At 42.4% G+C, this 144,179-nt stretch overlaps 2 protein-coding genes and 1 long non-coding RNA gene across 4 annotated transcripts; 1 reads left to right on the top strand and 2 right to left on the bottom strand.

Moving 5' to 3' along the window:
- Window positions 1-28,978: 28,978 nt before the first annotated feature.
- On the bottom strand, window positions 28,979-31,268 carry KCNA1 (potassium voltage-gated channel subfamily A member 1). The gene has a single exon (XM_090273870.1). The coding sequence runs from the start codon at window positions 31,019-31,021 to the stop codon at window positions 29,540-29,542; it is 1,482 nt and encodes a 493-aa protein (XP_090129996.1). The 5' UTR covers window positions 31,022-31,268; the 3' UTR covers window positions 28,979-29,539.
- A 30,137-nt stretch (window positions 31,269-61,405) lies between these two features.
- KCNA6 (potassium voltage-gated channel subfamily A member 6) lies at window positions 61,406-140,695 on the bottom strand. The gene is made up of 2 exons (XM_090273869.1): window positions 135,900-140,695; window positions 61,406-62,127 (listed from the first exon to the last, which is right to left on the bottom strand). Exon 1 carries the CDS (start codon window positions 140,617-140,619, stop codon window positions 139,027-139,029), a length of 1,593 nt encoding a protein of 530 aa, XP_090129995.1. The 5' UTR covers window positions 140,620-140,695; the 3' UTR covers window positions 61,406-62,127; window positions 135,900-139,026.
- Window positions 120,427-142,142, top strand: LOC150012567 (uncharacterized). 2 transcript variants are annotated; one of them, XR_016510527.1, is made up of 5 exons: window positions 120,427-120,691; window positions 122,657-122,758; window positions 129,442-129,537; window positions 130,241-130,311; window positions 141,963-142,142. It is a non-coding gene; the product is annotated as an uncharacterized LOC150012567 (long non-coding RNA). The 2 variants fall into 2 exon arrangements; XR_016510526.1 differs by having other exon boundaries at window positions 122,654-122,758.
- The last annotated feature ends 2,037 nt before the right edge of the window (window positions 142,143-144,179 follow it).

Here is a 144,179-nt window from a genome sequence, read left to right as displayed (position 1 = left end):
ACATGGAAGGCAAGAGTGGACAAAAAGAATTAATGGTCTTTCCAAAACTGTCTTTGGAAAACTTTGTGTTTCTTCCCATCTCTTCCATTAATGTTATTTGGAGAAGATACACCTGTGGTAGCTCGATGTGGTTCCCTGAACTGTGTCAGTAGGAGTATCTATGAATGTGCTTTGTCTGGGTATGTGTGAGCAACGAACTATGAAAGCACTAGACTAGGGGTGCAAGTTCAAGTCCTGACTGCCCCTTGCTCACTGTTAGTCCTTGAGAAAGCCATCTCTGAGCTTCAGTCTTCATAATCTGTAAAATGAAGGTCCAATATGGATGGCCAGAGAACAACAGTAGATCCAAGAAATATTCTTAGAACCCCAATATATTTAATTCATTGGAAGGAAAACTATGAATTCTCCACTTTTCTCTCGGTGATGTTTCAAACAGAGATCTACTCTAAGCTGCACACAACATCTGTCAAGACAGGACTAGAGTTAGTCTGATTTTTGTGAGGCAAGACGGGAGGGAACAGACAAGGATGAGGCATCAAATACCATTCTGTGGAGCTAAAGAGGAGGCAGTTTGAAAGATCAAATTTAGTTGATATAGCAATTTCGGCAACCTTACAAAGACAGGACCCAGTGCTGAGAGCAACAAAAGCAAAACACAGCCACCCCTTTCTGCCCTAGATTTCAAAGACACCGCACTCTCCTGGCTTTCCTTCAACTGCCCTAAGCCTCCAGCTCAGTCTGGCCATTACAGAGGACATCCTCCAAGCTCTCCATGACCCTCTTCACTTGTCTCTCTCTTTAGTGATCAGGTGACGTCCAAGGCTTCAATTACTGTCTATGTGCTAATGATTTCCAAATTTGTATTTCCACTGCACAGGGCTCTCACTACACATCCACACTCTATACTCAACTGCTCCTTCCACATCTGTAATGAACATTTCCCAGCTACCAAAAGTCATTTACTGCTTCTCCCCAGCAAACTTGGTCATCCTCCTGTATTCTACATGTCCAAATCAGCACTATTCTCTTCCAACCTCTCAGGATAGAAACCTGAGTGTTATCCTTGATGTTTCCCATATTGAACCATTCACCAAATTCTATTATTTTACCTCCTCATATGTCCCAGATCCACAACAGGGTCACTTGTCTTCACATCTCTGCTACATGGCTTGCCCACACCTCCAGCACTTCTTGCCTCAAAGACCTCAACAATGTCCTTATTTGTCTCTAGCTGATATTTCATCCACCACATTGAATGAATGACCTTTTCAAAATATAAATCTTATCAAGTGGCTTCCTAATGCCCTTAGGAGGAATCCCTACAGAGCCCTTCATGATCTGCTCCCTTCGCATCTCCAGCTTCACTTCATGCCACCATGCCCCACCCTCACCCCCTTGCTCTCTATACCCCATACTGGCTGCCCACTGTGCATCTGGGGTCAAGAAGGTGCAGTGTTTACCCTGCCCTCAGAACCCTCACCCATGCAACTTTTTCAATCCAAAATGTTTTCCTCCATCCCCTCAACTGGTTGCCTCTATTTGGTCATCAAATTTCACCTCAATACCTATTCCTTGAGAGAGATGCCTTTGTGCTCCCAGACCAACACATTACACGTATTATGTTTCATAGTTGTCTTCCCATCATACTGCAAGGTCTGTAAAAGTGACAACTCTGTCCACTTTGCTTATTACTGTATCCTCAGTGATAGGTACTAAAAACGTTCTTCATAAAGCTGCGTTGAATGAATGAAGGCAGTACACAGCAAGACTGGAAGGAGAATTAACACAGAATCTGAGTGATGATGTCTTACTCAGCCTTTTCTTCACCAAATAAATTCACTTGATTTAAAAATGCTGCCAAATAGAGTAGCTTATTCCGTCTTTGTAAAAGAGTCAGATGTTACTCCTTGGCTTACAACCTTCCAACAGGTTCCTATCTTACATAAAATCTAAAGTCCTTAAAATGTCCTACAGACTCAACATAACTGGCCTAGTCCTTTTAGATGGGTCTCTTTGTTGTTGTCTGAACAAAGTAGACACCTATCTACCTCAGGCCCTTTGCACTTGCTGTTCCCTTTGTCTGGAATGTTCACCATCATTCCTTCCTCCCCCAAATATCTATGTGGCTCACTTCATTGTTAGCTCTTCATCTAAATATCACCAACTCAGTGTTGCTATTCCTGACTTCTCTGTTTGAAGTTAGAATCATCTGACATTCCTTTTTTTCCTTCTTTTCCTTATTGTTCTCCATACTGTTTATGTTTTACTAATTTACTGTTAACTATCTGTATCCTCCCAGTAGAATATAAGCTCCGTGAGGTCAGAGACTTTTTTGCCGGTACTATTCACTGCAGTATTTTCAACATTTAGAACTGCCACAGAGTAAATGGAATTAATGGATGTCTTCTTGCGTCCATGTCTGACCACTGCATTTTATGTTTGATTGTGTCTTGCCTTGATTTCAGAGCATTCTGTGGAGCCTTTCTGCAAGTCTTTTTAGAATATGTCACCATCTGCTATGTCTGTAACAGATCTCATGAGTGATTGAAAGTTTGAGCCGAATATAATCTATCAGTCTTATTTCCTGCCCCCGCACATGCTCTAACTCTTCCCAATTTAGCGAGCCCCATTATATAGAGAGTCTAATTATAAGGGAGTATAACAAAACAGTTTCATGTTAAAATAGCATTCACGTGTACCCTCCAGAGAGGTATTCAAACTTATGTGGCAGACTAGGGATATTGCAGGATATGTGAGACGTAGGTTTTAACGGAGCATCACTACATTGAGCTGAGGAAGTAATCAAACTGTTTCAGTTGAGAGGAGGGTGAGCAGAATGCCTTCCTAAAATACAAACATTTTCTAGGGACCCACTGGGAAGTGAGCCTTCATTTATATATTCATTTATTCATCCCATAAATATTATTTAACATCTTTTAAGTAATGAGCACTAGTAAATCTATCCAAAGATAGCTTGTGATATAGAAGAAACAGGCTTGTAAGCGGACAAATTATTCTAAGATGTAGTGAGGGCTACTGCAGAAATATGGGAAGCAACTAAGTGTGCCTGGATGAGTCAAAAAGCTTTCAGCAAGAAGTGGCATTTGAGCTGGGTGTTGAAGAACAACTAAGAATTGTCTGGGACATTTTGGGCAAAGGCAACAGCCATATAACAGAGGGGCTTATAGGAGGTGAAGTCGGGCCAGTGTGAGAAGCTCAGCGTGGCAAGAACCCATACTGAGATCGCCACCTTAGATGTAGCAAGGGAGAGTCACTGAGGATGACATTAAAGTTTTAGTTCAGGAGTTTGGGGAAGTGCACTGAGAAGTGAAATAAGAACGGGTCTTAAAAAGTTAGAAATGAGTTGCACTCTGAATTCCTCCATTTTGAAATAGGGGCCTGGGGAAAAGGATGGATAAAAATGGTCCCTTTCTGATGCACTATCTAGCTCTGGAAACACTGGAACTGGACTGACTGGACAAGAGCAGCTCAGAAGAAATCATAAATGCTTCCACTCTCCAAATAGCTTTTCTCCTCAAATTAGAGATTCATTTGAGTTAACAAATGCCTCTTAATTTGAAAGTACCCTCCAGGAACTTTAAGTCTCAAAGATACTGCCATCTAACTGTGACTTAATCAATCAATCAACCAATTACTCCACGAAGACTTCCTGTGAACTATAAACCAGACCATGGGATATACTGATGAATAGAACATGGACCCTGTCCTCAGATAACCAAGAATGAATATAATTGAGAACTGAGAAAATCAGCATTTTGTCAAAGGAGGACAGAAGAAGGAGAGGACATTTTGGAAGCCAGATCTGATTGGTTGGGGGAAATACTGAGTTTTGCTGTAAGTAATGTACATGTGTCAGCTTGAGATTTGAGCACCAAAGACAGGAGAAACATCATCACCAAGTGGTGAAGGACAAAGCTACTCCCAAGTGGGTGGTGAAAGCAAAGGTGTTTCTCCAACCTCATGTGACTTCCACCCATTTTTTGAAATCCACTTCTTCCACCAAGATTCTTCTAAACGTGATCAACACTTGATCACCTCCTATTCTGTCTGCAGCCCATTCTACCTGGCCTCCCAACCACTCTGCTGACACTCAACAGTGTCACTACCAGTCTGCCTCCCAGGTATACAAATACCCTGGAAGAAACTGAGTCTTTATCTTACAAACTGTAACCTCACTTAGATTCCCATGTTCCAGAGCCTTAAATGGTTTCTCTAGCCATAACCTCCAGTCTGTTTTCAAATAGCAATCAGATGAATTGTAAAATAGGAAGCTCACTCTATCCTGTCCCTATTTAAAACCTTCTTTCCTCATTGTCTTTGGGATCAAATGTAATATCAGAGGCTTGGCAGGGTAAGCTTGCCACATCCTGCCATGTCTGCCTACCACCCCCCTTTGCTGGTCTCTGTACTCTATCCACACTGGCACTCCTATATGCCTGAACTCCTCAGTACTCCCTTTCACTGCTGGACTTGATCACCTGCTATTCTCACTGCTTGCAGTGACCATCCTTGTTCTATGCCTTGCTAAGAACATAGTTTTCAGATTTCAGTTTAGAAGTCACTTCTTCCAGGAAGAATTCCTGGATCTTGAGTTTAGGTGACTACACTATGCATTATTAAAGGACCTTGTATTTACCCTACCCCAGCACTTACCATGCACTAGGAAATCCCCTGATGACTACCTGTTTCTTCTTCCAGGTGATAATCTGCTTAGGAGCAAAGAGCTCCAACCTCAGGGTCTGGCACAGAAGAGCCTTCAGCATTTTTAATTAAGTTAGTTAATTATCTTTGTTGCCACCATTAATCAATTACTATAGTCTACCACTGCCTGATATCTTCTCTATACATGAAGCAGGTGTCCCATGAGTAGAAATGTTACTCTCATTATATAAAAAGACAATATGCCACCCTACCAGAGGGGAAGATTTAGGCCAGTCTGCTTGACTAACTACGTAGTCTTAAACCAGTTTCTTCAGTTATCTTTGTCTCAGTTTCCTCCTAACAAAATAGAGATAATAGTGTCCTTGCTGCAGGGAAAGGGGCACAGTAGTGTCAGTAAATGTTTAACAGCTAGTTCTTTAAGAAATAAAAAAGGGTCTGTAGCATTAGCCAGTTTCCATGGTGTAAATACTCCCAGCATCGCCAATTTTAAGCTACCAACTTGACACCACAGATTATGAGTTTTTCCATCATATGAATATGGCTGACATAGACAATGTTAGGAGCATAGGTAATAATAAAACGTAATAAAAAATTGGTAAGTGACAAGTTGTGACTATTGCCTTTGTTTTTAATACACTTTCTTAATTTCAAGTTTATAGAAGTTAACGCTTTATAATGGCTATGTTTTACAACAGGCTTGCATAATTCCTGAAAATTTCACAATTGGCTCTCTTGTGTAGGCACGTATAGGCTTCCACAAATCACTGGGTGGGGTGTGTGTGAGGATGAAGGGACAGCTCACAAATACTCTGCTTCTCTTCCTGGGTCTGAGTGGGCAGGTTCAGCTCACTGTGATACAGAAGAAGAGGATTCTCCTTTGGGTGTCAAGCATAAATGCTGCCCTATAACAATTTGGCAGAACCTTGAGTGATAAGCTAAGTTGTGATCCCAATTTTGCCCAGCGCTTTGTACTCATACCTTACCTCCCAAAAGTACTCTGGAGAAGCACAGGGTTTTGGAAGCTCAAACCTTCATGCTAACAATGGCAAACCAGTATCAAATATGCATCATCTCTTTAAAGATTTCTGGTATATGTTATGCATCATGTCTTATATTTTAACATATCTTTATGATATTAGTCAATGTTTATTTTATATTAAACATATGAATCAAGTTTGATCATTTTTATAATAACTAGTTCATCTGTGATATCACATTTTTCAGCATGCATTATATTTCATAAACTCCTACTGAAGTTCTATCATGCTGTAAGATAGAGTTTCATGGTTCAGTACAGTGAAAAATACTACATCAGAGTTATCTTCATGGACTTCAGAATTAAATTTTTCTACTCAAGGGTACATCCCTAAATGGAAAAGCGATGCCATACAGATGATTTATCTACCTTTCTAGCTGTCCTTAAGTTAAGTGTCAAAATCTAGTCCTGTCTGAAGCAGTCAGCAGCCTTCTCCCCTTTAGGGTAAGATGGCAAAGGAAACTGTTTAATTGCACAGGAAATGGCTTTGCCATCAATATTCCCTGTAGTTAAAGCATATGGTGTCCTCTTCTACAAAAAGCTGGATTTCCTATATGTTTGGCACTCAGATAGTAAACTCTCCAGATCCTGTCAAAAACCTGTAGGAGACTGAGATACCACCTCACACCAGTCAGAATGGCCATCAACAAACAACTTGTGCTGGCGAGGATGCAGAGAAAAATGAACCCTGCTGCCCTGCTGGCGGGAATGCAGACTGGTGCAGCCACTATGGAAAACAGTGTGGAGTTACCTCACAAAACTAAAAATGGAGCTGCCTTTTGAACCAGAGATTCCACTGCTAGGATTATATCCAAAGAATCCCGAAACTCCAATTTAAAAGAACCTATGCACCCCTATGTTCATAGCAGCACTATTTATAATAGCCAAGTGCTGGAAACAACCTAAGTGCCCATCTGTAGACGAGTGGATCAAAAAACTGTGGTACATTTACACAATGGAATACTATGTAGCAGAAAGAAAGAAGGAACTTTTACCAGTTGCAACAACATGGATGGAACTAGAGAGAATTATGTTTAGTGAAATAAGCCAGGCAATGAAAGAAAAATACCATATGATATCACCTAATACAGGAGACTAATGAACAACACAAACAGAGGAGCAAAACTGAACCAGAGGTATGTAAACAAGGAGTAGACTAACAGTGAGAAGGGGGGAGGGAGGAGTGAGAGAAAGGGGGGTAAGAAGGGGAAGGGTCTAGTCAAAGAACAGATATAAATGACCCATGGACATGGACAACTGGGTGGGGACTGACTGTGGGAGAAGGGGTGGGCTGGCGCGGGGAAGCGATAGAGAAAAAAGTGGGACAACTATAATAGAAAAACAAACAAACAAAAATTTTTAATGGGGGAAAAAATGAAAGCAAATTAAATTAATAACTGAGCCAGCAAATCCCCCTCCCCCCAAAAAACTTCACATGTAGGAAAGTGAACAAGAGAAAATGTGAAGTATGGAAATGCAATTTTAGTGAACATTAGAAGGACAAGGATTCTCCTTCACATTGTATATTTTTCTCCCTACCTGATCCCTCCAGAATTTGACATTCTGAAGAAGTAAGTAATAACATATGGTTCTTTGCATAAAACTAATAAGATCAGTTGTTAATAGAGGTTTTGTTGACCACGACTTTGACTGGAATGTCAAGCCTGAAGGAGACATGCCTGGGCTCTGGTTGTTACCAAAGAGCCCTGAGGAACTGGGATTGACTTTCGAAGGTAATAAAAGCCTACGAGAAAAAAGGCCTGGTACCATGGTTATGCGGTTCATGGCACTCTTTCCAGGGAAGGAACGATGGTTGCTTTCCTGAAAGATGGCTAGGAGGGACCTTAAGGCACAATAGAAAATCCGAAGGAACTTGGAAAAGACAGGTATTTACAGGCAAAGCTGAATGGCAGGTATGTGGCTCAGCTCCTGTGACCTGAAGGGCAGACTGAAAGTCACCCTGAAGGTTCCTTGTGTAAGTTCCAGCAAAGCAGATGTAAAGATTATATGTGATCATTTGCTGCTCTTGTTGTGTTTATGCAAATGAATAGGATAAATTAAAACAGATCATATCAGGAACATGATAACAATTCTGATTCTTTATCACTGTATCTCATTAAACTATCAAAATCACAAATCAACAAGGAAAACAATTACTTTACCCCAATAGAAATGCTTTCTTTGTTACAATTTAACATGCCTTCAGCTTTATTTGAAGGCCAATATAAGATATGGTTTTATGAAATAAAATTCTATAGCTGCAGTCAAAGAACTAATAAAGACTTTTTAAAGTGATTACGGCATAAAAATCAGATATTAAGTTGCTCTTAGAGTTTAGTGGAAGAGAAAATATTAGATTATCTAAACTTGAGGCATGGCGTGCTTATTTTACTAGATAGTGAGGGCCATGTAACTCATGTTTCCTTTCTCTCCTTGACTGTCAGGAATCTCAAAGGTAAAGTTTGTGCTCAACTGAAATAAAGGCCTTTAACTCTAGCTTTATTGTATAATTCTATCTCTTCCCTTCATTACATGGCTCTTTTACATTTGGTTTCACAGTCCTACTGCAAATGTAATCTTTTTTTTTTAATTATTATTTATTTATTTGTTTGTTTATTTATTTATTTATTTTTAGAGAGAGGGGAAAGGAGAAAGAGAGGGAGAGAAACATCACTGTGTGGTTGTCTCTCACTCATGCCCCCAACTGGGGACCTGAAGCGCAACCTAGTCATGTTCCCTGACTGGGAATTGAACCAGTGACACTTGGCTCACAGGCCACAAATGTAATCATTACTGTATACCCCTCCATATCATTTCTGGAAGAAGTCTAAGTATGAATAATTAATAAATGAATAAATGTAGCTCACTAGGTTCAGCTTAGTCAGCTTGCTACTGCATCATCACTATGTCTTTGTAAGAACCAGAGAATCATTCCATTAAGCACCACTAAATGTCCATATCATCACTGTTAAAAGAAGCTGTCAATGTCTACTTCTTCAGACTCATAGAAAAATAGTATAAAACCTTAAAATCAAATCCACAAAAAATTCAATAGGTTTAGTTAAAAATTTTTTTTTCAATATTTCTTCCCTAATCATTACAAGAAGTGCCTAGCAGTAACACCTGATTCCATCACCCCACTTTCCCCCCTCTCACCCATAGAAAAGAAGCATGGCAAAATAAGAGAAACAAGAGGTCTGAATAATCACAAAGCTGGCCCTAGATAACACAAAGCCAGTTCTGCTGTGAGAGCATGTGACTGTACTGAGACCCTTCACAAGAATGGTATTGCTCAGCTTTGTTCTACCCTGCATGGCAGCCACAGAGCAAGAAAGACAGAGACATGAGGACCAGAAATAAAAGGGAAACTGAGGCCCCGGGAGAGGAAGTAACTAGCCCAGGATCACACCACCTGTAAGTGGGAAAACCAGTACTAGAACCCAGACACGCAGAGTCCTGATGGTTCTGCTCTACTAATCTTGCTCCCTCCACAAACATCACCCTTGTGCATGGGATGGAATTTTCTACCTTCTCCCTGGTATTTTCATCCCCACGCAAAAAAAAAAAAAAAAAAAAAAAAAAAAAGATTATATTCATATTTATGCCCTTGTCAATTATTATCCTCAGTTTCAAACACAAAAATGGGATATAAACAGCTATTATATGATGCAAATAATGTTAATATAGTAAGATGTAAGAACAATTGAGGAAAGAATGGAGAGAGTACAGAGTGATTTGGAGAAAGATTAAAAAGTTGCATGTATATTTAAAATGTCCTTCCCTTTCAAGTTTTAGATGAGTGCTTTAAGTACTGCCCAAGTCTAGAGAAAAAAGTATGCCAAAATCCCATTCTAACTCCAGCAGCCCCTCCGGCACCTCCCGTCAGAGACGCAGGAGCTGACAGCCCACAGGAGCGCCGGGAGTAACATAAGCAGAGTCAGTGCAAAGTGAGAAGTACAAAACATGTGCTACTTTTGTAAGTGAAGCTGATTGATACTCTATAAACCAATATTTTTTAATTGAATTTATCTGCTCTAATCTTAGAGTAGAAAAAGGAGAGGGAAAATAGTTTCTTTGATTTTTAGTTGGAAGAACATCGGGACACCCAGTTCTTCACTCACTTGTTCATCCCTTCACCTGTGCACCCACTCATTCATTCATGCAGCATTAAACAGTTAGTACCAGGTAAGGCACGCTCTCTGCTTTGTGGGGGCCACATACGTATGTATGTATAATGTGGCTCTTTCTAATAAAGACCTTATGGCATTGTGGGGGAGAAAGATATAAATAAATTATTAAGTGGGAAGTGCCATAAAAGAGGTAAATACAGTGCTTTGGCAGTTCAGAGACTAGAGAAAAGATACTTGGCTGCAAGTAATCTGACGACTTCCTTCAACCAAACAGGCATTATAAGGAAGGAAGGAAGAAAACGTTTCTCCACTTCTTATGGCATATCCATACCTGAATACAGTGTGTAGTCTGGGTAACTGTAGCTCGTGAGAGGCAGAATAGAGACAGATACACTAAAATTAGATCAATGACCACAGGGAAGAAAAAAGAACGATCTTTAATGATGAAATGCAATGATGTTTCTTGGATTACTCATTGGCCCTAGCCCAATGACTAGTACCCTGACAAGATAAGGAAAACTTAGACACAGACACACAGAGGAGAAACAGCCACATGACGGTGGAGTCAGAGATTGGAGTGATGCCGCTTCAAGCCAAGGTACCAAGGGTTGCCAGCAACTACCAGGAGCTAGAAGAGGCAAGGAAGAACCAATCCTCTCTGAGAGCCTCAGAGAGAGCACAGCCTTGGTGACACCTTAAATTCAGACTCTAAGCCTCCAGAACAGTAGAGAATAAATTTCTTCTGTTTCCAGCCCCGCTCCGAAAATGAAAGGTAAGGATGCTTTAAGGCCCAGTTTAAATGCCGCCTACCTTCTCCAGAAGCTCTATGGATCCTCCTGTCAGAACTAATTGCTTCCTCTTGACCTACTATGCCCATAATGAGTTTACCCCAATGTATTGTCAGCAGTCATATCTCATTACATGGAGTTCTGTGTGAACAGAGAAGCTGTCTTCCTTGTATTTCAATTCTCAGAGTTTAGATTATCAAAGTCAAATACAACCCAGTCCCAAGAAAAGACCAAGAGAATTTGCTAGCCATGAGCCTATTTTTAAGCCACATGAAGATGAATGAGTGTACCTGCTTCTGGAAGTGTTTATGTGCACTCTGGGTTGACAGAAGCTGCTGGCATTTCTTGGGCAGATTAACTGGCTACACTTGCCACTTTCTTGGTAGCTAGCTTCTGTGTCAACTCTCTGTGTACTGTCTGTTTCTTTCCTGAAAATAATTACTTAAAAATAATCAGACCTCAAGCATTAGTTCCTTTCATCAAATCTCTTACTTCTAACCAAATTCCACTTCCACTGAATAAAGGCTCTCCCACTGATCACAGTAGAGACGAAAAGTGTGAGATTCTCCGTGGCCCCAGTATAAAAGCTGCAGGTTGGCTAGGATAGGTCACGTGGATTAGAAATAGGGGTAAGGATTGTAAACAAAGGGTGATTATAAATGATTATGTTGCAAATGGGTGGGAGGTGTTTAGTGGGCGTTTGATGAATTGGTGTTGGGCCAGTTTCCCTCAGCATCTCTATTGCTGATAAGGTAGGAGGGGGAAACATAACAGCATGTTCATTAAAGGCAGGAGGATGCTAAATTGGGAGGTATTGCAAAGACCACAAAGAACAAAGAAATGGCACAAGGTGGAGATGGTAGAGACAATCTCAGACAAGGAAAGAAGAACAAGATTCAACTTGGTGACAAAGGGACCCAGTTCTCTCAGGAGAGACCACCTGGTCCTCAACAGGGAAAGCATATGACACAGTTTTCATCTGAAGTCTTTTATTTAGGGTTTTTGTTTTTTTTTCAGGGTGAAGCCTTGGGCTGCTTCAATCCTGAAGCATTAAAAGAGTTAATTTGCTTTCATGAGCCATCAAAAGAAAAAAAAAATAATCCAAAGACCTAAATGGAAAACTACACAACTCCTGTACTTTAGAGAGAACAGAAAGACAAAAAACAGTCCCCACTGCACTATGAATAGTAATAGTCTGACTTCTAAGATAGAGAATATTTCAACTGTTGGGCCTTATGGTTTCTAGTCTCATGTCTGCTATTAATAGTGTCATTTTTAGAAGGTTTTCTTCCTTTTCTGGGCTTGTTTCACTATCTTTTCTAGAAGGGACTCCTGGTCTCCTTCCCTATTCCATAGATGTGGTTCTCAACCCCTTTATGTAATTTTCATTTAATGGATCAAGACAAAAGATTCATAAGGCAGACCTCCACGGGCAACGTGAAAGACAGAAGTCTTTCCTGATCACAGGAATAACAGATGGAGAAATATTTACCCTATTTTTAAAAGTCGAATAGTAAATCTGGAAAGATAATATAAGGATAAAGACTTTAGAACATTAAGTTCCTTAAAGAAAGCTGTTGCATGAATAATATATTAAAAGCACTTAAAATTTTCGCCTGCTTGCAAAATTTTCCTGAGTTTCCCCTACAGCGTCCAGAGTAAAGTATTATTTCTTTCTTTACTCCTTCAGCACTTACTGAACACCTACTATACACCAAAAATGAATCCTATTCCCTGAGGAACTCAGTGTAACAGGAGTGGCAGATAAACCTAAGCATTAGTTTAAATACACTTTTCTAAATGTTATGGGGACATAGTGGTGCTGATATTTGAGATGGTTCTTTATGGTTTGAATAGTTGTCTAGTGAAAATACAAGTGGGAGGGCAAGGCAATGCCAAGCAAAGGATGATGCATGCAAAGGTATAATGACTTAAAAATATATACACCTATAATATGATTTCTAGAAATGGTGAGCAGTTCTGTGAGGTTGGAATACAGGGTGCACAAAGTGGAGTAGTGTAAGATGGTATATGAAATGAAAATTTCCCAAGTGCTAGCTACTTAGAAGCAAAGGAAGTGTATCCATTTCATGGGATTTTCACTGGATTGAATTTTGAGGCCCTTCTTTGCTGTGCTAAGGAATTGGAGCTTTATGCTCTATATTGTAGAGAAGAATTAATATTTTTGAAGAAGAATAATGATACCAAATATCTAAAAAATGGACCAATCTTCTGTTTGCTAAAATTCTTATTTAGACAAAGTCTAATTTTATCTCTTTCTTGCCGAAATGCCTGGGCTGATAAAACAATGTGTTATATGCCAAAAAATATTTAACATTTAATATTAAAATATACAGCACTGGCAAAATATACAACCATATACATTTTGTACTAGAAAGACCTCAACAAATTTATAAAAAGATGATTTTTAAAAATTATAAACATCCGTGTTCATAAAAAACAAATACATTTTGGATATGGATTATGTGTATGTTCCTAACATTACACTAAATAACTACGATGCCCAGGTAGAATAAATTAAAATGGATACAAGAGTAAAATATATTAATTGCTGTTTACACCATTTTTTAAGCTTTCATCAGATCACTTATCTTCATAGCAGTGTGAGACCATGTGAACTAAATCCTACTTGGAGATTCAGGATCCCTGATTTGTATCTCTTCTCCCACCCACTTTATGCCCTTGAGCAGCTGGACTTTTTCCATTGCTCTGCCCTGCCTCATTAGTAGAATCAAGTTTATGATGCATTAATATAATGATAAAGAACTGGATTTGCAAACTGGTAACTGCCAAACTCTTTGAGTGCCACAGCACAGAAAAGATGGGGGCCTGGCAAAGAGGCTGTTGTAATTCAAATATGAAATCATGAAAGAAATAGATGACTTTAAAGGTTCAGGTCAACTCTGAGATTCTATGAGTTGATTACATAAATCCAAGGCATTATTAGTATCAGATCTTGTTACCACAGACTTATAGGCAGGATCCAAATAACCATTTGGACTTCTCTCTATATAAAGATCTCTGTGAGCAATGGAATTGAAGACTTGAGTCTTAACACTTCATTCATACACACACATACCACTCACAAAGCCAGCTATAAAAGCTAATGGGCACACTAAAAACACAGTAAATGGTTTCTGAGTTCAGATTTTCCTTCTGAGAAAAAAAACAAAAACCCAAAATATAACAAAACCCGTCTTTCTGACAGAACCGGCTTCTCTGTGATGCCAGCTCTGAGATAAGACTCTCATAGGAACATTGCCTGAGATGCTACTAAGAAGCATCATTTCATGGTAACTAAAATCACTCCAAGTCTCGAACATCGTCTAGACATTTTTGTCTATTGCAGGTCTAGACTGGAGGATATGCTCACCAAACTGCCTTGGTTGGTGTGGATGCCCATAATCTCACGTGATTGTGCACCATTTCCCAAGAAAATTTAACTAAATTCTACTTGATCCAAACTGAGATCCTCTATACTGTTCAGGATCTCACCTATTTAGAGTCCTTTCAATTTTGTAACCCTCAAAAAAGGGAATCCACTTGAGAGCCTTGCTTAGTTTTCTAGAATAATTAGATGACAAGGATGATGTTTCTAAGGGCGCTGGAAAAAACTTTTTTCTGTTCTAACTCAGGTTTTCCCAGCAGCTGTTTGTTTTGGAAGTGGCTAGAAAATTTTAATTACAAGTAAGAAAGAAATGTAATAGAGTAAAGGGACATATCACATAAGGACAATATTCCCAGGAGAAGGTAGGAAAGTGCAAACTTTGATGTGACAGACTTCTCCATCTTCCCTCTCCTTTTGCTGAGAGACCTGTAGGTTTCAGGTAATAGCCTGACCAGTGATGCTGGTAAATCTAGATATCACTGGGTCTTTGACACCTTTGAAACTGGCTTGCCTTAAACATGGCAATTTTACTCCTTCAATGGTCAATTTATAAACTGAAGGCACCCATGGGTTTATATGGTTTACTACTTAAGACAAAAGATGTTGGCATTTTATTCTAAACTTTAAATATTAAAATGCTAAGGTTTAAGATTAAAAACATAAAATCCAGTTTTCCAACACAACTATGATTCAATACTAGAGAATGACAGAAGCTTGGGGAATCATGTTTGTTCTCAAATCTACTTTGGGCCAGATCTGTTTCTAGTGCAACAAGTTAGACTTTTTAACAAATGTAAATTTTGTGTTAGCAGGTTAGAGAGAGAGTGATAGGAATTATCATTAATCACATAGCCTAGAGGTGTTTTCAGATCCAAGTGCAAAGCTGCCCAAACAATTAGTTACCCTGAGATCTGTTTTCAAATGGAAAATCTAAATAATCCTGTCATTTCTGGACCAAATGCCAAGTTGACTCTCTTAATGAGAATGCCAGGTGTCCAAACTCCACTGCACACCAACTCCACTCCATACTGAGTAGTTCTAAATTGGCCACAAAACACTTAAGGGCATGGTGATAGTGCCACAAGGCCTGAGAGCTTGTTTTTAAAAGCCCCCTTCCCACCAACTCCCTTCCAGACACTTCTTTATCATCCATGTGACACATTAAGAGGAAATGCTCATGGTACACAGATGCATTAAGTCACACAGTGGTTTGGTGCATTGCACTGGGACCTCAAAGTATTCCACCACAAACGTGTCCAGACAAAGTGAAGGCAGGCCATGTCAATACCATCCGAAGCCGTACTCTGAGCAGTATCACAAAGGAGTGCAGTTACCCAACCTGAGCCATTAAACAGCATTAGCCAGCATCACCAGCAGTCCTGATTAATAATTGAACTCAATCCATATAGGAGGAGAGCTCAGGCTAGTCTGGAAGAAGCCTCCTAGTGTGCATTAGAAAAGAGCATCTCTAGGGGCCTCAGAGCACTTTGCCCATTTAACAAGTCAATCCATAAACTACAGTCAACTCTTGATTATTAGAAATGGATGATCCCACTTTTGAATGTTCCTCTGCTTTCCTGTTCAGCTTGGTGCCTTCCCACTGGCCACATACAAAGTTTTTATTCCTTCCATAGGGGAGTGTGCTGTGATCCATCACCCAGATCCCGTTTATGACTACAGAACTCATTCTCCCAGCTGCTGAACTTGACCCCAACCATCAAGACTTTTTGGAAATTGTCTCTGAGTAAGAGTGGCTCCACCCAAGGTCATGTTCCTTCCCAGGGCAGCCACATCTAAAGACAGGCCAATGAAAACATTTAAAGGCCTGGTCCTTATACCCCAACTCAGGACAACTCTGAAGGATCATCTCACCATCAGAGCTCCCTGCAGGGAGAGCTGGGCTTCTGTTGTGATATGTTGCAACCCAACTTCTCTCTCTGTTCATCCCTACTGTCTCTTCTCCCCTCAGGTGTAAAACCAAGGGCACACCCTAATGGTCTTCATGCGTCTCAGTCCCACCACTGAGCTGTTTCCCAAAAGACTCAACCTGGAATTGGGAAGAAGTATCTATAGCTTACTTGACACGTTAAGAGGCTATTGTTAGGGTCAAATAAGATAGTGTATTAAAAGTCCCTTAAAGCATAAAATAGGAACACTTATTATATCCCCCCTTTACCTAAGACACCATTGATTTATGTGGTATTCTACAGGGATCAAACAGAAGTGTGCCTTCCCATGGTCTGAAAGTTTGGAATTTAAACAAAGCTAGAGGATCCAAGCTTTCTGAGGTGTAAATATAAACTATACCGAAGCTACATACCTTTTGCCTATGATATCACTTAAATTTTCATTCATTTATAACAAGTTTTCCATACATGCATGGGCTGGGACTTAGGCCTAGGCATTTTCCTGGGGATACAGATATTAGGGCTCCAAAATAAGTGATATATAGGCATTTAATGGCATAAACAAGGGATAAAATATAGCTGGCATATAATTTCCCATTCTAGAGACCTGCACTTTTATGAAGTCTTATTTCTTCATCTTCGAGTTAAGTGCCCAGTCCCCTTCCCCACTTTTACTCTTAAAAGGTACAACACTGAAGTAAGTGCCAGTAAAATAAGTTTTAAGGCTCTCAAGAAATAATAGAATGTGTACAACCATCAGTTAAAAAGGTGATGTTTTAGTAAATCAAACCCCAGGTGGTCTAAAGTTATGAACAACAATTTTCCAATAAAATCAACTGACAACATCTGACCTCTGAGCAGGTAAGAAATGCACCAATCCAGTCTCAAGCAGAATGGATGAAGAAATGTATTTTTTGGCAATGTTCAAGCTTTAGGTCTTGGAAGGGAACTCAATTATCAATGAACTATTTTAACTAAAATTGCAACCCCTGTCAAAGTAAACCACAATAAGATTCCTCCCCAAAGTAAAGAACAACAAGAATAACAATCTTTGCTGAGAATTTTTAATCATTTTCCCTCAGGTCACTACATTGGTTGGGGACCTATGGAAATGCAGTTCTTTAGTTTTGATCACTAGAATTCTAAGTCTTCCCAAAATCAGAACATAAAGTCATCTAATGAATTTCCTTTTCTCTGAAAGACTCTGTCTATAAAACCTATGAAAAAAAGAATCTATCTTACTGCACACCAACAAATCTCCTGGATAATTTAGAGTCAAGTCCAACAACCATTTCCATCACAATCTGGCTGACCACTGAGCATAGTAAATTGACCTATAAGACAATATATATGGTTTTTTAAAAACAGCATAATAGTCCATCACTTAATATTAAATTGTATTAAACCAATGAGCTGTTGTTGTGGTCATCATAATAACTATTGGTAATTAATGAGAGACTTAAAACGTATTAAATATTGCTCTAATTGCGCAACAGATAAGCAAGGCTCTCAAGTCTTCCCAATGTCAGCCTGTTTCCTAATCATACATCTTAAAACTAGAGACTTGAAGTTTTCCTGACCAAGCTTTCCATCTTCAGAATGTAAAACATTATCATTCTCATTTTACCCATTATATTCTTGCTGCAAACTCTTGCAAATTATAATCAAAGTCAAGTATTTGACTTTTTCATGCTAAACAACCTCTTTTTGCTCATTCATTGGTGTCACTGTCTTGCAACACTACTCTAATGTATCACTTGGAATTCTTGCAATGTGAATTGTTGTGTTGGAAAGTTCAATTATTGTGTAAGTTACCAACATCGTGATTAAATGATGTTTAGAGTACTCATCTTTATCCATTAAGGATAAGCATTACTTTCTAAATGTCAACAAATGTGATCTCATCCTCTGGAAACTTAAAATAAAGCCATCACATCTTAACTAGAAATGTCCTTTATACATTGATGTAGAAAGGCAACAAGACAATTTAAGGGATTTTGTCTATTATATGTGATCCTTAATGTGTTTCCGTTCATACTTCAGTTCCCCATTGTTTACAGTTTTGGAACACTGATATATGTTTCCTCTCAATAAAAGTGTTACAAACTAAAAAAAAAAAAAAAAAAAAGGAAAAGAAAGAAAAGAATAAGCCAATATCCTGTGATCTTTCAAAAACTGGACTGGATGTGTCTTCTTTTAGGATGATATATATACAACTTCCTCTAAGAGTAAAAAACATTCTGCTTGTTAATGAAGAAGGAACATTTGATGGGCTGAATCTCATTCTCAGAGAGATTCTTTGAAATTCACTTAAAACAAAATTACTTCCTTTCTGAAACAGTGAGATAATGATAGTGTATGAAATTGAAAGAAGAATCACTGTAGAAATAATTAAAGTATCTTCGATTTCCAAATACTCTTAACTCAGTATGTTGAGAAATAGTGTTTGTAATAATAAGTTGAATTTGGCCCTGAGCTCAAAACATAATTATTTTAAGCTTAAGCCTCTACCCATTGATGATCCACTGGTTTCAATTCTGAAAAACCAGATTTCAACTGGAATTAGTTTCTCTGGAAACATTCCTAAAATGCATTTAATGCTCAGCATCTGAAACAACATTGAGGACATTATCAATTACAGCTAACATGAAATAGAATGTAAAATCTACCCTCAAAAATTATTAATAGGTTTGAGAACTCAATCTACCCACTGAATGTAATTTTCTAGAAAAATGTTTTGTGAACCAAAGATTCTAACAGATATTCAGCTCCTTACTTAAATAGTTAAATTCTTTAAGAAAGGAGATAAAAGTCGTACTGCTATTTAAATCATGGCTACTTTATCCAATCAGTTTTAAGGAAGAAGACCTAGATTACTGTAGAGATATTATAACATAAATTTTTATAAGCATCTTTGTAGTATGTGCTAGTCAAAAAAAAAATGTATTGACTCATGTATACTTGTGAGGGTTATTTTATTTTTAGCAAAGAAAGGTAAGAATAGGGTTCTATATTTACATAATGTCTCTCAGACAAGCATATGAGAAAACTTTGCAAACAACATGTTGTTTTATTTCTCAATATTCACAGGTGGAAAGAAAAAATCAAATCACACTCTATTTTGTACATGGGAGAAATGAGGCAATCAGAAGTGATATAAATTATTAAAGACACCTCTGGTTCCTTAGCTTATTGCAGGGGAGAGTTTACCCTTGACACTTCGGATTTGGAGATGTGAAATAGTATTATGTCTCAGGGCAAGGGAGAAACAAACTAGAAATAGTGCTTCAGCGTTCTGTGAGGCTGCTGCATGCCTGGTACTACATGGAGGGTATACTGAAGATTCCTGATGAAGACATCTCTGCCCAGGTCTTCAAGTTTTGCCATCATACAGTTAATCTTTGAGTTAAACAGCTGATCTCCCTGGAGTCTTCTTTTTTTAAAATGACTTTTTATTTTTTCAATTACAGTTGACATACAATATTATTTTAGTTTCAGGCATATATATAGTGAACTATGACTCAGCATCTCCCTCCACAACTAAGAAGGAATACAACTACCTCAAAGCTAGAAACAACCAGAAGTTCCAGAAAATCAAACTGCATGGAAGTACAGCAAACAAAGATATAAAAAAGAAATACTCATCCAGACAGGTAGGAGGGGCAGAGCTGGGGTGGAAAGGATGTGATGTGGTGGTGGCAGCAGTGGCGGAAGCGGCAGGCCAGTGGAAATCGCAGTCACACATTTTAAAAAGTCAGGAGGGACACCTGGGGATATGTCCCAGCTCCTCACCGGACCTCAAAGCTCACAGTCCCAGCACCGGGGAAAATGAAGCCTCATTGCTTCTGACTGTGCAAACCAGTGGGGGTTGGGATGGAGGCAGAAACTGCTGGTCTCTCAACAGAGTCTGCTTGTTTAAAGGGCCTCCACGGTCCTAGAACATCTGCAGACCCACCCACTCTGGGAACAACGGCCAGGGAAGCAGCTAGAGGGGCGCCAGTCCAGTGCAGAAGTGGGAGAGGTGCCTGGAAAAGAAGCGAGTACTGGGAAGGCGTCATTGTTCCCTCTCAGACCCCTCCCCCCCACACAGCGCTACAACGTGGTGGAACAGGTCACCCTGTACTGACGAATCCCTAAGGCTCCGCCCCTTACAATGTAACAGGAGTGACAGCTCTACCTGAGATGCAGAGGCAAACAAACACAGGAGCCTGTCAGGATGAGGAGACAGAGAAGTATGGCCCAAAAGGAGAAACAGATCAAGGTTCCAGTGGGAGAACTAAGCGACGAGGAGATAGACAACCTAACAGATGCAGAATTCAAAACACCGGTGATAAAGATGCTCATAGGATTGACAGATATGCTTGAGTATGGCGAACGCATAAGAGAAGAAGTGAAGGCTATGCTAAGTGAAATGAAGAAATATCCACACAAAACCAACGGTGAAGGGAAGGAAACTGGGGTTCAAATCAATGATTTGGAACATAAGGAAGAAAAAGAGTCAACCAGTGTAGAATGAGGAAGCAAGAATTGAAAAAAATGAGAAAAACTTCCTAAATCTTGCAAAGGAGATGGACATACAGGTCCGGGAAGCATGGAGGGTCCCGGGCGAGCTGGACCCAGAGGGGACCACACCAGGATGCATCATGATTGAGATGCCAAAGGTGAAAGATAAAGACAGAGTCCTGGAGGCAGCAAGAGAGAGGCAGAGAGTTGCCTACAGAGGAGTGCGTATAGGACTGTCAGCTGCTTTCTCAGAGTACTCTTTGCAGGCAGGAGGGGACTGGCAAGCAGTATTCAATGTGATGAAAGGCAACCTGCAACCAAGACTACTTTATCCAACAGAGCTATCATTTGGAATGGAAGGGCAGATGAAGTGCTTCCCAGACAAGGTAAAGCTAAAGGAGTTCATCATCACCAAGCCATTATTATATGAAATGTCAAAGGGACTTACTTAAGGAAAAGAAGATCAAAACTATGAACACTAAAATGACAACAAACTCACAACTATCAACTACGGAATCTAAAAAATAAAAAGAAAATCCAACTAAGCAAACCAGAATAGGAACAGAATCATAGGTATGGGGAGGGGGAGAAATGGGGAAATGGTGCAGGGATTAAGAAGCATAATTGGCTGATACAAAATAGACAGGGGAAGTTAAGAATAATATAGGAAAGGGTGAAGCCAAAAAACTTATATGCACGACCCATGGACATGAACTAAGGGGGGTGGAATTGCTGGAGGGAAAGAGGGTACTGGGCAAAGGGGAGCAAAGGGTAAAAAAATTGGAACTACTGTAACAACATAATCAATAAAATAGACTTAAAAAAAAAAGAATGGATCTTACCAGATGCAACAACAAGGATGGACCTAGAAGGTATTGTGCTTAGTGAAATAAGTGTCAGACAGACAAAGACAAATACTATATGATTTCACTTATATGTGGAATCTAAAAACCAAAATAAATGAAAAACAAAACAAAAACAGACTCATAGATACAGAGAACGTTTTGTTGATTGCCAGATGGGTGAGAGGCTGGGGGGGGGGGTGTTGAAAAAGAGGAAGGGATTAAGAAATACCAATTGCTAGTTACAGGATAGTCACAGAGATATAAACTATAGCATAGTGAATATGATCAATAATATTGGAATAACAATGAATGATGCCAGGTAGGTGCTGGATTTATTGGGCTGATCACTTCATAAATTATATAAATGTCTAACCACTATGCTGTACACCTGGACTCTTCTTTAAAATGCTGTTTCTCCTCTGAGGAGGAGTTATCCAGAGGTCTCCTCCCCTTGCTTCTTCTTTCTTCATTATAGTTAATAACATATCCATTAATATCTCATATTTATAGAGCACATTAGAATTTCCCAAACATGTTAACCTATATTATTTCATTTAGTCCATATAACCCTATCTGGTATTACATTTCCATTTTAGAAATGAACGATTTGAAGACTCAAAGAGCCTTTGCTCCCGCACAAAGCCCACTAATCTCTCTTTATCAAGTGACATTACACGTTCCAGCATTCCAGCATTTCAATAAACACTCAGAGTTCCTACCATGAAATCACCAATAAGCCTAGGCCTGCTCCCTCCACCCAGCGACCTTGGTCAGGTCTGTTGGACTACGAAACAAGGACAGCAAGCAATATCAGCACTGCCTAATTCGCCAAGTAGACTAAAGCAATATAATTAATGGGGAAGTGATCTGAAAACTGCAAATAGAGCTATACACACTGGAGGTGTGTTGCTATTAGCAGCTCAGTGAAAATGAGTGTCAGATTGCCTTTAATTTGATAAAAGCTAAGGGCTGCTGAAGGTTCTGAATAGAAGGAGTGCTGTTAAGGGGCAAAGAAGGGAGCAGCAAGAGCAAACTTCTTTCCAGCAGATTAAATCAGAGGTCTTTACTGGGTAAACGATCTCTACAAGGAGCTCCAAAACATATTTCCACAAAGCCTAACATAAGGGCAGGGCTGAGCAAAAAAGCACTGTGAGATTTAAGAAAAAAAAAAATGTTACAAAAGCAGACCTAAAGGATCTAGTCAGATTTCAGGTCTGGAGGAAACTGCCAAATCCAACGGGTTTAGAATTCAAACTAATTATCACACCAGGAAACAAAGAGAGACAAACATTAAAATCACTGTAGTTCATTAACAATTCTAAGACTCCTTCTGGGTTTTCTTTTTCATCCCTAAAATTGGGATAAATCCATGCAATAGTGGGTCATAACTGTCAATGTTCTTTTTTTCTTATAAGTCAAGCAAACGTGCATCTTAAAATTGATGGTATATTATATTAAATTAGTTAAATAATATATTTTCAATTACTTGCATTTAAGCTGGTTTGAGGGGCCGCTTTACAGTCCTGCAAACGGACTGTGCCATCCTAGGTCTGCAGTAGGTCTGCAGAAGGGGCACACTTTTCCTAGCCTCAGGGTTAGCCTTCCCTTCACACACAAGCTTGGTGGAGGGCCTTGACAAGTCTACACTGACTGCAGGAAGCACAGACAGCTTTCCCTACCCAATGGCAAAATGGCTGGGATCAGATCACATCAGCTCTCTGTTCTTGTTTCCTCTGGTTGGCCTCACTTAAAAGTGACTTGATTTCTTTTTGAAGCTCTGTAAACAATGAAGCTACCAGTTATAGCCTTATCCTTGCAGCTACCTAGATCTGTCTGCTTCTGCTTCAAGAAAACTGTTCCAAGACTGTGCTTTGAGAAACACACTCAGGGTTGTGAGTGTCCTGTCTCATCGGCCCACTGTCATTGGTGTGGTTCTAGGTCTCTCTTACCCTAGACTGTCAGAACTCAGCCTGGCCTGTTTTCTGACCACAACAGAAAATTCATTGGCAGCCTGCCCAGCCTCATGGTTTACTTTCAGTAGCAACTTCTACAGCAAAAGCAAGACTCATTTCAAATCTTACAATCTGAACCCAACACAATGCAACACAGTTCTGTGATGACACACCACACCAGCCACCCAATGCATTTGGCAGATAACAAAACCTGTCGTACATCACACAGCCCTGTTTGCTCTGACACAAAAGTGCTTATATAAAATACGGCATTCTCAAGGAATAAAGTGAACTTCTAAATCTCAGGAAGAATCAAAAGGAAATACATCACGTCATTAAAAAAAAAAGAAGAAAGGAAGACATGTTAACTACACATAGAACTATGCGGAAAAAGTCCACGTAAAGATCAGCTAGAAGTCACTTGTTTTACCACATCAAAATCACTCCTAACACCATATTGTAACCAACAAGGTATTTGATGTCAGACTATAACACTGTCTCCCATACCACACACACACACAGTTATCCGTCCTGAAAAACCTAGACTATAAACAAAAAATACAGTTTCAAATCAACAACAATTTAAATGAATATAATAAATTACTTAATTCCCTTGAGTCTCATTTCTTTTTCCTTTTTCAAAGTTCAATCCATATCTTTCATAGGCCAAATTCCGAAAGCCTCTCTTTGGGAGCCTACCTGAACCCAAATTGTGAATTTATTATCAAAATTCAAACCCAGTGTATTTCCTTGTACAGAAGAAATTGAAGTTCAGGAGTTTCAAAGAAAACAAAGCTCATACCCATTGCGCTATCTAAAGAAACCCCACACAAAAAGGCTCCCAAAAAGCCAGTTAAACAAGAAACACACAAAAAAATCAAAATATGCCTTGATAAGATCCTTAAAAATTATCTTTAATTAATGCCAAATAGGAACAGATCATAAAGTGACAGAAGCAAGTAAAATTGCATAGATGAAAACTATGCGCTTCAATTAGGTTCTCAGTTCATAACATTCAACGTCCTCTACCTGACATAGTAGACAGTGAGGGCAGGGGAGTGCACAGTACATGAATGGGAGACACATCCTCAACTCAAGGGGTAAGCAACTGGCAAACTCAGGAAATACAAAAGTGCCTTTCCAGCTTCAATGGTTTGTTGTCCTGATGGTGCACTTGAAATTAATATTACAATCGTTATTTTTAACCTTGGCAAGACTTTACCTTTACTGTTAGAGGTATGTCATCTAGAGTCCATGCTGACTACTTAGAGTTGCTGTATACCACAGTGCACTGAAGAGAGGAAAGGTATTTCTGCAAATTTGGAGATGAGACAACTTTTGACCTGGCATATTTTGCAAGGGATTTTGTGATTTGTTTTGTTTTCTTTCCCTATACCATTTCTTCTTCCTCTCTGATACAGTACAAAAGTTTTCTATACTGTTTGAAGTCTCATGTCATAAACTCCTAGTTATCTCTTAAATGAAAATCACGGTGATCAGGGCTAATCTCCTTAGAGCTAATAGTCCTGAGGTCAGCAGGGCTTCACCCCTTACACACACATTGGACTTCCCAGGAAAGCCCATGATCATTTTGCCTGAGCACAGAGACTGGCATTTGATCCCAAGACCTCTGAACCTTACACCTATACCCTGAATGAGTTCACACAGTGACCCAAGGTAATGGAACAGTTTGTTTAACTCGGCTCCTGTCCATTTCTTTACAAAAATGATAAGTAATGTACATTCTTCTAAGGGTTACCTGAGTCATCTGGACATGTTCGCATATACCCTGAAATTCCATAATATAAATATGAGTACTAATACACCGCGTGGTGGATGCAAACCACCTCCTGAGATAGCAAGTCAACTTGGGTTATGTCTGGGTTTAAAAACCGTAGCGTGTTTGTCTTTTCTTGAAATAAACATAAACATCAAAAGACTTCATCCCTTTTTGAAAAAAATGGGAAGACAAAATGGCTGTGTGGCAGTTTATATTCTTTCTAACAATTTTATACTATGGATGGTTACCACCCACCAATTCTCACCACTCCCAGGAATACGTCGTTCCTGGAATAAAATGGGGAACTGCCTTCTGCTGATGTTCTCTCTCTTTCCTGTTCAATCTAATTTATCAAACAAGGAAAATTCTATTGTAAAATTGTTTTAAAAAGCATGTGTTTGGAGGTCTTTTGTACTAAATGGGAGGGTTGGGAAACTATTTGTACTGACTCTTCAGATGTTAAGTAATTTGAAAATTTTGTAACCATACACAATATGAAGAAGATTCTTTACGGACAAAATCAAATTTCTACTTAAAGAAATCTATTCCTCACTTACCATTTACATGTATTAAAAAAAAAAAAAAAAAAAAACTCTCAAGTGAGTCAAGATTGTGATGTTACCAGTGCTTTGGTTCCACCACAGTGGAATCTAAATCTACCACACAGTTTTATTTTAGAGGAATGACTGTCCATCGGCCATACTCCAAAAGAAGAATTTGCTGTTGGTTCATTTGATTTTGCTAGGCTAACTCACTAACACACTCCCAATGAACTGTTTTAACTGATAATTGGAACTCAACTCTCAAGGGGGAGTGAGGGAGGGCTGTGCACAGATGGGGAAGAGGAGATGCAAAAACAAAAAACTTTCCTGGCAACAATCTGTCTTCTATAAATCTAAGGACAGAGGAAATAAATGTCTTTGGTTTCTCTGATTCAGATCCCTTGAGGTGAGTTAACCACTTCAGAGATTCTGGGATAGCTAACAGCCCTGGTTTGACTGTGACCCAACCCTTCCACTGCCACCCTATTGAACTAGGGCTCCTAAGTGCTGGAAGAGCTGAGCTATGGCTATCAGCATGTCAGAAGTCTTCTCCTTCCAGAGAAAACAAGTGTTCAGGACATGAGCCGTTAAAACTCAAGACCCAGGAAGGGGATGAAAAGGTAAAAAGCCAATAAAATAAAGATAAGTAAGTAAACCAAGAGACAGTCATTCCTTCATAGGCAGTTTTGTTAAGTGCACCTTCAGGTCTACAAAAACATTTCAGCACATTACAGTGCAAGGGGTAAGAGCTTTGTGGAACTTCGCATGCCTATGCTACACAGATAGTCCCTGTACTCCATTCTTACGGACTTGGTTGCAGTGAGCTACAGATGGATAAGTAGCATTCGTTTTCCCCATACCACCCAAAGTCATAACAACAACTCATCCCTGATCCCAGGTTGACTGAATGCAGCACTTTTTCCTGTAACGTGTGCAGAAGAATCACCAGTCCAGCATCTAACTAAGAGAGGTATACCAGGTAGCGAAAGTCCATCTCATAAGTCTTGGTCCCATTTTCTGATCTTCTGACCCATCCATCCCACAGTACTGAGTGGATTATTGCTGTTGACAGAGTGCAGCGTTTCGAGCTCTGCGTGTCCTGACCTCAGAGTCTAAATAAAAGATCAAGATATCCTGGAAGTTTAGGAGAGGCTGGCATATTTTTCCCCAACTGGGGACTTTTAAGCAGGTAGGAAAGGAATAGCCAGGGTGAATCAAGGTTCAAAAGAGAAGGAAACATCACAGGGGAAGGTCTATACCCTGTGGTCAGGTGTGTGCAGTCCTTGGCTCCTTGTCTTCCATGATGTTACATTAGTCTTATAGATTTACAGAAGCAGCACAGGAAAATAAAATATCCAGGTTCTTTCCTTCAACTGAGTCAGCCAGCCTGGGTGTTTGTTACTCTAGTTTCTTTGTTTATTGCCTCGCTGTTAGTTCTAGGACAGGGTGGGGGGAAAGGATGGGAGTAATAGAGAAGATTTCCAGAAGAAGCAGGGCAGAAATGTAAGGTGGTCAGCAACAGGCGGCCACATGCTAAGTGCAGAATGAAGATCCCCACTCGGCGTCCTTAAAAAAGCAGTGAGTGCCCCTCCATTGATGGAGAGTTGCTGGGCCCCAGCGGCCTGTGTTATGTGGCTTTCTTTCAGCTAGGCAGGCACAGGGTCCCAGTGGTTCTCTGGGCTGGGTGCCGGGAGCAGCAGAAGTGAGGTGCCTCAGCCTGTGAAGTGACTGCCAGGTGGGAAGATCATAGGAGCATCATAGGAAATATCTGAAGGGCGTGGACCAGGAGGGAGGAGGGCCTAGGAAAGGTTAACATGAACTGAGTGTTCCCGTATTCACAATGATGCCTAGAAAGATCAGACTATCAGAGATTTGCAAAGTGCTGTTGCTAATAGAGGAGGCATACAGAAATGCAAGAAACACTACACTGGACCTGAGGAAGCCCTGAATGTCCAGAGTGGCCCTCGATAGGAAACAAATTCCCCAAAAGTTTATCTTGGCTTCTGGTGGAGAAGAGCAAAAAAAACGAGTTCATGTCCAGTTCAAAGCTCAGTCTCAGGTCCCAGTTTACATCCCACATCAGGCTGCCAAGGGGACTCAATCCAGTGGGTGGCCAGAGAAACAGTACCCTCCTGGATCTCTCCTCTCCAGGGTTCAGGATGGTGTGGTCTTCTCACAGTGGTGTAGTGAGACAGTGAGGATGGAAAAAGCAAAAGCAAAATATCTGTTCCCCAACACTTCCTCCCTTTGTTACATAACTTCTCAGCTGTGTTAATGGAGGCACTTTCTACAGTTCACTGTGGGTACAGGATAAAGGCACTAAGCAACTATTAAATCAACTGGTTAAGTTTCTTCAGGGTGACTCAAGGGAAGGGCCAAAGTCTCTACAGACTTCAAATCATAATTGCAAAAAAGAGTCAGCTCTGCTTTGGATGCATACAATAGATACACATTTTCATTTACATCTTAAGAATGCACCAAAAAACATGCAGTATTGCACCTTTGTTTGTTTGTTTGTTTGTTTTGCTTGCATTTCTCTTCAGCTAGAAATAATACTTCTTCTTAGGTGTTGCTATATATACCGTGATGACTTATTTAGTTTTTTGTATAGTTTCCCTTTAAGGGATGGACATATTGGTCCTTTCTCTGCCTACACCTGCACAGAAACCCGGCATTTCCCTGAACAAAGGCAGGAAAATTGACTGAGTGCCCCCCACCCCCACCCCACCCCCATTATTTCTTTGGGCCCTTCATCCCACAAACTTGTCGTTTTTATTTTATTTTATTTTTTTACTGAAATCATGCATTAATTAATTCAAGGTACACCTTAATCAAATAGGCCATAATGCTGTATAAGAGAACATGCTTTGAGCTCCAAAAAGTTATTGTTCCCATCTGACTAACATATGCACTTAAATACAGTACTTTATTTACTAATAAAATAGTTAATAAATAAAGGAGTGCACTTTTGGTGAATGCAAATGAAAAAAGGATCTATTTTTTTAGAAGAGTCGATTCAAACATAAGCTTATCCCCTATTGTCTGAGTTAACGTTCTCAGCATGCGTTTATAAAATAAATATTACCAGAATCAAACATGCTTACATTTAATTCCATTTGTGCTCTCTTGCAATAAGGAGGCTAAGGTTTTACATCCAGTTCTGGAGGCCAGGGGTCAGGGTACAGGAGCAGTGAGAAAAGACCTGTGTTGGGCTCACCTGCAGTTGAGAAACTTAGCAGCACTGCAGATGAATCAATTAATTCAGTTCAGTATCTTTTTCTTAGAGAATAGTTTGAATAGAAGAAGAATGGGACAGAGGGAGAATCCCTAAAGACCAGGACCAGCATCAGATTGATAAGGTGCTTTGTGAACCAGTCTTAAGTAATTTTGTCTGCTTTTTTTTTTTTTTCACCTTATAATATGCAGTTCAGTTGATCAAAATAAAAACATTTGTTCATTGCCCATTTTGGCCAGCATATCATTTTACGTATTATCAGATGCACTGTCTTAAATGTGCTGTGCAATTTGCAAAGGTTTCATATTGGAGTCCCATGCAACTTTACTTTTATATTTCTAAGTGATCATCCGGTTTTTAGTTAAAAGAAAAAAGTTAAAGAAGTCCCAGGATTACAAATGTTTTGGTAAGGGGAAGCATATGAACCTTCGTTTACCTAGACTAGCTTATGGACTGAATTTTTTTAAACCAATTTTATAAAATACACTTTCTTTGTCCATTTTTTAAATAAAATGAAAATAGATTCTTTTTATTTTCATGGATCTTGAAAGCTTCTGGTTGGCCACCCCCAAAATCCACAATGCAACAATGCATTGACAGTTAAATAGAGCATTCAAAGGTTAGTAAAGTATCAACCAAGAGTGACTCGGGTCACTAGCGTTTTTGTTTTGTTTTTAAGTCTTTCAAGCTGCTAAGTGGGGCTTTTTGTTTGTTTGTTTGCTTGGCTTTTTAAACATCGGTCAGTAGTTTGCTCTTATTAACGCAGTTTTGGTTAGCTGTGGTGCAATTGCCAGTTCTGATGTTGGCCTGTCTATAATGGGCTATGCTATTATTCATATCCTCTTCGATCTCCATGTACTCAGATTTGCTGAGAGTAGAAGAACTGCGCCGACTGAGGTCGCTGTCAGAGGCTAAGTTAGGGGAGCTAACGTGGAGCAACTGAGCCTGCTCTTCCCCTTCAGTTTCTCGGTGGTAGAAATAGTTGAAATTGGACACAATGACAGGTACGGGCAGGGCAATTGTCAGCACACCAGCGATGGCACACAAGGAGCCCACGATCTTGCCTCCAATTGTCACAGGGTACATGTCACCGTATCCTACAGTGGTCATGGACACCACCGCCCACCAGAAAGCATCAGGGATACTGGAGAAGTGCGACTCAGCTTCTTCCGCCTCGGCAAAGTACACTGCACTAGAAAACAGTATGACCCCAATAAAGAGGAAAAAGATGAGCAGCCCTAGCTCTCTCATGCTAGCTTTGAGGGTCTGGCCCAGGATCTGGAGGCCCTTGGAGTGGCGGGAGAGTTTGAAGATTCTAAAAACCCTTACCAACCGGATGACCCTGAGGATGGCCAGCGAGGTGGCCTGCTCGCCCTTCTGATTCCCTTCCTGCTCTGCTATCTCGGTGCCCAAGGTGATGAAATAGGGGATAATGGCCACGATGTCGATGAAGTTCATGATGTTTTTGAAGAAGTCCGCCTTGCTGGGGCAGGCGAAGAAGCGTACCACCAGCTCGAAGGAGAACCAGATGATGCACAGGGTTTCCACGATGAAGAAGGGGTCCGTGAAGATGTTGGAAGTGTAGATAACCGTGGTGTTGTCAATTCGGTGCACGGTGAAGTCCTTGTCGTCCTTCAGCTCCGGTAGAGTCTCCAGGCAAAAGATGACGATGGAGATGAGGATAACCATGACCGAGACGATGGCAATGACGCGGGCGGGCCCCGAGCTCTCAGGGTACTCGAAGAGCAGCCACACCTGCCGCTGGTATTCCTTCTCGGGCAGGGGGCGCTCCTCCTCCTTGATGAAGCCCTCATCCTCCCGGAACTTCTCCATGGCCTCCTCGCCCAGCTCGTAGAACTTGATCTCCTCGGAGAACATGTCCAGGGGCACGTTGACCGGCCTCCGCAGCCGGCCCCCCGACTGGTAGTAGTAGAGGATGGCGTCGAAGCTGGGCCGGTTGCGGTCGAAGAAGTACTCGTTCCTCAGGGGGTCGAAGTAGCGCATGCGTTTCTTCGGGTTGCCCAGCAGCGTGTTGGGGAACTGTGCCAGGGTCTTGAGCTGGGTCTCGAAGCGCAGCCCGGAGATGTTGATCACGACGCGCTCGCAGCACTCGTGGTCGTCGTGGTCGGCCGGCCGGGGGTAGCTGCCATCCTGGGGGTGTCCCGGGGCCGCCGACGCCTCGTCCACGTTCTCCCCAGACATCACGGTCATGGTGGAAGCCGGGTGTAGGGGTGAGAGGCTAGGAGAGGGCCCGCGGTGGGAAGGACGGAGAGAGGAGAGGTGGGGGGGACCCGAGCGCCCCCCCCACCGGAGTACGAGTCTCCCCCACGCTCAGGGGGGAGGGACTTCAAAGCTACAGCAGGTCAAGAGATCTGCGACCTCACTTCTGGTTCCCTTCCCCTCCACCCTACCTTTGGCTGAGTTTGGAATACCCTTGGCCTGCAGCCCTGGGTGCAGCTTTTTTCTCTTCTTCTTTTTTTTTTTTTTTTTTGCTGAAGGTTGAAATGGGGGGAGGATTGGTGTTTCTTTAGTCCTGCTCCGAGATGCCTCAACGCAGTGCCGTTCTAGAGGGCCGGGCCATCGTTTCGGGGGTCACCCTGGCCTCCCCTCCCCTCCGCGAGCCCTTCTAGCACTGGGTGCAGAGCCAGCTCAGCAGATCCCCTGGCCTGACACCCGCTCTGCTTCTCCTCGGCTCTCCCCCCCTCCTACCCCTCTTCGCCTGCTGCCTTCTAAGCTCCCACCGGGGCGATCGATGGACGCTGCAGAGAAATAGAAAGTGATACGGGAGTAGAAAATCAGAAGCATTCAGATGGGACGGATCTACAGACACCGAAGAGCACAGACCTTTGGCTTTTTAAAGAAAGCACTGGACTTTCTTGCTGAGCACATACACAGACAGACACACGCAGACACCCGGAAATCCAAGTTTGGGGCTCTCCCATCCCACTTTTCCCAATGCCCAACAGCCGATCTGTTTACAACTTCGTTAAACTAGAGATCGGGAAAGCGCCGAGAGACGCTGGGGGAGCTCCAGATCCCAGGCAGCATCCCACACCCCCAACGTCCCCCGCCCGCGGCCCTCCCTCCCTCCGCCCCCCGGCTTCTGCGGCCCCGAACTGGTGAGCCCCTTACCTGCCGGGCTGGCTTGGCGCAGGGGCGGTGCTGAGTCGGCGGAGAGCCGGAGCCGAATGCGGCAGGACGCTTTTGCAGTGGACCCCGGCGAGAGCCTCCGCAGCCGCCGCAGCCTCCGAGAGGCACCGGGGCCAACGCGCCGCCCTCGCCCCCTCGTCCTACGCCCCTTCAGCCGGACGATCGCTTTTCTGAGCAACTACGAGGGGAACGTCCATTCCCTATCCCCATTCTCACCCGTTGCCAGCAACGTGGAGACGTCGTCCTCTCTCTGGTGCAGGGAGTTCCGGAGGATGCGGAGCGGAAAAGCCAAATGCCACTCTCGAAGCTCTGAGGCAAACGGCGATAAACAGCACTCTCGCCCCCTCCGAGCGCTATGGGAGCCCTTGATTCGATCCCGAAGGAGGCGGGCGAGCAAAAGCGTGGGTCTACATGGCTCCGGGTGCCCTCCGCTCCTCGCACCCCTGCGTGGACCTCGCCCAGGCTGCGCGCTGCGCCGGGAGCTGTTAGGAGCGCCGAGTGGGGCACGATGCGCGCTGCGGCCGGTCCGCCCGGTACATTTCTGGGCGCTGCAAGATCAGCAGAAACCTGAGAAAGCGCCTGGAATGCGGAGCTACGATTGGCCCACCCGGGCGTGGGCTGGGGAGGGCGGGGGAGGGCAGGAACGAGGAGGTAGCTGGAAAATATGAGGGGGTGGTTCCACAGAGGGGGGCTGGCACTTGGTTCCCACCCTTGCCAGCACAGCCTTTTCCTTCTACAGGAAAAGCCGACCACCAATCACACGTCCCCGCGGTCCAAGCCCCGCACACGCACAGCGCCTGGCCGCGACCTTCCCCGGGAATTTCCCGTTTCCGATGGTCAGGTCCGACGCAATGCAGGCGGCGGTGTTCCTGGCCAAACTCCTCCGATGGCGCTGCGTTTTTTGCAGTCCCACAATGATCCGCCTCGGTCGCCACGTTCGGCGTGCCGTCTCTCCCCTCCCGCAGGGAACTCTGTGCGGAGCCCACCCGGCTTCTCCCCGCCGGCCTCGGAGAGATGCGGACTCTGGGCAGAGCTCCGCAGCTGAGGGTCCCTTGGGTTTGTTTTACGGAGTGTTACTGCGAAGCGGTGGTGCCAGGAGGCTGCCCCTCTTTGACCTACGACGGGAGCTGGACGTTTCCTTAGGGTCAGATTATTTTGAAATATGGAGAATATGGGCAACAAGCAAAGGCTCCGCGGGGCTGCGGGGCTGTCTGCCAACTCGGTGCTAACCGGGACGATTCTGAGAAGCGCGCCGCCCGCCCACCGCCCACCGCGTTCCTCCTCCCGCAGCTCCTCTGCCCGGCCTAACGCCTCCACAGGGCCACTCGCACGGCTTGCAACTTCTTCGGAAAAGGGCCTGCACCGAGGCGCAGGGCAGCAGGAGCCAGGGCGTGCGTGCCGCACCTAGTGCGGCTCCGAAGGTGCCCCCAGGGGCGCTGCGCCTCGGCGGCCGCAGCGCGAGAGCCCGCAGCCCGCGGCTCGGGTACTTAACTGCCGCGGAGCCTCTAAGGCGGCTGCAGGAGCCCGGAGTCGCCGCTGATTGGCTCTGCCCGCGGCGTTGGCCCACCCCTTCGCGCCAACGCGGATCGGGCTGCCTCCCCCCGCTACACCGCCCACCTCTTTGATCAAACCCAGCGAGGCTGCATGCTCCCCATTCTTTTGTGGCTGGTAGAAAGCAGGGGCCTCGGCGGGGTTGCCCAGGCAGTGCAATAATCCTGGGTACAGAATTAGTTAAGAGTCCCTCCCCCAGATTCAGACTCCAGCCTTCCTTTCAGGAACATAGAAGTATTTGTTCCCTTTGCTTCTCCGGATCCATTCTCCAGCTTTCCTTTTAGAAACAATGAGTTCTCTTAAACTCCTCTTTCCCATCTAAAGCTCTGCCCTTTCCCCATCTTTCAAATACATATTCTAGTCCACTAATTCTACCTTTCTGTACTACCGCTTTATTGATTGATAAACAATCAATCAATCAATAAAGCTCCGTGCTGAAGTACTGTCAAATTTCTTGTTTTTGCTGCTGTTGCTGCTACTACGGTAACTGAGATTGTTACAGCCCTATCAGAAATGCCCCTACTAGACCTGACAAACATTTTCTAGCCATGTCTTAGCAATCCTGGGCTTCCGCACCCTGCCCCTGTACCTCCCTCTCCCTTCTCTTAAACATCTTTATTACCTATGACTGTCATCTCCCTGGCCTCAGGGTGGATGCACTTGCCCTGATTCAACATTTGGGTATCGCCTTACAAGAAGAGATTCACTGACTGGATAGGATCCCAGGTTCCTAAATTTAGGGCTTTATTAGGGGAAATAATAAGAAAAGGAGGTTTTCAACATTCCTAGCAGATGTGTTTAGAGCAGGACTGAACCTCTAAGGAATTGGAAGAAAATTGTTGAGCTGGGAAGTCATCACTCTTAATGCAAACCGACCGTTGGTAAGGGTCTGAAGACATTTATTCATTAAACAGATATTTGCTCAGCCTCAGCTATGTATCAGACTATTGTAGCTCTGGAGACACAGTAATAACTAAGGCATAGGAGGTCCCAGACCTCACGTATCTCATATTCTGGTGGGAGAAACAGCCAATGAACAAATAAGCCACACATTATAATGTTAGGTAAAGAAAATTAAGAAAAAAGGGGTAGAGACTGACAAATATAGATTTACATGGCTAGTAAGGGCCTTTCTGTACAGGCACCATTTCAACAAAGAACTCCAACGAGAGAGAGAGCCAGGAGTAAGAATATCAGAATGATAGGTATAAGAGCCAGTGCAAAAATTTTAAGGCAAGGACAAGCTTAACATAGTTAGGAGAAAAAAAGGTCCAGTGTAGCTAGAAAAGAGTGATCAGGGCAGAATGTTGTAGAAGGTATGTCAGAAAAGTAGGCATGGGCCAGATCATGCAGTGCCTCTTAGGCCACTGTAAGACTATTTTACTTTATTCTGAATGCAATGAAAGATATTGGAGGACTTGAATCCATGAAGTAATATAATATGATTTGTTGTTTTTAAAGATTATTCTGGATACTGGAAACAAGACATGAGGTTGGAGGTTATTAAGCAGCACGGGCGATAATGGCTTAAACAAGGAAGATAGTGGTAAATTTATGAGAAGGGATTGGCATAGGATTACATTTTAAAAATAGAGATGGCAAGATTTGTGATGTGGGGAAAAGAAATGTTTCAAGAAAGTCTCCTAGGTTTGTATCCTTAGTAACTAGGTAGATGGTGATGTTATTTATTGGAGGAGTGGATTAGACAGCCAGAATGTGAGCTACCCAAAGTCTGCTATCTTGTGTGTCTTAATTATTAATGTATTGGGCAGTTGAGGCCCCCTCTCTGATTCCCTATGCCTCTCCATTTTTCTTCCCTGTAGCCACTTGCACTGCCTCGGCTGCTGCTGAAACAACTAGCTCTGTGTGAGCAGCAGAATTCTGCTTCTGAAGCTGACACACTGCAATAAATGGAATCTGGATTCCTCAGGCCTGCAAAAAAGTCCAGGTGAACAACACAGCCATGTGGAGGCATTAACTCAATGGATCAGCTGGAGATTGCCCAGTAGAAGATATGAGATAGGTCGAAGCCTATAGATAAATTCCTTCTCCCTTTATTCTTTTCAGGGACAAGCAACCACATGGTCTTGAGAGAAGGCTGCATCTCTTTGTGGCTCATGAAGCAGTGGCAAGCTTCCTAAGTCACCACCTTCTATTTGCACACTACCCTTCTTTACCTCACTTTTCTTTTTCCTTACTCTCAATTCCCCAGAGACCACACCTGGCATTAAAGCTTAAGTCCTGTCTCAGGTTCTCTTTTCTAGGGAACAGAAGTTGAGGCAAAGGGAATTCAAATTTTAGTTTAATATGTGTTAAGTCTAAACTATCTGTTCAAAATCCTAATGATGATGTTAATAGGAAGTTGGGCATGTGAGCCCAGAGTTCAGAGAATTGGGTAGATCAAGGTTTGACAGCCTTGACACTATTGACATTTGGCTGAATGCTTTTTGGTTGTTGTCCTCTGCATTTTCGGATGTTCAGCAGCATACCTGGACTCTACCCCTAGCTGACAGTAGAACCCAGTTGTGACAACAAAAAATGTATTCAGATGTTGCCAAATGTCTCTTAGGGGACAAAATCACCACCCCCCTGGGTACCACTGAGGTAGATGGTAGTTAAGCTAGAGTATTGAACTAGATCACTTGGCATGAAGGTAGGAAGAGAAGAGAAAATGTTCAGAGATTGTACCTCAGGATGTCTTAATTCTTAAGGGGCCAATAAAAGAAGGAAGAGTCTGCAAAGGAGACCAAGAAAGAGCGACTAGGGAGGTGAGCAAATAAGAGAGTGGGGATCTGTGGAAGCAAATGAGTAGAGTGTTTTAAGAAGGAGACAGAGGGATCAATTTTGTTGAATACTACTAATCGGATGAGTAGAATGAGGAACTTAGAACTGGCTATTGGATTTAGAAAAACTGAGCTGAAAAGAGATGGACAGAGAAGAACTGATGACAATGTGTAAAAACTCTTGGAGATTAGGGGTCAATAGAGAAACAAAACATGGAGGAGTAACTGAAAGAACATGAAGGGTGACAAGATTTATTTTTTAGGAGGAGAGCTCTTAGAATAAGTATTATAGTATGCTCTTGAGAATGATTCAGTAGAAAAGAAAAATTGTTGATGCAGTAGAAAAACTGGAACAATGTTCTTGGGAAGACAAAAGGAGAATTGGATCTAAGATCCAAAAGAAGGGGTTGGCCTTGAAAAAGACAGTTAGTCTACAAAAATGGGAGCGAGAGAGTAGAGTTCAGATGCCAGTCATTTAGTAGGTATGTTTGTGGGAGTTTGCAGACATTTACTTATGTAATCAGAAGCAATTTTCTCAGTAAAAAAGGAAGCAAAGTCACCATCTGAAAGTAGGATAGGAAGGAGGTCTTGGAAGTTGGAGGGAAAAAAAATGAGAAATAATCCAGGAAAATAGAAAAGTGAAAGGATTAAGTAATGAAGCAAAATTGCCTGGCAATACCATGTGCTCACTTGTGGTGATGGACAATGCATTTCTGTAACCAGGCCCTGAGAGTCTGAGATAAACTTAGAAGTGAGTCATGATCGAATTAGTTCTGATGATCTTTTATGATAAAATCTGAAACTAATTTTAAAAAGAGCCTCCTTTCAGGATCCGTTTCTTAAGTGTTATGTAGTGATAAGGCAAGGCATGGCATGAGAAAAGAAGTGATCTTACCAGGCAAAAATATGTCCATGTGGACTCACCTTAGATCCTGCTGAAGGCAGGGTCGCAGACAAAGCAATGGTGGTCTTATAAGTTTTGAAGTATACTTGTAAAAGGTAATATAGAACCACAGGAGGCAAGAAGAAGAGTTCTAAAGTTCACCAAGCATTTAAGATGACAATGAGTAGTATAAATGACTACATTAGCCAGGGGTCCTCTTGATGAAATTTATTATTGGGTTTATTTACAGGTGAGCTTCAGATGTCTGAAAACCCTCTGAAATTATACACACATTTTTGTTACATGTCAATAATCTTGTTTCTGAAGATGGGATTCATAATCTCAAAGAGAGATTATGCTGGAACAGTCAGAGATGAGTCTCATTCAATCGCTCTGATCTTGGACAAGTCACTTTATCAGTTTATATCTTCATCTCCTTATTTGTAAAATGTAATATCTATATCATAGGCTGCTATGAGGATAAAATACAAATCAAGTACTTATACATGACAGGCATAGGGTTAAATCTCAATAAAATGCCAGCTTCAGGAATAAAAATGACCAAAAAGTCAGGAACCATTTTTGTTAGATCTTTAAAAAGATTCACCACAGACAAAACAGGCCCTACATACTCAAGAATCAGAAAAAAGAACAAATGTAATGTCTACCATCAAGAATTTGTGCAGTCAACTTCAGAAAAGGGAAATAAATGAGGTGCGCTCTATGATTGCCCAGGTTTTTTGCCTAGAGGTGCTTTCCAGAAACTACACAGGGACAGGAAACCCAGGCAGAGCCTGGCGTTCTTACTGAGTTGAGGAGACAGAGACTGGAGTCTGGTGAGGCTGAGGTGGTTGAATGTTATGAGGAAGAGTACTGGAGATGAAGGAGCTATATAAAGAAAAAGCACCAGAAATCTGCACGGAGTCCCCTGGAGTCTGTTGCGGAACATCAAATTGCACATGGGTATGTAGGGTAACACATACCTGAGTTGGTTTAACATTCAAAAATCAATCAATGCAACTCATTCTATTAGGACAATCATAGGAGATTTTCCTTAGATGAAGAAAAGCTATTTCACGAAAGTTAACACCTACCCATGATTAAAACAAAACAAATCTTTTAGAACAACTGAAAGCAGAATTTCCTCAACCTGATAAAAGATCACTATTAAAAAACCTACAGCAAACATCACACTAAACAGTTTGAGAACAAGGTAAAGATGTGTTCTTTTCACTTCCATCCGACCGTGTATCAGAGATCCTAGTTAGTGCAATAAAGTAATAGGAAGATCCACACCACAGATTGGAGCAGAAGAAGTAAAACTGTTCTTCTCATTCATAGACACCATGATTGTGCATGTGGAAAAATCCTAAATATTCTACAAAAAAAAAGCTACTAAAAATATTAAATTAATTTAGTTAGGCTGAAGAATACAAGGTGCATATATAAAAATTAGTATCTTTAGCATTTACAAACACATCAAAACACATAAAATATTTATAGATTAATGTGACAAAATATGTCACATATAAGATCTGTTCATGAAAAACTACAAAACATTGCTAAGAGAAATTAAAGAAGACCTAAGTTCATGGAAGGGTATAATATGATCATAAGTTGGAAATCTCAATATTGTTATGATGTCACTTCTTCCCAAACATAACCTCAATCAAAATGCAAAAAGTCTTGTTCAAGAAAATTGATTCTAAAATAAAGCTGATTTGAAAACTTACATGAAACCCCACAAAAAATCTGGAATAAAAGAAGTTTAAAAAAGGACTATGTTACAGGACTAACACGACCTCATTTTAAGACTTATGATAAAGCTACAATAATCAAAAGAGAGCACTATTGATGTAAAGAGAGACATATAGATCCATAGGACAGAATAGAGAGTCCAGAAATAGACCCATATTTATACGGTCAATTGATTTTCAACAAAGGTGCCAGGGTAATTAAATGGGGAAAAGATAGTCTTCACAACAAATGGAGCTGGATCATCTGGATGACCATAAAACTTTACTCTTATCTCCCACTTACACAAAAATTACTTAAAATGGATTACAGACCTAAATGTAGAAGCTAAAACTATTTAATTTATAAAGAAAAACAAAAAAAAAGTTTACACAAACACATACATTATATGTAAAAGAATAAATTGAGACATTGAACTTTATAAAAATTTTAAAATTCTGTACTTGAAAAGGTGCTTGGTAAAAACAAAATAGACAAGAGGATGTTAAGAATAGTATAAGAAAGGGAGAAGCCAAAGAACTTACACACATTACCCATGGACGTGAACTAAGTGGGGAATTGCTGGAGGGAAGGGAGAATACCAGGTGGAGGGCGGCAAAGGGGGAAAATTGGGACAACTGTAACAGCATAATCGATAAAATATACTTTAAAAAAATAAAATGAAAGGACAATCCATAGACCAGGAGAAAATACTCATAATACAAAGACTCATATTCAGACAGATCAATATCTCTTACAACTCAATAAGAAGACAATCAACAAACAGAAACAAAAGATCTGAACGAACAATTTAGGAAAGAACACATGCTGTAAGATTCCATCTATATGGAATTCTAGAATAAGCAAACAGAGATCAATGGTTTCCTGGCATCACAGATGAGAGGATTGACTGCAAAGTACATAGGAAACTTCTAAGGTGATGGAAATGTTCTATATCTTGATTTTGGTGGTGGTTACACAGGTATATTGTCAAAACTCATAGACCTGCACACTTAAAATGGGTGCATTTTGTTGTATGAAAATTATTCCAAAATAAAATTTATTTTAAAAATACCTTATTAGCAAATAGATAATATTGATGTATATTGAGCTGACAGAAGAAGTTTAGAAACAAGTATTTTTCTAGAGCTTAACCTGAGAAGATTTCTTAAATGGCTCTGAGTTGTCTCTGAAAGGAGGAGCGTATGTACTGTGAAGGATGAGCAGAATATATCCTGCCTTACTAGGATTGTTTGGGTGGGCTCACAACTTGGAGAAAAAATTCTTTAGAAATTCACTTAAAAACTAATTGTTGAGCACCTACTATGCCTCAATCATTTTGTAATACATCAGTGACCATCCTTGCCCTCAAGGGGATCATGATCTAGTTGTGAAGACAGACTGAAACAATGCAATATGACAAAAGATTTAATGCAACAGGCAGAGGTACATCCGGTACATAGAAGAGTGGCCTCTCATGCAGCCTTGAGAGTGAGGGAAGAATTCTCTGGAGAAATAAAAAATAACAAGTAAGATGAATCCTAAAAGATAGGTAGAAGGTACAGGCATGGGAGTGCAGCATATTTTAAGGCTCTAAATGTACAAGTGAGTCCAAAGCATACTCAAAGAAACAAAAATTAGCTTAGTAGAGCTGGAGGATCAAGTATAAGAAGGTGAGTGACAAGAGGAGACCAGAGAAGTTGGCAGGAGCTAGATCACGAAGTGCCTTGTTAGTCACTCTAGTAGACTCCTCTGGTTTTCTACTGAGCTTCCAATTCTTCTTTTCTCCCTAACAAAACTCTCTTATACATTGGCCATGAGCCTGAAGGAAAGCCCACTGCTCCAGGATATCTCATCAAGAATGTGTCTGTGACCCAATCCTGGCCAAAGGGATGTGAGTGAAACGGCTTCCTCAGTGATAAGAAAGAGCCATAGAAAACTTTCTCTTCACCTTCTAAATGTACTGTCTGGATGAGTCATTGCTATACAATCCTTCTACTAGCATGAATGATTTAGCCATAACTAAAGATGTCATAGCAGAGACAAGGGAAAAAAATCTGGTGACATCATTGATTCTGAATCAATCAGCCATGAAGCCTTTCTACCATGGAACTTCCTGTTATAAAATTCAATAATTTTTTCATTGTTAAGTTAGAGTTGAGCTTGCTCATTAAATCTCAATAAAGGATTTCTCATTAAGGATTTTAAATAGGCTTGCAAAAAATTTGAATAATATTTGGAAAAATGATTTAGATGTAGGGGGTTGTGTCAATTAAAAATCTTTGTCATTATTGAAGTAGAAACTAGACCCAAAATGACTTAAACAAAAAAAAAGGGAATTTACTGGCTAAGAAAACTTAGCATTTTGGGAATAGATCCAGAGCTTCAGAAAGGGCTTTATTTAGTACTCAAGGTTGGTAACCAGAACTTATTTCTCCTCCATTTCCTCACTTTTCTTCCTCAGTACTGACTCTACTTTCAAGCAGGACTCTTTTTGTGTTCCTGGGAACTTCAGAGGATAAATGCCTCATTTCTCAAAGTAAGTCCAATTCTCTGATGACTCAAATAAAAGTTTTAGAACTGAGTCTCAGTGACTCTGTTTGGTCTGATGTGTGTTATTTATCCATCTCTGAGCCAATCTCTGAAGCCAGGAAGTTGGGATATGCTGAGTGGATTAAAGAAATAGGGCCATTCCCTAGAGATGAGATGGGGTCAATCTCGCCCAGACGGTGTGGTGGAAAACTTCAGAGTACTGGTAAAAAGATTAAGAGAGGACGACATGCTAGAACAGGAGGTGATAGAGTTAAGAATGGCTGCCAGGCCTCTCATTTGGACATCTTGGAGAGAAATTCACAAAGAGAAGAGAACATTTCAGAATGGTCAGTTAAGATAAACAATATAATTAGAGATAGTGACCAGGTGGTCTTTGGTTGTCTCGAAAACATTGTAATAATCAAGGAATGAATGGAGTTAGGGCAAGTAGACATTCTTTGTAGAATCTTGGAACTAGGGGGCAGCAGAGAGATAGAACAAATAGCTAAAGGGGTCTTTGAGGTCAAGGTTACTTTTTTTTAATGTAGGAAAGATTTAAGAATGTTGAAATGTTAAAGATAAGTGAAAAAATGTAAGGAGGGACTAGATTAATGCAGCAAGTATGCTAGGAATAATGACTAGAGGGATGCAGAGTACAGTAGAATAATTAATCTCAAAGAAGAGTAAGGGATTTATTTTTTCACTGTGATAGAAGGGAAAAAGTGAAGAATTGATGGAAATGCATTACTGAATCTGTAATGGGAATGAATTCAGGACACTGAGAGGGATACCATCTGAATATTTCTAGTTTATCCGTGAAATAGAAGATGTTACCAAGTAGAAGATGGACATGTGAAAAGAGACCATGAAAGTTTGAAGATAGTCCCCAAAAAGAATAGAAGAGAGTAGAATAGGAAAGCATATGGAACCTTGATATTTTGTCCCATATCATCCAGAAGATGAGTAGTCTACTACCAGAAATACCCAATCTTGCTCATAGTCGGTCATGGATACAATCAGAATCCATTGCCTGGGATAATATATTTCCTCACTGTTGCCCATTAGATGACCTTCCAGTTCAGTAACACTGCACTGAAAATGAAAGCTCTGAAATCCTTTCTCCCTGATCATCCTTTTCCTTCCTTGTCTACCCCCCTGCCCTCCTTCCAGGCTCCCAGTGCCAACCTGCCTTTCCTCGATGGCAGGTCGGAGAAGCCCATTCTGTCCCTGGAGAGACCTGTGCTTACACCTATCCTGGCAGGGCAATGGTGGAGGCTTCAGAATGAATGGATCACCTAAAGAAAAGCCAACTTCTCTCTTGCGAATGTTGACTGCCTTTCATAGTAATCCAAATTTGTTATTTTGGAAAAGGGTCTCTGTCAATCAGAAGGAAAAATCTGAAGAATGAAGGAATGAAAGCATCAAAATGCATGTTGAAATCAGAAACCGGGAATGTACTTAAAAATGCCAATTGTGTGTTGGTGTGATTTTTCTGTGAAAAGTTTTAGCACCTCAGATGTTGAATTGAAAAAAAGGAGATCAGCAATATTGGTTTTTAAAAAATAGTTAAAATGATATATTTGTATATAAGGTACAAAAAGATTAGAGCATCCAAACACAGATTATACTTTCCAGCCCAAAATACATAAACTGGGAATGTTTCCATCTGAAAATGTTCTGTAATAAAAGTACATCTGGCTGATGGCACAGAGCTGTGAAGCCTCTACTGCCTAATTTTCTCCATGTTGCAACAGACCCAGAAATGCTTTCAGAGGTAAAATTTGCTCCTGCTGTAAATATTCCCTTAACCAGTAACTTACTATGTCTACGTCACAAGAAACAACACTGATAAAGATTGTTGGAAAGGCCTATCATACAGGCATTTTCTAGAGCTTCACTGTCCAACACAATGACCACTAGCCACGTACAGCTATTTACATTTAAGTGAATTAAAATAAGAGTTAACTTCAGCTCTTCTGTCCATTGGCCACCTGTTAAGTGCTTCATAGTCATGAGTGGCTGGTGATTGCCATAATGGACAGAACAGATACAGAACGTCACCTTCACAGAAAGTTCCGTTGGGCAACACTGCTTTAGAGTTTCCACCTTGGGTCAGTCCAGGCCCTCGGTGAGCCTCATCCAAGGGCAGCATGGTTTGGGCCTCTCATACGATTGTTTTCAGGCTTTTAGCTTGCAGTAAGAGACATTATCAGAAAAATCCCTATAAATTCAGGAAAAGCCCTTTAAATTTTGTGAAGGACATCATTTACTATGTTCAGAGTGTCTTTTTAAATGGGATTTTAAAACTACCTAAATCTTTCCTGTCATAAAAGTAAAATATAAGTAAATAGATCCATTATGTGCCTATAGATATACCTGTATTGCATACAATTATCTTCCATCACAACTCAAATATGTGTCCTTGGCCTGAGAACGTTACTAAAAACACACTCTTTAAAACACAGCCCCTTTAGTACTCTAATCCATCACTTTGGTTATTGCTCTAAGACACTCCAGGATATGATTCCTTTGCTGTATATAACAGATTAGTCGTCACTGAGGTTTCAGTGTCATGTGACAGGTATTCAAATCTCTACTTGAGTATTAAGCTTCCAAAAGCTTAACTTATTTAATGTGTAGCTGTCGTTGGCAGTAATAGGCAGAGCAAAGGTCTGGCCTGAATTATGGCAACTGCAATGGTTTCCAGTGTGTAGTTACAATGTGTTTTTATGAATATTTATACAGTATATATTTTAAAATCCCAGTCATATAGAAGCAAAATGCTGTGGCTGTGACTTCATACAATGGAACCTTCTATCATGCTTCTCTGACCTCTTTCACTGATGACATGCAATTTGCTCATGCACTGTATTAAGCCACAAATAAATACTGTGCCTAATTATCCAGCATAGAGATAGGGATGCCATAGAATAATTGAATTCAGAATTTTCATACCAATTTTGCTTCTTCTCACAAGAAAAAAAAACTGAATATTTCTTCCTTTTATTCTCCATATATAACTCTTTACAATACTGAATACTTGCTAGGCACATGTCATTTTACTAGGAATAGGCAAAAATGCACTGTTCATACTGTCAATATGTATATAATATTCTTTGTTGAGGGGACAAGACTTAAGTGAATGGAAAATGACAGCCTCCAAAGGCAGTCAAGTTAGCAGTGCAGTTTAACATGTTCCAGTAGGTGCTTGGGAAAAACAGGAGTGGCTTTGCAGGAGTGTGATCTTTGATGGCTTTGCAGAGGGGAAGAGAAGGGTGAGATTCGAGAGGGAGAGAAAGCAAAAGCAAAGATGCAAACGTGGAAATGCACAGACCTTTCAGGAGGCAATGAACAGGTCAATCTGGTGAAAGCAGACTCAAGTGGAACAATGAAATAAGAAAACAGGCAGGAGGGAGATGAGAAACCAAGGAAGGGTCTGTGAAAAACTTGCACACTCAGTAATTCACCCTTGAAACACCAAGTATAATATCATCAATATGATACCAATTGTTTCTTGTTTGTTTTTTCTTTGTTTGTTTATTTTGCCTCAGAAGGAAAAATAAAAGCCAATTTGCAGCCAGTTTTCTGTAATATAGTAAAAGAAAGTAGGTTCATGATGGCAGTTATCATTCAACACATGATAATGAATTATTTGAAATTTTTATTTTTGTACTATACTTTATACTTTTCAAAGTTCCTTCTTACGCATAATTTTTAATCTTCAAACAAACACTTGGAAGTAGGGGAACTGAGCACTTATTATGTTACTACGATGAATACACTAACTAGGATGAATTGATATGGCCTTGACTTACTTGTCCACATTCACATGGGCAATGGTGGACCAAGGCAGCAAACACAGGCCCTTGACTCAGGTTTAATTATTTTCACTTACACTGATTTAAATCGTTACTACTTCACTTTCATACATTTGCAGCTCAGAGTCCATTTGTCACTGACTTTGGGATTTTCTCTTTAAATACCATATTCTCTAAGAAACACACTAATTACAGTAGGAGAGAGTGTTTTGAGGGAAGTATGTGATAATTAAGAAAGACTGGTCATTCTGTCTTATGGATTTGGGGGGTTTAGGATATATGCCTCTTTATCGAGGCTGGTTTGGATTCTATCCTGCCTGAAGACAAAAGGATGAACTGTTTGATGTCCTGGGGGCTTTGTGAGCTGCAATGATTCTGTGATTCTTGCCTCTGTTGGCTTAGATGACATTGTCAGGATTCCAAATCTCTTATTTAAAGTGCATCACAGAGAGATGCAGTTGGATGTAAGCAGTGTGTACATGTAGAATAACAATGTAAATATTTTATAGACTGCAGCACAACAGAATTAAATACTTTTGTTTGGACAAGTAAATCCTATCTTCAAAGCCACTGCAAAGAAGCTTATGTAGTGGGCACAATAAATTTTCCAATCACTGAACAACATTGTGGTGTTCTCATAACTCTGCATTTCTTCAAAATCTTAGCACCTTCTCAGCACCATTGGGGGTAGCCTTACCCACTGTTTTTCAGAAGAATCTTTTTTATCTTAGCAGCCTGAAAGATTATGCAACTCACCAATTTCAGTAATTAACTAATTGAAGCAGATGTGTTTGTCCTTTCTGAGCTGTTAAAGCTTTATCCCTCCTTTACTCTCTGAGCATTGCCCAGCTACTCTCCCAGTTCAGAGCAATGACCAATTTGACTCTGACCAAGTTCCCAAGGCGTCCTCATCAACACTCTCCCTCTGACCAAAGCTTACTTACTTAGAGCTTATTTTCCAACCCTCATTGTAGACTTTAATCTATGGTGTGCTCAGATCTCAGATGTCAGAAGTGTCTTAGAGACCAGAAGCTAATGAGAAATTAAGAGTGATCATCCTACACCCACTCTCAACACTCTTATTTAGTATAATACTGACAGTCCTAGACTGGGAAATCAGGCAAAATTAGATAGATAGATAGATAGATAGATAGATAGATAGATAGATAGACAGACAGACAGATAGAGATGCATACATATTAACACTTAAATCAGAAAGGAAGAAGTGAAATTGTCTCTAGTTGCAGAAAGCATAATTTTACACAGGGTTGAGCAAAAATAGGTTTACAGTTGTGAGTATGTGAAACATAGTTTATCCTTGCATTATTATTTATTAATTATTGTATTACTTTCCATATGAACAACTATAAATCTGCTTTTGCTTCACTCTGTATGTAGAATATTATAAAGACACCACCAAAATACTTTGAACTAATAAACAAACTCAGTAAAGCTGCAGGATACAAAATCAACATTAAAAAAAAAAAGCTATTGTATTTCTATACACTAACAACAAATTACCTGAAAATGAAATTTTTAAAAAATTCCTTGCATAATAACATCAAAAACAATAAATACTTAGGAATAAATTTAACCAAGAAGGTGAAAAATCTGTACACTGAAAACTATAAGACTGATGAAAGAAATGGAAGAAGGCACAAATAAATGGAAAGGTATCCTGTTTTCAGGGATTAGAAGAATTAATATTGTTAAAATGTTTATAATACCTGAAGTCATCTATAGATTCAATGAATCCTTATCAAAATTTCAACGGCATTTTTTAAAGAAATTGAAAAATGCTACAAAATCTGTAGGAAACGTGAAAGACTCTGAATAGCTAAAGCAATTTTGAAAAAGAACAAACCTAGAGGCATCACATTCCTGATTTTAAACTATATTACAAAACTGCAGTAATCAAAACAGTATTGTACTGGCATAAAAAATAGACACATAGGCCAATGGAACAGAACTGAGACCAGAAATAAACCTGCACGTATACAGTTCATTAATATCTGACAGGGACCCAAGAACACTTAACGGGGACGAATAGTCTCTTCAATAAATGGTGCTGCAAAAATTAGATAACCACATGTGAAAAAATAAAACTGAACCCCTACCTTATACCACTCATAAAAATCCATTCAAAATGGATTAAAGACTTAAAATAAGACCTGAAACTATAAATCCTATAAGAAAACACATGGAAAAAGCTCCTTGACAGTGGCCTTGGCAATGACATTTTGGATGTGTCACCAAAAGCACAAGCAACAAAAGCAAAACTCAACAAGTGGGACTACATCTAAATATAATAAATCTCAATGGCATTTTGCAAAGTGAAATAAGTCAGGCAGAGAAAGACAAATACCATACAATTTCACTTATATGTGGAATCTAAAAAAAACAAAAATGAACAAACTCATAGAAACAGAGAATAGAGGAGTGGTTACCAGGGGCTGAGGAGGTAGGAAAAATAGTGAGATGTTGGTCAAAAGGTGTAAACTTCCAGTTATAAGATGAGTAAGTTCTGGGATGTGCGTAATGTATAGCATGATGACTCTAGTTAGCAATACTGTATTGTTATGCTCAGAACTTCCTAAGAGAGCAAATCCTAAAAGTTCTCACCACGCACACATGAAAGGTAACTCTGTGAGGTAATGGATGTGGAAACTAACATTATTGTGCTAATCACTTTGCAGTATATACATTTATCAAATTTATCACACCGTACACCTTGAACTTCCACAGTGTTATATGCCAGTTATACCTCAGTAAAGCTGGAAAGGGAATAGAGAGATTGAGTGCCCTCATGTTTTGTGCCCTCTGTTCTCTAGCCCTCCCAGTCTCCTCTTCCAATGTTCTTGCCCAATTACCCATTTCTTGCTTCCAAATGTCAAATCATTTCTGATATAACCTCCTATCTACTGCCTCACTCTCAAAAGACGCCTTTACCGTTTACTTTGCAGACTGCTGGAGGGGAACTCCCGTTCCTTCCTGATACCCAACAAATAGCTGCAGTTGGCCACATCTGTGCCTTCTCTTATCTGAGGCCAATGTTGTTTCCGGAACTTTCGCTCCCCCACCCCTCACCTTCTCAGGAAGTCACCATGCAGTACTGTAAGAGAGTGAACAGAAGCCTCAGAATTTGGGGGGTGGGACTAAGTGGAGAACAGTCATTTTCCTGAGAGATGCCTGATTTCTTAGTTATGAAAATGGCTATGGCCACTCCACATGCCAAGGAGATGGGAAGGGTTTTGACTATAGAATGATGATGAAAGAGCTTACGGGGCCCACGTGAGATTCTGCATGTGGTCAGGACCAGTCACCACACTGCCACGGTCAGGGTTTTAAAATAAGGTGGAAGCCATTTGGGTGAAAGAGGTACATGGTTTGAAAGAGAGCAGAAGCACCCCACCAGCCTGCCATGAGGTTGGGTGTGTAAGAAGGTGTCACGTGTTTCTGAATTAGGAACTGAAGAACACTGCAAACCAGGCATGGGTGAATGGGAGCTGCTGGAAAAGCTAAGCTGTAAACTTATGCTTTCTAAAAGATGGTACTTCTGATGGGCAAATTCTGAAACTAGCCTGGTTTGGCAGGGGAAGGCAGGACTATGTGTTTTGGGGTATTTTAAAGGGAGTGGGACTTAACAGCAGAAACCCACCATTAATCTAAATCTGTAAGACCTTTGAAAAACAAAGAAAAATAAGCAATACATAACTGATGTGTGTATGTGTTTGGATTCAAACTTACACCATGAACAAAGCAATATAAGAAAAGTATTTCAAAAATGAAGTCAAGGAAAATCATATATTTTAAGTCACAAAAAGAAATCCCTGGTCTAAACACTATGATGGCATAGTCATGGTAATAATGTCCCTTGCTTTGCCGTAACTGGATCAATTGACATTACTACTTTGCCAACTCCTGTGAAAATCTCTATATAGAGGAAATACTGCCTTCGAGCTAAGTGTCGCTGGTTCGACCTTCCAGTCAGGGCACATCAGAGAAGGAAAACTCTGACTCCAAAAAACCTCCGCTGCCTTGCGGCATACCTCTTCAGGGGAAAGGCTAAGGGAGTAAACCCCGACAGAAAATCCGGAGCCGGAGTCCCTAAGGCGGTTTGACGTTGTAGTCAACACCGGCAACTCCTGCGGCGCACCTGAAGCCAAGCTGTATTGACTCCGTCTTTCCCTTGGACCCTTCAGCTGCGAAGAGAGGGGGGGTCTGCTGCATGGGCAACAGCAGACCCTCCATATCACCCTGCCCAGGCTCTGTAGCTTCAGCTTCACTGGAGAGGACACTCCAGCGTCATCGCAAGATGTCGATTCAACACGGGAGGAGACAGATACCGTGTCACTCCCGAGTCGGACTGCACAGCCATTCTCGGCGGTGCAGATAGACTCTTAAGAAGCTACGCCATCGTCTCTCGAGACGGACGGCTGCCGACGACGACGGAAGACTTTTGAATGAACAATTCCTTTCTTTTTCACCAAACTCTGGTATTGAGAGTTACGCTTTTTGGTGGCGGGCAATCGGGCCCCTCATAACCGAACAGCCTGAGGTTCTTTTTCAATACCACCTTCATTATCTTGAATTTCCAATTTCCCCCTTAAGTAGATCCTTCTGGGAGGCTTTCCCTCTCTAAATCCTTTGTGTAAAAAGGCCAACCTTGGAAAGAAGACATATTTACACATATTTATACATATGTACACATAGATGTAGGTTACACAGATTGATTGATTGCCTGCTAACGTACCAACACACCTATGAACTGGTGTTAAAATACAAATCTGCCTTATTAAATATTAAAAAGATGTAATTAATACTTATAAAACAGGTTTAACCCTTTGAGTGCCAACATCACTGTGAGCAACGCTGGCAAATTTTCCCAAAAGTGCCAGTGTCGCTCCCAGCGACTCTTTTTTTGATGGCTATAAATGTAAATAACAATGCAATAATTTGCATTTTATGTTTTGTTCTCTTTTTTTGTACCTCAAATTATATAGTGATATAATTTTTTCTCATGTTGATCCAAATTTCGAATTACACATGGCACTCAAGGGTTAAGGCATTAAAAACTTTCAGTAAATTGTCACATACTCAGGTTCAGGTTTAATGAATAAAACATATCTTTGAATCCCTCAGGGGCCTCTACCTTATCTTATTCCATGCCCCCTGCCCTCTGCCCCCTGCCCCCTGCCCAGAGGTAATTTCTCTTCTGACTTTTAAGTTTGTTTCATTTTCTTGCTTTTTAGTATCGCGTTTTACTTAAAAATTTTACCGTGTTAATAATTTTTAAGTGTACAGCTCAATGGCATTGAGTACATTTACATTGTGTACAACCATCACCACCATCCTGTCCAGAACTCTTCATCTTGCTAAACTGAAACAGTACCCATTAAGCAATAACTCCCCATTCTTCTTTCCCTGCCACCCCTGGAAACCACTATACTTTCTGCTTCTATTCATTTGACTATTCTGGGTACCTCACACAAATGGAATCCTACAGTATTTTTCTTTTTGTGACTGGCTTGCTTACCTTAGCAAAATGTCCTCAAGCTTCATCTATATTGTTGCATGTGTCAGAATTTCCTTCTTTCTGAATGCTGAATAACACTCCATTGTATGTATATTCCATTGTATGTTTATTTGTCTGTTGATGGACACTTAGGTTGCTTCCACTTGGCTGTTGTGAATAATGCTACTATAAACATGGATCTATAAATATCTCCTTGAGATTCTGCTTTCAATTCTTACCGGGGTCTATGTTTAATTTTTAAAATAAAATGCATCCTATTTTCCATTGTGCCTTCATCGTTTTACACTTCTACCAACAGTGCACAAGTGTTCTGATTTCTTCACATTCTCTCCAACACTTGTTATTTTCCGTTTTAATTTGCTTTTGTCTTGTTTTGTTTTTATATACCCATACTAATAGATGTAGGATGGGACACCCGTTGTATTTTAATTTTTATTTCTCTTATTATTAATGGTTTGAAAATCTTTTCATATTCACTATTCTCTAAGTGAATACCTGCAAGTCTTTGCTTACTTTTATTTTTAGTTGTCTTATGCATATTGATTTGTAAGAGTCCTTACAAATCAATTTTGTGTGCTGAATATTAATCCAGTTTAACTACTATACACTTCTTTTCCCAGTTGTGGCTTGATATCACCTTCTTTATTTTTTTAATATGTTTTATTGATTATACTGTTTGAGTTGTCCCAATTTCCCTTCCCTCTGCTCCCCTCCACCTGGTGACACACCCTCCCTCCAGTTGTCCCCCCCTTTTAGTCCATATCCATTAGTTGTGCATATAGTTCTTCTCAGCCTCTTCCTGTCTACTCCATTTCCTCCTACTATGCTTCTTAATTCCTGTACCATCTCCCTCCCTTACCCCCTTACCCCTCCCTGCTGACCTCCCCCCAATATGTTCCCCATACCTATAGTCCTTTTTCCACTCTCGTTGCCTATTTAGTTTGCCTTTGTTTCAATTCCCTAGCTTCTGTTATTGGTTCTTGTGTTGAAGTTTTCATTGTTTTGACCCTCCTTTTTCTAAACTAGCCCCTTTAACATCTCATATAATAGTGGTTTGGATCTAATGAACTCTTTCAGTTTTATTTTGTCCTGGAAGCACTTTTTCTGCCCTTCTATTCTGAATGACAATTTTGCTGGATAGAGTATTCGTGGTTGTAGGTTTTGGATTTTCATTACTTTGAATATTTCTTGCCAGTTCCTTCTTGCCTGCAGGGTCTCCCTTGAGAAATCAGATGATAGTCTAATTGGGACCCCTTTGTACATGATTCTTTTCTTCTCTCTTGCTGCTTTTAAGATTCTCTCTTTATCTTTAATTTTTGACAATTTGATTATAATGTGTCTTGGAGTTGTTCTCCCTGAGTCCAGTTTTTCTGGAACTCTCTGTGCTTTCTGGACCTGTAAGTCCATTTCTTTCCCCAAGTTTGGGAAGTTCTGCTTTAATGCTGAATTTTTATTAACAGAAATTCTTAATTTTAAAATATATAATTTAATAAATAGTTTTAAAAAATAACTTGTAGTTTTAATTGTATAAAAACTTCTCTACCCAAGGCAATATATATATATATATATATATATATATCTTGAGATGTCTTAAACGTTTTATATTCTTAAATTTCACATTTAAGTCCTTGATCTCTTTACAATAAATTTAGTTTATAATATGAAATAGAAAGCCAGTCTCATTTTCTATACGTAGCATATCATATTGTTCAAGTAATCCTTATTTTAAAAAAGACCTTATTTTTCCCATTGAACTACTGTGAAACTGTTATGCATCAAGCATAAATATATTTGTGGGTTTATTTTTCTATACTTAAGTCAACCTTGCACTATAATTGTTTAATTCCTATAGCTTCCTATAAATTCTAACATCTTTTTATTTCTCAGTAGTGTCCTGACTTTTTTGGCTTTTTGCTGATTTGTGTACATTATGTCAAATTCCATCAAAAATAAATAAATTAAAAACCTGAAACTCATAAATACTGTGGGACTTCTGTTTGCTTTGAATATAAAGATCAGTCTGGGGGAACTGGACATTTTAATGATTATCTCATCTATACACAAGTAAATGTCTTCACTTACTTAGGTCCTTAATATCTTTCAATAAAAGTTTATAATTTTTCATCATAAAAATTTTCAATAACTTCATTAGATTTATTTGTAGCCACTTTGTCTTTTTATGCTATTGCATAAAAATATGCAATTTTTTAATTGCATATTTAATTTTATTTTTTAAATATAATTATTGATTTTACTATTACAGTTGTCCCAATTTTCCCCTTTTGCCGCTCTCCACCTGGAAACCCCCATTCCCCCCTTTAGTTTACATTCATGGGTCATACATATAAGTTCTTTGGCTTCTCCATTTCCTGTACTGTTCTTGACATCTCCCTGTCTATTCTATACCTACCAATTTGTACTTCTTAATCCCTGCATCTTTTTCTTCATTCTCCCTCTTCCTCCTCCCAATTGATAACTCTCCAAATGATCTCCATATCTATGATTCTGTTTCTGTTCTCCTCATTTAGTTAGTTTGTATTTTAGATTCAATTGTTGATAGTTGTAAATTTATTGCCATTTTAATGTTCATGGTTTTGATCTTCCTCTTTTTCTTAATTTATCCCCTTTAACATTTCATATAATAATGGTTTGGTGATGATGAACTCCTTTAGTTTTACCTTGTTTGGGGAGCACTTTCTCTGCCCTTTCATTCTTAATGATAGCTTGGGATAGAGTAATCTAGGTTGTAGGTCCTTGCTTTTCATCACTTTGAATATTTCTTGCCAGTCCCTTCTAGCCTGAAAAGTTTCTTTTGAGAAGTCAGCTGACAGTCTTATAGCAACTCCTTAGTAGTTAACTCTCTTCTCTTGCTGCTTTTAAGATTCTCTCCTTATCTTTAACCTTTGGCATTTTAATTATGATGTGCCTTGGTGTAGTCCTCTTTGGGACCACCTTGTTTAGGACTCTTGTTTGGGACTCTCTATGGTTCCTGAACTTGTATGTCTATTTCCTTCACCAAATTAAGGAAATTTACTTTCATCATTTTTCAAATAAGTTTTCAATTTCTTGCTCTTTGAAAAAAATAATTTATTTGTTTGTTTATTTATTAATTTATTTTTAGAGAGAGGGGAAAGGAGAAAGAGAGGGAGAGAAACATCACTGTGTGATTGCCTCTCACTTGTGCCCCCAACTAGGGACCTGTCATGCAACCTAGTCATGTGCCCTGACTGGGAATCGAACCAACAACACTTGACTCACAGGCTGACACTCAATCCACTGAGCCACAGCAGCCAGGGCCAATTTCTTGCTCTTTCTATTCTCCTTCCAGCACTTTTATGGTTCAGGTGTTGGTTCATTTGAACATGCCTCAGAGGCTCCTTAGCCTATCTTCATTGCTTTTTTATTCTTTTTCCTTCTTGCTGTTCTGATTGAATTTTTTTTTCTTTTTTATATTTCAAATCATTGATTTGATTCTCAGCTTCATCCACTCCACTGTTGGTTCTCTGTAAATATTTCTTTATTTCACTTAGCATAACCTTCATTTCTGTCAGGGTCTTTTTTATGCTGTTGAAGAATCCAATGAGTTCCTTGAGCATCTTAGTAACCAGTGTTTTGAACTCTGCATCTGATAGATTGTTTATCTCTATTTTTTCTAGTTCTTTTCCTGGAGTTTTGTTCTGTTCTTTTGTTTGTGCCATATTTCTCCATCTCCTCATTTTGGCAGCCTCCCTGTGTGTTTCTATGTATTAGGTAGAGCTGCTTTGACTCTCTGTCTCAGTAGCATGGCCTATTGTGGAAAAGTGCACCAGTAAGTTGGATGGGGTGGAGCCTTAGGAAATCACCAGGGTGGGGAAACCCAAGTGAATCTTGTTGATGGAGTTTCAATATGGAATATGGTGTTGCCACTCTGTGGCTCGGTGTGGGGGCGGGCTCAGAAAGGGGACAATGCCACTGCCTGGCTTCTGGAGTCTTGACCAAGAAGAAGCTGTCCCCTGGCATTCACCCTGATGCCACACACTTCAATTTCTCCCAATATGCCACTGGTGCCCTTCTAACTGCTATCCTGGGCTGAAGCCCAGAGGGAGTGAGCCTATGTAAGTCCTAAGTCCATTGCAGGCCCTTTAAGAGGGAACATATAAGAATTCCACAGTTTCTTCCACTCTTCCAACTCCCTCTGTTTTTCACAGCCCAGAGTTATGGGAACTTATTTTATGGGCACTGGATCCCTGGGCTAGGTGGTCTGGTGTGGGACTGGAATCTCTCACTCCTGAGGTATCCCTCCTGACCTTTATCCACCACGTGCGGGTGTGGGACCATCCATTTCACATTTCTGCCCCTCTCCAAGCCTCCTACCTGTCTGGATGATATAGCTTCTTTAATTCTTTGGTTGTTGGGCTTCCATACAGCTCAATTTTCTGATAATTCTGGGTGATATTTGTTTTGTAGTCTAGTTGTAATTTTTGCTGTGATTGTGCGAGGAAGGGAGCCATGTTTACCTATGCCTTTATCTTGACTGGAAGTCAAAAATGATACTTTTTTAAAGTATAAAACTTCTCACTATTGCTGGAATAAAAAATGCAATTGATTTTTTATGTTTATTTGTACTAAACTTGCTAATTTCTCATTTAAGGTTTTCAGGTTGAAAATAAAGCTCTTGCAGATTATAACAGTTTTGTTTCTTCTTTTGAAATTCTTACATATCTTATTCCTTTCTGTTGCCATTTTGTGCTATGTTTCCAGTATAATGTTAACTAGAAGTCATGATTGGGGTTGATTTTAATATTACTCCACAATGATAATCTTTGGTATATATATCTAAACATTACACTTTATCAGGTTAAAGAATTTCTCTTCTAATAATAGTTTCCTAGTAGTTTCTGCAATAAATAGATGTTGAATTTTATTTATCATGTTTTTGCTTCTTTTGAGATAATTACAATATCTTCCTTTTTGAATCTATTAATCTGGTGAATCTAATTTTCTTTATTAAACTACCCTTGCCTACTTCAAATAAACCCGTGCTTGCTGGTTTTGTTGTGTTATTATTTTACTTTGAATTTTAAAATTTCTATTCATGAATAGATTGGTTTGTAATTTTTCTTTTTCATACTGTTCTTTACAAGGTCAGGTATCAAGGTTATGCTAGCCTCATAAAATGAATTAGGAGTCTTTTGTCTTTGTGTGTGTGTATCATGAACAATTTTGTGGGACTGAACTTTTTCATTAAATTTTGGTAGAGTGAAATCATGTAAGCCTGGTGGGGTTTTTTTGCAATAATTTTTAATTATTAATGTGATAATCATGATAAGGTAGTAAGGTTATTAAAGGTGTCTATTTCTTAAATTATTTTTGGAATATTTATATTATTCTTAAAAAATCTAGATTTTTTCAAGTTTGTCATATTGAGCTTAATAGTATCTTCTCATTTTCAATCCTGTAAAATTTCTAATTATACCCCTCTTATTCCAAATATTGTTTATTGTCTTCTTCCTTCTCTATTTGATCAATTGTCCATCAGATTTGTCAATCTGTTAGCTTTTCCAAAGAACCAATTTTATGTTTGTTAATCCACTATACTATATGTATCCTTTCTATTTCATTAATATCTGCTTATTATTCCTTCTTATATCTCATACTTTCCAATAGAGTTCTTTTTCGTCTTACTGAAGTGCATTCTTTAATGCAGGTCTTCTGAAATTGAACTTACTGTTTTCATTTGAAAATGTCTTTACCCCTTACTCTTGAATATATTCTAAGTTAGCAATCATTTTCTTTTGGCCTTCCATTAGACTATATTTTGGGTTTGTTGGGAAGTCCAATGTTGGTCTTATTGTTGCTCCTTTAAAGTTAATATGTCTTTATTTTCTTTTGATGCACTTAAGATTTTATTTTCTCTGTCTTTAGTTCTCTGCAGTTCCTCTCTAATGTGTCCAGGTATAGAATTATTTTGCCTATTTATCTTGTGTAAGTTACTTAGGTATTTTGAATATGTGGACTAATATCCTTCATCAGCCTTTTTCTCTTCAAATATTATCTGTCTCATTTGCTTTGTGCTTCTTTTGGAACTATATTCTCTAACTTCCTTTACCTCTCTTTCATATTTTCCAACTTTGTCTTACTATATTACATTCTGTATAATTTCTATTAATCCATCTTCTAATTTACATTTTTCCCCTTCATCTGAGTTATATCTGGGGTAAATATCAACCATTTAGTTTTATTTCTGGTTTTTATGTCTTTCTGTTCTAGAATTTTATTAGTTCTTTCTAATCTACTAGATCAATTTTTATGATTTTAAGCACTAATGGACAATCACAAGCTTTCATATTTTAAGTCAAAATAAGGCATAATTATTTTATAATCTCTATCTAGTAATTTCAATATCTGAAATCTGTATAGGTTTGTTCCTGCTGTTGGTCATTTCTGCTGTTTATCATTTATATTACCTTGGGTTTTTGTTCTTAATTGTGTTTTACATGTGTATTTTTCACTATCCTTAACAAAGGTGTTCATGGGTTTTTTTGTTTTGTTTTGTTTTGTTTTTTCCCTGAGGCCTAAAATAAAGGACATCTTCATCCAGGATGTATTTCTGTTTTCTTTTTTCCAGAATCTGGGGAGCATTACCATTCTAGGTTCACTTTAACCAAGTACACTGCCTTGGGTTTTCTGGACCACCTTAGATAGTACCAGTCCCAGCTGCAATTCCTTGAAAAGAGCATCTTGTATCCACAATATCCCAGGAATGTTTGTTTCTCTTGCATTTGATCCTTTTTCCCCATCAGCACCTGTGCAGCTTTTCCTGGGGGTTGGACTTGGACTAGGCTTACTTCTTGTTCCTCTGATGTTGTGTTCATTTGGATCCTAGCTTAATAGAAGGAAGGAATTCCCATTAAACTTCCCTCCTGGCGTGAGACTAAGTTTTTGACCTATTTCACCTTCACCCCTATGTCTGCCAAAACTGAAGCCCTGGTTTGCTAGGATCAAGAATGCTCTCAAAGCAACTTTGGAGCTCTGCTTATCTCTTTTCTTCTCACTTGCCCTGAAATTTTCCCTGGTGTTGATTACTATCCTGTCAGCAATTTTCACTTTTAAGTACACTTATTTTATATTGTAGCCAAATTTTTCATTGTATTTAATGGAAGGGTTGGTTCAAATAACCTAACATGTCATAGAAATTGGAAGGAATCATGTTTTTCTCACTACTGCCTGAAGAACAGAATAAATTAATTCTTAAATGTTCCTTCAGAAAGGTTATTGCTCCTGAAAATCAATTCTGTAGGAAAGATATCTCTCAAAGGAGGAAGACAAATAAATAGGAAATAGATTATAAAGTCTCTGATTTTGAATGTAGCCTTATAATATATGTGTGGTTAATAAGTGTCAATGGAAGAGGGGGCAGAAAAAAAAGAAAGGAATGAATGAACAAAGAAAGAAAGGAAGGAGAGAAGGAACAAAATGGAAAGAAAAATTGGTGCAACTAGATATATTCATCTCCCACTTAAAAGCCTGATACAGATTGTAGACTAGAACCAAAGCTGCCAGTGGCCTTATGCTATTATTTAGTGCTGAAAGCAAAGTACTGTATCTCAATAAATGAACCATATCACATCACAATTCTCTCCTGGTATTCTAAGTGTTTGTAAAGTGCTTATGTAAAGCTTATTAAATGTGCTTGCAAATCTAGAATATTGAGTTAATTACAACAATGAAATGCAGGCAAGGTAGATGGAAGAATTTCCTGGTAGTGAGTATTGTTAAAATAGGAAACACAAGCAGTAGGTACAATTTCCTTCACAGACAGGATTTAAGCTTTTTGATAATTCTGATTCTCTCTAAATAGGTAATAAAATCAGTATGCTTTTGCAGAAAGAATAGGAATGGGCAAGATTCTCCTGGAGTTTCACTCTAACCAATGATTCTAGTAATCTGTTTGGAAATCAATGGCTGATCCTCAATTTGGGTCAAAAGGAAATCTTCCTAAGACACTGTGAAATTGTTTTTGTAGCTATGGATAATGGAAGAGACTTCTGTCATTTGTCATCAGCTCAAATTGCATTGTCACTAAGGCTGTTGCACCAAAATGCTATTTTAAAGAGTCTTAAACAACCATTTGAACAAGAAGATAAGATCAGCTTACATTCTGAGATTCTCTGAGTTCTTAGGTCTCTGAGTTATAATAACACAATGTCTCTTTTGCATGTTTTCCTGGCATTTCCTTCACTGTTTGGGCCTGCAGTTATTGTTGGGAAGGGTTTTGGTTTTGATCAACGAGTTCTTTCTGCAAGAAGGCTGTTTTCAGACACCTGGGAAATACCTTGTTTCTGGAAACCAGAACACTTTACTACCAGTATGTTAGAATTTCAGTGTCATAAACAGGTTTCAAAAACCTTTGGTCCTGAGAGGCTTTGCATGAAACTTAAAATCTGCATTCACTCCAAGACATTGAGGCTTTCCTCAATATGTAAAAGCTACTATATAGGTGTCCCTGACTCCAGAGGCAGATTTAATGGCAGGTGCACCGGGCATGCGCCCTGGGCCCCAACTTCTGAAGGGCCCCTCAAAACCATGTATTTTTATTTTCCCTGTCTCTCACTTTTTTTAAGGGGCCCAATATTTTCTTCTGCACCCGAAGCCTCAACCGACCTTAATCCACCTCTGCCTGACTCCCATCTCTCTCTTATCTAATCTGTTCAGCAATCCACAATCAGATTAATGTTCTTGAAGAACTTCTGAGCATTCTTAATTAAGACTATCTGTTGGTTATCTCTGATTTTTTGAGGTTTCATGCATCCAATCTTATTCTTCACTTCTGCTGCTTGGCCCCCACTTGCTACCTCCCCCAAGATGGTTTCCCCAATCTTCCACTCCCACACCATGTTCACCTTCACTTCCCACATTTTCTCCCCTTTTTTAGAAAGGGATAGATGCTGCTTCAAGACTTCCTTGATCCCTTCTACTTTCCATCTCTGCACCTCTCCTCTCTACATCCCACACTGACTCCCATGGCTCCCTTAATCAGAACCAGAATTGCCCTCTCTGATTCTTAGTTATCACCCTGATCAGTACCTTAAAACATCAGTCTGCAGATGAATGGAGTAAATATTTACCACCTCCTGCCTTCTCTTTCCCATTCTTATCTCTCTGTATAATAATAATAACAATAACAATAGTAACAACCATTAAGTGTTCAAATTGCTTTTTAAATCCTTGCCACATCTCATTTTACTAATGAAGAAAGCAAGATTCAGCAAAGTTGAGTTCTCCTATGTGACTCAGCCGCACAATCGAGATTCAAATCCAGAAATGTCTGGCTCCAAAGCCATTATACTTTACGAATTTTTGATGACAGGAGAAATTTACTCCCCTCCATCTCTTTCTTTTCCTTCTTTCCAAGAGAACCTAGTAGATAATTTAGTTATTTAAGATCCAATGTGATATAGAAGAAAGACACAGGCTTTGAAACCCCACAGACCTGAGTTGGAATTATGTCTTCAAGACTTACTAGTGGACTGGTTTTGGGGAAGATGACTTAACCTCTCTGTCCCTTGATTTCTTCATCTCCTAAAATGAGGTTGCAATGTCCTAGAACCCAACACACAGCCTAGTATATCACAGACATTCAGTAAGTATATGCTGATTTATTTTTTCTGCTCTTTCTTTCCCTTATTTTTTTTCTTTCTCTTGTTCTTTCTTTTCCATTATTTTCTTTGATTCTATCAGAGATTGACCAAAATGTCCAGTGCCATTGAGGGACAACTGGGGGATTTTGAATACGTAATATTTATTGGTATAATAGAATTATTGTGAATTTTTAGATATGATCATTGTACCATAGTTACCTTTTTAAAAGTTTTTTTTTTAAGATACATACTGAAATATTTATGGATACAGTGATATGATGTCTAGAATTTGCTTTAAAAAACCCAGTGAAGTTGGGGGTCAGGGGACAAGAGGGAGTAGAGGTATAGATGAAACGAGAGGCTTGACTTGATAATTATTGAAGATGAGCAATGGGTGCATAGGTACTTATTATACTATCAGTCTCTACTTTTGTGTATGTTTGAAAATTTCCAAAATAAAATATTTGCTAAAATGCAGAAGGTTCAGGCCTCAGTAGCTTCCTCATCTTCAACAAAGTTCCCAATTCTCCCAAATGATGTTCTGGGCAGCTTTTCTCCTTTCTTTCCCCAGATCCTCCTGGGTTATTCCAGACTCCATGCTAGCAGAACACTAGCACACTGCCTCAACCCCCACAGTTGGCATTTGGACAAAAATCCCTTCCTGACCCCAGATGGCATCACAGCTTCTTCAGTCTGATCCTGTCAGCATATTTTTTCCAGGCACCTGATTCCTGGATGTGGCAGCAATAAAACCAACTGAGATGGTTTGGCTGGCCCCTCCGGAGCAGGTATTTCCCATTCTGATGCTGTCAGCCATCCGAACATGCTGCTTCCAAGAGCTCCTAAATAACAGCAGAGTAAGAATTTCACAGACTGCAGTGTATGCTTTTAGACTTCTGGCCAGAGTGTTCCTGAGGGATGGAGAGCCACTAGGGTAGCCGATATACTAATATTACTGATTATTAATGAAAAATCTAGTGCAAACAAGCAAATTTACAGGTTGCATTTTATTAAGAAGCTGGCATGAGTTAGGGGATAAAAAGAAAAGAGCAAGAACATAGGAGTTTATTTTCTCTGCTATTGGTCACTCTATGGACTCTTCTGGTTAAATGTATATCAGACTCCAGTTGGGTTAAAGTAAAACAAAAACAAAAACCTGAGTTATCACAGTGTTGGTGATTTCATAAGAAACCAACAGAACTGATAAGATCAGACAGATGGGGACTGGTGACTTCAGGGGGTGGTTCTGGGTAGTGCTTCATGAATGGCCCTTGAGGGTTTTTGGGTGTTTTCTGTGGTGTCACATAGTCACTGGATATGTTGGCTACTTAGTCCCTCCCACTGTGCTGTGGTTTACTTCTCAGTCACAAGACAAAAATCCCAACTTCCTTCATTCTATAATAATGCTTTCAAGATGCAAGACTTGGAGAATAGGCTTTCCAATTACTTTTTCTGAGACAAGGATTCACCCTTGCTTCCATCACTATGCATCACTTTACACTTTCCAAGTGCTTCCGATCTCCTGTCTCACTTGAGCTTCACACTCTGTGATGTAAGGTGGGTACCATTATTCCTATCTGACAGTGCCAACTTGGAATACTTGGGCTCAGAGATGTGGCGATGATGTGACTTGTCCAAGATCACACAGCCTGGGTGGTACAGCTGGGACAAGGTTCTAAGTCTCTCATCATTTATTCCATGCTTTTCCGCCTGCAGCAAAATAAACATAGTGTTATTATGCTCAAAACCATCAGGGTTTTCAAGGAAGTGGACTACCAGGTGAGGGGAAGGGGAGGGAATGGCTCAGAAGCAGGCCAAGGAGACTTGTCTTAGGCTCCCCCACTGTGTTCTTACCTGACAATATCCAGGCAGCAGTTACCACTGATAATTACACTACAGTGAAGAGAAGAACAATAATGATAATGGTCATAGATGACTCTGTCCCCTGTGCAGTGCTGAATGTAGCACATGCTTCCCTCTCCACCAGGTAGTGACAACCCTTAAATGAAACAAAGATGCAATAACAACATGGTATGTCTCTAGCCCTGGTCTAGCAATTACTGTGCTTTCTCATTAATCTAGATGCAATTTTCCTGCTGCAAACTTTCCTCCCTTTTTTCTTCCCTCCCCTCCTTTCTTTTGTGAACATATATTGATTAACTGCCTTGTATAGGCACTGGGCTGGGCCCTGAGGATACAGCAGTGAACACTGCCCTCCATCTGTGTACCACAATATACTCATTTCCAACTTGGTCACTATTTTCTGCCAGAATGGCTGCTTCCTTCCTTCCTGCTACTCCATTCCCCCATTCTTTCACAACACTTCTCAAAAACAGCTTTCTCCGGTACGTTTTGGCCTGCCTGCCCACCTCATTCCCAGCAGAGCTCTAGCACTTTGACTCAAAATGGCACGATTTTCATTTTGATGCTGAGTAAAATGACTCATACAAAGAGTTTCTCCAGGTGGTTTTCTTGACTCTATTACTATACATCTGTGTAACTTTAAACAAGTCACTTCAACTTCCCGAGTATCAGTTTCACTCATTGTAAAATGGGGATGATAAAATCTGCCTGAATTACATAGAAGATTGTGGATGCTAAAGCCAATGGAAAAATCCAAAAGATAGTTCACAGTCATTGGTTTAATATTTATGGGAGTTCTATGAAATGTAAATCATTAATCCAGGCATAGATAGTATACAAAACAGTGCTGTCAAAGACTTATATATAGTTTGGGAGAAACCCGTGATATAAGGCCATGAAAGATGCTATAGAAGTTAAGAAGAGGAAGGTATAAATTCTGATTGGGGAGCTCAAAGATGGTGTCATAAAATAAGTGGCATCTGAGATGGGCAAAATAAGACCAGTGTGACTAAGATGTGTGAGGGAGGAAGAGGTGGAAAGGCAAATTTGTAGAAGGGACACCAAAGCAAATGGGTGGGCTTGAGAAGGCAGTGTCATGCAAGATCCCAAGTAACATGTGGTTTAGTTTGGCTGAAATATAAGTGTTTCAGGAGAGTCATCCAAGATAAGTCCAGAAATGTGGATTTGCAACAGGTTTGCTGTATGCTGGGCTTCAGAGTTTCAACTTTACCTGAGAAACCATGTAGAACCACTGATGTCATTTGTGTATGGAAGTTCTCAAATCCAAGGAAGTGCTTTTGGAAGATTCCTATAGCAGCAAAGGAGAAGATGGTCTGGAGATGATGATGCTAACAAGGTACAAGTTACAAAGTGTAGCAACAGTTTGCTCCCATTGGTTTGTACTAAAATCTGTATCTTCTTGTAAATGGGCTTTCTTCCTCTGTATCATCTCACAAGTCCCTTGTACTCACCTTGGCACATGTAGAGAAGCATTTATCTTAACTATCTGATGGCCGAGTTCCAGTTCTCTGTCTCTGCACTGAAGCCCAGGCAGTTGCTGTGTTGGCAAAAGATTGTGGGGAAGAGACCCAGCACCTGTAAGCTGAAGACTAGTGTGCACCTTGCCTCCTCCCACTGTTTCAGTTCAGGTTTGACTCACAGACACTTGCAGCTTCACAGTCACTTACAAACAGAGATGGTAGGGACAGCCGCCAGAGATAGCATCTGGCAGCACTCTAAGCAGATGTTCCAGCCACTGGGGTATGGAGCCTGAGACGCTGACCAGCATCTGAGAGTTTGAATGCTTTACTTGCTCTGTAAAAACAGAACCTTCTGGGTTCATTGTAAGACGAGAATAACAAAAAATGCCTTGTTTACTGATAAAATCACAGGAGATCGTGACTGTTAGAGCATTCCACTGGCAGAGAGTGAAGAGCTTATTTACTAGTCTCAGAGAATAAGAGCAGGCACAGAGCAACAATGTGTTGTTTGCTTGTTTGTTTGTCGTATGGGGCAAAAGACATGATGCTTGTGAACCTTAAAGCCCCACTAGTCAATGGATGGTTACATAAACTGTCTACTTTGTGAGCTGGACCTAGAAAACTACAGAGTCTTTTCTCATGCTTTATATTATGGCTCAGTATGAGGTCCCCAAACTATGTTCAGTGCGTCACAATATCTTGGGTTTCCTCATTCCCTGATCACATTTTTTTATTGGAAATGGGAGGGGAGGAAGAACAGGTTACCAATAAGTAGAGAGAACAACTAGCGAAGTGCATATAGTATATGAATGATTATAAAATAATAAAAAATACTATCATTTATTGAGCCCCTACTATGTGGCATGTACTCTGTTGGATACTTAACAAATATCACTTACTGAATATTTATAACATTCAATATGTATTTCTATTCCTATTTTAAAGTCAAACCAACTGTCTTAAAGGGAGAAATTATAGCACAAATACAACATAATTGGAGTAGTAACACATCTGCAATATTTACATTTATGAAATTATTTTATATGCAATGAACCACTGCCCAGAATTAAAAGGGGGAAAATCAGCAAATGAGATCAGAGGGAAGCTACTTTGCAGAAGAGAAACTGAAGGTCAGAAGAGTTAAGTAACCTGTGTAAAGCTTATCATTCATAAGTAATAGAGTCAGGATTAAATGTAATATTGAATTTTATTAAAGAAGAGCTGGGAGAGACACACGCTCTGCATCTGATTGAGTTCCCGAGTATTATGATTTAAAAAATCAAGCCAGTATCTATGCCAAACCTGCTGTTGGAAGATAAAAAAAGTGAAGCCTGTGATTAAATATAAGTAAGAAGACATGACCTCTAGTAATCTGCACAGACTACTGATAACTGCTGTGTAAGACCAGCTGACAATCAAAAAGTAAAACTCTACAAGGATACTAAAGATGGTAACCAAAACCAGAGAGATGTAACTGTCAAAAGTTTAAAAGGGACTCTTGAGGAAATTAATAACACCTTTTATTAATTTTGTAAAGATTAGGTACTTTATGATTCTAAGTAAGTCAAATATAGAGTGAAGGATGGCATTCTGGGCTATCATTCAACTTTAGTAAAAAAAATCAATAAATACCACAAACAAGTACAAAATCTAAATACTTGATCTACTCTTAATTTATTCTCAGAGAAAGTATAGAGTAGTTACTACTTGAATATTATTAAATATAAGATCAAATAAATATTCTTTATAATTATTAGTTTCAACTTTTAAGACAAAGTCCATTCCCACTGTTTCCCTATTATTTTCCCTGAAAGTCTGGTACCCATTGGCAGTGGATTTCCTTTGAGTGGTCTTTTCCTGCTAAGAAAAATACTCCTGTGCATGACAGTGGTAGAATTTCAAGTCAGTAGAGAAAGGATGGACTACCCCCAAAATGATGTTATCTCACATTATACACAAAATAATTAGAGAGTTAAATATTTTTTTAAAAACCCAACTATAAAGTTTTAGAGAAACTGAGTAGACATTTTTATAATCCTGATGTTGGAAGGCCTTTCTAAGCAAGACGCAAAGCCAAGGAGTCACAAGATTAAATTACAACGAAGGAAATCAAATGGCTAATAGTCATATGACTACATACCCAAACTCACCAGTAATTAGAAAAATCCAAATCAAAATATAAAAATGGGGTTTTCTCCATCTAAGCAGCAAAACTTTGAAAAGGTTGAAAATATTTCATATTTGGTGAGGGTTTAGGGAATTAGATATTTCTATATATGGTTAGAGAATGTTAAATTTGAAAAAAAAATTGAGGCTAACATGGCAGTAGCTGTTAAAATCTAATGCTCCTAAGAAGTAATTTCAATTTGCTTATTATTCTAGAGAAATTACCATACCTATGCCACACATGTGTAGTGGCTCAACAATAAATAACATGCAACACTATAACAATAACAATATCAAACCTAGTAGAAAGGCTTAGCCACATACACTAGTACATCCATACTATTACCCTCATGTAGCTGTGAAAAAGTAGGAGATGGCTCCACATGTACTGACTTGGAAAAATCCTTAGCACATATTAAATTAAAAAGTGAGATGGAGTATGACCATGTGTATTTTTTAATTAAAAAGACAAACTTCAATGGAAGTATATATAGTAAATGCATCCATAATAAAAGTCAAGGGACTACATGCCAACCTAGTCACAGGAGTTGTCTCTGGGTAGAAGGAGGGGAGAGAAAGACTTTCGCTTTTTACTTTATGTACTAGTTAGCCTGGGTTCCCTAAAACACAGAGCTTGAAGCAACATTTGCATGCTAATGTTTGGTGGTAGAGTGCTAGCCTAGGGTAGCAAAAGTGAAGGAAAGAGGGAGAGAGAAGGATGCAAAGAAAACACCTGCATTACCAAGCAGGCCAAAGCCACACACAGACAGACACACAAGACACATACACACAGAGACACACATACACACAGAGACACAAACACGCAAACATACAGACACACATGTACACAGATTCACACAGAGACGCACAAAGAGGCACAGGCACACACGGGAACACATACCTCCAGATTTCGTTATCTAGCCGTCCAGGCAGACCCCTGTGAGTTGGGTTGGCTAGATCTAAGCGCTGGAGCTGCTGTGGCTGCTGCTTTGGCAAGTGCAATGCAGTCTGTGAAAAGGACGTGGCCTAACCAACATGTCAGAAGATGAAGTGACTGCAGTGGTGACCAGGACTTAATGGCTGTGGGACAGCTGACAGCCATCACTGGGGTCCTTCTGGCTGGGAAGCAGGAACAGCAGCCAGGACCCAAGGAACAGATGGGGCCCATTACATGCCAGAGACACATAAATGGTACTGTTACAGAACTTGTGAATTTTCACTTTTTTACAAGCAAATGTGTTCAAGTATAACGTATAGTTTTTTAAAATTTGAGATGTTGACACAGCACTAAAATAGTGATGAAATAGCTATTTTATCTTTTAATTTTTAAATATTTTGAAAATAATCACAACTCTTAAGGGATATATGATAAAATAGGCATTCTCATACATAGAAGAGAAGTAAATGTTTGTGGAAGTAACTAATTCACTAAGCACCAGAAATCTTTAAAATGTTTGTACACTTTGATCCAGTACAAACATGCTCATTGCAGCATTATTTATAATAGGAGAAGATTACAAACCACCTAAATACCTAGCAGTCAGAGAATGCTTAATTAGTTTGTAGCCTCTGTGTATATTCTATACAACCATCGAAAGTCATGTTTATGGAGAATATTTAATGACTCTATTAAATGCTCAATGTGTAATTTTAAACGAGTAAATAAGCATAGAAACAGTGTGCACACTCACTACAACCTTCTTCTCCACATGCTGGATTTTAACTACACGACCCCACTTTTTCCCTGAGCACAGCACAGCGTTCATCACCTTGCCCTCTGCAGGTGAAAGTGCAGTGCCCTGGCCTGGCTGCCACAGGGCTTATCTCTTCCTCTAGTCTTACCTGGCTCGCTGTTCATTAACCACCGCCTCCAGAGACCTTCCCCCATCAGCATTCTCAGTCTGAGTTCAGTGTTCCTCCTATATATGTCCTTTGAGCTCCTAGCTCACTCCTCTGTCTTAACAGTTCTCACATTGCGTTGTAATTATCTGGTGCTGCTCTGTCCCACCCACCTACCCCAACACACATGTGTACACATATGCATATACACATGCTTCCATTCACACACATGGACACACGCACACAATTATGCTTCTCTTGAAGGCAATGATCATTCCTTATGATATTCATATTCTTAATTCTTTACCAAGTGCTTTGTACATAAAGGGGACACTCATTAATTTTTGCTGAGTGAATGAATACATTTTCTCAGACACTTGGAAAAGAGAGGAAGGAAAGATCTCTGGGTTTTCTCTAGATAGCTTTCCCCAGCTCAACCAGGGAAAAGGAGCTGTGGCCACGTGCTCTGTGAACAAAGGCCTGGGGACAAATGGTGGCATTGCAGCTCCAGACTTACAAAGATGGGCATTCGATCCATAAAAGTCTTATCAAAATTCCAGCCCTTGTATTTTTCTTAAGGAACATGAAGTATAACTACAAATTAGGAATAAGGGTATTGTTGAAACACAAAGATTTTGCCTTGAGATGGGTTTTTGCATTTGTTAACACACATTTTTTTTCTTTTAGGAGAAGAAATAAATATAACCTTATACTTCTAATTCTTCACGAAGGAGCATGGGATGAAACACAAGGGAAAAGATATTTTGCAAATCATTGATCCACATTAGGAATTCTTTTGCCAGTTGATAAAGCATCTTGTCCAGAGCTGCTGCATCCTCTCTCCCGTCCAGATCATCAGGGAATTTGTTTTGAATATATCTTTTTTTTTTTTTTGTCAGGTTTTCCTGCAGTGTTCTGTATCAATCTTCTATAGAAACAAATGGGGCTCAAGTATGCTCTGGCAAAGCTTTGTTTTATTGGAGCTTCTTTTGACAAAATGGAGAGTTTGGTCTTTGTTGTAGTAAAGGAACTGTGCCTTTTTAATTCAAATATTTTCCTCCTCCACTTCTTGTCTTTCCCCCGCTACTGACAAGTATATGAATAAAGATGAGATGGGTTTCTCCCCCCAAACTCCATGTTTTCCCCAGTGACTGCTATACTTTAGCACAGCAACTAGAGAATTGTTGAAGTTTTAAAATGGGTTGAGAAGGAATAATGAAATGGGTTCATCATTTGATGAAAGGCCAGGTGATGGACCACTGCTCACAGCCCTTCTTCTCAGGCAAGACCACACCATGGCATAATACTTGACACATGAATTGTGGTCTGCAGACCAGCAGCATGAGCATCCACTGGGAGCTTGTGGAAAATGTAGAATCTCAGGCTCCACCTCAGACCTCCCAAGTTAGACTCTGCATTTTAGAAAGATCCACAGTTGGGTCTTTTGCATGTTGGTTTGAGAAGCTCTGGCCCAGTGCATGCATTTTAGAACCAGAGAGGTGGGGATGCAGTCCTGGATTCCATCACTTTCCCACTTGTGATGCTGGGCAGGTTCCTCAGTGTCCTCATCTGCAAAATGGGGATAATATTGCATCTCCCTCACAGCATTGTTAAGGAAATAGATGAGAAAATGTATGTAAAGTGTTTAGCATGGAGCCTGGCACTCTATAAGTGAAGTTGTCAATGTTGTTGATACTAATCATTCATCCTTCAGTCAAGGAGATTTATTTGGTCCCAGTAGAACTAGAAACAAAGTATACTACCTATGTATTCTTCAGGTAAAACAAAATTTTGTTAAAAACAAGGAAACCTAAGATATATTGTTTAAGAAAAAAGAAGCAAGATGAAAAACACCAATAGAGAGTACTACTTCTGTATGTATTCATATCCACTTGCATGACTAAGAAACCTTTCTGTAGAACACCTTTCCATAAAATGAGTCCGTTATCACATGTGGGGAGTTGAGAGCTCCCAGATTTGGGTTCCAACCTAAGCTTCACCACTTATTTACTGTTTAACTTCTGGCACTTCACCTGCCCAAGCTGTTTCCTTATCCATAGAGTATCTACTTCCTTGGATGTTGTGGGAAGTATGTGTGTTTTAAAACACGGGTTTTATTATTATTTATACATGGCAAGGCCAACAAATCAAGAGATGATTGTCACTGAAAAGATAACTTGTTGCTAAGAGTTCACAAAAGAAGTAGACACCACTAGGGGTTACTCGGGGAGGCAGCGGGGTCAGCCAGGGTGGAGGTGGGGTGAGGGGTTGTGGTAAGAGCCTTTGCTGTTGTGTCTGCAGGAAGGAGACAGATGGGGAGGTAGGAGAAGCATGTTTAGGATCAGCTAGTGTGAATAATTCCATCAGGCTCTGGGACACAGCTGCTGTCCCTAACTGGCTGGTGCCTGGCTGTCGATGATGAGGGCAGAGGGACAGGGCTGGGAAAGCCTGGTGAAGAAGGTGGTTGAGGTGTGAGTTCCAAGCTGGCTGGTTTCACCTGAAAGATGCACTTGTGGGTGAGTTGGTTACTCCCTCTAGGCAGTAGCTAAGCTTGGGAGGGGGAGCCCTCCAGGGTGTGCAAGACCGCATGTGTCAAAGCATCAGAATACAGAGAATGAAAGTCATAGTTTATACTCCCTGAGTCCACTTCACGAAAGCCCTTAGCATTGATGCTTAAAGAATATTTACTTACCTGCTTCCCTAGGAATTGCTCTTATGCCCAAGTAAAAAAGGCTTAAAGTTCAAAAACAAAGTCAAGGATCAAGAATAGATCTGTGGACACACATAAGGTGCTCTCGGCCCTAAGAGAGTTCTCTTGTTCATAGGCCCTGACAATACTATCAGAAAAATGTTTTCTGAGCACAACATAGAGCATTTTAAACTAATAATGTCTAATTCTTCATTCACTATTATAAAACATTCACTGAACATATATCATGTGCAAGACCAAGTACTTGGGGATACAAAGGTTGTTGCAATGAGTGTTGTGTCTTAAAGGGGCTCACTGTTCCATTGGCTTATAGCAATACATACTGGGGGTGATAAGTTCTGCAAAGATACTCAGAAGAAAAATCTTGTGCTTTGACATAGAATACAAAATCATTCTGTCATCTGTTGAGAGTGAGGGTATTTTAAAAGTGAAGAGTGTACCTGGAATATGGGAGGTCAGAGTGCAAAAGCTCTCAGAGTACAATAGGAAAAAAATACAGTGTAAACTAGAGCTAGATGAAGGCTTAAAAGTCATTGGGTATTAACGTTTGCAATTTATTCTTTTTCTGATACTCAGGAGGGGCCAGAGTCACTCAGCTTGTGAGAGGCAGGGCTAGAATCTGAGCACATGTCCCAACTGGAGCCTAGTTTCCTACTCGCTATAGTGCACTGTCCTGCCCTCCACCTCTTCCCTTCTTTTCCTAGTCATCTAGGACGATGTATTGGGGGACATTCAGGAAAGGCCACCACTACAGGCAGGCAAACAAGGAGGGAGACTTGTACTGAGCCAATGGAAGTTCCACTGATGCACAGCAGGTTTGCCAACTGCACTGCCTAGACTCACCTCTGAGGCCAGACTCCAGGGGGCTAAAGATGAGAAAGGTGCATGTGCTATGATCCTTCTTCTTCCTCTTTAGCCATTCTTTTTCTCCACATGTCAGTCCCACCCACCATTTATGTCATTCAACCAGTGACCCTATCAGTAAGTTTCATATCCCTTTGAGTTTCTTCTTCTTTGGGCCGAATCATTCCAGTTCATCAGCAACACATCTTGTTTTATTTTTTCCACCAGTATCCATCTTAAGTGTGGTTGATCTCCTCTACACACTTTCATTGTGAGTACCCATTTCAACCTGTCTTGCACAGATCAGGACACACGCAGTACTCCAGGAATGATCTACAGTATTGGTGCTCTTCTTTAAAGTGAGTCTGTATATCAGACTGTGTGTTACAGAAAGACTGACACTTCATGAAACGTCCATTCTATTCGATGCCATTTGGGGACTAATAGGGCTGCAATGTGAAGAAATTAAATTAGATAGGAGGAAGAACACATCAGAGAGGAGCGACTTTTGAGACCTGGAATGAGTGTTTAGTTAGTTGTGTTTTATTTTTCACATTATTTGTACAAAGAAAATTGGTCTACCTTGTCCATATATGTGGACAGTCCTGCTGCAGGACATGGGGTTGAGTCAGATGACCTGTGGACATTCCCTTCACTCATAACACTCTACTAAGTTTGCACCAAAAAATGATCATTTACAGCATGATATTTCAACAAAGCAGAAAAAGAGGAAAATTAATCATCTTATATGAAAAAAGAAAAAGCTCTGCCAAATGAACAAACCTCATCAAGAATCTAGAGTACGGAGAGAGTGTGCTGTCCAGTCAGACTGCAACACTGTGCATTTTCTTTATATTATTATTTTCTTCTAAGAGGTTCACTGCACTGCCCACAAGACACCAGCTCATTTATCTTCTTGTGGCTGTATTTTATTGTGGGAAGGACATTTCAAGGGAGATGTACAAGTAAGACATATCTCCAAATCATTCTTTCCTCTCCACCTATCAGCCTGGATATTGTAATATTATCCTTTTTGATCCAAAACTGATAACATGAAAATGAAACTATATGTAAAAGTCTTTGCTTTGCTTTTTACCTAAAATTTTCCCACAGTGAGTTTTCTGCTCTTTTTTCTCCATGACCTCAATTCCATAATTGGTTCCCTTGGACTATGTTTTACAGCACCAGTCTTAGTCTAAAACAGAGTCACAGTGTCTCCTGGTTGCAGAACACAGGTTGTAGTAGCCTCACCACTTAACCATGAGCCCCACTAGTGTGGTGGGAGTTTGGGGTTGGTGGGTTGTATTGGGAAGCAGCTCATTTTGGGAGCACTCATAATATTTATATCACATGGCAGAGGATTGCCAGGAAGTTCAAGTGATGTCTTCCATTAAGTCCCACTCCTCCCAGGAAATACCCAAGCAATGACCTGCCAAAGGTGATGATGGTGGTAGCTACCCACCTGGGAGGACCTGACAACCAGCCTATCTCCAGTACCCAATTTCACCTTGCCTAAAATCTTGTCCTTAGAGATTCCTTTCTTCTTAAAATTTAATAATAAAACATTTAAGATATGCAAAGGGGAACAAAATAATATAATAAACACTGAGATTAAATAGATGTTACAATAACATTTGACCACATTTACTTCCAACCTCTCTCTTAAAAGAAAAATATTGGAGTTCTGCTGAATTTCCACACTTTATAGCCTTCTTGTTCCTGTGTCCCTAAATATACCACTAACCTGAAATGTGTCTATCATTTCTAAGTGTGTTCATATACTTTTACTACATTTATAGTACCATACCGTACATATCAATTGCAACTGGCTTTTTTAAACTCAGCATGTTTTGTTTATTGAGATTTATCAATGTTGATATAGGCTAATCAATTTCCTATTTTTCAACCCTATAGTATTCCATTTCATGAAAAAAAACAGTTTATTCATCATTTGTTGTTGGTTACATGTAAATGCAAGTGATTTATGCATACTGATCTTATATCCACAACCTTGCTGAAGTCATTATTTTTAATAGTTGGTATATAGATTATTTCAATTTTCTATACTGACAATTATTTCATCTGTGATAATGACTGACTTTTTATTTATTTTACATTCTTATTCCTCTTATTTCATTTTCTTATGAATGTTATTTTGAGTACAAATGGCAATAGCAGGCACACTATCTTGTTTCTGATTTTTACGGCAATGCACCTTTGGTTGGACCATTAAATAAGATTTTGCTGTAGGTTTTTGGTGGGCATTCTCTTTTAGGTTAAAAAAATTCTATTTAATTCTTAGTTTACTTAGGTATTTTTAACCAAAAATATCCCTATTGAAATACTATTTTCATATCTATGAGATGATAATAATAGGTTATTAGTCATTTTTGTTAATGTGGTCAGTTACATTAATATGTTTTAAAATGAGCTGTTCTTAAATTTCTGAGACAAATTCAACTTGGTCACAATGTATTTTCAATTCATTGATTGGTTCGGTTTGTGAATATTTTATTTAGGCTTTCTGTGTCTACTTATAAGTGAAGTTCATAATTTGCCTGTCTTGTAACTTAACTAAATTTGATATCAGCCCTGGCTCAGTGAATTGCATGCCAGCCTGCAAACCAAAGAGTCACTAGTTCGATTCCCAGTCAAGATACTTGCCTAGGTTGCAGTCCAGGTCCCCAGTTGAGGGTGTGCGAGAGGCAACCACACATTAATGTTTCACTCCCTCTTTTTATCCCTCCCTTCCCCTCTATCTAAAAGTAAATAAATAAAATTTTAATAAATTTGGTATCAAAGTTGTATAGTTTTCCTTCTTTAGTCTCTGATGCATTTTTATAAGGTAGGAATTATTTATTCCTTCAAGAGTTGGTAGAATTCAATGTAAAACTAACAACATTGTTGTGTTTTTTAAAATTTGTTTTGTAGGTAATTTTTGAACTACTGATGCAATTTCTGTAATAGCTTTCAGTCCAGTTTTGTTGTCTACCTTTTTATTCATTCAGTTTTAACAAGTTGTATTTTATCTAGGCTTTAAAATATATTAGCATAAAGTTAATTATAGTTATCTTATAATTTTAAAGCTATAGTAAATGCAATGATCAGTTTTTACTTCCATTATTTTGATCTTATATCTTCTCTTTTATTTGATCAATATTGTTCACAAGTTGTCTATTTTGTTACTTTTTTCAAAGACCAGTTTTTGTTTCTTATTATTAGTTATTGTTTTTGTTAATCTTACACTTTTTTTTCATTATTTCCTTTTTTTCTATTTCAATTATATTTACCCATTGCTTTTTCATAAATTCTTGACTTAGACTCCTCATTAATTTTAGTGTCACTGGTGATACACAAGGAGATTCTGTGGTGCATGGTCTTAAAAAAATCTGTACTACCCAATTAAAAAATGGGCAAAGGACCTGAACAAACACTTCTCCAAAGAAGTCATACAGAGGGCCCATAGACATATGAAAGTATGCTCAACATCACTAGCCATCAGAGAGATGCAAATTAAAACCACAATGAGGTACCACCTCACACCAGTCAAAATGGCAATCATCAACAAATCAACAAACAACTTGTGCTGGAGAGGATGCGGAGAAACGGGAACCCTGGTGCATTGCTGGTGGGAATGCAGATTGGTGCAGCCACTGTGGAAAACAGTTTGGAATTTCCTTAAAAAACTAAAAATGGAACTGCCTTTTGAACCAGCAATTCCATTGCTAGGATTATATCCAAAAAATCCCGAAACACCAATTCAAAAGAACCTATGCACTCCAATGTTCATAGCAGCACTATTGACAATAGCCAAGTGCTGGAAACAACCTAAGTGCCCATCTGTAGATGAGTGGATCAAAAAACTGTGGTACATTTACACAATGGAATTCTATGTAGCAGAAAGAAAGAAGGAACTTCTACCATTTGCAACAACATGGATGGAACTAGAGAAAATTATGCTTAGTGAAATAAGCCAGGCAACAAAAGAAAAATACCTTATGCTGTCACCTATTACAGGAAACTAATGAACAACACAAACAAATGAGCAAAATTGAACCAGAGGTATGTAAACAAGAAGTAGACTAACAGTAACAAGGGGGGCGGGGGGGAGGAAAAGAAAGGTGTAAGGGGATGGGTCAAGTTAAAAAATATATATATATATGAATGACCCACAGACAGGTGCAACTGAGTGGGGACTAAATGTGGGGGAGGGGAGGGACAGGGTGCAGGGAAACAAGAGGGCTAAAAAAGTGAGACAACTGTAATGGAAAAACAAACCAAAATTTTTTAGTGGGGGAAAAATGAAAATATGAAGAATGGAAATGCCAGTTCAGTGAATATTAGGACAGAGATTTTCCTTCACGTTGTATATTTTTCTCCCTATTTGATCCCTCCAGAGTTTGGCATTCTAAACAAGTAAATAATGACATAAGTTCCTTTGCATAGAACTAATAAGACCAGTTGTCAACAGAGGTTCTTTTTTTTTTTTTTTTTTTGACCAAGTCTTTGACTGGAATGTCAAGCCTAAAGGAAACATACTTGGGCTCAGATTGTTACCAGAAAGCCCTGAGGAACTGGGAATGACTTTCAAAGGTAATAAAAGCCCGTGAGATAAAAGGCCTGGTACCATGGTTGGTTGTGCGGTCCACAGCAATCTTTCCAGGGAAGGAACGAAGGTTGTTTTCCTGAAAGATGGCTAGAAGGGACCTTAAGGCACAAGGAAAGACCAGAAAGACTTGGAAAAAACAGGTGTGTACAGGCAAGGATGAATGCCAGCCAGATATGTGGCACAGCTTCTGTGCTCTGAAGAACAGACTGAAGGTCACCCCAAATATTCCTTGGGTAAGTTCCAGCAAAGCAGAACTAAAGATCATAAGTGATCATTTGCTGCTCTTGTTATGTTTATGCAAACGAACAGGATAAATTAAAAACGGACTTAATGTAGTCCCTTTAAAGACAAGGAGGGTAACCTTAGGGAGAAAAATTATTATTCAAGGAAAATCACAATGATCAGTAGTAGAGTATAAAACAGGGCAACTAACCGTCTTAAAAGTTTCTTCTCCAGATTTAGAGACTTGTTTGCGGGTTATGTTACATAAATTAACACGTGTTTTTTGTTTTCAAAGGACATAAGCCTATGATCGCATTACCTGAGTGATTATCTGTACGCATAAGCCTCACTTAATCCTCTCTGCAGCGCTGCCTCCTGAGACTCAACGGTTTGGCTGAACTAAATGGCTGGGTTGGGGAAGAATGGGGTGGTCTGTGGGCTTCACTTTAAAACGGGTTTCTCTTTTCTATCCTAATGGCTTGGACAGAAAAGGCCCAGAGGTCTGAGAGGGGGAAAAATCTAAACTATTTACCTCAGCCCAAACTAAGTATAATGGGCAAAAGGGTTTTGGACAGGCGAGATGTGCCTAGCACACTTTCTTACAAAGAAACTTTTTTTTTTCCCTAATATGGAACATTGAAAAATTAATCCCTGCCTTTTGTCATCTAGTAGTTATGGATTGAATGATGTCTTTTAACCCTTTTCGCCAAATCTGTTGCCCTCAGAACACAACAAGGACACCAGCCTGTTGAACCAAGCACGCCGTTGACCGGAGGCAGCCAACTGACCTGGAGTCTGCACGATCCTTCCCCATGTGGGAAGGCCACCCTCCCCTCCACACCCCCACTCTTATTAGGGTTTTCTGGACCCAAGGGTAGGTAGGACGACGACCATGTCCAGCTTGAAGCAGCTAGAGGAGCTTGAGACCTTCGCCCATTGTCCTTTACAAGATTACAAAGGGTCCTAATATTTGAGAGGGGGGGGATAGTTAATTTTTACGAACCAGGGGTATGGACTTGGGGGGGATTGCTGGGGGAGGGGGGTGCTGGGGGGAGGGGAACAAGGGGGAGAAAATTGGAACTGTTGTAACAATATAATCAATAAAAAACATTAAAAAAAAATCTGTACTACTTACATACTCAGTGAATGTGTCTTAAAAAGAAATATAACCACTACCACCTCAAACTTAATAGTCCATAGATGGTATTGCTTAAGAAAAGGGAAGTAGTGAGTTAAAACACGAAAGCCAATCAATTTAAATAAAAAATGAAAATACAAGTAAAGTTAGATATTGTTTTATGCTTGATTGAAAAACTTTGGGGTGCAAGATTCTAGATATATACATTGGGAAAAAGTTGTTAATCATATGATTCAAAAAATTTTAATTCTCAAGTGAAGTTATGCTCATTGATTTTAGAGAAAGAGGAAGGGAGGGAGGAAGTAAATAAGAGAGAGCAAGAGAGAAACATTGATTTGAGAGAGAAACATTGATCAGTTGCCTTCCACATGCACCCCAGGATAAAACTGGTAACCTGTGATAACTGGTGTCCTGACTGGGAATCAAACCTGCAACCTTTTGGTGTATGGGATGTCTCTCCAACAAGCTAGGTAACCTGGCCAGGGCTATTCAAAAAGTTTTTTTCATGTTTTTATTTAAATATTTTTTTAATTTACATTTAAAGTATTTTTAAGTATTTAAAATATTTATCGTGATTTACTTCTGTGTTAAATTATATTTTATTGATTATGCTGTTACAGTTGTCCTGATTTCCCTTTGTTCCCTTCCACCCAGTAGCACCCTTCCCTCCAGCAATCCCATTCCCTTAGTTCATGTCCATGTGTTGTGTATATAAATTCTTTGGCTTCACCCTTTGCTATATTATTCTTAATTTGCTCCTATTTTGTACCAACCAATTATGCTTCTTAGTCCCCGCACCACTTCCCCATTTCTCCCCTGCCCCCTCCCAGCTGATAACACTCCAAATGATCCCCATACCTATGATTCTGTTCCCATTCTGGTTTGCTTAGCTGGATTTTGTTTTTATTGTTTTAGATTCTGTTGTTGATAGTTGTGAGTTTGTTGTCATTTTAATGTTCCTAATTTTGATCTTCTTTTTCTTAAATAAGTCCCCTTAACATTTTATATGATAATGGCTCGGTGAGGATGAACTCCTTTAGCTTTACCTTGTCTGGGAAGCACTTTACCTGCCCTTCCATTCTAAATGATAGCATTGCTGGATAGAATAATCTTGGTTGTAGGTCCTTGCTTTTCATCACTTTGAATACTTCTTGCCTGCAAAGTTTTTTTTTTTTTTTGAGAAATCAGCTCAGAGTCTTATAGAAACCCCTTTGTAGGTAACTCTTATTTTCTGTTGCTGGTCTTAAGATTCTCTCTTTATTGGACTTCCGGCCAAGATGGAGGCTTAGACGGACACGCTAGGTCTCCCTCTACAGCTAGAGAGGAATACAACTACTTCAAAACAAAGGATAACTAGAAATTCCAGAAAATAAAACTACACGGAAGCCCAACATATGAAGTTATAAACCAGCGGTGCCATTTGGGCAGGTAAGAGTTAAAGAGGGCAGTGCTGTTTGCGGTCGCACCCGGAGCGGCAGGCGGCGAGGAATTCGGGCTGCGCAAGCCCCTGGCGGTGCGCGACTCCGGAGCTGGGGAGAGCGGCCGCCGCATCGCCTTGAACAGTGAGGCCCAGGGGGGCGGGAGGACGGATCCCGGTCTCCTAGCTGAATAACTGTGTGAATCCATCTTGGACCCCCGCCCCCAAAGAAAGCGCCACAGGGCTGCGAAATAGGTCGCGGACAGGCAGACGCCGGTCGCTGGGTCATTACGAGTACACAGGCACTGCCCCCGACAGCCGGCCCAAGAAAACAAAACGCATCTGTCAAAATGAGGCAGGCAACTATAGAAATCCCGGTGGCACAGCTCACCAGGCAACAGATGGAGAACCTGACAGATGAACAGATAAGAAACCTGTCAGAGGCTCAGTTCTGGGCCATTGTTAACAGATGGCTTACAGAATTCACAAAAGAGCAGGAAAAAGATATGAAAGAAGCGAAAAACTTTCATAACGAAAGGAACAAAACCGCATACGAGATAGAAGGTGAGAAAAAATCCAGAGTTCATTTCAACAAACTGGAATATGGAGAAGGAACAAGCAGTCAACCAATGCAGCGAGAGGAAATGGGAAGCAACAATGAAAGGATCAGAAACCTCTGGGACAGCTATAAAAGGCCCAACATAAGAATCATTGGTTTGCCAGAGAATGAGGAAGATGAACTAGAACTTGAAAAATTGAGTGAAAATATAATAAAGGAGAACTTCCCAGACTTGGGGAAGGGAATAGACCTGCAGGTCCAGGAAGCAAGGAGAGTTCCCAAGAGACTGGACCCAGGGAGAACCACTCCAAGACACATTATAATCAAAATGTCAAAAATTAAAGATAAAGAGAGAATCTTAAAAGCAGCAAGAGAGAAGAAAAGAATTATGTACAAAGGGGTCCCAATTAGACTATCAGCTGACTTCTCAAGGGAAACCCTACAGGCAAGAAGAGACTGGCAAGAAATATTCAAAGTAATGAAAATCCAAAACCTACAACCACGAATACTCTATCCAGCGAAATTGTCATTCAGAATAGAAGGACAGAGAAAGTGTTTCCAGGACAAAATAAAACTGAAAGAGTTCATTAGATCCAAACCACTGTTATATGAGATGTTAAAGGGACTGATTTAAAAAAAAAACAAAAAACAGAAGCTAGGGAGATGAAACAAAGGCAAACTAAATAGGCAACGAGAGTGGAAGAGGAACTGTGGGTACGGGAAGCATATTGGGGGGAGGTCAACAGGGAGGGGGAATGGGGAAAGGGAGGGAGATGATATAGGAATTGGGGATCAAGGTAGGAGGGAATGGAATAGATGGAGAGAGGTTGGGAGGAACTGTATGCACAACTAATGGACATAATCTAAAAGGGGGGGACAACTGGAGGGAGGGGGGCCACCGGGTGGAGGGGAGCAGAGGGAAGGGAAATTGGCACAAATGTAATATTTTAATCAATAAAACACATTAAATCTGAAAAAAAAAAAAGATTCTCTCTTTATCTTCAAACTTTGGCATTTTAATTATGATGTGTTGTGGTGTGGTCCTCTTTGGGTCCAAATTGTTTGGGACCCTCTGTGCTTCCTGGACTTGTATGTCTTTTTCCTTTGACAAATTAGAAAAGGTTTTCTTCATTATTTTTCACATAAGTTTTCGATTTCTTGCTCTTCCTCTTCTCCTTCTGTTACCCCTATAATTTGGATGTTGGCACATTTAAAGTTGTCTCAGAGGTTCCTAAGCCTCTCCCTAGGTTTTTCAATTCTTGTTTCTTCATTCTGTACTGCTTGACTATTTATTTCTTCCTTATGTTCCAAAACATTGATTTGAACTCCAGTTTCCTTCCCTTCATCATTGGTTTTTTGTGGATTTTTCTTCATTTTACTTAGCATAGCCTTCGCTTCTTCCCTTCTGCATTTGCCATACTCAAGTATATCTGTCAATTCTGTGAGCATCTTTATCACCGGTATTTTGAACTCTGCATCTGTTAGGTTGGCTGTCTCCTCATCACTTAGTTCTCCACTAGATCCTTGGTCTGTTCCCTCTTTTGGCCCATACTTCTCTGTCTCCTCAACTTGATAGGCTCCTGTGTTTGCCTCTGTGTCTTAGGTAGAGCTATCACACCTGTTAGTTTGTAAGGGATGGAGCCTTAGATATTTGTCAGTTCAGGGCAACCTGTTTCATCACATTGTGGTGCTGTATGTGGGCGAGGAGTCTGAGAAGGAACAATGCCACTTGCTCTGCACTTGCCCCTTTTCCAGGCACTTCTCCCACTTTTGAATCAGACTGACATCCCTCTGGCTGTTGCCCTGGCCATGGTTCCCAGAGTGGGTGGATCTGCAGCCATTCTAAGACTGTGGGGACCCTCTAAACAAATGGACTCTGCTGAGAGACTGGCAGTGTCTTCTGCCACCCCAGTCCCCACTGGTTTTCACAGTTAGAAGCAATGAGGCTTTATTTTCCCTGGCTCTGGGACTGTGAGCTACACAGCCTGGTCTGGGGCTAGAAGTGTTCCCCAGGTGTCCCTCCGTGCTTTTTAAATGTGTGGCTGAGCTTTCCACAGGCCAGCCACAGCCACTACCACTGCCACCACTGCTGCCTCCACACTGTCCTCTCCACTCTTCCTACCCGTCTGGATGAGTATTTCTTCTTTATATCTTTGTTGGACTTCCATTAAGCTCGATTTTCTGGAACTTCTGGTTATCTCCAATTTTGAAGTAGTTGTATTTCTTCTCAGTTGTGGAGGGAGAGGCGGCATGTTTGTCTAGGTCTCCACCTTCTCAAAAATTTTATATGCTATTGTTTTAACCTGCTTGATCAATCAGTTTTTAGGAATATGTGTTAAAATCTTCCACTATAAACATATTTTCCAATTCCTTCTTATTCTCACAATGGTTGCATTATATAGTTTGAATTTGAGTTGTTAGGTATAATCCAACTCAGAGTTATTATATAGTCTCATGTATTATTTCTTTGGTAAGTAAAGAATGACTCGTCATCTCCAAAATATCTTTCTTTTCAGCCTTTATTGACTGTCATTAACATGGCCACCCTGGGTTTCTCTTAGCTATTACTTACTTGGTATGTATTTTTCCATCCCTTTATTTTCAACCTTGGTCTGCCATTGTTTTAGTAATCTTTCCATTACATCAGGCTGTTCTTTTCCTGGTTCATTCTCCTCCACAGGGTTCTGGAAAGCCAGTGTGTCCACATGACACAATATCCAAACATTCAGATGGAAACAAGAAAACTTTAAGAGAAGTTAGGACACTCATGAAAGCAAATTGGAGCCTCTGGTTTGCATGAGGAGATGGGGAGTGAATGGTATGAGATTCACAGACTCTTTCCAGCTTAGGGAGTTCATGTATGGCTAGTGTGCAGTGGCCAGACTTGAAAAATCCTGGTTTTAAAGCTTGGACACAAGCAGTTCTTCACCTTCTGGTATTTATAACTTTGTGTAGGTGGGGATGCTGCTCCTTGAAATGGACAGAGAATGTCTAAGCCCAGGGGAAACAATGTAAACAATTGTATGGCTGATCAAGTGCCTTCCTTCCCTGGACCCTAGAGAGATTGTTGCTCAAATCTCAGTACCTGGTGACTGAGATTAAGGCAGAGGATTCAGGCAATGAGGGCCTGCCTCCAAGCCCTGATGAAGCTAGATATCCATTCTTAAAACAGCCTGTGAGTTCTTTCTCCATACACTGCTCTCCATTGAGTAGGCAGAAATCATTTGCTTTGCTTTGCTTTTTCCATAACATCCAGGCAACAGTGAGGGTCTTGAGGCTCCAAAAAACTCTACCTTCTAATTTCAGACCCACAGAAGGAAAACACACACTGTGCAGGATGGGAAATGTGTGTCTGGAAGAAAGCAGATAGAGGGTGCTTGCCATTCAGAGAGGAGGGTGAGCTCCTGGGAAAAGCTGTATGTTAGGAACCAGGGAGGCCGGCCAGCTAGAGACTTCTAGCATGGTACTTAGGAGGAAGTGGACACAGGGAGAGCAGTGGACACCACAGTTTGCGTTCTGCATCAACCTCTTCTTCTGTTTGGGCCTCAGTTTCTTCATCTGTAAAATAAGAGGAGTAGAAGGGATCTGATTTTCCCAAACTTGGTTCACTTAGTAACACTTTGCATTTTTTTTGACATATCCATGTGCCAGCCTTATTATGAACATTTCTCTTTATACTGACTTAGTTTGTTTTACTTGTTACTTACCTTGTCTTAATCAATGCCATTTGTTGACTGATGGACTTAATGTGATAGTTAATACATTTTTTATAAGACACATTAAATTAAATGCACAATTAATATACATTTTAAGTCCATGTAGCTTCTGAAATCTTCTTGTACAAAATATCATTAGTTATACAATACATCAATCATGTTTGTATGATTCCATTTTAGTCTATGTTTTCATGAAACTGGCTTTGACCCACATTCCTAAAACCCCCAAAACACTAGAGGAATATCTAGGGGTGGGCCCCAACATCTAGATTTTCCTTTGCTACTCCACCTTATCATTTTTGTGTGTTCCCTAGAAACTGTGAGAGGGCTCCTGCTGCTGAAAGCACAGCCTAAGAGAGCCAAAGCTCACATTGGCACTTCCAAATTGAGTTTACGAATGACTCATCCAAACTACACAGAAAACCATAACCAAGACAGGTGCCTGGTTTGTACAGTCCAATTTGGTTAACATGTAGTTTTGGAGACAACATTAATTGCTACCAGAGCACACACTAATGCTTGTCACCCCTCCTCTCCCAACAAATGGCATTAACCCTGGACTCTATTTGATGTTGATTTTCAACTAATTAAGAGTTCACATCTTATGCTTCCTGAATGAAGCACAGATGTCATCCCTCACCTTCAGAGAAGTGCACTGTGGGCCTTTTGCTGACTGGTCACTTTCAAGGCTGAGAACATATGGGCTTCGAAGGCCTAAGTGTATTACTCATGCAAATAAGGCTTTTTGGTGACAACAATGAATCACTCAAGGAGAGAATTCAGAAAGCTGATAGCTGTAAATTAACCATGGCATAGGTTCTTTTTTAGTTGTTAGTCTGATTTGGGGTCCTCCCATAGAACTTCACTTGATATAGACTAGTTGTACCCATCATTACACAAGGGGCAACTGAGTGAGAACTCATAACAAGCATAGAAGCAAGAAAAGTGACCTAGAATTAGACTGCCTGGTTAAAACTAGAATTTAATTCCATGTGACCTTGGACATACCCCTTATCTTCATGTTCCTAAACTGCACATCTATACACTGAAATTTATTATCTGTGCTTTATTAGTCTCATAGGCATGTTGACTCCTAGTTTTATTGTCTGCTTACTGAATACGGCCTAAGCACAAGCCCACGATTCTGAGGCCTGAAGAAAGGAAAGCAAGACCCTATAGAGCCTGGAAATCACAAGGCTAATCAACTGAACAAAGGCAATGACAAGGAAATTAGTAACATAACTCCTGGGTCATCATGGAAGTGGCAGGCTGTGTGCAGGCTATTGGATAGTGGTGTCCTGATCAACATCAGAACAGAGCCCAGGTGTTGAGTTTCCTTTAAGTGGGGTGACCACATAACTCATTGCCCAAACTGGGATGCTTTTGAAAACGAAAGCAGGCACTACTTACACATATAATTATTTCTGGATAAGTGGTGTAAACAAGAGCTGTCCTGGGCATACAAGGATGGTTGGCCATCCTACACATAAGTTGGAGAAATAATTGGAAGTTGTTTCCCTTCACATTTATGGACTTCTCTATGTAGAGTTTGGTAGAAGTGTTAGAAAATCCATGTTACACAAGCCAGAATGTCCTGGACAAATGAGAGGAATGGGACCTACCATCTACAGTGACCTGCTGCCTTCAACTCCTCGGCCTCAGACCTAACACCTCGCAAAATACAAACCAACTCAAAGTTTCAGGAAACCATCCAAAGCCTCATAAGTGCCTAGAGCTCAGGTCCTGAAAGTCTCCAGTTCTTGTGCCAGAGTCACTTGTATGAGCAAAATATAAATGAATCACAATGGAACTACCCTCCAAGAGCTCAGTTCGCATGAAGTTTGACATTCACAACCTTTTCCCAGTAACGAAGACAGAGCTGTCAACAGCAATGGGTGACTCTACAATGCAAGGCTGAGAGTCTAGCTTCGAAGACTTAGACTCCACCCTCAGGGCATCGCCATCCTTTTAAAGCATTTCTCAGTTACCCACAAGGCACTTCCTTCAGTGTGAGTCTGAGAGGGAAAACACAGAGGACCTATCATAACCAGCTCCACTGACACACAGTATCCTTCCAGGAACCTCAGGAATATATACCAGACACTATTAGGAGTTCACAGAGTTCGCACCTGGTTCCTCTTCTTCCCGGACACTTCATTTCCCAGTCTTGCTTTCAGTCAGATGGGGCCGTGTGACTGAGTCTGGCCCATGGAATGTTATCAAGTGTGATTAATGCTGCTTCTAGGACTAGCTTCTAAAACTCTTCTGGGTGATCCTACTCTCTCTCTCCTCCCTCTATCCCTCACCTTCCAGCCATAAGCAGTGGAGAACGATGAGGCCTCGGGAATGGCAGCACTAAGTCCCCAAATGACTGCATGGAACAGAGCCTCTGCCACGCCTTCCTCTTTCACCGACTCATAGAATTGTAATGACAATGAGAAATACTTTATTGTATGAGACTACTGAGATTTTTTGTTTGTTTGGTACAGCTCTTTCTTGACTAATGCAAGCAATTTTCCAAATTAGCTTGTGCCAAAGCAATAAACAGAGCACTATGATGTCAAATGAAAACAATGTGGGGGTTGCTCACAGTTGTGGATTTTCAGGATCCCTGTGCCCCTTCATGAGCAAAAATGGCATGATCCAAGGGAACTTTTGACCTATTTTCATACCCACATACGTTCAAAGGAGTCAAGAATTTCCCTCCTCCCCAGCTTTCTTAGTTCCACTGAGTGGCATGGACTACAGGGTCCAGGCTGGGAGAGAGTCACTGTATCAGTTACTCACCCTGATCCAGCAGCAGTTCAACTCCCAACTTTCCCACCCACTGTACAGAAAAATGTCACCAATGACCACTTAACACAGTGCACTGTTTCTCAGCCCTTCTAATGAGGAAGTTCTCCCACTTGTTTGATCAACAGAACAAATCCTTTTTACTCATATATCCTCAGGAGAATGGTTCTCAACCTCTCACCTCCAGACATTTGCAGTTTCTCCTTCTCCCAGACCCCTGGCCAGGCCGTGTCCCCATGCTGCCCCTGTATCTGACTGTGGTTCTGAGTCCTGGCCCTCTCCTCCTCCACTATTCATCTGCACACATGGCCAAGAAGCAGTCAAAGCCCTTTGGAGCAGGCATAGAGGAAGCCATGGAGACAGCCTCCGAGCTTTTAGTTACAGCTATTTCCTTGGACATTGCTTTGCTCGTCCAGATGGTGAGCCGGGTAAACAAGAAGTCCCTGTTCTCCATCAGCATGTCAGCGAGCACCTCACTCTCAGGGCATCTGCTGAGCTGCGGGTCTGATCTTGTTTACAGTTTGGCCTTCCTTAGAATGCCCAAGATGTGCCTTTGTGTAAACACTCAGAGCACTTTCTTCAGGGAAGACACAGGAACAGGACAGTGAACAAACGCCTTGCTCTTACTAGCATAGGAAGATGAGAAATATCACTCCGCTTCCCCCAGCTCTCTGTGCAGCTACCCCAGCCAATCAGCTGCCACAATGCCCCCAAATTCAGGGAGACAGCCAACTGATTTCATTTCTATCAAGTTCCGAGTGCTTGCCAATTTTTCTGAATTTGTATTCAGCTATTGCTTTCTCCATGCTTGCTCTGCCACTTACTGTGGGCAAGTGACTTGACCTCCATGAGTATCTGTTTTCTTAAAGAAATAATGGAATAGTAACATTTATCTCACAGAGTTCTCTCCTTGCCACTAGGAGTTGAGGATATATATGTGAAAAAAACTCATACAGTGCTGATGTAGATCAGGGTCCCTCTCCAAGTGTCAATTCCTTTCCTCTTCTGTGGTCTACCTTAGAGAAATCCCCTACCTCAAATTGTCTCTTGTCCCAACAAGAAGTGGGTATGAACCAGATGGCTGGGCCAGTCTCTTGCCTCACAGTCAGGCCTGTTGTGATCCATGTTCTCTGCTCACTGGTGATGAACACCGCCTTCTTACCTACCAGTCCAGAGCACCTCACCTGTTAGTTCTCAAAACTGCAGTGACTGCTTGATTCTCAACTTTCATCTCACATGCCAGGAGTCAGAGTCCACGGCCTGCTCTCGCCTCTGACCTCTGATCTCTGATTTGTCAGTACCTAACTGGTGACCTTTCCCTTCTGTTGCCCATACTCTGCATGGTTACACTCCAATTTATGTCAGATGAATGAATGAATGAATGAATGAATGAGAAATGCTAGAGCAATAGAAGCACTATGAAAACTGAAAAAAATGGTACATGATCTAGCAGTCACTAGGCTTGAATCCCATCACTATAGGGGATTTGTACTCACTATTAAGAATATTCCATGGCATTATGTTTCTAATTCTGGTAGGAGGTTATAGGATATGTGTCTTTGAAGCCAGAGGAAAATTTTGTTTTCACTAAATGTAAAGTCTCCTTTGAAGGGGATCCAGGCAGAGATTAAATATATGGTCCTCCTAAACAGAGCCTGCACAAAAACATGGCCTGGGAGCCAAGAAACCAATTTCTATTGCTCACTCCACTCCTGAATCTCCAAGTCGGCCAGCTGAAGCCTGGGCAAGTTACTTTGCCTCTCCTATCAGCAGTGGTGGGGAGTTCCCTCACTGCTTACATGAACATAGGTGGGGGAAGGCACTAAGTTGCACACAGAGGTATGATGGAGCTGGGTCGTGCTGGCTTGCTAGAACCAATTGTTAAATCCCCAGGAATTCTACTCTTCATTACATCCCTGTGATTTATTTATCTTATACCTCGAAGTTTGTACCTCTTATTCCCCTTCATGGGGATGTAATGTACAGCACAGGAAGTAAAGTCAATAATATCATAATAACTTTGTACAGGGATGTATGTTACTAGACTTATCATGGTGATCACATCATAAGGTATATAAACGTTGAATCGCTATGTTGTATATCTAAAATTAATATTATATGTCAACTATACTTAAATGCATGCATACATACACACATACACTTTCCAGAAATTCTGCAGCCCAGTTGATATCATGTTGATATCTTGAAATCAGCCATGGGGGGGGGGGTATTTATACCAAGGGAATTTGCAAATACTCCAAATCAGGGCTTTCCCCCACCAGAGGGGGGTTGCCAAAGATTTTCCAACACACCACTGGCTGCATCAGCGTGCTTCCTCACCTCTGAGCACTAAAAGAAGCCAAATGGCATAGAACCTGTGAACCTGAACTTGCTCCTCTGCAAAATGGAGGGACTCACCATGGCTTCTCACCTCCCAGGCAGGCACAGCCTCATAAGTGAGCAGAAGAGAGGGCCTTCATTTCTGATGGTATGGCTTCAAGGAACATGAATAGAATCACTCCATTCAGACCTTAATCACTACAGGTGCCTTCCTAAGTATAAATTTGATCTTACCATTTCTCTGCTCAGAAACATTTGGTGATTTTCTTTTGCCTCCAGGATAAAGTCAAAACATGATCTCCTTCATTATCTGACCCCATCTACCTCTCTGGGTTTCCCTCCTTTCACCCCTTCTTCCCACATCCTCTACTCTCAAGTCACATATTCAGGCTGTTCGCCACAGGTGCCCTGTGGACAGCTCCAGTTATTGCTTGCTTACTATGCCCCTTCCATTGGGTAAGAGCACCTTCATTTGGGGGGAGGGGGAGAGTTGAGTTATTATCTGAATTAAAGATCTGGAATATGTGAGGGGCAACCAGGGACTAAAATCCCAATAGAGGCATTGCTTCAAGGCTGGGGCACTGGAGGTAGACTTCTTGTATATGCAACTCAGTTCCACTGCTCACCTGCTATGTTACCTTAATTAAGCAAGGTACTTACCTCTCTGAGCTTTGGTTTCCTTCTCTGAAAAATGAGAATAATGGTACCTATCTCATCCAGTTTTTGTGAGGATTAAATGAACTGTTGCACATCAAGGGCTTAGCACAGTGCCAGGTACAGTTAGCATTCAATAAACATAGATGATATTGTCATCATCATCGCCATCATCATCACCATCAATATCATCATTATTACTCGCCTCGGATCATTATCATCACCATTATTATTTCTATAAGCAGCATCTTGGACTATGAGTAAGTCTCTGCCCACACAATTATCTGTGTTCTTCTGCACTTGGTTGGAATCTCTTCAGAGCAGGAACATCTCAGGAAGAAAGTTGGTACCCTCCACCCCATCCCTGCCACACTGGCAAGGACAGGCTTTGGAGATTCCTGGGACAGTGTTAACAGCTCTGACTTTCTCAGTCCTTAACAGTCAGATAAATAAGAAAACTATTAAAACATCCAGAGACAGGAGGAGTTTCCTATGGAGGAGATTTGGGTTAGCACTCTCCCACCCTGCACAGCTCGGTGCTAGCTAAGCAGAGCGCACTGCTGACAGCACATCCTCCGGGAAGTTATGTGTCTCTCAGCCAGCAGCTCAGTGCTGGGGTAGTCCTGCTCCTGAACTTGCTGAGACAGCAGAAGTGCCCTGGAGATCTGGTGGCCCATCACAGGACACTTGAAGTGATGGAGAACAGCTCAGTAAAAGCAAATGCATTGTGAGACTTACAAAATGCTCTCCATGTTCTGATGCAGCAGTACTACAGCCTTCAGTGGCCCCTGTTGGCTGGCATGTGGCATACAAACTTGCTGGTCCCTCTTCAGATGACTCATCTCGAACATCAGCTAGAGAACAGAAACTCATTCACCATGTATTCAGACCCATCTGCACAAATCTGAAGGACCATTGAGGAGAATATAACAGAACAGTTGATTGGCATGAGGAAGGCTGCAGTGCCTGCTGGGAATAAATGAATTACAAAGATTGGACCACTTTCCATTTACAAGTAGTGGCTCAGTGTTGGTAGAAAAGAGAGGGAAGAGTATGGTCCTGTGTGTGTCACTCAGCTCACACATCCCCAGGACCTGAGCCTGAATACTGGCTGGGGGGGTGGGGGACAAAACTGAGAAGCAGGAGAATGAGAGCTGCTTCACTAAGATCTCTGTGAGGGAGGACAGCACAGAGCGGCATGAGCCCGTGAAGTCGGCTTCCCCGTTCAAAGTCACTTCGCAAGGGATAGAGGCCAGGGATAGAGGCTGTGCCAGGAGCTGGAGGAGGAACAGTGAAGAATCAGGAGAGGGTCTCATAATTGTGGGCATCAGTGGCATTTGAGGACAACAGCAGTGGGAATTGAGCATTTGTTACCAGGACAAATTCTTAGAGCACATTAGGTACTTTGGGGACACTCAACACCATGTGGGAGGAATCTTGGTGGAACAGTTTCCTCCTAGAACATGTGGAGTCAGGGTCCAGGAAGGACCAGCTTTTGACTCTTATTGTTATCTTATGTGTATCCAGGTTGGTCCCCAGTCCTAAGGAAATAAGGCCATGCTTATTCCCACAGTACCCCAGCATTCAAATCCTGCTCCACCACTTCCTAACAGCAGGTAGTTTGCCTACGTTCTCTGAGTCTCCATTTCCTCACTTACAATAGGACCTACTGTTAGGGCAGTTGTGAGAGTTCCATAAATTAATACATGAAAAGTGCTGTGAGTGGCATATGGTAAACACTCTGTGCATCTCCACCACCACCACCACCACCATCATCATCCAGAGAGAACAAGAACATCATAGGGGATCTGCATCAAGATTGTCAGGGTTGGAGTTCCAGCCCCACCTACCTTATTAATTGTGAGACCCTAGGGAAATTATTTACTCTGTTCTTTCTTCCATAAGTGAGGATAATACTAATACCCATGCCTTAGGGTGGTGTTAGACTCAACAGCTCACATGAAGGGCTTAGAGCTGGGTCATAGGGAGCACGCTATGAGTGTTAGTCGTGTCCAAATTAACAGCTTTTATTCAGCATCTGGCTGGTCTTGCCAGTGTCCCTGCATATGTCTTCAGCTCAACACCCACTGCAGGACAATGCTCAGCCTCACTGCAGCACAGTAGTCCACACTGCCCCATGCATGGAATACTCTCCTCTTCCCTTTCATGTTTTAAGACCTGTTTCAAGTCCTACCTCTTCCAACAAGTGTCTCTCCAATGCAATGAACTCCCCCTTCCCTGACCTCTGACCTAATGTGCTCCCACACAGAGAAGCACCTGCTACTGAAAACCTGCTATACACTGGGTCCCATGAAGACATGGGGGACAAGGTCCTAGATTGGAAAGGTCCCTGCCCTTGGCCTCATATTAAGGAGAAGATGGACAGATAGAGGGGCATTCACAACCAACTGACAAATGTTACGACAGGAATAAGTTCTAGGGCTGATGGGACATGAAGAGGGAAATTAACCAGCAGGAGTTTCCAGAGAATCAGATACCTGTGCTGAGTCCTAAAGGGTAGGGAGCAGTTGGCTGAGGTAGAGGGATTCGAGAAGAAGGGTTCCTGGGCTGTACTACTACCCAAGACTTGAGGTAAAATTCTAACATGCTCTGTGGCTAAACAACATGCATCTGAGACCAACAGGTCTGTGTTTATGGTTAAGGAAACAGAAGTTCAGAGAAGTTAAGTTCCAGATCTGAAGTCTCTCCATAGGTAAGTGGCCGAGCTAGAACTTGAAAACAACACTGCCTGCTTACAAATGCCCCCTCTCAGCCAGGTGGAGCTCATCAGGCCTGGCTTCAGGGAGGTGGCTTGGAGCCCCACTAGAGGGAGGGAAGACACATGCCTTTCTGGCCATGAAGCATGCCAGCCTGGCTAGGGCCAGCTTCAGGAGCTAGAATAACCAAGGAGCACCCAGTCCAGCATAGTTGATCCATCCCAGCCCTCCTCTTAAGGTCCACTCTCCTGGGGCTCTACTGGCCTGGCCTGGCCTTGCCCTGCCACCTGTCCGCTTCTCTCCCACTAGCATGTGTGTGCTGGGGGGAGTTGCAGAATCGGCAGTGTTGATGGGAAAACAAAGGCAGGAACTGGCAAGTATGAGATGAATGGTGAGTTAAAGGAAGCTGAGGAGGTGAGGAGAGTCCACAGTCAATGCTGGTGTTTTGGACTGTGAGTCCCTAAGGGGCCTGTGAAAAAGCAAAAAAAAAAAAGCAAAAAAAAAAAAAACAACTGCCTGGCCCCCACCCCCTTACTCATGCTGACCCAACATAAGGGCTCTTCTGTATTAATTTACTCAACACATATATATGAAAATATGCCAGCACTGGTCTAGGCACTTTGTTGTGAAAACAGAAATGAAATCCCTATCCTCATGGAGCTTACATTAGGAGACAGACAACGAACAAGAGTTGGTGAGACACATGGCATGTCAGATGATGATAAACTAGAAATTAAGCAAGGTGGGAAAACAAGGGGTGCCACGGGAGGGGGCATGGCATTTCCAAGTGCAGGGGCAGGGAAGGTTCCACTGAGAAAGTGACCACTGATGAAGCCAGGGTGTCACAGAGGTGAGAGCTCAGGAGGAGGGGTGCCCTGGAGTCCCAGGCTCTGGGGAGCCTGGTATGACAGGCAAAGAGGGCACAGGAAGATTGGCCTGAATCTCAGGCAGTAACAGTGGGGAGGCTATGAGTGCGGGGAACATGCGAGGTTTCTTAGGGGTACATAGAGCTCTGGCCCTTATGCCCCCCTGCTAATGGAGCCAGGAAGGCAGGTCACCCTAGACTGTCAGCAGGGTTGAGAGCACCAGGCCTGGTCTCAACTCCAGCCCCAAGAGAGCAGCCTTTCCCAGGGATCTTGCCAACCCAAGGAGGAACACACAGCTGCACCCCCAGTCTGAGCTTGCCCGGAGAGCCATGTGATCATCTGCTAGTGTGTTGTAATGAAAGACTCCCTACCTCTCTGCCTCCTTTGCCCCTCTCCTTCTCCCCTTGTTACAGCTGGAGATGGTGGGGAAGAGGTCTGGGGGTAGGTGGGCATCAAGAACCCTGATCATCTGCAGGGCAGTACCAGTCCCCATGGAGTAAGTGCTATGAGGCGAGAGAAAGGAGGGGCGTGATCAGCTAACCTGGCGGAGAGGCCCCATCGATTCCCTGCACGGAAAGCTGAGGCAAGGGGGGCCTTTGGTTCAGTTTCAGATGAAGTGCACCAAATCCATCTGGAATTTTCCACTCAGGCCTTTCTCCCCACCTGCTGCATCCAGGTCCTGTGGATGGCCCCTCCCCAGTCCCAAAGGACATGGAGTGGAAGGCTAAGTGCCAGGGCTGGGACTGGGGGTACAGGCACGGCCTAGGGCAGGCTGCTTAGGATGGCACAGCACCCTCACCCTGTTAGCATCTCTGCCCAAATCACTGAATGGGACGCTGAGCCTCTCCGGAAGCAGCCCTGCCCTCTGGGATCTCATTTTCTGTTTCCTACCCCTTCTTCTCCACCTTGTGGAGCTTGTGGCCACAAGAACTCTTTCTGGCTGCCTTCTTCTCACCGCCTGTGGAGCCCACTGGCCCCTGGTCACACACAGTCTGGGGCACACCCGGGCCCCTCTCCTCCTCCAGAGCTGGCTTCCTGCCCAACCCATTGTCCAAAACCTTCCTCAACTCAGCTCACCTCAACGAGGTGGTATCATGGAAGGGGAGGTAGGGAGAGGCAGAGATGTGAGTGTGGAAAGTCAGAAAAAGGAGAGAAAAATTCAGTAAATTAAATCAATTGCCTGATTCAAAGGCTATGTCATTGCAATTGCTGGGGCGACTGAGCTGGGGCTGCCCTGGTTCTGAGGCCCTAGGTGATTGGAGGGAGGAGACTGGTGGGCTTTCATGGGCTCCTCTGCCCGAGAAAGGAGCCTACTGTCCCCCTGCCTGGGATCCAACTTCTTCCAACCCTTCTTTGGCCTCTCTTGACCACCTTCTTATCTTCAAGAAGACCCTCCCTCTGTGCCTACTGCCCTGGTCTCTCCCACCTAACTCTGATGTCCCCATGGGGAACACTGCAATATTTGGCCTCCGTAAGGGCTTTAAAAATAGATTGTGGATCCCCTGAAAAAAAAAAAAATCCCTGGCTAAAAATAGCTCTCAGCATCTAGGGGAAGAAAAAAAAGAAACTGCAGCAAAATTCAACTGGAGCAGTGACTTTCCTGCCTCTGATGCTCCGGGTCAGTTACAGCACTGGGGAGGGCTGAGAAAGAAAGGGAGGATGGGGGTCCTTCAAGGACAGGGAAGGATCTGAATTGCAATCCATAGTAAATGCTGCTCTTTGTTCGCTGGCTTTGGGTCACGGGACCCCAGTGGATCCAGCATCCAGGCAGCACTCAAAACAACATCAGGGAGCCATGGAGGCCCAAATAGGGAGCTGTGAAGAGTGGCAAGGGTACCCAGAAACAGGCAATGCAGTGTTCCCCCAAATGAGAGTTCAGGAAGAGCACTAGGTCAGGCTACGTCTTATGCTGAAGGCACCTGCCATCCAAACAGCTACAAAATGGCTGAGGGGTGCGTGCAGAGGTTCTGTCTTGAAGAGCTAATGCCTTTCCACTCAACAAGGGGCAAAGAAACCCTTTTGGAAATTGTCATTAGGGAAGTCAAAATTTATATCCAGGACATCAGTGCAGGGGAAGGGGACCCCATGGTCTCATTTAAGATCCCTTCTCTCCTGGCAGTAAGGAGAGCTGTGTGGAAATGACAGCACAGCATGGAGACATGGATTTGCATGTTGAAAATGCTTTAAGGAGAGTGTTCAGGGTGGGAACTTGTAGAGTCTAACACGCACACACACGCACACACACACGGCTCCTTTGCTCATGCCATAAAGCTATCGCAGCAAGCTGGAGAAAGATCAGGCTACAGCCTGAGAAGAAAGGGTCTTCCCCCTCCACTTAAATGTATGGGGGCTGTATTGGAATCGCTGATTTCCCAGTACAGGTCATAGGAACAGAACAATGTTAATGAGCTAATCACTGGATTATTGGGGCTGGGGAGCACCCATCAGGAGAGGTATGGGTAAATGCAAGAAATATGCCCATGTCCCCAAACTGCATATTTACAGCTGATGTCCTGCCACTGTAATTTGCCACAGAGGCTGTATACCAACATGCACACAAAGGCACACACTTATACACACAGAAAGAGAGAAATGTGTTCCTCAGATGAATTAGGGTTTAACATACACACCCAGCCCACCAATGGTGCCACATGTCCCAATGATACCGGCGCTCGTATCGGTTCTTCTAAACCACTAGGTGGCCACTTTAATGCCCAGAAAGGGAAGAAAGGGGGAAAAAAAGTTTTCTGATGACTAAAATAAAAATTTTTTTCCAAATAATTTGTGGTAGATTAAGCTCTTTCGAAAGGTCATACATACTGCAGGAGAAGAGGATCAAATGAGGAGGGAGAGGCAGGGATGGCACAGGAATGTGAAGTGGTGAGTTCATGCAGAGGTTCTAACATGCATGTCCCCAGATGAGAGCAGCCAACAGGGCAGGAAGAGGGAACATGTGATAGCTCCTGGACAACACTTCTTTGATAAGTGCAGGGCAAGTACAATACCCTCTTGGTCATTTTATCTTCTTAGTCTCTAGGACTACCTTGCTCAGTTTTTTCTTCCCTAAAGAATTCCTTCTCCTTTCCGGCCCCAAGGATCACAGCCTCAGCACCATGACATTGGGGTCAACGGAGACCTCAGAGCTGGCCAGCTCCTCCCAGGCTTGCATCCCCTCCACCTGGGCAGGAAACATTTTTGTCCAGCCCACCTTTACTGTGACCTTGCATGAGCTCTTTTCCCTCTCTTCTTCCCTTGATCCCTCTATAAAATTGGGATAGCAATCTTCATTCCATCTCATCCTACAAGGCATCTATTGCATAGCGGGGTTAAAGTGAATGCACTTTGAGACTGTGGCAGGGAAACCAAACAACATGAAACAGAAACAATCCCCCCTCCCCGCTGAACCCCAGTTCTTGATGGTGTCTGCGCACATCAAGATTGCAGGGGCCTGTGTGGCCTCCACGCGGAGCTTTGCCGCATTCTCTGAAGGGCTTTACTCACCCTCTCCAGTACTTTTCCTCTTCTCAGACCCTCAGTCCTGGCTCCCCCTAGTGGCCAGAAGCTCGTAGCACTAACCTGGGAGGCTTCCCGCAAACACGGTCATTAGCCAATGGTTTAATTACAACCACACTCTCATTAAGTAACAGTGGGAGAAGGAACCAACCCCGTGCCCTGGAGATTTAGCTATGCATGTATCTATTGCATTAACTGCTCCCAAACCCCCAGCTTACTATCTGCATGGTGCTCACTGCACTGGACGTAGATGACAACCTGGGGCCAGTGCTACCCAAAATGTGGTGTCCTGACTTACAGCATCAGCATGACTTGGGAGCTTGATAGAAATGCACATTTCGAGACCTACTGAATCAGTAACTCTTGGGTCTGGTGCCCAGGAATCTGCATTTTAACAAGTTCTCCAGATGATTCTGATCCACAGTGAAGAATGAGAAACAACTGGCTTAGACCGAGCATGCCCTCATATTTCACTCCTATTAATGTCCAGAAACTTTTCTTGACTATTAAGGCACGGGGAAAAAAGAAAACTGAAAGATCCTTCTTCCTTATTCTAACCAGTAATGCATTGATTAAAGTAATGTATTGGTTGCCACAAGGAATACCTCTGCTAAGTTTGCCACTAAGGAAGCTCATCCGACCCTTCCCATTGTCACCCACTCTGTTTTATATCAGAACCCAATTTGGAATGAACTTTAGTGGTTGGAGCACCTTTGAGCAGTGCTTGGATATTAGGAGTTATGAGATATTAGGAGTAACCAGGATGTGAGGCAAACTCACAGAGCCCCAGCGAATTGGCCACAGCCCGTCAAAAGTAAGCAGAACTGAGAAAGAAACAAGACAGTAGGCAAGTGATTGTAGACACAGAAAATGTAAACCTTAGCTTTGCTTTCGGACTTTTTCAGCCTATTGCTGTGAAATGCACCAATTACTCTTGACACTGTTAAGCACAGAAGGCTCAGAATCATTTTTGATGAGTTGACTAGTTCTAGGAGGTCAATCTAATTTTATTTTTATGGGTATTTTAAAAATATGCTTATGTGGAAAAGGGGTATGACTTTTAATATGCCTCAAACATTGAAAAGTTAGTGACAGATGAGCCACAATGCAGCAGGACACCTTAAACACACCACTGTTCCTTTCAGACAGGATTCTGGAGGTCATCGACATCAACTCCCAGCTGGACTGAGGAGGAAACTGAGGTCCAGACTTGCCCTGGAGGAAAAAAGGTTGTTTACAGGGTCCCGTATCCATTTATTCCCTCCTAACTCCAGGTCCAATTAACAGGTAGGAGTTCAAGATTATTCAGCCTGATAAATAGCCTGGTGAGATTCTAGAAGATCTCTATGACTAGGTGGTATTAGAACTGAAAAGGCCTTTTTTCCAAAAGACATCTAATCACTTTTCCATGTCATTTCCCAGCCTCAAAGGATAATTTCCCTCCACAGAGAACAAATTGGGAAAAAAGTTCCCAGGATGTCAGGGTTCTGTGCGGAATTTCCAAGGCAGTTGCCTGCTGCTTCCAACTGCTCTGTTGCCTCATAGGCAAGGGCCCCTCAAGTTGCCTACTTGACTTCACAGGCCAGGGGACCGGGGAGCCTTTGAAGCTTCAGCTTCCCCCACATCTACACAAGATCTCTGTCTGAGTAGCGTGTTTACCATGCACATGGAGCCTCCTCCCCATGCTCCTGAGTGTGAACAAGGGGGCAGGTCATCATTCAGTTCACAGGACATCCAGCCACACCAGGACTGACTGCTGGGGAAGAGAACCTGGCAGCCGCAGAGGAAGTGCAGTGCAGACTCCTGCCCTGTGTGAATTCACACAGCAAGTTTGGTTGATCATGCAACGACTCCGTGGAAAAACCCAAGTGTTGCCTCAAGAGGTCTTCCAACCAGGAGGTGCCATGGGGGCCCCCAAGGGCAGCTCTGAGGGTCTTTGTTTCCCATTAGGCCTATGGGAGGAAAAAAAAAAAAAAAAGAGTATATACAAGTGGTGGTAGCTCCCCCTAGTGGAGTTCTCAGAAATGGAAAGGGTCTCTGAACCTTAAATGGGAAGGCACTGCTGAAAGATACTGACTGAGCTGAGAGGGTGGTCCAAAGATTCTCATACATGTCACCTCAAGGAATAGGTAAAGTTTTTGGAGGAAGTCATTTTGGTTTTTTTTTTTATCACCTCCGGCATGGGAGACTGTGGCTGTTGGAACAAGCAGTCTTGATCTCCGGCCATAGGCCTCAGGGTCAGCAGCAAGCCTGAAGCCATCAGGCCAGGAGCACTAGCTTCCTACACAGGAAGTCTCTTCCAGCCACTGCAACACTAGGGACAAATCCTTTTTTACTTCTCTGGGGCTTGTTTTCCTCCATATGTCGCTGGTGGTGGTTGTGCAGGTCAACCAGCCTCCTCCTATATCTGAGATGCTGTAAAGCTCCAGGACTCTCAGAGGAGCTCACAGCCTATTGCTCACCCAGGAGGAAGCCGCAGCATTGCTCATAACCTCCTATGCTCGGAGGAAGCCTGACAGTCACCAAGCACGTTCATGAGCATCACTGCACTTTGCTCTCGTACGACCATCTAATACACCTTATGACCTCTCCCACTCTGCCCCAACCACCAGATTGACTTTGTGTTCTGCTGTTGAGCTCAGAAATGACAGGTCCTCTCTGAGGCCACAGAGCCAACATTCCAGGCCAACAGTTCAACCAGGTCTGTTGGCTTGAGCTTGGGGCCCTGTGAAAATGAGACTGAGGAATTCTACTATTCCTTGGCAGAAAAAGAATGTTTAAGTGATTCACCCCATAATAGATATAATAATGGTGATGATGATTAACACATAAGTGTTTACTGCAGTCCAGGCACAGTTCTAATCACTGTATTTGTATATTTACTCATTTAATCACAACAAAAACCTTATGTCGTAGGTAATCCATAAATGCCATTCTTGCCTGCATACCAGTACAATTTTAACAAGAGCTAAAGTCAACTGGTTATTATAACTTTAGGGACAGTTAGCTGCACTAGTTTATGATCTACCACTGAGCATTATGATTTTCCTTGAGTCTTGATTTTTCTCCCTAAGATCACCCTCCTTGTCAGTAAAGGGACTGCATTAAGTCCATTTATAATTTAGCCTGTTCATTTGCATAAAAACAACAAGAGCAGTGATTGATCACATGTGATCTTTAAGTCTACTTTGCTGGAACTCACAGTAGGAACCTTCATGTTGACTTTTAGTTTGCCCCTCAGGGCACAGGAGCTGAGCCATACACCTGCCATTCAGCCTTGTCTTTAAGCACCTGCTTTTCCAAGTCCTTCAGGTTTTCCATTATGCCTTAAGGTTCCTTCTAGCCACCTTTCAGGAAAGCAACCTTCGTTCCTTCCCTGGAAAGATTGCCATGAACCGCACAACCAACCAAGGTGCCAGGCTTTTTCTTCTGGGCTTTCCTTAGGTTCAAAAGTCAAGTCTAGTTCTTCAGGGATTTCTGGTGACAACCAGAGCCCAAGCATGCCTTCCTCAGGCATGTCATTCCAGACAAAGTCTTGGTAAAAACCTCTATTAGCAACTGGTCTTGTTAGTTTTATGCAAAGAAACCTAATGTCATTACTTAATCTTTCAAAATTGCCAAATTCTGGAGGGATCAGGTAAGGAGAAAAATACACAGTGTGGAGGAAAATCCTTGTCCTTCTATATATGGCCAGTACCAATACAGAGAATTCCAGACCTTTCCTAGGTCTGAGAATTCTAGACCTTTCATAGGTCTCAATGGCCAATACCAATACAGAGAATTCCAGACCCTTCCTAGGTCTCAATGGCCAATACCAATATAAAGAATTCCAGACCTTTCCTAGGTCTGAGAGAATTCTAGACCTTACATAGGTCTCCAATGGCTAATGCCAAACCAATACAGGGAATTCCAAATGACCTTTCCTAGGTCACCAATGGCTAATGCCAATTCCAACACAGGGAATTCCAAATGACCTTTCATAGGTCCCAAGGCTAAATGCCAATACAGAGGTATGGTAACCATACAATAAGACCACAAGTTGTTGAGATTTCCTTTTCCCAGGTTTAAAAACTTTTACAACCTTATTATACAACATTTCCAGACTTTTCATATATTTACCCATTCAGATTTTAACCATAACCCATTTACAATTCTTGTTCTTTTTTTTCACACTGTAAAGGACTATACTCAAACTCAGTATCTGGCAGCTAAAAGTTCCCTAGATTTGCAGAGATATCCTGCAGTTTTCTTAAGCTTAGACCTTGCAAACCACCTGTCAGGCATCAATGACCTGAATGTTTAGACATATACCATTTTACAAACAAAGCACATCACCCTAAGAGGATACCTAACCCACCATTTTTCTCACTTCAAAGACGGTAGCATTACATGCAGCATCTTTAAAGATGGTGGCACCCACAAGATGGTGGCAAACCCATGTGACTCTACCACCATGGTGGAGCACTCACATGGCTTACCCAAAATGGCAGTATACCTATGAGGCTCAGTGTCCAATTCACAACCTTCATGCGGGCTCTGGAGGGAGAGACCCATTTCTCCTCCTGCAGGGGTGGAGTCATTGGCTTTGCAGTCACTTCAGAGGCCAGAACCAAAAAGGGTGGTACGAGAAAAGTCCCTTGAGTTTGCAAAGGGGTGAGCACTGCGGAAGCCACTCCCACCTGTGGAGTGGGTGGTGTGGTGGAAGCCGCCTCCACCTGGGGAGAGGGCAGTGCCACAGAAACCACCTCTACCTGGGGAGAGGCAAGGACCAGAAAACATATATACCACTTAGGCATCCCCCTTCTCAGTTTTTTTCTTTTCACTCTCCAGGCATATTTAGGCAGTCGGTGCCCTCAGAAGATGTCTTCCAAGGGGGTCGGCCTGCCACGGGCAATTTATTAATGTCCCTTTGTGGTCGCCAAATTGTTACAGAGTCCCTGGGCTGCTCCAATTGAAAACAAACCCACGGGCTCTTTAGTTAGGGGTCCAATTGCCCGCCGCCAAAATTACAACTCTGAACATTATATTTGAGTGAAAAGAAAAATTGTTTAACAGTTACACATATCCTTGCCTCCCCTCTACCAAACCTAACCAGTTTTAGGGGGGTCAGAAACACCATTTCCCTACTTCCTAGGCATAGTTCAGCTATACCAGCAGCTGCCAATCACTCAATCTGATTGGGGAGGTCCTTTCTGTGCTGTGGTGCCCTCCAGCTCTCAATGCAGGACCACCTGGATTCTCAGCCTCCTTGAGAACTGTCTTCTTTCTGTAAACCATGTGGCTCTCCTCTTCTTCTCCAGAGCACCTCTGCGAACACTCACCAGCGAGGGAGACAGCCCCAGAGCGTGCCCCCCCCCAAAGTGTTCGCAGCTGCTTATATATCCCTGACTGCGTCCTCTGACGCAGTGGGTGTTGCCAACAGTTCTGACCATTGGCAGAACCCCACGTAGGCTCTGTGTGCTTTCCATACCATCACCTGGTTCAAGACTCCTCCCATCCACCTGAGGCTTTGGATGCATTAAAGCAATTTACATAATGAAAGACACCAGCCACCAGCCTCAGGCATGTGGAGGCATTCTGAAAGCTGCTTCCTTCTCCCCATCCCCCAGCCACAAACTCCGGGGATTTTTGGACTCCCCTGTTTCTGTAACACCACCAACTATAGGTGCTTAATAAGAACTTAACATGTATCTCTTTACACAGGAGAAGGCTTTTCTTTTCCATCACATACCTATAAGTCAGTTTGCCCTCAGTGACCCATGTGATGAGGTTAAAAATTTCAGAATTATGAGGTAAAAAGAAACATTGGAGATTATTTGACTTAATTCTCCATTTCTCATATGAAACGGCGGACTCAGGAATGAAAGGTGAAATTTCTCGGTTCTTATCACACAGTGAGATTGGTGGCAGGACCAGGGCTGGTCCCCAGGTCTCCAGACTCAGCCCAGGGTTCTGTCCACTCTGCCATGCTGTGGCTGCCACACACTTGAGCTGATGAATAGCACTGAGACCTCTCTTTCTGTGGCTCTGTGAGCTCCTGGGCTTCGGCCAGCCCAACTGAGCTCAAAAACGCAAGTGTTCTGATACCAGCCTAGAGCAACCAAAAGTGGCCTGGTAAATCAGTCCTTGGCTACCTCGCCTACAAGCAAAGACCATAGTCACTTTGGAATGGTGCATTCCCAAGGCAGATAGATGGCAGAGAGCAAGGACAGTCAAGGGGCATCCTGGGACAAGTCTTCTGCCCACAGCATAAGGGATGCCTTTCTTCCTGCATCCATTCACTTCGCAAAAGTCTCCATGGTCCCACCCTATGGCCTATAAACTTGGGTGGCTGTCCCCTAGTCTGAGGGTACTTGAGAGTTCTTTGGGTACTTTGCTATAGGTGTTCTGTCACTTGGCTGTGAAGCAGAGTCCCTCTGCTCTAGTTTGAGTGGGGAGGATGAGACAGGCAGAGGGTAGTGAAGAATCAGAAGGTGGACGTGTGGAGGGAGAGAAGAGTGAGAGACTGAGCATGAATCACAGAAACTCAGATGCATCCCATCCTAGACGTGGCGTCAGGAATCAGACAGGGCAGGGATGACAACTGCCCCTCTACCACTGGCATCAGAGATAAGGAGGAGGGGCTGAGCATGTGGAAATCAAGGAGGAGAGCCTGCTTAGCTGGAGGAGGGTCATCCTGCAGGTCAGCTTCTGCGAGGGCATCACTGAGCCTCCAGCAGCACCCAGAAAGGGTCCAGTCTCTGGGTATTTCCTTTCTTCCACACACCTCTCAAACCCATCAGCTGGGAGTCATCCTTGCCCTCACTCTTCCCCTCACACCCCACATCCAGTTCTTCCTGTGGGTTCTCTCATCAAAATTATTTAGAATCTGTCCACTTCTCACCAACTCCACTGTTGACAGACTGCTCCATACCACTATCCACTCTCACCTAGATGATTGGAAGTTTCCTAACTGGTAATTCTGTTAACATTTAAGTCGAATTATATCACTTCTCTGCTCAGACCTTAAAGGAATGGCTTCCCCTCCAAATCCAAGTACAAGTAAAGACCTTTTAGGATCTATAAGTCCCTGTCTGGCAAGTCCCGCCCTCTGCCACCCAGCTAGCTTGGGCCTCATCTCCAACTCCCCCCTTGCTTGCTCCCTCCCCATTCTGGCCTCCTTGCTGTTCCTAGAACATGCCAGCAAGGCTCCCACCCCAAGGTCTTTGCATGTGCTATTCCCTCGGCCTAGAAGGTCTCCCCAGGTACCTACAATCTTCACTCTTGATTTCCTCTGCTCTTTACCCAAACATTACCTTCGAGGTCAGTCTTTCCCTGTCTCCCTTATTCTAAGCTGACCTCTACCCCTCCCCACTCCTGCTGTATTTCATAGTCCCCTTTCTGATAGTCCTCTGATGCATTTGTACTTATGTAGAGTATATTAGTTATTTATTGTATTGGTTGCCTGCCTCCCCCTAACGGAATCTAACCCTCATTAAGGCATGGGATTTTGTTGGTTTTAGTCATTGCCCAGTGTATACACTGTAGGCACTGAATGAACACCTGTTAAATAAAGAAACAAATCATAGCTACAGCTTAGGAAATGGACATTCACACAGGAGATGTCAGAGTTATGGGGTTTCTTTAGTAAGAAGAGAAGCCTGGGAAAGAAAAGGGTGTGTGTGTGTGTGTGTGTGTGTGTGTGTGAGCGCGCGCCCGCGCGCGCGCGCCCATGCCCACATCTGTGTGTTGTTGAGGTGTTTGACAGACACCTTCACTTGTAGTAAACAATGTGTGAGTTCTTGGTGACTTGTATATGTGATATTATGATTTATAATGAAAAACACCTTTGACCTCTGTCCCCTTTTCTAGCACAGAGCTCCTACAACTCTTGGAACTTCTTAAGTGATGAGAGGGATAGAAGTATCTTGTTATGCAAATGAGGTAACTGTTGGAAAGTACCTAAGGATGGGGGCTGGTGGTCAGGAGAATCAACCCTGTGGTTAGAGGGTTAGAACTTTCAGTCCCACACACCTGACCTTCAGGCCTGTGTAACAAAACCTCCATAAAAACTCATGAGATTCAGAGAGCTTCTGGGTTGGTGAACACGTGGAGACTTGGGGAGAGTGGCTCCCAGATTGGGCACGGAAGCTGGGCTCCCCTTCCCACATGCCTTGCCCTGTGTCTCTTCTATCTGGCTGTTTCTGAGTTATATCCTATAATGGTAAACCGGTGATCTAGGAAGTGAAATGCTTCTCTGAGTTCTGTGAGCCACTCCAGCAAATTAGTTGAACCTGAAGAGGGTGTTATGGGAGCCTCTGACTTATAAGCCAGTCTCAGAAGCACAGGTGACAATCTGACCTTGTGATTGGCACTGAAAGGCGGTGGGAGGTGCAGCATTGTGGGACTGAGCCCTCAATCTGTGGGAGCTGATGCTGTCTCTGGGTATACTTGTATTGTTAGAATTGAGTTGAACTGTGGGACACCCAGCTGGTATCTGAGAATTGCTTGATGATATGGAAAAACTCCTATCCTCACATTGGAATTGGGGGCAAAATTCTTTTAGTATAAAAGTGTTTTAACCTTATCTACTAACCAGGTCAACGCTTCATTCATTCACGTCCTCACTCACTCATTTACCAGACACTTTATGAGTGACAATTCTGTGTCAAGTGCTCTGTTTGACATGAGGTGGGCATGTGGCCAAGGATATGGTCCCTGCAGCTGAGACTTCTGCAGTACGATAATGAAGCCCCAGCACTCGGAACGATATGTTGGAGACTCTGGGCATTAAAGCAAACTGTAACCCCAGCAACACCTAATGAGGAAAATAAATTCAGGGCAAGAAAATCAGCCTTGTGTTTTGTGACCGGAGGTAAAGAAAGCTTCTTGGGTGAGTGTCTACTAGTAGGAATTTGCCCCTCCAGAGCACCCTGGCAGAATCTGGGGAGAGGTAAGTGGATGAGAAGGAGGGACTTCCCAGAAGTGATCTTGCTTTTCTTCCCCTGAGGACATGCCAGGAGTGAAGAGCTGTCAGTGACAAGAAGAGCAGTGTGGCTCACACCGTAGAAAGAAGACCTACCTGCTCCTGGGAGACCCTGCACATAGTACCATCCGGGCCCTGGGAAAGCCGTGGGAAATATAACTTTGACCTTGACATTTGCCCGCAGTCTTGTATATATGAAGCAGACAACTCCTAGACTATTGGTTATACCACTTTGCCTTTCTTGGAGAGTGTCCCCTTGTCAGGCAGGGGTTGCTGCTGAGGGCAGTCAAGCACCTTTTCTGATGATCTGTGAGTGGCACCTGGGAAGCTGGCCAGGAATACTATTCTAGCATGTTAGAAATCTGCCTGCTTTTGTCATGACTACCTAATTTGTCTGCTTAACTTAGCTGTTGAGGTTTTCACATAGCAAAACACAGAGCCTTTGTGACTTTGCCATACATTTATTTGTTCATCTTCCACGGCCACATTTTTCCTGGCTGGGTCTGTGGCATGCACTTTCTGGCATCCCTTGACCTCTGACCTCCCTGTACCTGGTCTTTTGTACCTATACCACCAGCTCTCACTTCCCCCTGCAGCCTCACTCCAACATTCTGGGCCCCATCTTTAATGGTGGAGGGTTTGGTCTCAGCTCCTTGTAGTCTGGTCACTGCTGTGGGAGGCCACTGGAGGGTGTCAGGCCAGATCGCCCAAGGAGAGCTCTTGTCTTCTGGAGAAGTGAAGGGTCCAGGCCCTCTCTGTCCAGCTGCTATCAAGACCTATGTGTAAGCCTCCTTGCTTGAACCACTGTGCCAGCCTTTTCCCTGCCAGGGAGGAGTCAGAACAAAAGGAAGTATAGTTAGTGATCTGAGGGTGAGCTGCAAGAAGAATAGCACCAAGAATCCTGGGGACGCCCTCTGGCTTCTCCCCTCAGCTCCTCTGGCTTTTGAATAGTGGTGCCCTGACTCAGGCCCAATGTCTTGTTTGCTCAAACCATACCTCCCACTCCATGGGCCCTACCAGGGTCCCTGCAGCCCATCAGCCATTGCTGAGCACATGCAACCTGAAGCTATCCTGCAGAAGTTGCCTTTATATACTGTGTCATTAATTATCCACCTTTAATGGCCCCTTAGTTCTCCAAGAATCAAGTCCAAGCAATTTGCTTGACTTACAGGCCCTGGAAAGTAAAGCTTCATACAATCTACCCAGCCAGGGCCCCTGCCCTCTAACACCCAGTGCCATCCACCTTGGTCCCATGGACCCGTCTCTGACCCTCGGTGTGTGCCAGGCATAATCTCCCTCCATGACAGTTCTCACCACAGCCTGGCTCCTCCCTCACCCCACTCACCAGAATGTTCCTTTCTCCCTCCCACATTCCTTGGTTTCACCATCCTCAAGCCCAGCCCAGCCCAATACACCCAACATGTCTGATCTCTTTTTCTTGGTAACCTGCTGCCTTTACAGTCTGGCTCCAAGACATTATGCATAATTTTCTCCTATTAGAAAGTATGTGAGATGTGGGGCCTAAAGTCCTGTGTTCAATGCCTGCCTCTCCCATGCCCTGGGCAAAGACAGGTAGGCCCTTTGCTTATCCATTCAATATGATGTATGTGACTCTGTAACTGCCCCCGACACCTTCCAGGAAGGCAGGGTTTGGCTAAAAATAAATAAAACCAATAATTGCTTGCAATTCTCTTCCTGCGCGTGTAAAACAGGGATGACGATGATGAGATGCGTTCCCAGATTCTTAGGGCTACCACAAGGACCAGATGGTTGTGAAACTGCTTTAGGAGAGGTAAAGATTTACAGAAACACCAGAAGATATTGTTGTGCCTGTGCAGTAAGCTCCTATGGAATGAAAAGATTTAACACTTATAATATCAAATATGTGAGAGGAAGCCCCAAAACTAAAAGGCACAAGTTTCCAGATTAAAAATCTCAAGTTCTAAGTTTACCAAATTCAGCAAAAGGAAACCAAACAGAAATGGACACCCAGTTAAGTTAAAATTTCATAAACAATGAGTAATCTTTTGATAAAAGTATGTCTCAAATATTGCAAAATTACTCATAGTTTATCTGAAATTTAAATATAGTCATGATATTGCAAAGCACCAGGAGATAAAGAAATGTTAACAACTCCCAGATGGCAAAAGTGTCACATACAAAGAAAGCAGAAACGTATCATCTTCTCGTGACAAGACCTGGGAGTTTGGAAGCAGTGGAGCAATGCCTTCAGAATTGTGAAGAAAAATGACATCCATCCTGGAATTTTACATCCATCTAAACATTAATGACGTTTGAGAATTAAGTAAAGGCATTTTTAGGCATACAAAGTTAAAAAATGTACCTCCCCTTTACCCTTTCCTAGAAACTTTGTGGGAGATTTGGTCTCCCAAAAGAAGAAACAAACCAAGAAAGAAGATATGCAGGGAAACAGAGACTCAGCATGGGAGAGAAGGACGTGAATTCCCAGGATGTGGCGGGGCTCAGGCAGAGACCACAGGCAAGACTGGAGGGGGAGAAAGCCAGGCTCTGGGGGGAAGGAAGGAGAGAACCCAGGGAAAGCCTGATGCACTCGATTGCATGGAAAATGATGGTTAGATGGGTGGTAGAGAGTTTGGAGAGAGTTTAAATAGGTACACAGAAAACTAAGCTGGTGAAGACAATTAGTCAATTATTAACAAAATGTTTACAAGAGATTAAATGAACATTATCATAATATACTGCTTGGCAATGCAGAAAATAATATTTGATAGTAATAATGATGTAAACACTAAACATTGATTTAACCAATAAATTATGTTGGAAGCAGAGAAAGTGAGCGTATGGTTTTATACAAAGATAAGAGGTGATGTTCCATCACCCAAGGTAAAAGTCAGTTCTTACAGCAGCGCGCAAGGCCCTACACAACAGCGTTGCCCCAACTTGGCACTCAAATTTTATTCCTCATTGCTCGCCTCTCTTTCACCTTGCCCTAGCAATAGGGGCTGCTTTGCTGTTCTGTTCCTCGGTTACATCCTATGTCCTCCCACCTCAGGGCCTTTGCCCTTGCTGTCTTGCTTAGAATGCCCTTCCCCTACACACCCACAGGGCTCTCCCTCCCATCCTTCAGGTCTTTGTTCAGATGGCACTATCTGAGTGAGACCATCCCATAGCCCCGTTTCCTTATTTGGCATTGCATTTCTACCCCTATATTCCCTACATCACCCCCATGAATGCTAATTTTTTTCTATATTATCCGATACAGAGCACTGCCTCTATACAATGAGATGTTCAGAATGATATTTTACTTGAATGTTTGCTTATTCTCCCCAGTGGAGTGAAAGCCTTATGACAGCACAGAATTTTGTTCACTACATCTAGCCATGACTTGTTCATTAATGTACCCAAGCTTAGTGACAAACGCAAAGAAGGAGCTTTATAAATATTTGTTAGATAAAAAAAGAAATCAAGAAAAAGCAATAGTCTTGGCTGGTGTGGCTCAATTGGTTGCGCGTCAGTCCTGCAAACCAAAAGTCACTGGTTTGTTTGTCTGTCAGGGCATATATATACCTGGGCTGCAGGTCTGGTCCCCTAGGGTGCATATGAAAGGCAACCAATCAATGTTTCTCTCTCACATCAATGTTTCTTGACCTCTCTTTCTCCCTCCCTTCCCCTCTCTCTTAAATGAAAACTAAAATAAAATATTTTAAAAGATAAATAGCAATGTAAGCAATCACCAAGGAGAACAAAGGTAAATGCCAGAAACTAATTGTTAAAATAACTGAAAGCTGTTGTCTCTATAGGATTTGGATTCATGGTAAGGAGAGCAACAGGGTCTACTAGTTTTCCTTAGAAACCTTAGTGTCATTTGCCTTTCAAACTGTGTGCTTGTATTACTTTCATACAAATTAAAATGATTTTTAATATGCTGTGTCACCTCCCCACCAAAATCATACTTAATTTTAATATCTAAAGGAAGTGACTACCAGTCTTATTCTCACTGTCTTCTACCTGTTTCTCTCTAACCCACAACCTATAATCCATCACCAAGGTCTGAAGATCCCATCTCCTCCATAGCTCTCAAGTCCATCCATGTCTTTGTATTTCCATCACTACTGCCCTAGTGCCATCTTTCACTTAGATGTTCGAAAGGTGTTCTTACTGGGTCCATCCAACCCATTATACCATGGCCAGATATTTTCGAACACAAATCTGATCACACTGCTCCTCCGCCACCCACTTCAACATGCCCATGGCATTCTATTGCTCCTAGGCTAAAGATGAAACACTTAGCCCTTCCACCTTGTTCCATGCTTGCCCTCTACCTGATCACCCCAGTTTTATACTTACCATGTTTCCCCACCACAGGGCCTTTGGACATGCTGTCCCCTGTGCCCAGAATACTGTTTCTAGAACCTTTTCCTACTTACCTTCTGCTTACCATTCAAACATTAGCTAAAGAACCATTAAGTCAAAGCCCTCTATTTTAGATTGTGATAGCACAGGTATGTGGATGTCTGTACTTTATAACACTTGCCACAGTTACAATTTTACATTTGGGATTATTGGATTAACATCTGCTTCCAGCCCCACCATCAACACTAACATACCCATACCCGCACACAATCATAAGTTCCATTAAAGTGGGAATTAATTTGTTTAAGTTATCATTATGTCCTAACTGTTCATGCATGGTACAAGTTCAATAAATACATATTGAACTATTTGTTGAAACATTACTTTTTACTACTGCAACAACCAATATGTACTGCTTGGGTATGAATAACAATTATTCATCTTTCTCCTCTATCCTAAAATTGTAGGATGGGGAGACTGAATGTTTTTCTTTAAGCCCTGCCATTCACTTCTCTCTATACTTCCAGTTTCCAACTTCACACATAATTTCTAGAACTGTGTATTGATATAAAAGCCACAAAAGTCTTACACGTTATAGGGGTTCCTATCCTGGAGAGCTAACTTATTATAAAGTCATTCCTTATCATTTTCCTTTTAAACATAATCACTCACAATATATCTCCTGCACTTCACATATGATCTTCAAATATGTAATTTTCCTTCATGCTTTGACATGGACTCAATGGCTAGATTCTAGTGCACAAGTGATTGAGGCTGAAGATGTGGCACTGTAGGCAAACCTGAAGACTTTTACCTTGTCTCAATGTTATGAAGTTTACAACCTATGCTCTGTGCTGGAGATTTTTCTCTTTCCCCTCATTTTTCATAAAATAGGGGCAAAATGCAACACAAAGAGGTAAATTATTGCACATGCATTAATATGCAGAAAAGATGGTGACACTGACTGCCTGACAGGACCACCATGAGAATGACCATTTGTCAGCAGATGGGCAAAACTCCAAATCCAGCATAAGCTAGGGGACTAGGGGGTTCTACATGGGAACATCCAATGTGGAACACCGCTTGTGCACACTTCCTCTGCAGTTAGGCACTGCCTGATAACCCAATACTCATTCAATCCTTTGCTGAGTAAAACAAATTTCAATTCATCCTGTTTCATCTCTACTTTTTCAGAATTGTGTGATAAACCAAATATTCTTAAAGTGTGTTCTAAAGAATGACTATTAGATTGTCTTCGTTGTCATTAACTCCCCTTGGACTCACCATCTTGCTCTCATGACTACACCCGTTGCTCTTATTACTGTTTTCAGAGATAGGTTCATTGGCTGTTCCACAACCATTCTTGCCATTTCTGTGAGCAATGTGGAATTTAGCATTCCTTGAAACCTTGAGCTTCATAAAATTTTGTTCCTCTGGCATATGTCACCAAATCCCTGTGCATTCCCAGGGAGGTGGGGGAGTGGAATGCAACACGTCAGGACTGCAGCGTAGGGGACATTCTCAAGGCTTTGTGTCCACCACTACCCTTTTTTTAATATAGTTTTATTGATATGTAATTGACATACAGCACTATATAATTTTAAGGTTGAGTTACATATGTTGAGAAATGATTACCACATATGTTTAATTAACATCCATCATCTCATATAGGTACAAAAAAAATGTCTTCTTCCTTGTGATGAGAACGCTTAGGATCTACTCTCTCATTAACTTTCAAATACACCACATTGGCAGTGTTAACTATCGTCATCATGTTGTATATTATATCCCTAGTACTTTTTTGTATATTATATCCCTAGCATTTATTTATTTTATGACTAGCAGTTTGTACCTCCACCCAATCCCCCTACCCTGCCTCGGGTAACCACAAATCTGATCTCTATTTCTATGAGTTCAGTTTTATTTATTTATTTATTTATTGTTTATTTTTATTTTTTTAGATTCCACATATAAGTGAGATCATACAGTATCTGTCTTTCTCTGTCTGATTTATTTCACTTAACACAATGTCCTCAAGCTCTATCCCTGTTGTCACAAATGGCAAGAGTTCCTTCTTTTAATGGCTAACTAATACTCTACCATTATCTTTAAGAGCAAGTGTGCATTCTAATTGTCAGTAAAATGCAAATTAAACAAAATACTATTTGATGCCCATCAAATTAACAGTACCCCTCCACAACTAGAATATTCAGAGCTGGTTCAGCGCCATAAACACTCCCCTTCAGAGTTGGTGATTTCCTGTGTTTGTCTCTTAATTCCTATTACCACCCATTATCATTTTCAAGATGGAAATACTTTTTTCTGGTCCTAAAAAATATGCTCTCATTGAAAACAATTCAGTCACTGCATAAAATGTTGAAAAAGAAGCTGATAATCACATATATCCCTTCAACCCATAAAATGACCCATTGATTTTGCTGTTTCGTGGAGCTGGTCTTAGCCTGGTTCCTTACTTGGTGCCTCATCTGATAAATGAAAATAATGACTGACACTGCCTCACATTGTAAGGACTTAATATTTGTATGCAGCACAGTGTTTAGTAACTGCTCATTATTACTATTATTGATATGCTTCCAGTCTTTTTTAAGCATATATATGTTAGTGTGCATTTTTTATGTTCTCTCAAAGTGACTTTTGTGTACCAAAAAGATTATTTAGAAAATATATTGCTTTGATAAATTATTAATGTTATAAACTTTAAGTTAAGTTCTTCCTGGTTTTGAGTTCAACTGAAAAATTTTATGACTCTATTCATAAGCAGAGGTTGCCTGTTTTTCTTTCAAAAGCCTGAACTCCTTGAGAGTCTTTGAAAGCAAGAAAACAGAACTCCTAGAAGGACTTGTGTTATGGATTGAATGTTTGTGGTCCCCCAATTCATAAGCTGAAGCCCTAAATCCCAGGGTGGCTATATTTGGAGATGGGGCCTTTAAGGAAGTAATTAAGCTTAAATGAGGTCACAGAGTGAGGCTGATCCCCTGGGACTGGTGTCCTTATAAAAGAGTGAGAGACACTGGAGCTTGCAAAGAATAAAGGTCATGTGAGAGCACAGCAGGTAGGTCAGAGGTCAGCAGTAAGAAAAGAGCAGAAACCCAAGCACCACTAGATGGTTAACATCCTTGGGGATGTGAGAATTTGGAGGATTGACTGTTGGGTACATAAGGGTGCCCCTCCAGCCTCGGGCTTGGGGTCCCAGCCCAGCAGTGAAGCTGCAATAGCCACTACTGGGCCTGTGAACTGAGATTCCAATCTTAGAATTGCCAGATTTAGCAAATAAAAGTACAAAATCTGCAACTAAATTTCAGTTTCAGATGATTTTGCAATATTTGAAACATTCTTATACCAAAAAAAAAAAAAAAAAAAAAAAATTCACTGTTTTCTGGAATTCAAATTAACTGGGCATCCTGTAGTTTATCTGGCCATACTACCCAGTACAGGAGCAATTTTCTGAAGGGCATTTTAGTAACGCACATCAAAACACTTAAGCCAAACAAAATTATTCTTACAGCAATTTCACTTCTAGGAATTTAATCTCAAAAATTACTAGATAATAGATAAATATATACAGGTTATGGTATTTTTGTTCAAATGTATGCAGCCTTAAAATTTTATGTTCAGCATATAACATTAAATTTTAAAAAGATAATAAAGTAATTTTAAGTGTGAGTTTATTTTTAACTAAGTATTTTATATGTACAACTCACACACACACACAAAATCTGCATAGTTATACCAACATTTTGATAGGAGTGTCCTCTGGATTGTGGGGTTACAGGTGATTTTTGCTTTTCTCTATGTACCTTTATGCATATATTATTTTGATAATCAGAATAAAACAATAATGCTATTACAATTTTGAAACTAAAAGTACTAGTAACTTTCAAAAAAAGAATTATGCAAAAACATTCTTTGACATTTACATAATCTTAAAATATGAAGCAGCAAGTCCATGTATAGATTCAGGAACTCCTTGCCTAAAATTGTGGACATGTTCCTCCTCCTCCTAGTTTGGCGTTGATTTATCTAAGCCGTGACATCTTTCTTTTGCCTAAGCCACATCTGCTCTTTTTGTTTATTTGTGTTTTAAGGGGGAGATATTTTCTTTTTTCTTTCTTTTCTTTTTTGGTTACCCAATATCCATTTTATTCCCTTTTTTTAAACTACAGAGCACCAGTTTTCCTCTGGAGAAACCATCTCCACACCTGATGCTCAGTCCCTGTGCTTTGGGTAAAACTAATTCCAACCCTGGCACCAAAGGTGTACACGTGACCCAGATATGTCCAGTGAGAGCATAGTGAAAGCGTACCATTCTCCTGGCCTAATAGTCTTTCCAGATAAGAGAATGAGGTGGTATTCCGACTGATGAAAATCAGATTATGAATTTTATCAGGTCAACAAAAGCACTTTTCTTATTGGACCAGGACCTGACAGGATATATGTCTGGAGTTACCAGCCATCTTACCACCATCTGAAGCCAACAGACAGCAAAATTGTATCAATGGAGACGGGAAAAAAGTTATACTTCCTGGATCATAGTGTACCTGAAGCCCAATTTTATTTTATTTTATTTTATTTTTTGACGAATTCCATTGTTTTCAAGTAACATAGTACAGACCTTAAATTTATCATGAATTCTCCAGAAAAGGCTCTAGTTAATTTAATTGATGGGGGAATAAAATTAATTGATTCTACTAGCACTAGGTGGAAACACTACTTATAGATATGGGTAGAATTTCATGGGTGAAAATACCCTAAGGAGTAGGGCTGTCAAGCATCATATATCGTCGTCGTCGTCGTCGGCAGCCGTCCGTCTCGAGAGACGATGGTGTAGCTTCTTAAGTGTCTATCTGCACCGCCGAGAATGGCTGTGCAGTCCGACTCGGGAGTGACACGGCATCTGTCTCCTCCCGTGTTGAATCGACATCTTGCGATGACGCTGGAGTGTCCTCTCCAGTGGAGCTGAAGCTACAGAGCCTGGGCAGGGTGATATGGAGGGTCCGCTGTTGCCCATGCAGCAGACCCCCCCTCTCTTCGCAGCTGAAGGGTCCAAGGGAAAGACGGAGTCGATACAGCTTGGGTTCAGGTGCGCCGCAGGAGTTGCCGGTGTTGACTACAACGTCAAACCGCCTTAGGGACTCCGGCTCCGGATTTTCTGTCGGGGTTTACTCCCTTAGCCTTTCCCCTGAAGAGGTATGCCGCAAGGCAGCGGAGGTTTTTTGGAGTCAGAGTTTTCCTTCTCTGATGTACCCTGACTGGAAGATCGAACCAGCGACACTTAGCTCACAGGCCGACGCTCGATCCACTGAGCTAAACCAGCCAGGGTTAAAAGCATCATATATATATATACGCTCGATCCACTGAGCTAAACCAGCCAGGGTTAAAAGCATCATATATATATATATATATATATATATATATATGACAGGCCCTATATTTAATGAATTTGCCTTGCTTCCTGTATTGGCTTTCTCAGGATACCCTGTATTCCCTTTTCTTCAATAAATTACAAAAACTCAGCATTTAGAGCTATCTATCAAATTAATTTGGGCATTTGCTAAATTTGGTGGCCCCACTAAGCAGTCATTTAACCCCTGAAACCTTCCATGTCTCAGTAGGCTCTATGGACCTCTGCCAACTGAAACCCAAGTTTAGATAAAGTTATATGAGTTAATAAATTTCTTTTTTTGTTAATCTGTTTTAAATGAGATTTTTAGTCTTTTGTAACCAAAATAAAGTTTACTGGGCCCAATTAATTATAGAACCAACAACAACTAAGCTCTATAGCCTAATTGTATTAACTACATTTTATTAATCACTCACTGTGTTTAAGACATTTTAAATACTTTATCTTATAAACAAAGCCACTCATCCTTTGAAACAGGCATTATTTTCTCTATTTCACAGATAAGGAACCTGAGACTCCATAAGTTTAAATAACTGACCCAAAATTACACAGCTAGATGGATGGAACCAGGATGCCAAACTCCAACCTGCGTTCTTTCAATGCACCATACTATCTCCCAGTCTAGACTTTGAATTCTGAACTCCGATCTCATACCACAGAGAGAATTCTTTAATTGGGTTTGGGTTCACTACCAGTTGAGCTAAAATAACCACCAGAAAACCTAACTTTCCACAAATAGCTCTGGGTTCAAGCCAAGTACATAAAAAGTGCATAAACAGAGCTTCAGTTTAAAGTGGGTAAAGGAAGTCACCTCAGAACTAACATGTTCGAAGCAAGGATCAAAATCCAAAAGCAAGTATTTGGTTCACTTGAGTTATGTCAAATGCCAATGAGCATTTTGCAATCTCAAAGCACTAATTAAAGTTGACACTATTGTTGAAGTTAACTGGATAACCTCAAGTTTTTCACTTTATATGAACACTACCTAAACCTGTACAAGCTGGACACGAACTATGTATACATGCAGACCTGAGACAAAGAAATCACTGAATTTCCAATACATCATTTCTGTTTCTTATACATGTATAAAAATATATAAGTAAAATGATTCACGCACATTTACCTGTGACATGACATTGTATGTGCAATCATCTTGTGTTTGTTATTTATCACAGAGACCCAACACCTCTCTCAAGGAACTCAGGTACAGCAGGTAGGTGATTAACTCTGTTCACATTCAGGCATCAGCAAATGGCAAACATATACAATCCAGTTCTCACTTTCCAGAATTGATCGAGTCCTTTGGGACATCACATCACAGTTCATTTAGGCTGCACTTGAAAAGCAATTAGAGGTCAAGGAAAGTGCTCTTGCCATCCTGAGTTTCTGCTCACCAGCAATGGCACGCACAGTCCTCATTTGTATCCTATGGCATGGATGGCACAGTGCTACTGCTTCTCCCGAAGGACAGCAAAGGTGGAAACAGAGGCTCCTGTAGAAGCCTGGAGGGATGGAGGCTGGCAGGCCGAGCCTTTCGGCTTGTTTCTGAATAAATCTATTTGTCAAACGTCTCCACTTGGCAATTTCCTGGCAGCCCTGAATATTTTATGGAGGACATTCCAGGAACAAAAGAGACGTTGTTCCTTACTACCCCAGTCCAGCAGGCTGAGTGAGGGCTTCCGCCTCCTGGGGAGGGTCAAGGGGAGACCTGTCTGGCTGAAGGACGTGGAATTTGTGACAGTGCCCCCAAGTTCAGTAAAAGAATGACAACCACCCACCCCACCTCTACAGCATGCCTTCCTAATGCACACGCCTGCTTTTCACTTTTGAGAAACGGAGAGGCAGATTCTGCTGCCTGGTGCAGCAACACCCCAACACAAAGGTTCTTTTCAAATCCACCTCTGAACTTCAGGACCCAGGCTCAGCCTATCCATCCATGAGCTCCCAGCAGATGCTCAATAAGTGACTGTAACCCCTTCCTCCTGGATTCCCACCAGAGCCTTCCATTGGTGGCACAGCAAGGGCGCTGCATTGAGAGAGGTCTGTCCGCGTGCAGGCAATGAAGGGATGCATTGCCCACAGAGGATTTAAAAACAATAATAAAACTGACCGAAAGTCAGACTGCTGTTTTTCACATGTTGCAGCAATTATAACCAATGTCAGTGATAAACGTATTCCTCCAGGCCCCACCGCTGGCAATGCCAGCCCACGTTCCCCCTGGGCCCCTACCCTTTAGTCTCCTTCCCACTCCTGTCCCCACTTCAGACAGAGGGATGGCTCTAAAATGGGATCTGGGCATGGGGTGCCTCTCATGGGAAACTCTTGCTTTCTCCCACGGCCTTCAGAATGAGTCCAGTCCAGCAGCTTCACGGCCCTTCCTGATGGGAGTCCATCCAATTTTTCCAGCCTCCCCTGCATTCTTTCTTCCTCCCCATGTGTCCATCGTCCCATTCTTGAGCCCTCATGTCTTTGTTCAAGATATTATTTCATTAAGAATTTTCCTTCTAATCTTAAAAATTCCAGCTCATCTTGCAAGGTGTGGCTGACATGTCAACTTCTTTGGAAAACCTTCCTCAGTGCCTCCAGCCCAGAAAGAATCCATTACTCTTCCACCCTTACCTGGAGCCTTGCTACATACCCACCTATCGCATACTGCAGACCCCACCCTCTCTGCTTCCCTTGACTACAGTTGACTCTTCAACAATGCAAGGGGTTAGGAGTGCCACCCCCACAGTCAAAAATATACATATAACTTTTGACTCCCCACAAACTTACATACAGTCCCTTGGTATCCATAGGGGATTGGTTCCGGGACTCCTACAGATAACAAAATTTGCAGATGCGCAAGTCCCTTATTAAAATGGCTGTAGAACAATGCATACAGTTGGCTCTCCATATGCATGGATTCCCAACCACAGATTGGAAACACTGAGGGGGAAGCCAAAGGAGTCCCAGAGACTTCTCTGAGCCCCAGCATCATGGCTGGGGCAGGCTGATTGTCAAAGTGGTTCAAACTCCCTCACCTGCCTGTGCAATGTACCTTTAGGCTCCTCCCAACAAGAGGTAGAGTTTATTTCCCCATTACTTGAGTCTGGGTTGGCCTAGTGATTTGTTTTAGCCAATAAATAATAATATGCAGCTGAAGTGACTGTACTAGTTACAGACGTTGGTTTCAAGTGTCTTTGATATTTCGGCTTGCTCTTGGGCCGCTGAACCCACTATGAGAAAAAGCCCAGGCCACCTGCTAGAGGGACAGGAAAGATGAGCAGGAGAGCTAAGGCTCCCTGACCAACAGCCAGCCAATTCCCAGAAGCTGTACCACCTGATCAAGCCAGACTGACCACAGAGGCATGAGGAAGCGCAGGTCAGGCGGAACCAGAAGAGCTGCTCAGCTGAGCTCAGCCTCTATTGCTGACCTGTGGAACTGGGACCTAGAACATAATGGTTGCTGTTTCAAACCCCTAAGTTTTGAAGTGGTTGGTTACATAGCAATAGCTAACTGGTTTACCAATCCTGGAGCTATCCCCCCTCAAGACTCCAAGTTATACGAGAAAATAAATGTTTTGTTTGTTTGTTTGTTTGTTTTTAAATGCTACTGTTGGATAGAGCCAATACTTCCCTGATACAGTACTGCAGAGGAATTGAAAAGATGAGGCAGAACCCCTGCCTTCAAGGAAATGACAGTCCAGTTGGACTTAAAACATATTTTTCAACTAAGTGAGGTGATAATTCATACTTGAGTATCTGTAGAAAGAGTGAGAGTCTGAAAAGGTGCATAGCAATACAAGGTAACCGTCACTGTGTACAGGGTGGGTGGGCCAGTCCACATGGAGGCCTCATAAAGAAAGTTGGATATGAGCTAAGTGGTCTTTGAGGGAAGTTTGGGATTTAAAGAGATGGGGAGAGAAGGGGAAGTGGAAAGAGACAGGATCCTATTTGGGCCTGGAACGATGGACATTCCATAGGGATTTGTTCTGGGATGAGGTGAATGTCTAGGAACCAAGCTCAGATGTGGTGATTTAGGGCGTGAAGGACACACAAGCTTTCTCAGTGCAGCCCTCCAAAATGTTCATGCAATAAGATCACAAGGGAGAGCTACCGGCAGGTACAGCCAGTGTCCTCCATAGCGACCCTCAGAAGAGTTTCAAAAAGCACATTGTCTCAGGGGTCATGCCATGATCCTGGAAGTGACCAGGCTTGAGGAGTCCCTTCCACCTGTGCACCTGTATCCTTTACTTTCTCTTACAGAGTGGGCTTGCTGGCAGCCTCGGGTGGGGGACACAGAGTAAGCCTCTAATAAAGGTTGGATCTCAGGCTGAATGGATTTTACAAGCCTACAAAGAAAGTAGCAGAGAGGTGCCGCTTTCTCTTAAATTGGCAGAGTCAGCCACACCTCTCTTCACATGGGAGCTGTCTGAGCTGAGAGAAGCAATCACGGGCTAACAGGATCACCCCGGGCTCCATGCAGGGTCATCCACTTGGGGCCTGGAGAAGAGGTAAAAGGAAGCGCCCTCATCTTTGGTCCCAACTGCAAACATAGAGGCACTGAATAATTCCCAAACCAAACCAGCCTCAGAATTAAAGCACAGTGGAGGAGGGAACTATTGTTTATGTTGGCCAGGAAGCCTTCTTTCTTTTACTGAGCAATGATTATGTGCTAAGCATATCTTACCCTCATTAGAAAGCCTTCACAATATTTCTTTGAGATGAGCATAATGATCCCTGATTCATGGTTAAGGAGCACCCAGCCCCAGGAGAGAGAAGAAGGTGCCTGAGGTCTGAACTCTAGTGAGTAGGAAAGGCAGGGTTTGAATCCTCGTCAGTCTGAAGCTGAAGTCTGTGCTCTCCCGACAAAGCTCCACACAGTGCCTGGCTACTGGGATTTTCCTCCACGTCTGAGCTGAATGCAAGCTTTCACAGGAGCTTATCTGTAGAGGCCTCTCATCTTAGCCAAGAGTGAGTTAACACTTCAGACTTCAGAATGAGGTCTGTTATAAAGTAGCCATGAGCCAATCAAGCGGTCTCTCAGGACCGCAATGATTATTTTTCATTTATAAAATGAGAAAGTGAAGCCGAATGATGTATCATAACACTTTCGGCTCCCATGGCCAGAACCTTCTGCCCCAAGTTAAGGCTTCTAAGAAAGAGGCTCATTTGCCTCAGTTTCAACCCTCTTTCAATCCACCAAGTCAGGGGACAGGGTCAACAGTATCAGCTCAGCCCCTAGAGGCTCAGCCTTGTGGGCGACAGGGCAGTTAAGGACGTTACTGTGATAGCCATTCTATCTGATGACAACCAAACACAGTGGTAAAGACTCACCGAGCCAGCCATTCTGGGCCATGGAAAACTACACCCCTGCTTCCTTTGCTTTGGAAAAAGAGAGCTCGTCAGTCTCCCCACCACTCCCCGCTACTGTCTCCCCTCCTTGCCAATCCTCTCACTTGGCAGAAGAGCTGCACAGGAATGGGGAGGTAGGGGCTTGAGTAGGCCTGCTAGCAGAGAAGGTGATCTTCCTGATAGTCAGTCCTGGGGTCGGGGGGGAGGTCAAAATGTATTGAGGACATTGATCCTCCACACCAGCCCACCAGAGCAGGCCCTGGGAGAGGGAAAGAATGACCCCGCTGCAGGAACCTGCTAGGTGATGGCTCCGTCTCAGTTAGGTGGCCGCTGGATGGGTGAATAAAGGGAAGTGAGGGGTGTCAGCATCTGGAGTCTCCCCTCCTGGTCCAGCTCTGCTGCCTGCACTGCCGGGAAGGCAGAACCCCGCCTCCTCCTGTCCCTCCTCCCAGCCTCCCAGGGAGAGAGGCTGCAAGATTATGACACAGAAAGCCTGCAGTCACTGGGAGCCTCTCCAGGGCTCGGCCTGTGCGAGGGAAAGGGTTTGAACACAGAGAGGAAGAGTGAAGGGAAACAGAGTCGTTGGTTTGAGACAGGAGAGAGTTTGAATTGATGGCTGGTTGCTGGTGAAGGGGTACATGCAGTGACCTGTTATGTCTTTCTTTTCCTGGTCTGCCTTGTTTAGCTCAAATCTATTCCAGATGTCCAGACTGGGACTCAGCACTGCAGGGGCCTCCAGCCCTCAGAACGGCTCACAGGATTGACTCAGGTGGGCTTTAAGACTATTATGGGGCAGGGCGGGTGGAGGAGTGGGTACAGGGGAGAGAAGCGTTGGTGGTGAATATGAGAGTTCATTCAGGATGGGAGGTGACAGTTGAGGAGACTGAACTTAGCGCTGGGCAGCTGATGTTGGAGATGACCCTCCTTGCTTCTGCAGTGGGCTGCACTTTCTGCAGAGGACAAGCAGGGCAAGATCAGGGGCCGAAGGTCAGATTGCTGTGAGTGTCATGCACTGCCCGGGTCCCCAGGTCTTCTGTCCCTCAGTGCCATTATCTACCTGCTAAGTGGGATGGAGTTTGGGAGAAAAACCTAACTGTACTTTTCACAAGGGGCTTTCTGCAGTAGAAGGGATATGGATGGAATAAAAAGAAAGGGCCTCCTGAGTGTCAACACTAAGAGAGGCAGCTGGTGGAAGCTAAGATGATTTCATCCTGGAAGACCTTCAAGGAGTGAGAGGCTGAGAGGCTGCTCTTTTCCAAAGGGCCTGGCAGGACTGACCTGGGCTCAGCAGAGAGCAGCTGCTGCTGACTGAGGGAGAAGCTGTGCAACCTTGGGCGACTCAGTCAACCTCTCTGGGCCCAAGGCAAATATCATAATGCCTGCTCTGCTGACCTTAGTGATTGTTATGGTGTTCAGCTGTGAAAGAGATTTGTAAAATGTGGAGCGTACTTACATGTGAAGGTGTTGAATTATCATTGTTAGAATTTCTTAGACTAGTGGCTCCCAATTCTGGCTGCACACTAAAATCTCTTGAGAAGCCTTTATAAAAATGCTACACCTGGGCCCCACCCTAAGTCAATTACTCAAATTGGGGAAGAGGTAAGAAAAGGCAGCAGAGGGGACAGGAAGTGGTACTTTAAAAAAAAAAAGAAGCTTTTCAGGTGATTCTGATGTCCTGTGAAGGTTCAGATCCATTGCCCAGATTTCCCCAAACTTCCTAAAGATAATCACTAGCAGCACATTTTTAAAAAGCAGGTTCTTGGCTTTTCTCAGATCTACTGAATCAGAATGTCAAGAAATCCTGGCAATCTCTTTGTGGAGCAAGAAATAAAAACAGCATGGACCTGTTCCCGGGGCAAGTCTGTTGATTGTCTCCTTCCCTGCAGGAGACAATACCCAGCAATGCTCTTCAAAGCAGGGCAGAGCAGCCGGGGCGGTCGGGGATAGGGAGGCCTCCTTAGATAATATGCATGGACATGTGCTTCCAGGACAGGGTTGTGCTAGATGGCCATGTGCAATCCCATTCCTATTCGACAGGGTGACAGTCCAAATGACAAATTTCCCAGCCAAATATCCTGAAGACCTTAAGAGAAAAAGGGAACCATGATGAGTGATCTATAACTAATAGCACAAGTTACTAGGGTTTTTATTGTTTTGTCCATGGATTGTCCAAGTTTTCCTGTTTCACACTGTCCCTGCTGAGTCTGCCCTATTTATATGACATAAACACACACACACACCAACCTCATCAAACACACAAATGGGGGCGGAGTTGAAAAGGATTAAAGGAGCTAGTGAACTCACACCAGGCAAGTATGTTACTTGGAAAGTCACTAGGGTAGAACTGAGGAATACAGATATGTTAGGATCACCAGTGACCCCGAGGAGCATATTTGATTTAGTTCTTTCCTCTCACAGGGGTGGTATTAGCACAACAGTTAACAGCAAGGATTGTGGAACCAGACTGCCTGGGTTGAAATCCTACCACCCTACTTACTGGCCGTGTGAATTGGGACAAGCTATTTCTGTGAAATGAAAATATTGCCAGGGCTGCTGGGAAGATTAAATGAATTAGTACATGTAAATCTCCTAGCAATGTGCCTGGCACACATATGCTGAGCAGTGTTTGTTGCTCTTAATTATTATAATTTCGGTTGTTATTTTATTGTAGGTGAGAAAGCTGAGGTCTAGAAAATAATTTGCTCAATTTGTTTATACTTCTTGACTCCAGTAGGAATACGACCTAAGGAAACAGTCACAAATGTGAACAATATCTATGCCAACAATGGTCGCTGTAGCATCATTTAGAGGAATAAACTGAATGTCCAATAATGGGGTAAGTTACCAAAATAATGGTGCATCTATAGGATGGTTGTGTAATAATTGCATGAGAAAGTTAGAGACGTAATATGATGTTTTTAAAATAAAATCCAGTATGATCTCTGTATAGATTTAGACACAAACTAAGGCAGAGCTAGTCTAGAAGACAACCCAATAAAATGCCAACAGTGAATGTCTCTTGTTGGGGGATTATGGGGACTTATATTTTATCCCTTATACTTTTCTGAATGGTACTAATTTTTTATAATGAGCAGATATTACTTTTAAAGTCAGAAAATAAGAGCTGGCTGGTGTGGCTCAGTGGATTGGGCGCCAGCCTGCAAACCGCAAGGTCACAGGTTCAATTCTTGGTCAGGGTATATGCCTGGGTTGCAGGTTTGGCCCCTTTTGGGGGTGTGCAAGAGGCAACTGATTCATGTTTTGCTCCCTCTCTTTCTCTTTCTCTTCCCCTCTCTTTACAAAATAAATTTTTAAAAAAAAATTAAAGTCAGAAAATGAAATGTTTGTTTCAAGCAATTTGCTCAAGGTGGCACAGTACATTAGGCGCCCACAGAGGCTCTCCATCCCTGTCCAGGGTTCGGTGCTGCAGCAGCCTGCACTGGCAGGAGGAAGGGAAGCTAAATGGATGTAGGGGATGACCAACCCCCCAAAAGCATTTGGACCTGGTGGAGTCGGGCAGGACTGGGACCTGGCTCAGAGGGGACCTTGGTCTGGACGTGCAGTGCCAGCTCCCAGGGCTGAGCTGCAAGGCAGAGCTAGATGCCTTCTATCCAGCCAAGACCTTGCTGTCCGGAGCCGCTGTGTGGCACAATGGGGCGTACGATTCGCCGCCTGCCCTGGGGAAGGGGCGGGAGGGGTGTCACTTCTCTTTCCCAGAAATGGAAAAAGCAAGCTTCTACTCCACCTGAGGATACCAAAGAATTGCCCCAGCTTTTTTTCCTTTGTCTTTTTAACAGACTTTCTTGCAAGGAGGGAGACAGAGACCCAGGGAATGCTTCTGAGCACCCCTACCGGTCTGCATTCTCCTGCTTTCCGTTAACACAGAAGCTCCTTTCCTTTCTGTGCCCCACATTTTTCCAACCATGATGCCAAGGTGCTGACACAGCCAAAACCAAGGAATGTTTATTTTGCAACTTTAAAGTAAAAAAAGATCTGGAATCACTTAATAACTAAGATAGACCTCATCAAAGAAAAATAAAGAGGCAGGCAGGAAGGAAGAAAGGAGGAAAAATAGGAGAAAAGCAGAGAAAATAAATTTATCATACTTGGTATTACATGAAAATCATCACATCTTTTTCAAAACGGTGCTATACACTGCTTGGTATATTTTTAAGTGTTAAGTTCTGATCTTTGTCTTAAAAATAAGAGGCTGGAGCAGATAAATTCTGAAATTCAGTGATTCTATATAAAGCTGAAATTTTAGTAATTCCAACTCTCTTTTTAAAAAAGTCATCCTGGTGGCAAAAGCCAAGCAATTGAGTTTGCCAAGTTATCAAGGGAACCAGCTGTTCATTCAATGAATAAGCTGAGCATCCGTAGAATATTCGAGCAAAAACTCAAAAATGGTCTGATCCAACCATCTCACTTTACAGGCACTGGGCCAGAGAATCACTCTAAAAGCTAACATTGCTGAGTGCCAGGCAGGCAGCTTGCTCCAGGTCACAGAGCAGGTTAGCGATTGACCCAGAATTATATGCTATTTCCACCTTCCCCATAGTCCACTTGTTCTGACTTTTTGTGGATTGAATGATGAAAGAAGCAATTGGATATCAGAAACCCCTCCTCAACCCAAGATGTCCAGAAAGGGAGCAGGTGTAAAGGCAACAACAGCTCAAGAATAGCTATGTCCTCTCTCCTTTTACCTCTGAGCTCAGAAGGGAAACCATGAAAGAAAGAACTGAGCCCTGGGTGAGCAGACAAAAGCATCAGACCCTCCCTGGGGACAGCAGAGAAGAGTCAAGGTGAGATCCCTTGGTAGCACAAAGAGCACGTAGCAGACAGAGCTTCCCGGAGGCTTAACTCCCAGCACTGGAGGGACCGGGTCCAACCGGGAGGCACTGGTGCCTGAAGTATATTGGGAGGGAGAGAGAGTCACTCTTGAAAACAGTGTGTAGGAAAATGAGAAAGAAGACTAGAAAACCTGGTTACTTATAGCTCACTGCCAGTATTTCTTTGTATCTGGCTCAGACTGTGAATAAGACTTTATAAATACGGTAATTACAAAGGTATGCTTCAACGTTTTCATTAAAAGGTCTACGTTAGCTAGAAAAGTGCTTGTGAATAGAAACGCATCCAATCACCTTTGATGTGGTTAACAGCAGGCAAGGAAATTGGACTGTTCCACCAGAAGGCAGCACCAAAAGTAAGATTTATATCTGGAGAAGTATATCTGAAGTGTGGATATGTGCTAGCGAAGTAGCACAGAAACTCTAACAAATAAGATGAACTCTCAAAGACTTCTATTTAAGAAGGTTTCAAGGGCAACAGGGAAAGAGTGTCTTCTTTTACATTCCCCAGAGCTTTGTCAGAATTCTGATTCTATGTATCTCAGCACAACTCAGGAATGGGGATGAAAAACCATAAAAATCATCCATTTGAGAAAACCTTTTTTAAGGACCGAAGTCCCATGACTCAAATCCATCACAAGGAGTTTCAGATCTCTTTGAGTTTCTCATAATGTATTCCTTAGATTACAGTTTTTGTGAGATGTGAATAGAAGTTACCCCCAAAAAAGGGGTGGAGACTCTCTGTGGTAAAAACAATTTGACCAACACTGGGTTAAAGAAATGAAATAGGTTTATTTGCTGCAAGGCTTCTTGGTGCCTTTAATCTTTTGTTCACAGACATTGTGTTATCTCCAAGAGGCAGCGCTTCTAAAATATAGTGCCTGGGGAGTCCTCCTTTGTGGGGATGTCGTGCAGGACTAGCACTGTGCAGGTGGCAGTGGAGAAGCTCTGGCATAAAGAATTATTCTAGGTAATATGGCCAGTTGAGAATCTATATCAGTAGAGGACATAGTAGGAGGAAGGGAGTTTAAAGTACAGCAGGAGACGTGTGACCCAGACAGGAAGAACGCATCCTGACAGCAGAGGTGGTGAAGCTCAAATGCAGATAGCTTGAAGGAGGCCCAGATATGATTCTCTCTCTGGGGATGTTTTGGAATAGGCCTGAGATGATCAGGAACTTTTTCTAATGGGGTGGGGGGCAGAGTAATGGATTCTGGGACATTTAGAAACTCCTTCCAACTCAATTGTACCACCTCATTTTGTCTTATTTTCTGCTTACACATCACATGAGTTCAGCTGACTTCCTTGCAAATTAATGCATTCCTGAAATGTTGACTGTAAGTAAACACATTATCTATAAACTGAGTCATATTTTCCACTGACTTGTATTATGATTCCAAAGAACACCGACTCCTAACACATCACAAAAGGCACATTTATGAGCCTGCTGGGCACTCAAGGAAGCGTCTACCTGGTGCTTGGGCCATCAGTCTCCTTACAGCTCATGCTCCCACTCAAGGCCAGCCCAGGAGTCAGGCAGGTGAAGGGCTGAGCTGCATGATCTTCCCACACTCCATTATTCAACCCTCAGTTCGTTCCTAAAGGAGTTCGAAGTTCTTACTACTCCCAGAGACTTTGGATGGGTAAGTCACTTTATTGCTTATATTCTTTTTAAAGGAATTTGTCAGAATCCCTGGGTCTTCTCTTCTGCTGGCTTTTGTTTTTAAGCCTAGAGAAAGTTTTAGTCTAAAAGGGTATTAAACCCATTTACATGAGTCACCTCTGTTAAGGCCAGATATTTGATGGTTGACCAGCTGAATCATGCTCCATGTTAGGTCAGGTAATACAAATCTACAAAGTGAGAGAAACTATTGCATAGACATTTCTCAAAAGACTTTGATTCATGAAAGCTTTGAGTGGTTCCAACTGTTTGAAAGGCTGGGCAATTTCTAGGGGTCTATGCCTCATTACCCCCACTGAAGCAGACAAAGAAGAAAGAGACCATGGAAATAATAATCCACTTTTGTTGGGTGCTGTACCACATACCAGGCCCTGTAATGCACCTAGTTAGCATTATCTCATTGAGTTCCACCAGCCACCACGAAGGACATGATAATAATGTGTGGATTGATCAGAACATTCCCAGGGTTACATGGTGACACAGCCAGTGGGTGGCAGCACTGGACAGACTCCTGGGTGGGCCGACATCACCCCTTACTGTGTAGTTAAGAGACAAAGGACTCAGACCAGGCCTTCATTTCTCCCATCCTGCCTCACCTGACATGGGGATAGGTAGGAACGATAAAAATGCACTGCTGCACACTTGCAAATCCATCACTGGGAGTCCAAATGAGGTAAGAAAAAGAGAAAATGGTAATAGAGTTTCTTAGAGTTCCCACTTTTGAACATACATTTGGAAAAACATTCCCTGGGCTGTCCAATGAATAAAAAAGACCTCTTCCTTTCTCAGATCTGATTGGCAATCCCCAGCATTTCTAACACATAGCACTTCTTTTCCTTCCACTGAAGAAAGGAATTACAATTGCATAAAGTATGCCATAAACTAGTTGAAGTTCATTTTCTACAGACTATATACTTTCTTTTAAATTTATTGTGAGTTTTTAAATGTAAAAGGACCCCTTTTATTAAAAAGCACCTCTGACAGGAAAACAATTCTATTATTTTTATACACACACACACACACACACACACACACACGGTCATGTCAAAAACAGCTTCTGAGAGGTGTGCTTATTGAGAAAAGCGAGGCAGACCGGTGTTAAGATGTAAGGTGCACAATGGATTTCCTTTAAGCCCAATCTGATTCAATTTTCCGCACTCCTGGAACGGGCAAATTGGGAGGGGGGCGTTATACAATCCTCTTAACTTTGGTTTTTCAGAAGTGAAAGCTATCCCCAGTGAGGGGTGACCAGTGGTGAAATCTACTTCTCTTTTGGAATCCTAAGGATTTTGAGTGGACTCTACCCAAAATGCTGTCGAGACTCTCATCTTGAATTCTGGCCCTGAAATATCTTTACTTAAGTTACAGGGAAAGCTAAGAAAAGAGGAGAGCCTTTCATCCTTTTTTTTTTTTCTTTGTCCTTTTAGTTGGTGCTTTATTGGTTAAAGAAATTCATTGCTACCCTTTACTCCAACAGTTTGCCCCAACAGTTTCTCAAATTTGATTTCTTTTTGGTTTTTGTATTTTTTAAATTTTTTATTGAAGTATAGCTTATAAGTATACAATCTTATATTGGTTATGTTAGTTTCAGGTGTACAATATAGTGATTCGACATTTTTATACTTTACAATGTGGTCCCCTCACTAATTCTAGTAATATTCTGTCACCCTGCAAACTTATCACAATATTATTGACTGTATTTCCTTTCCCTTTCCACCCATCCCAATCCCCTCCCTTCTGGTAGCCATTCCTTTGGTCTCCATTTCTATGAGTCTGTTCTGTTTGTTTGTTTGTTTGTTTTAATTCCACATATAAGTGAAAGCGTACAGTATTTGTTTATCTCTGACTTATTTCAGTTGGCATAACACCCTCTAGATCCATCCACATTGTTGCAAATGGCAAGATTTCATCCTTTTTTATTGCTGCATGATATTCCATTATATATACACCACATCTTCTTTATCCATTCATGTATCGAGGGGCACTTCGGTTGCTTTTATAGTTTGACGATTGTAAATAACTCTGCAATAAACATAGGGATGCATATATCTTTTCAAATTATCATTTTTGCTTTCTGTGGCTAAATACTCGGAGGTGGAATTGCTAGGTCGTATGGCATATCTCTTTTTAGTGTTTTTGGGAATTTCCATACTATTTTCTGTAGGGGCTGCACCAGTTTGCAGTCCCACCAACAGTACACAAGGAGAGACTTTTATAGAAGAGCCTTTCTTATCTCTCTCCCAAGGCAATACTGTTGGACATGATTCCACCTTTATAGTCACTTAACTTTTGACTAATACTCTTGACAAACAGGAGAGTCTGCCTGAGAGTTAAAACCAACTAGAAGAATCTAGGAAGAGAGGCAAGAAAAGATCTGGGATGACCACGGGGCTCATAATGTCGCACAGACACCCAACAGAATATAACTGAGGGGCAGCCAACCATTACCCAGGAAAGATATAACCTCGCTTATGAATCCCAACTCATGACTCTCTCCTATCCCACCAAGAGGAACAGAGTGATGTCTCATTATCTGACATCACAGAAGTAGTAGGAGGTCATCCTCAAATCGGAAATATCCAAATACCATAGTTTGTTTTTTTCTTACTTTAATCACTTTAGATGGAAATCCTTAATTGTATCACACATCTCCCTGCCTTCCCCATTGGACAGAGAACATAACTGGGCGGTTTGCTGAGGCCCGTGAGCTCCCTGCTCCCCATGCACTCGCACCATCTTGTCTCTTGTCTGGAGCTGTGACTGCCTCCGCCCCAGCCCGCCAGCCCTCGCTTCTGCTCTCACTATCTGTTTCTGACACACACACCTACTTCCAGCCCATGTAATAGTCTGGGACTCAGCACATCAGGATCACACAGGAAAGCCCTCGAGAGCAGTCACATGCACTGGTGTCTGCAGAGCCACCAGATGAGTGGTGGGTGGGTTTTCCTAAACTTGACATCCTTCTATCTTTGATTTTCTAACTTGTTGTAGAAATACACACAAAGGGAAGAGTTCCCCACCTGCAAGAAAGACAATGCTATGGACATAATGAAAACAACAGATGGCCTGAGCTTCAGTGGACACTGGGTAAGAGACAGCCCACTCCCCACTGATGGGGCCAGCTTTACTCGGCTTCTGATGGCTGATGTTGGAAAGTCAAAATGCAGGAACAATGAGACCATAACTTCTAGTTTTTCAAGAGAAACCAAAAATCCAGCAATGCATGTGGAATCTTCTAATATTTATTGTATGTTTTTCCAGCTTTATTGAAATGTAATTATCATATTCTGTATTTGGTGATGTGTTATATGTGGCTCAGGAGTCACTGATTTAGGACCTGTTATTTATCAGGAGTAACCTGCAGTTTTAGGCTAGGTGCTCTGTGACTTCTATTTGGAATTCTGCAGGCATGTAAAAGCATGAACCAGAGGGTTGCAGATAAAATTAAAATAAATAAATAAAACCAAAAAATCAAACACTTCCAGAAGAGCAGAGGGTGACTACCAGGAAGAGAGTCTGGCAGGGTGTGGGTGAGGGCCTGGGCTCCCCTGGCGCACGTGTGGGCACATGGGACCCCTCCCCTGAGCGCAGAGAGCTCTCCTGCAGGGCACACACTGTTTTCCCCAGAAGGCCAGACTTTCTCTCTCCAGCAATGCCAAATTGCCTCCAAGCAGCTGCGGAGCGCCTGTCTGATTTATGGCTCAGCTACCATGACTTCTGGAAACTTTGTTCTCCCTGTGATTTATAAAAGAGATCTGTAACCCAACAATAACTTCTCTTTTTCTACCAGGGCAATGAAGTGCAGGGAAGAGCCCAGCAGCTGATTCTGTTTCCCAGGGCGTCAGCAGTCAGCACTCCTGGGTAAGTAAGATGCTAACTTTCTGCATTCCTTCCTTCTTCTGTAAAACAGAGAAGTCTCAAGTTGTCTCAGCTTTCCTGATTTCCACCCTATGATGTTTCCTGCGGCCCAGTCACGATATTTAACAGAAACAGTAGGCCCTGAAAGGTTCAAGATCCTTTTACTCGCTGAGATTAGAAGCCCAGGGCATGGCTGCCCAGGCCAGAACCTGTACACCAGCTTCTCTTTGCAAAGTGCAAAATACCTTTGGTAACGATCATTAATCCTTCCTCAAAAATCCAGCAGTGGGTTATCTGATTAAGGATTTCTCTAGCTAGGCTGGTGGCCCCTGTACTCCGGAAAGTCAGGAGAGAGAAAAGATAAAATGCAAAAGCACATAATTCCATTTCTCATCGACAGCTCAGGTAAGGAGTTTGGTTGGGTAGGAGGTGAATAAAATTTGTTTAAAAATGGTTAAATAATCCCTAGGGTTTCCGTTCTCCATGGAAAAATATACTGAATTTGGAGTCCTAGCCCCAGCCGTGCCCCCGGTTGCCTGTGTGAGGGGGGCCTAGTCGTCCCACCTCTGGGCCTCGATTCCTCCTTCCTGAGGGAGGCACTTGGGCCCCTTCCAGCAGCGCCCACATCCTGTCCCTGTGTGACCCTCGATACTGCCCTTCACAGTGCTCCGGTGCTCCTGGGAAGGTGTAACTGAGATTCCTCATCTACTTTAATTGGAAACTAACTGTTGAAAAAAATATTATCAGTATATCATTCTATTCTTACAAGCTATATTCAGATTATTTCTATATATTACATGACATCGTAAGTGCACTTATTTAAAAAGATTGTGCTGTGAATCCTTTAGGCAAAGAGTCTTCTGGTTAAATAGCTAGCTATCTTGAGTTGATTTTTGTATGTCATATTTCATTTCAATGTTTATTTGAGAGAACAATACTGAAGTTTCAGGGACCATGTCTTTCTCTGAGTGCAGAGGGTCCCAGTGCCCCGCCCTGCCCCGTCCCCACTCCCGTGGCTATTCAGTGTCTGGAGACCCCTCCGCAGCCCTTCTGAGGGAAGAGCCTGCACTGCTGAGAGTTTATTTCCTGCTACATCCTTTCACTTGCAGTCTTATTTGAGCCTCCCAGCCTCACAAAAAGCAAGTGGAATTAGCTTCCTTATTTTGCAAATGACAAAACTGAAGCTTGAAGAGGTTAAATGAGGTGCAGCTAATAAGTGGTGATTCAGACCAAACTCCTAAGGCAATTCAGATGGGGAGGGTCGTCCTGCTGTGCGTCCTGGGCTGGGTCCTCTGTGGGAAGGGCAGTGACTGTAGGAGTCAGTAGAGCACTGCGGCCTGATCAGGGACCCCCCATGGAAGCAAAGGGACACCCATAGGAGTAGTCTTCTCACTCCAGAGTCTCCTGCCCTTCCAGGTGAAAGGAGGAAAGGGAACCTGGAGAACTGAATGCCACAGGCTATTCCCACCTGCAGAGTGGTGGGGAGGGTGCAGTGTGGTATGAAGATGGCCAGGGAACAGAGCGGGACACTGAGGACGAGAATCAGGGGAGATAGGATTTTGAAAGCCGCAGAAACAGTGTACAAAATCTCTGAGCCAGGGGTCTGGCTTATGGGTTCTGTCTTCAGGGCTAACTGTGAGACTGCATTTGTTACAAGGAGAAAGATGTAAGGAAGTGTGTGAGGAAGGTTCTAGTGCAATGCCAACCTCTGGGAGTGCTAAACGGTAAGGTGAGAACAGCGGTGGTAGTGAGGAGAGGCTCCTAGAAAGATGTAATACTGCTATGTGCTTTCAGGGCTCTGTAGGGAAAAAGGCAAAGGAGACCTGCTGGTTTTCCATCAGAGATAAACTGGCACATAAATAAAAGCCCACATTCACTTTAAGGAGCCACGAGTCCATTCTGTCTTCTCGCTTAGTACCAACCAGATCCTCAGTGCATTCTGTTTTATCATATCTCCCATGAGGATGACAGACCACACATGAGCCTTGTGCCCTTGAACATGACCTCTGAGCCTGAATTGTCTTACCTGCCAAAGAGGAAAACAATGCCTAACCTACCTACCCCATTTGGTTGTTGTAAGATAATAATAATGATGATAATAGGCAATCTTCGTATAGTGCTTCCATATTGTTCCATATACTATATACCTAGTGTTACCTAGTGTTGCACAGTGCTACATAGTACAAAAACATTGTACATACATTAACTCAATCCTCAAGACAGCTCTATGAAATTGGTACTGTTATTATTCCCCACTTGACAGAGAAGGAAACTGAGGCACAGTGCAGTTTCAGAACTTGCTCAGTGTCGCCCAGCAGGGTAAATGGCAAAGGTAGGATTTGAACCCAGAAAAATCTGGCCCCAGAGCCCGTGCTCCTAACCTCTCTGTTATATGGCATGATGTGTGAAAGCACTGAATGTGCATTAAATGAATGGTGCATCCTCACACTTGTTAGAACTACTCCCACTTGGGAGGACAGCAGAGTGAGAATCTGCCACGTGAGGACAGCACCTCCAGCCTTGGAACTTCGACCCCGCACCAGTGCCAGGCTTCCCGGAGGAGAGGGAGGGGATGGCAGGTCCTCTGCCCCTCCCAGGGCAGGACTGTCTTCCTAGGTTTTGTTTTGTTTTGTTTTGTTTTGTTTTCAAATCAAAGTGTCTCTGCAGCCAAGAGCGCGTTTGTCTGTCTCCTGGAGACAGTGGTTGTCAAGCCTGAGAGAACGGCAAGCATGTCAAAAATAGCAGCGCCAGCAGACTGCGTGGCTGCAATTTCCTTTTGAAACATCGTGGGCTTAGCTCTCGCCAAAAGAGCGCGGGGCTGCCTGTGCTCCCTGCAGCCTGCAGCTGAGGCTGCTTAAGGTTCCAAGACGTGTGCTCAGGGTGGGCAAAGAGTGTCTGCTGAAAAATCCTCTCCAAGGTAACACTGATGAGATGGGAGTTCTGGTTTAAAATATGTATTTGTCATAAACCCCACCACAGCTAGGCCCCGAACAGGTTAAGTGGTAGCCAAGGTGAGACCAGTATTAATGATACTAACTATAGCGGAGGCCTCTTTTTCTCTTTTGTTCTGGAACTAAGGGAGTCAGTGTTCTGTTGGGTCACCTTTCAAAAGCAGCCACTGCCGTGTTTGACCCACTCCCTGCTGAGGGTGCCAAGGGGATGAGGACCAAGACGAGAGGAAGAGTGTTCCTTTCTCTGGGAGTTCAGAGCAAATGGACATGAAAGACATGACAATCTCCAACCCCACAGAGGCCTCGCATCCAGAACAGGAAAGCGGTTCCTCGCACGGTAACATGAGGACGAGGAGCCATCTGTTGTTATTCCCAGCGGCCTGAATCTGGGAGGCTCCTCTCCCCTAAGCCCCAAGCTTGCAGGCCTGATTCTGCCACGAGGCGAGGTGTCTGTGCAACCTGAGTCAGCCGGGTATGAAGTGGATGGAGAGAGGAAGTCCTGCAGTTTAGAGAATGGATTTCTTTTCCTCCCCTAACTGACTTTGACAAGTTAGAATTAGACCACACTTTGCTTCGTGAGGCAATAACACACAGTCAAAACCAATCCAGGCCGGGACACCAGGGCCAGCCAAACTGTCCCGGGGTACAGTATTCTCTGGGAATCTAGTTGATATTTACATACAGATGCCGGGCAATAGAAATACTGCCAAAGCAAGGGTTCAGCCAGTAGAGAGAGGAAAGATAAACAGCAGGACTAGAAGGTGTCATGTGAGGAAAAGCACCAAGGGGAGGGAAGGAAAGGATTAGTGAGTGAACAGCAAGAGCAAAAGAAGTGCTCTTCTTCTGTTGGCCCAGAGCACCTGACTGCTGGGACCGCAGGAGCAGGCAGTGAGAGATGCAGGGAAGGAGGAGGCTGGCAGGACAAAGCCCTGACTCCCACGCAGCTCCTTAAGGAAGTCCGTGTTTACAGGTGCAGAGATTAGGCAGGGTATTTTAGTTGGTTTGTGGGGTTCTACTTGTTGTTTTGCCAGCGAAGTCCAAGTGTCTTGGACAAGTTCACTGCCTTAGTCCCATGTAATGAATAATGTCCATCATATTTACTGTAGTTTAATAATGCTCGTTATGCTCTGCATTTACCAAAAATAGTTTGGCCTATGTTTAAAGCAAAAACAAACAAATATTCAAATCCCACCTCGGTTTGATTGTCAAAAAAAAACCCAGTTCTTGGCACTGTCCATGAGCAGCAAGGAGCAACTGTATGAAAGGCTCTAAAGCGGCCCGATGCAGCAGAAAAAAACAAAAACAAAAAACAACTGTTACCCCACCCTGGATACTCATTTGGTCCACCTTAAAGATGCTAAACTTCTAGATTTTTAGATCCAGACCATACCCCCAGCCAAGATGTGACTCTCCTAGATCATTGTCACTCTTTTCCATAATCACTGATGTATTTGGTTAATTTATAGAGTTGTGCAACCCGCAACACATCCTGTTTTAGAAAATTTCCATTACCTTCCCCCAGAGCTCCCCATCCCTGTCCTGTTGCAGGCGGGACTTACCCTCCGCTCTACAACCTCCCACAAGGAAAATACACAAGCCCTCTTACAGCTGGTGGAACTTAATCCGTCTTGTCCAGGAGTGTACCCTGTACCTTGAACCACTGGGATGTATGCCTTATAGCTTTTGTTCTGCCTTTGGTGCACAAGAGAGAAACTGAGAACCTTCCAGTGAACTAAGGGCAGTTAGAAGGTCACCCCTGAGTTAAGGCTTTTTCCAGGTTAATTCTAATATTATACCTTCCTAAGTCATTAAGTTATCTTTTCTCTGTGCATTTTACTACTTCTACTATTTCTTTGTCTTGAACATTTCTCTAAGCTTTCTACGGTTGGGAGACCCTAAGATAAATATATTTTAGTGCTTTATGGCAGAATATTTATCTGAGACTTTTCTGGTTCCCTCTCTCCCTCTCTTTCACACACACACACACACACACACACACACACACACACACACACAGACACACATCATTGCAGGTTCAGGAAATTTGGGGGAGATACTTTTCTAAACCCACAGCAATCTCATCTTCCTTCATAAGCTCAGGACTTCCCTACACAGAGGCGAGCATGGTAGGAAAAGATGGTCTATTGAGATGTCAGGGGAAAGGGGAATCCTGGAGAACAACTTTCTTAGCAAACAAAGCTAGTCCTAGAGTCCCAAGTGTGACCTCCACAGATACCCTAGAGTGCTCCCAGCCACTAAAAATGGCAACAAGGGGGAAAGAGGTAGAAAAATACACATAGAAGGAAGAAAATGTTAAAACAAAAGGGAAATGTGAGAAGAAAAAAATGCAGAGCAAATGAGAATGAAAAGAAGGGGAAAATGCAGAGAGAAGGAGATGATTGAAAGGATGGAGCAAATCAGCAGTAGGAGAAGAGAAATAGGGAAGAAGAAAACTGAAGTAGATGGAGTCAAAGAACATACACAGAAAGAGAGCAAGGTGGCTGCTGAAGTAAGGGAACCCCAAACCCTACTTTTCCCCCAGTGCATGCCCTCCCCCCTTCTCCCTGCCCCTTCCCACCCTTAGTTCTAATTTGGCCCAAAGGACTGGGCCTATAGAAATTCCCCAGCGGTAGAACCTACCTCAGATGCAGAGGACCAGCTGTCTCCCTTTCTCTCATCCTGGGGCTGATCCGGCAGTAGGATTATCCCATGTCTCTGTTGAGCCTAACAGATCCAGGAAGACCTTTGGGAGCTCCTGCTGGCTTGAGTCAGGTGTAAGGATGGCCTGACCGGGCCTTCGCTGGCAGCTGTGCAATCTCCACCCCAGATGTCACAGCAACACAGGGTGCATATTCTCTTGGTGCTCGAGGCACGAAATCCTCATAGAGAGGCTCAGAGTCAGAGAGGGATCACTTGACAAAATCCTCCACAGAAACTAGGCCAGATCCCGGCCTCTCAGACTTTCTTCAACATCTTAAGAAGAACCACCAATGAAATTCCCCTCAGGAGTTAGACTGTTCCCTGGAGGTATGTGTGGGGGAGTAGTAGGGAGGGAGTTGAGGATATCATTTCTCTCCATCCCTCTTAGCAGGAGCCTCTCTCTGAGGAGATGAAAACTCCATGAGACTATGATGGGCTAAAACCATTATGACTCTTGGCAGTTCCCTCTAACGCTCCCCTTCTCATTTTGAAAAAGATAATGTTGACACTGGTTTAACTGGCAGTTGCTTAGCATTCAAGTTTCTGAAGAATCAGGGGTGAGATGAGGCAGCTTCAATGACTGGGTGGGGAAACCAGGCAGAAAGGGCCAGGTGCAAGTTTTAGGGACCTGCTTTATTGAAGATTACCCATGCCTGTCATCGCACTACCAGTCCCTAACCAATATGGGGAGGCATTCCCATTTCAGAAGGTGGAGATATGTAGTCTCCTTGCTGCCCAAATCAGAAGATAGAGAGAACAGACTTGAAGGTTGCTATGGCAACCAGAGTCCCTGGAGAGCCCAGTGCTCCACAAACCCTTTACTTTCGGGCACGCTCTGACTTTAAAAGGAAATGTTTTATTAGTGATGGTGATGAAGATGATCACATACACATATATAGAGATACATGCCTACATGTTCCAACATTTACCCTCGGCTGGGCCCTTCTCCTTTCCCCAAATACCCAGGAGTAACCAAAGAGATTTGGGAAAGCAGCACTTTATGGCCCCAGAGCAGTTTCTGAATCATGAACTCCTCTATCTCCTACTGTATTTCGGGTCTGGAGAAGCTAAGCTCCCAATCAAAGTGGCCTCTTGTCCTGGGAGGATCCCACTGAACCTGCCCAAACAGCACCCTCCTTTCTGAAGGATAAGAAGAAAGACTGAGGCCAGTTCAAGACATTAAGAAGGGATTTAAGGAGCTAATGGCCCCAAATGGCCTATTCTTGGGCTTTGCATCCAAGGCAGAAACTCTGGGGGGAGGCCGTGCCTGTGGGGGACAGGGTAACGAACTGAAAATCAAGTCCATTACTAAAATTCACACATTTGCATAGCATCATCCCCAGCTTCCAAGATGAGTTCATTGAACATTCCCCATGAGGTAGGGAGGGGAAGACATTAATGTTCCCATGTAATGGGTGGGGAAACTGAGGCACAAAGAGGGTGGTGCCAAAATTACCCTGTAAAGCTGTAGCAAAACCCAGATCTAGATCTGGCGCTCACAGGAGCCACAGTGTCTCTCAGAAAAACCCTCAAGAAGTCGTCCCTCATAAGTTGCTCTTTGAGAAAAAAAAAATTTTTTTTTAATTCTCATCCAAGAGTCTTAAAGCATAGATATAAACTTAAAAACATGTTAACAGTCCTTTTGGTTTCTGTACTGTACCCAAAAGAGCTCAGAACAGTACCTCACAGTTTATCAAGGCAACAAACAAGTGACAATGTTACCCAGAGAGAGATGAGGGAGGTGGGCAGTGTGAGGGAAGGCAGGAGTTTCACGGCGGAAGGAAATGGTTTAGTCCAAGTGGTGACTTGCCCCCTTATCTTACCAGTTAGAGCAAACCAGCTGCAGCTCTAAGGGGCAGGGCAGGCGAATGTTTGCTTGACTCAGTGAAAAACCTCTAGCAGTGTGGTTGTCAGCAAAGAAATAATGCTTCTTCCTTACTCTAAACCACCTATTCCATTCCCAGCAAGACGGGAAGAAACCCACACTAGCATCCAATGTGTGCTTTTACCTGTCTGCAGGTTTGAACTGGAGTTTGTTTTAGAAAGCCTTCAACTATTCTAAATCAAATTCCCAAGAAGAAGGGTGGAGAGCTAGGGAGGTTGGGGAAAGCGAGGGAGAGAAACCTGCCATCTGCAAGAAGATTCCTCTGCCCTTCTGAGATGACATTATCTTTTTAAATGACACCTCTCTTCAGATATATGGACATCCTAGTTGCCTGACTCTATTCAGCCATTTCTCCTGGCTCCGTTGTTCCCTTTTGCTAGTTCCCCTGCACAGGAAGGCACTTGCACACAGAGTATTTGGGTCTGAGAAAGAACCTTCCTGGAAGCCAGAGAGTCGAGGGATCTGAGTGGGGGCACTAAATGTAGACCAAAGACTGATGTCTACTGTGCCAGAACACACCTGGAAGAATTCGTTAGCCCCTTTGGTCTGGGACTCATGATAATGTCCTCTAAATGGCCAAGTTTAATTGTAGTTCCTCTAATTCCATCCAAGATAAGAGATGAATAACATATTTTGAGGCTGTGCATCTAAAGGCTCTCCCAAGGATCCTCTGGGATGACCAGCAGGTGTTACAGGGCCCTGGAATAAAACAGCCAGGTGAGTACTGTTTCTGTCCTCCAGCTTACACCAGTTACCACCTGGCCGGAAGATAACACAAGTGCATGCCCCAAAGCAAAGGACACTAAGAAGAGAAACAGGACCCAGGTATAACCTGGTTTCCATCCAATTGCCATCACCATACCTACAGCTATTAGAAGTCTCAGATGTGAAAAACCGGAGTCTTGAAGGGAAATCTCACCACATAACAGAAGTTGGGCATGAATTGGTGGCACCATTAGCATTTCAAAAATATCACTTAGATGGATAAAACTTGAATGCTGCAGAGACCAAGCAACAAGGTTGACAGTCCAGGCATTTGGTCCCGGATGCCGTGCACTGGGGGTTGGGGAAGGAGTCAGGAAGTCACCTGGGGCTCTGGTGAGAGTTGTGGAGAATGAGAAGGAAGCCTAAGAAATTACTTGCTCAGTGTCACCCTTGTCCTGCTGGCCTCGCCTGCATTGGTCAGACCTCAGTGAGCATCCTTTTCTCTGCATACATACGATGCGGAGTGGGAAGGTAGCTGGGTCTCCGTTCCCGAGAGGCCTCAGAGAATTCAGGCTTGCCAAGTCCATTGTCGGCTGCCTTCAGGTCCGGTGCAGGCTGCCCACAAGTGACATGGGTGTACTGGCCTTGCTCCTCCTGCTCCGTCTCTCGGTGGTAGAAGTAATTGAAGTTGGAGACAATGACAGGCACCGGCAGGGCGATAGTGAGGACCCCAGCAATGGCACATAGTGAGCCCACAATCTTGCCGCCAACTGTCATGGGGTACATGTCCCCATAACCCACTGTGGTCATTGTAACCACTGCCCACCAGAAGGCATCCGGGATGCTGGGAAAGAGCGAATCATCATCATCAGCCTCTGCGAAGTAGACAGCACTGGAGAAGAGGATGACTCCAATGAAAAGGAAGAAGATGAGCAGGCCCAGCTCTCGCATGGAGGCCTGCAATGTCTTACCCAGGATCTGCAGCCCCTTCGAGTGGCGGGAGAGCTTGAAGATGCGGAACACCCGGACTAGGCGGATCACTCGGAGGATAGCCAGGGACATGGCCTGCTGCCCGTTCTGGCCACCCACTCCACTGGCTGACTGCTGCTCCTGCTGCTGCACCAGCTCAGTGCCCAGGGTGATAAAGTAGGGGAAGATGGCCACCAAGTCGATGATGTTCATGATGTTGCGGAAGAAGGCTGGCTTGCTGGGGCAGGCAGAGAAACGCACCAGGAGCTCAAAAGTGAACCAAACAATGCACAGCGTCTCCACCAGAAAGAAGGGGTCAGTAAAGAAGGAGCCCCCAAGAGTACTTAGTGAGGATGAGCCCCCTGCCCCCACTCCCCCAGAAGTGATGCCAGGATGAAATGTATACGCATCATCTTCATCCTCCTCTTCCTCCTGACTCCCCCTGGAAATTGAGGAGGCTCTGCTCACACTATCACCAGTGCTTCCACCTCGACCATCTGCACGGAACTGGGGCAAAGTCTCCAGGCAAAAGATGACGATGGAGATGAGAATGACCAAGACTGAGACGATGGCGATGCCCCTGGCGGGCCCCGAGCTCTCCGGGTACTCGAAGAGCAGCCACACCTGCCGCTGGAAGGGCTGGGAGGGCAGAGGCTTCTCGTCCTCACCACCTTCGGGCAGGCAGCCCTCGTCCTCCCGGAAGGCCGCCAGGGCCTCATCCCCCAGTTGGTAGAAGCGGATCTCCTCCAGGAAGATGTCCAGGGGCACGTTGACCGGCCTCCGCAGCCGGCCCCCCGACTGGTAGTAGTAGAGGATGGCGTCGAAGCTGGGCCGGTTGCGGTCGAAGAAGTACTCGTTCCTCAGGGGGTCGAAGAAGCGGACGCGGCGGCCTGGGTCTCCCAGCAGAGTGTCGGGAAACAGCGACAGGGTGCGCAACTGTGTCTCAAAGCGCAGCCCAGAGATGTTGATCACCAGCCGCTCACTACTACAGCAGCCGCCGCCCGCGCCATCCTCGGGGAAGTCTCCCGCATCCTGTTGCTCCCCCTCCGGCCCACGGACCTCCCCTGGCGCCGCCAGCGTAAGGGATTTCTCCGATCTCATGTCCTCCCGGCCGTGCTCTCCCCGCCACTGGAACAGCGCCCCCGACACCACCTCAGGAGCGCAGCAGCGCTTCCCAGCGTCCTGCTGCGCCCTCTTTCTAGGGTGGGGCTCCCACTTCTCCCAGCTATCGGTCTGACCTGCGGTTGGGTCCCTGAGCCCTGAAGCCCTGGTCCGTTCAAGGCTAGGTCAGGGGAGGTGACCTGGGCGCAGAGGATTTGGCTCTGCGCCTCCAGTTGTCCGCGCCTGGGTGCTAGAGCTTACTGGGATACCTGGAACAGCAAACGGGCGCTTGTGGTACTGGATGCCGGAAAAGACGCTTGGCTTCGCCTCCTCCGTGCCTGAGACTGGGCTCCGGGACGCAGGGGTCCGCCCTCCAGACGGGTTAGCACTTCCCAGCTCCCACAGCGCTTCTCCAGCAGCTCAAGCACCCTGCCTGCCGCGGGTACCGAAGCGCCAGATGCGCCTCCCTCCGGCTCCGCAAAGACTCCTGGAGGGGCTCGGCCTCCGCCCTGCGTCCACCGCGGGCTCCTTCTAGCCAAGGTCGCTGTTCCCGCGCCACAGCCGCCACCTCCTCCCTACTGGCCTAACCACAGGCCTAGGAAAGGGCCCTGGGGCGGCCCCAGCGCTGGGGGCGCGGGGACCCACCTCCCCACCGCTCAAGCTTTTGCTGCAGCCACCGCAGCTGCAGCGGCTCAGCTCTCCGCTCTGCCCTTCCTTCCCAACACACACTCCCCAAGTGACGTGGCTGGCCCCGCCTGCTGCCCCCTCCCACCCCACTCCCGCAGCACACCCCTCGCCCAGCCAGGGGCTGCTGCGAGCCGGGGCACTGTGGGAATAGACACACACTTGCCTCACCAGGAATCTTTCCCGCGCTCTCCTGGCACGCCTCTCCCTTCGCACGATCACATTCACAGCCCCCCTAAACAAGCACCAGTATCCTCGTACCACACCCCCTCCGCCCCCTCAATCAGCTTTTCTCAATGTCAGCTTACAGCGTTGACGTGTGCGGTGCACTTCATCAATAAGAAAACACACCCCGCCCCACCACTCGCAGAGCATTGTGCCTCCACTCATCCAGAAATTTAATGAAAAAATCAAATCCTATTTTGTCCTTCTGTGCCAGCTTCTCCAATCTCTACTGAAAAATAAGAAAAGCACAGGAAGCATTTCTGAGATTTCTTGAGAGCTTCCAATTTAAACTGTACTCCAGTGTAAGTTCCCAGAGAACCCCATACCTATTACCTCTCTCTGCAAACCTGGGAGGGCGAGGCTGCAAATTTCCTAGGATTGCAAAGTGAGAGTAAAGAAAGGGGTAAGATGTCTCCCATTGCCTTTCCCAACAGAAATTTTCCACTGGAGTCCTGGGAACTTAGGCAGCGGTAGAGTGAAGAAAGAACCAGAAGATGGTGGCATCTCAGAGGGAAGTGCAGCCTGGAATTCATTTGCTCCCAGACTCCCTGGGAAGACATCTGGAATATCTGCTTATGGTGCACACAAGAAAATGGGAGGGAGGAAAAGATATGTAAGCATGTTGATTTAAAAAAAAAAAGTTATATTTACTGAGCATCTAGTATATGCCAGCCACAATCTAGGGGCTTGACCTGTGCTCTCTCCCTCAGTCCTCACACAGCCCTATGAGAAAGGTGGCCTCTACTCTAGGTAATGTTACAGGGAAGACCCACCTGGCCATATTTGTGTAGGGACCAAATTTGTTGTTGATTATTTCCCCAACTCCAGTGAGAATGGTTTTCCATCCATTTCTGCCAAAGACAGTATAGTCTTTTGTCACTAGATTAGACAGGTTGGTGACTGGTGGGGAGAGGTTGGTCTGATCTTTTGAGACTGCCACTTCCAGGAAAGCTTAACATTTGCTTCTCTGTGCATCAGTTTTCTCTTCGGGGTGTCTATGGCCAAATTAATGGGCTGACAGCTACAAGGTGTTTTTGTGTTGCTTCTTCTGCATATTAGATCATTAGTAAGGGTTCATTGATTATGATGATGGGAATGATAGGTAAAGGTACTCTCAAACCACAAGATGCATGTAAGAATTCTTTGCATTGCACAAGTGTTTTAAAAACCACTGTGGCTCGTTCCCAGAGGAGCAGGGGAATAGGGAACAAAGGCTTCTGGATGTGTAGAGAAGAGGTCAGGTGGTGAGTGGGTAGGAGAGAGGCTAGTGTCTCACTGAGTCTTCATTCTCTAGTCTTGTCCCTCCCCAGGCTTGCCAGGCGACAGTTTCTGCCTCCTTTCTGTGCTTGTACTGTTGGTTTCCACTTGCTCCTCTCTCCTTGTATGTTTCAGTGAAAGACGAGAAAGAGCAAGTGTTCTAAGTCACCCACTTGCTAGTTTTCCTATGTACAGGCTATGTAATTAAGCAGTTTAGACTTCACCCAAACAAGTTCCATTCAAAAATAATTTTTAAAAGAAAGAAAAGGAAAGCAACAACAAATACAACATGAAAGGTATTGTTTTACCCTTGTCCAATTATCTGTAATTTTTCTCTGGGCTGTAAATTGATTACTTATGATTCTTGTTGTCTTTGTTTTCAAAATTTATAATGAAATATTCACTTGCATGTTTGTTTTTATTATTGTTATTTCTATTCATGAGTTTATCAACTAGGCCAACAACTCTTCAAAACAATCCTTGGAGAACCATGGGCTGGAACCTGCATTCTGCCAGAAGGGAGCACAGTCTAATGCAGTGGCAGGAGCTACCGTTCCAGAACCCCTTGGGTTAAGCCTGCCAAACTACAGGCAGAGTTGACATTCCATGTTTACCTTCACATGAGGCATACGGCTGTGCCCCAAGAGACACAGGGAGGTTCCCCTGGAGGGAAAAGCCATCAGCAAACTCATGAATCAGAATTCTGTTTTTAGTTCTTTTGTGAAAAAGACTCATTTCTTAGCTTTAGAAAAGCCCTGTGCTTAAATCATTCCTCTCCAGCAAAGAGTAAAAGTAAAATCACACCTTCTGAAGTGCCAGTTTCCGGGTGAAAGAAGACAGGGGGCACAACCCCATTCTAGGAAGCAGCATTTCCCTGGAATTCACTCAGCACAGATTCCATGACAGCACATATTTTTCTTGTTGTATCTGAATTCAGATGTTTGCCATGATGGTAGGGGTCTTTCATTCATTTAACAAGTATGAATTGAGAAGCTACTGGGTGCCCATCATGGTGCCAGATACTGAAGAATTAGCAGTGATCTAGACAAAATATCTGTTCTAATGAGTTTACCTTTTCATACAATCAGTACATTCTAGATAGAAAAATCTAACAGTAAACAATAAAGAAGGTTATTTGTATATTGCAGTAAATGCTCTAAGGAAAACAAATGAGGTGTTATCTCACCAACGAACCTGGGAATCCAACTTTGAAGAGAGTGGTTGGGAAAGCTCCTCTTTAGAGATAATCTTTCAAGTGAGAATTTAAAAAAGGAGCATGAACCAGCCATGCTAAAAGCAAGGAAACAGCACTCTGGGCAGACAAGTGCAAAAATCCCTGAGCTAGAAAGGTCATGGGTGTTCAAGAATGATAAAGGATGATAAAGAAGGCAACA

This window comes from Furipterus horrens, unplaced genomic scaffold (genome assembly GCF_987537825.1).
Source record: "Furipterus horrens unplaced genomic scaffold, mFurHor1.1.pri manual_scaffold_4, whole genome shotgun sequence".
Lineage (NCBI taxonomy): Eukaryota > Metazoa > Chordata > Mammalia > Chiroptera > Furipteridae > Furipterus > Furipterus horrens.
The sequence above is the reverse complement of the archived record's forward strand: the minus strand, read 5'-3'. Positions and strand labels throughout refer to the sequence as shown.

Excerpts from the sequence above, each read along its gene's own strand:
- KCNA1 (XM_090273870.1), bottom strand. The coding sequence starts at position 31,021 with ATGACCGTGATGTCTGGGGAGAACGTGGACGAGGCGTCGGCGGCCCCG.
- KCNA6 (XM_090273869.1), bottom strand. The coding sequence starts at position 140,619 with ATGAGATCGGAGAAATCCCTTACGCTGGCGGCGCCAGGGGAGGTCCGT.